At 41.1% G+C, this 144,179-nt stretch overlaps 1 protein-coding gene across 1 annotated transcript in view; it reads right to left on the reverse strand.

Annotated features, from left to right (window-relative positions):
• LOC139470014 (5-hydroxytryptamine receptor-like) overlaps positions 1-430 on the reverse strand; it is a 189,605-nt gene extending 189,175 nt beyond the window's left edge. The window contains exon 1 of the mRNA XM_071252300.1: positions 371-430. The gene's annotated coding sequence lies outside the window, so the exon portion shown is untranslated. The remainder of the gene's footprint in view (positions 1-370) is intronic.
• Between the last annotated feature and the right edge of the window lie 143,749 nt (positions 431-144,179).

The raw sequence follows: 144,179 nt of genomic DNA on the forward strand, positions 1-144,179 counted from the left end.
GAGGGAGAGGGACAGAGAGAAAGTGAGAAAAATATATTTTGACAAAGATAGGCAAAGAAAGAGAGAAAGAGAGACATCTACAGAGAGAACGAGACAAGCAGATACACACAGAGAGGCACAGAGAGGGAAAGAGACACAAACAGAGAAATAGCGAGAAAGGGACGGCGAAAGAGAGAGAGAGAGAGAAAGTGATGGAGAGAAAGAGAGAGCGAGGGAGAGAGGGCCAGAGAGAGAGAGAGAGAAGCATCTAGTGAAAAAGGAGGTACAAAATCAGGTAAAAGAGAGACATTCAATCCGAAACAATGAATATTAAACACAATATCAGCAATATATATTCATATATTCTGTAAAATATAACAACAGGCCTTACTTTCGTTAGCTCTGCGCCACACGAGTTTCCCCAGTTTAACGTCACGTGCTTGTTTACCGATATCTCCAATACCACTGTATAAATAAACGACTCAATTAACTACAGAGGCAATCGATATCAACAACTGTCATTCAGTGACCAAGTAGTCACTTTATTTTTCCTCAGTTGTACAACTGCCATAAGTATTGATTATGCAACATGTGCTACCCCCGGACGGAAATCGGATAATGTTTGCACACACATTGCTAACATGTGTCGATAACGTAGGTGTTACAGCGTAAATCTCATATATGGTCTGGTACGTTCTCACAACAGTCTTGGTGGCCATCAAATAGCTATTTTCTTATTCCTTCTGTCAACATGTATGTAAATTATTCGACAGATGTGGAAATGAACAAAAACAATCCTGTTATTTATGACAATTTGATAAAAGGAAAGTTGCCCTGTTTGAGTAGTGGGTGTTTGAAATCCTATAACGATAGGCTCTTCTCAGCTGCTATGCATAAAATATTTCACCCTAATCACCGTGGCTGTGTATTTAGCAAATACCTGCGTTCCCCATTGCATAATTGGGCAGTTAACGTCGGAAAAAAACGATACTCATGTTTTATGTGATACAATTAACTTCAAAGTTACGAATGGTGAATGTTTTTTTATAGCAGTTTCTGCACAAAGAAACTCAAAACAGTTCTAAACCATGCAAGAAGCACATTGAACTCTATGCAACCTAACTGCCCTCATTAATGTCCACTGAGATCACACAAGATGTAAAACGGATATTCCAGCGATACAAATAAATACGCTTTACAAATTACAAAAATAGCAAGCCAGTGTTTCGAAAAATCCCAACCTTCTGGTACACCTTCAGAAATGTATTCTGTGAACGAAAAAATATATGAGTATTTTCCCAGCTTTTGTTTGATCATCTGTATTGGATAACAGTTCCGACTGTTTCTATATACAGGAACTAGTACAAGACCGTAGGTTATATTAATATATAAATATTAATTAATTACACCCGAGTAACAATGGTCGATGGGATTTACACGTACGCTTCCATCGATTGGTCCTCATTTGTCTGATCAGTCACAGGTTATCGGGAATCGATTGATGACTATGGTCCAGTTCTATATATGAGGGATGCGGGGATGGGATATGGATAGGGGCATGTATCCTTAGAACAGGAAGGACAGCTAGGAGCACCAGTAATTCAATAAAATATATCTGCGAAAAGCTTGACCGTTGTCGTGACCTTGGCAAACAATAGAAGGGCTTAATTGTCCGAGTCAATAAGTCAATTGGGAGGAATTAGCCAACAGCCGACACGAATGTCGTTATTAATTACTTCCATTGACGATACGCAGGAGTTGGGTTCATCAGGCTTATATTCAATACTTATACATTGATTTTGCTGGGAGAAACACATGACTCAATTTGGTGTAAAAGTTTACTGTCAAAGGAGGCCATGTTTGTGGACTTGTTCGGAATGTATGCTTTTCAGGAAGCGGTCATCACGATGGGGTCAAGTAGTCCTGAGTATTGAGGAGGGACGTTACTTGTGGCCGTGCACCTCCATATTTCCCATGGAACAGCGGGCAAGTCGACGGTACCCCTATCTGTGGAATTCATTCATTAAAAGGTATACCTACAAAGGAGAATCTTAACAGAAAGAGTTCGATACTTATGTATAGACCCGTGAAGATACGGGGTAGAATTGATCTTCACCCACCCATGCTTGTCGTAAGAGGCGACTAACGGCATCGGGTGGTCAGGTTCGCTGACTTGGTTGATGCATGTCATCATATCTTAATTGCTTTGAATAATGCTCATGATGTCAATCACTGGATTGTCTAGTCCAGACCGCCGTTATATAGCTGGAATATTGCCGAGTGCGGCGTTAAAGAACAAACAAAGTAAAACTTATGTATGATGTTTGAATTAAAGATTAGCCCTGGTTATGTTAGATCATTGGTACGAGTTTCTGGATTCACCAACATTCACATTAAAATTTACACGTAGACGTTCACAAAATAAGCGACCGCCTCCGTCGTCTAGTGGTAGAGCGTCCGCCCGGAGAGCGAAAGGTCCCCGGCCGCGTCATACCAAAGACGTTAAAAGATGGTACTTGTTGTCACCCTGTCTGGCGCTCGCCATTAAGGGGCTAAAACAAGGACTGGTCGGTCAGTAAGTTAGACAGCGGCATGGTATCTCAGTGAGCTAGCACTATAAATCGGCATCAGTCCGGACTAGTACAAGCAGCCAAACACACACGTGCATGCTCGTCGCTATATAAGTGCAATACTCTTGGACGCGACGTTCAACCCAATTTCACCTCACCTCACCTCACAAAATAAGCGTCAAAAACTTCTTGTGAAAAACTACGGGGGAATATCGGGAGTTGACGTTTTCAAATGAAGTATCACCAACGCAACTCTCGAAGGACGCAACAACTAAAGAGGCTGCACATGCATCAAAATGACGAATATCTTTTGTCGAGCAAAGTCCTAGCACCTCCTGTCTTTGGTTTCACAACTTCTAAGGAACAATCGACAATGCTCTTTCTTCAACGATTTCAAAGAGCGTCTTACAATTCTTCCACGGAAGTTGTTTGATCATGGTCACACCATTCAAGACATCAGAAAAGCTTTCTAAAGTTTTAACGTAGACACGTGGAGGATATGTCCAAATTTGACGAAGCAATTTCCTTTTTTCCCCTTGTAGCATTGTTCCCGAACAATTGACTTGCCTTTGCATGTGTTCGTGACGGGTGCCACAGGTAGTGCAGAATGGTATCATTTGGTAGTGAATCATAAACAAATGCTTATGATATGGTCGGAGTCGTACGATGGATTCTGCTTTTTGTGTAGATTTCAAACTATAAAATAAATCAACAGAAGAAAATCGCTTTGCCTTGTTTCTTTACTTGATGAATAACACCAAACACTGAGTCCGGTCAAACATTCCTGCTTCCTGTGTTCATTGTGTAACGGTTATCATCAATGAGTCCGCTATATAAAGTGGATTGCAATATGGAGTACCGTACTTGACGCGTCTCAAAAGCAGGATGTTTGAGGAAGGGTGTGTTTTGTGTTTGTGACGGGTGCCACCGGCAGGATACGCTCGCTTTTTCGAGAACACATTTTCCCGTAATTGTTCATTAGAACACGTGACTTGTATGTGTTGTAATGTAGAAGTACCGTGGACTGCTTTAATAAGAGATTTCGTGCGAATATGAAATGGTTTCGAAACAATATTGACATTTGTTTGTGCTGGGAAGTTATATATACCAAATTGACATGCCCTTGCATGTGTTTGTGACGGGTGCCCACACACACACACACACAACACACACACACACACACACACACACACACACACACACACACACACACACACACACACACACACACACACACACACACACACACACCACACAACACACACACACACACACACAACACACACCTTTAGTGTAATAAACAGTAAATGCAGTATGTTAATCCTATAAAGCAACGACTACTAATTTGGTTGTGGGAGCTATCGTATTCCACAGAAACGATCGTGTCCTCATTACAGGATATTGGTAAACGTATTCCACTGTAACTAAGCAGGACTTCGATGAAGTACTGGTACCGCTTGCACTGCTCTCAAAACTAGACAGATTAACAGCTGGAAACACTTGGATGATCACATGCTAAAACAATCTCTGCTGCTTAATACCGTTATTATTGTCAACGACCCTTGCTCCGGGCATTTATTATTCAAACTTACACACTGATGTAGTGGACTGTCGAGCAATTTGACACTGCCTAAACCGGTTTTGTCCAAACGATGAATCTCAAGTTTGGAAGACATATTGACATAGGAACAATGCCAAATATGGACCTTCAGTCTGATTGTTTAGAGAGTTTGGTTTCAAATTGCAGCGTTTCTAATTGGACAGTGCGGTATTGTTTGGTAAGCTGAAGTTACAATACGTGTGAGGGATGAAGGCAGCTCAAAACGGGCCTTCCGATGATAATTATATTTCGTGAAATGATTATAGGTTTTGTATAAGTGTGTTGTTATAGCAACGTCTGCTTTGTGTAAAGAATGATTTTTCAGATTTTGTATTGGCATTCTTCATCATCCATATATAACAATGAAAATTGGAAAGTTTATCATGCTGGATATCTCGAACACGGACATGTCGAGGATAAACACTTTGATCGTGGGTTCGAATCCCGATTTCTTAGTTTGTCAGCACCATACCCTCTTCGCCAAAATTGTACACTCCTGAGACTTGCATCACCTTGGGCTTCCCTCCAACATCAAGCCGGCATGCCGTGATATAACTCGAATATTGCTCAAAGCGACTTTTAACCGAATTCACTCAATCATTCACTTAAATATCGAAATGAATGGGCTCTGATGTTCTACTTCTGATATGATTACCCTATATCGACACTCCGTTTAATTCGAAATTACACTGTAGTCACAAAAACATTGTAGTCTATGGCAGAAATAAGCAACACAACCAATAGCATGGATTGCAAAACCATGGAACGCATGATCAATAATAGATTAATGTACTCACTAACACAAAAATAACTCCTAATAGCAGAAATTGTTTTGTGTGTCTTTCGTTTCGAATTCTGTTTGATACGATGATGACAGGCATGGCGATGGTTTAGCACAAAGAGGACACCCAAACGTAGCTTTCGTTTTGGATCAATCCCTGAACGTTATTAAGGTGACACAAACGCAAATACAGCGTTATAGAAACATGCGCTGTCTCAAACGTGAATAAATGTACACATGAAACCGTATCGTCATGGCTCATTTGGCTGCTTTGTGGGACAGTGGGATTCTCGTTAATCCATTCATCCGCGTCACGAATGAGATGACGAGATGACGAGGCATTTGGCTACCTGCAGATTCGATGAATATGTTGATGATTATGATGTAATCGGATTCTGTAAGTGGACTCTGCTTTTAGCAAAGATTTTTGTATCAAGTAAAAGGTTTTGTCGCTTTTTTAGGCAACAAACACAAAACACACTCACGTGAGTGAGTGAGTGGGTGGACGAGCACGCGAGCGAGCGGTCGGGCGGGCGGTCGAGCGGGTGGATTGGTGGGTGGGGGTGTGTGTTTGGGTGAGTGAGTGAGTGAGTGAGTGAGTGTGTGAGTGAGTGAGTTAGGTTTTACGCCGTTGGAGAAACGCTCATACTGACCAACCCAGAAACAATCGGGCGAAATGGGATTTGAACCCATGAATATAGTTTTCTGGTGTGCCCAAGGGACGCAACTCTGCTAAGCGACGCCTCAGACGACATGGCCTCCCGTGCCTCCACTAAGAGAAACAACGCCCTGTCTTAAATTTAACACACACATCCCGCCGTTACTGCTTATTATACACAATTCACACCAATTATGTCAATACGTTGTGTAACGAAATTCGAAATTGAATCCGAGAATTGTTTTATATCATAATGAACAATGTCAATGTTATATTTATGACATTAAATTGAACGTAATGTGATACGAATGTTACGAATGTTACGAATAAGACACTCTTAATGATCATATCATGTGTATGCAAATTCCGAATGTAAGATGACACTTCCTGATACAAAGTAAGTAATTGATTAGTAGTTACTTTCAATCAATAAAACCAATCCGTTATAACGTATTCAAGTGGGATATTCGAACGTTCTCTCTAAAACAGTTCTACTAACATTGCACAGTATGCGTGCGGAAGCAATTGTAGCAATACACGCTTAACGAGAGAGCATTACAACACATTTGCATATATAACAGTTAGGATTGCTCATTATCTTTGCGTGACGAATGTAATTACGTAGGTAAAATGTAGAAACTACCCATGAATGCAATTATAGATGTTCAAACCTTGTTCCCATTTCGCTCCTATACTGCGTTCGTATTGGTAATACTATAAAGTTCACGTACATATGTAGAACGTCATTCTGTATCCTACTCCATATATATGACAAACAGTATCTATTATATATACACTTTGGATGTAAAAATATTCATTTAAAACATATTTAAATTAAATTAAAATAATGAAATTATTTTTAACAATAATGTTGGGTCTCTGTTTTGAATAAAACATTAAAAAACACATACTTTTAGTGTTATATTTAGGTATGTCAGTGTTTATCGGTGTTTGGAGTTCAAAATCGATTTTGTGTATGAGGATGTTGTTATGCCATGACACGTAATGATATGGGCGTGACAATCGGAACGAATACATTTCTCTGTTCATTATCATGAGGATTAACTGGTGGCTGATGATGAAATTGGTTTTGTGATTCAACCTTATTTTCTCCCCATTCAGTGCTATACGACATGACACAATTCTTTCGTAGTCTTCACAATGTTAAATTGAAATAAAGTCCTTTTTTATCTAGTGAAGTTATATGTACCCTACATGTTAGAAATGAAAAAGTGGAGTTTGATTTCGATGAAAGATTTTTTAATTGATGGTGATGTGTAAGAAATAATAATTGTATACTAATAACATAACGATAATAATATTAAATACATAATTTCTTTTGAGGAAAGAAACCCTGTCGCTGAAAGTTCAAAACTTTTGATATCACGTGTTGTGTTTTATCAGGTCAAGTAAAAAAACTAATTGTATAAAATACAGTTACACTCCAACATAATCCACCGATAACAATCCTTTCTAACATTCGTTTTATTTAAAATCCATATTTTATAACTACAGAAGGGTATCACTCACCTGGTATACTCGATGGTAGTGATAAGTCTTTTTCCACAGTGATACCCACCGAAGTGAAAAAAACACGCGTGGCCGGCTGTTAAATATCCGCCTCAGAACCACAGGTGGCTACTAAAACACGAATCCAAGCTTGTATCGGACATGGAATCACTTTCACCGTTCTCCTCGCCATGCGTGGCCGAGCTACAGTTCGGATATCATTCGGTCGATATTTTCCATACAACCGCTTAATTAATTGAAGCCGAATGAGCGAAGTGTGGTGTTTCACGGGATTGGATAGCAATTAAATTTATTGAGTTAATTCCGATTGTGTGGTATTCCTGCATCAACCAAGACTAAAACTGTTATCGGTTCGCATCTGGCGATGAAATCAGTGGATTTTAGGTCTAAAAATAGGTAAACGAACGCATAATAGCGCCGCAAGTGTGTGACGTAGGTATATGTCTCCAGGGGCTAGTTTGATTTAGTGGACTGTCTAATGTCGTCACACTTGCTGCAGTCGCTTTAGTATCAAGTTTATTATATATAATAGATACATAATAGATGTTTTCAGGGTTGTTCTCGCTCAGTGGGACAACAGTCTTGGCGGGAATTGCCCAATTATACATGTATGTAAACCTGTTACGGAGAAAGGCTCTTTTTGTGTCATTGCTTCAGCGGGCAATGAAGAGCATTCTGCATTAGTGGCAAGATATGGCTGTTGATAGAGACACGTGTCAGTATAGGACATGCGGTATACATGGAGTTGTACAAGGATGGACCTGTTCCAAATATAATTGTTTCGTTTTGATAATTAATATCCTTTCGGGAGGAGACGAGTGAAGATCTGAGGTAGAATAGGTCTTCAGCAACCCATGCTTGTCGTAATAGGTGACTATGCCTGTCGTAAGACGCGACTAAGGTATCGGAGGGTCAGGCTCACTGACTTGAATGATGCATGTCATTGATCCCATTTGCGCGGATCGATGTTCATGATGTATATCACTGGATTGTCTAGTCCAGACTCGATTATTTACAGACCGCCTAAGCGCGGCGTTAAACAACAAACAAACAAACCTTTTGGGGGAAAAAAAGAATAAAACGTTAAGGATGTCTGTATATACAGATGCAGATATAAAGATATGCCCACAAGGTTGAAGTTACTCACTGCCCGTATGTAGTTTGGAAGAGTGAGTGAGTGAGTGAGTTTGGTTTGACGCCGCTTTTAACAGTATTCCAGTTATATCACGGCGTGTCAGCTTGATGTGGGAGGAAAGCCCGAAGTGATGCAGGCCGCAGACCTTTACCACTTCGGTGAAACCCACGAGCACGGGTATGGTGCTGACAAACCTAGAAACATAATTGGGGCGAACAGGGAGTCGAACCCACAATCATAGGTTTCTGGCGTGCCCAAGGGACGCAACTGTAGTTCGGAAGAATGAATAGGGAATAGAAAAGCACGATCGAACATAAAAAGAACTGAAAACCTGAGACAAATATTCATGAGACACATCAGGAATGAGTGAGTATGGTTTTACGCCACTTTCAGCAATATTCCAGCGCACGGCGGGGACACCAAAAATGGGTTTGACACATTGCAGTTGGGAAACGAACCCAGGTCTTCGGCGCGACGAGCGACGCTTTAACCACTAGGCTAGCCCGCCGCCCAGGGAAAGTTAGAACTCAATCTACACTACGCCAACATTTACAATTGTAAATATTCATATTTAAGGAAATAAATATTTGAGTCGCAGACAAGAGTGAGTGAGTTCAGTTCAACGCCGTTATAAACACTCGTTCAGGGCTAATCCATGTTTTGGCACGTCCAAGAGACGCAACTCTCTACAGCGAGGTGCGGCGTCTTAGAAGCCACTTCTTCACTGTGGGACAAGACCCGTGAAGATCCGGGGTAGAATAGGTCTTCAGCAACCTATGCTTGCCGTAAAAAGGCGACTATGTTTGTCGTAAAAGGCGACTAACGGGATCGGGTGGTCAGGCTCGCTGACTTGGTTGATACATGTCATCGATCCCAATTGAGTGGATTGATGCTCATGATGTCGATCACTGGATTGTCTGGTCCATACTCGATTATTTTACCGACCGCCGTCATAAAGATAGAATATTGCCGAGTGCCGCGTTAAACAACAAACAAACAAACAAACAAACAAACAAACACTGTGCGACAAGGCAACATGGAATCAGAAGACAAATAAATCAATAAAATGTTGCAGGTGTTTGAGAAACGGATGAGGATGTCCCGACTCTCCGACACAATGTTTCCTGGGTTGACGGCATGACCGCGTTCGGAATACAGATGCCATTAGAACATCCCCCGGCCGTTGAAATCAAGGACATCGTTCTCTTACGAGTAATTTGAGGAAGAGGACACGTCGTCATCCTAAGATACACAGAGCTTCTGTAACTGAATCTGATAGTCCCTTAAGGCGGAGTTTCTTTTCTTCTTTCAGACACTGTTATAAATGCCAGCGTTGATATTCCGAGAAAGAATTGGTTCCCAGAAACCTATGCTTGTCGTATAAGGCGATTTAATGGATTGGATGGTCAGCCTTGGTGAATTAGAGCCCCGACAGGTGAAATCGTTGCTCATGATATCAGTCACTACCTTGACTATTATTGGCCGCTGTTATAAAGCTGGAATATTGCTGGGTGCGGCGTTAGACAGCAAGTAAACATATATGTTAGTTGTGTCTGAGCGGAGATGAGTAATTGTCTTATTTTTCTGGTGTCAATAAACCGACGTGTTGAACGCAGCCAAGCTCATGTTTGGATGTGTTAAATGTGTGGGATTATATGTTCGTGAGATGGAATCTAATAATTCATAATAACGCGCCAACACTAAATCCACGAAGAATGCATGTATTTGGTTTCATCAGTGACCGTGTTTCAGAAGCAGGTCACAGTGACACACAATTCTAAAAAAGATTAAAGATTAAAATGGAAAATACTGCAGCAAAGAGGGTTTGGGTGATCCTAGCAAAGTCAGGCTGGTTAGGCTCATCATCAGCTCAGGGACCTTGTCCCCTCTAGGACAGCGAATGGGTCTTCTCCCAGGGAGCGCCGCCTAGTCAAACCCACCCAGAACGCTTCGGAAAATGTGAAGACTCCCCAACACTGCAGCCTTCTGCATTACCCAGATTGTCAGAAGGGCTGTATTTACTGGTAGAAAACCCGGGTACTCTCCCAATGTCAGTCAACAGATTGGGAGGCACTAAACCTAAGGCACCTAGAACAATGGGGAGTCGGACAACTTGGTACTTGGGATGCAAGCGTGACATTTCGAAAGCGAGGTCCGCATATTTTCCATGTTTTTCCTCAATCTTGTCAATCAGATTGGTGTCAAAGGGGACAGAAAATTTAATGATATAAATGATTTCATTGGATTTATCAACACGGACAAGATCAGGTTTGTTGGCCTGGATACGTCTGAGGCTGTCTACGGGCCTATTCCAAAGAATTTTGTATTGATCATTTTCCATGACGCCCTCTGCACATTCCGGGTCGTACCATAGATGGACCTCTGTGTCAAATCCACAAGCACGGCGACGACGGTAATAAAATGATCGAGCTACACCATCATGTGGCTTCAGATACTGTGTTTGTGCCAAAGCTGGGCATCCACTGACGATGTGTTGGACTGTCACATTAAATTCATTACATAATCTATATTTCATATTTACATTTTGATGCAAAATCCCACACTGACGGTTTCGAGTGGGAAGGGACTGGTCCTGAACAGCAAACAGAAAGCCTTCTGTTTCACTTTTCAGGCCAGACGACTTCATGCAAGCTTCATCAAAGCAAGGTTGCTGACCTTCTCAACATACTACACATAAAGTTGACGCAGTGGTAGCCTCTAGTTGAAAAAAATGAGCCTGGGGCGATTTGATGTGGCACTTCGCTTGGTTGACACTTATTTCTGTACCGTCCAGCAGTACAGAACCATCAACAAATTGAATACTGACATTTTGATTGTGTCCCACATTCCATATGTCCCATATCAGTTAGTTAGTTAGTTAGTTAGTTAGTTAGTTTTAGATTTAGCGAAACAGATTGTATTGGACGTAGAAGGCATAACAGTGGTGGCCAGTGTACGAATGGATCACTGAAAATCAGTGATGACGCAAGGTGTTCGCGAAAAGGGCAAGTCCTACTCTACTGTATATTTCTTTGGCCCCTTCTTCCTACCTGTAATCTGATTTCTGTGGGACATGTATGACGTCATTGCACAGTGCAATAGGTATGACGACATGATTAAATGATGACGTCATATGCTCCTAACGTTTCCACCTTTTGTTATCTAATTATTACTTTTGTTGTATTACATGTACATATATATGTTCTCTGCCCCATAGCATGGATTCATCTGATGTAGGAGTAAGCATATACTCCGAAACTTTGTGTTCCTCATAATAAAGAAGTTGACATCCATAATTTCTCTTCCTCATGTGTTTCCCTTCCAAATGCCTTTCAAAGACGTCATATCCGTTTTGCGGAATGAAGAGAAAATTCGACTGAATCATATGCAGTGCATAGAATCGCATTAAGTTTTTCAGCCAATCAAATTGAAACAAATTAATCTCTGCAAGCCTAAGTGGATGGGTTAGTATGGCGACCGTCAATTTGAATGATAAATCAGTTATATCACGACATGTCTGTCATTGAAAACACTATAAACCAACATACACCTTATCTACAGTGTTTTACGTATCTTATGATATTACCGCTCTGTTTATTCCGTTTGAATCTCTCATTTAAAAAACGTCGTAATATGCAGGGTCGCCGCCCTGCAAAGCTTAAACTAATTATTCACAATAAACGTCGCATCCACTTTAAGTATTTGAACACACAGTGATTTATTAAAAATAGATTAATCTCATTTATTCCCTCAAAGACAATAACGAGATACATTAAAACCATTCGGGGACAACCTAACGGGACTATAATTAAACCATTTATTTGACGTCATTAGACGGCTTACCATACGATGACCTTAACGAAATTTTGGGCACCAACTAGCTGAATGTATTTTGCATTAAACGTCCCCAAGAAACACAAACATCTACAATGCAATTCCCTTATTCCATATTATTCATAAAGAAATCATATTATTATTTTTTTAACTGGTAAAACTATTTTCATCTGATGAAATCGGTTTGATGTTCATTCGTGGACTGAGGCTCTTGACGATTACATCGGAATATAAAAGAGATGGTGATTGGTTGAACCACCCGAGGGACCATAAGACAGAGAATACATGGGATGTGCGTCCAGTTGTGATGAAAGACGTGCTTGATCATTTTCTCCTTAAGATGATAAAAACAGACAGCATCGAGTCGAAATGGCGCTATTGTGTCGGTACTGTGAGGAATCTTGTGACAAGTTTCCAGAGTGTCAGCATAGTCCCTTCTTTTTATGGCCCTTGATCTAAGGCATCGTAGCTGAGCAGAGTTGCACCCCATGTTCGTGCCAGGATACGATTACCCTGGGTACGAATCACAAATCCCCCCAGATTTCAGCATTGTCGAGCTGGCGTTCGCTACCGTACAGCAGTGATGCTTTCACGATCACCTGGTGTCATCACTGATTTTGGTGATCCAATCATATAATTTCCACCGCTCTTGAACTTTCTGCGCCCTATAGAATGTTTCGGCAGATTTTCTAAACTGGTTATTCTCTGTCGCGGAGGTTATTAATTGAACACTGTTCTACAAGTAGCATCTTTGTGTTTGTTTCTTTGTTTGTTTGTTTGTTCTCTGCTTGACATCGCAGTAAGCAACCTTTACAGCTCAAGTATGTGACGGCGACACTATGTATTACGTCATACAATGAAGTCATCTAAATCATGTAGATGTGGTCAAAATAGTTGGTTGGTTTGTTGTTTTACGCCGCACTCAACAATATTCCACCTATATGACGGCGTTCTGTAAATAATCGAGTGTGGACCAGACGATCCAGTGATTGACATCATGAGCATTGATCCACGCAATTGGGATACGATGACATGCATCAACCAAGCCAGCGAGCCTGACCACCCGATCCCGTTAGTCGCCTCTTACGACAAGCATAGTCGCCTTTTACGACAAACACGGGTTGCTGAAGACCTATTCTACCCCGGATCTTCACGGGTCCATGATTAAAGAAATGGTTTCGTCGCTTTTATTTATCTGAAACTTAAAGATAAGAACATAACAAAAAATATAATGACAAAAAAACCGATACAATATCTAACATTAGCTCGAGATGGCCGTTACAATGGAAAATATCAGAGGATAAAACGATTCATAAGCCATCCTACCAATGTAACGTCTGTTCTAGGAGCCCACTCCACAAGATCGTGATATGAAAGCTATGTTATTCCCTTCGCGAATAGTGGCGAACAGCTGAGTGCGTCTTCACCTCCCATCAGCAGAGGAATGCTTTAGGCATGTATAAACGGAAATGCCAAAATGAATTGATACCTGCAATATTATGTTCGTGAAATATTAGAAATAATTTAATGGACACATTTCTCTGCTGCGGTTCTCATAAAGAGGTCTTTAACTGTCTCAAGGTGTGCATGTTGCGTCACAATTTGTACATTGCTTTTTCTGACTGAAATTGCCGGTACACTCACGCGCACAGCTGATTGTTATCTTTTCTGTTTCAAACCGTTTTTTTTGTCAGTTGTTGCAACATCGGCTGTTAAAAGAGTTTTTAGCCTTGGAAAATCTTGGTTTAAATGATTTATGAAATGAGATGTGGCTCACATATTGCGAGCGTTTGAGAAGCTAACTTAATGGTATGTTTAATCTTTGTTATTTCTTAACCGTTTCTCTTTGTTTATTAACAACAGTACCTAAAATAACATATACATCTAGTTTCAACAAGACCAACCGCCTCCGTGGCCTAGTGGTAGAGCGTCCGCCCGGAGAGCGGAAGGTCCGGGTTCGTTAAAAGATGGTACTTGTTGTTACCCTGTCTGGCGCGCGGCATTTCAGGGCTAAAACAAGGACTGGTCGGCTCGGAGTCAGTATACTGTGTCTGAGTGGGGTATTCATGTTAAACTGCGGCATGGTATCTCAGTGAGCTAGCACTATAAATCGGCATCAGTCCGGACTAGTACTAGTATATGACGGCGGTCTGTAAATAATCGAGTCTGGACCAGACAATCCAGTGATTGATATCATGAGCATCGATCCACGCAATTGGGATCGATGATATGCATCAACCAAGTCAGCGAGCCTTTTACGACAAGCATAGTCGCCTTTTACGGCAAGCATGGGTTGCTGAAGACCTATTCTACCCCGGAATCTTGACGGGTCCAACGCAATTGGGATACATATATGATAACTGAAATACATTATACAAACACATGTACAAACGCCACCCAAATGGATTATGGGAGGCAGTAAAAACAAGAATAATTCTTGATAGAAATATTAAAATTACAAACACATAAGGTAAAATACATGAGTTTATGTACATAACTTAGCGTTATATGCACAATAGAAAAAGAACAGGTAAAAGTAATAAAATATCTGAAATAAATATGCATACAGAAATAAAACACTATGATAAATAAAAGATTAAAAAAATATAAATATGTTTATTTGTTTGTTGTTTAACGCAGCACTCAGCAATGTCCCAGCTACGTAACGGCAGTCTGTGAATTGATCGAGTCTGGACCAAATAATCCAGTGATTGAATGACATCATGAGCATCGATTCACGCAATTGGGATATGATGACATGCATCAACCAACACAGAATTATAGGGCGATGATATTTTCTCACATAGCATTTGATGGCCCCATTATTTTTATATACAGTAAACTACGGTTATAACGAACTGAAATGGACCATAAATTTAAGTTTCGTTATGAGCGTAGTTCGATATAAACACACATACAACATATATACAGCAAATGGCGTGGACCAAAAATTAGTTCGTAATATCCGTCAGTTCGTTATAAGCGTGTTCGTTATAACCGTATTTTACTGTAACAACATTTCGCTATAAACTATGGAGGAATGCTACGTTAATGCCACTTTGATTAGTTTTGTAACCACGTTTAGAATTAATGCAGCCCGTCTTTATAATAAACTTAAGGACATTTCCAAAGTCTCCAAAATGATGTCCGATGCAATTCCCTATTTATTTGTACCATATGTTCCCGTATTTTATAAGATGACTTGCCTTTGCATGTGTTTGTGACAGGTGCCTACGATTGGTCAGGAGGATACGCTTTCTTTCGCTAACACCTGGTATCGTCGTTTTTGGCAGTGATTCGTAAACATATTCTAATGATACTGTCGGAATTATACATCTAGCAGAGTTTTCTTATGATTATGGAAATATTTTTTTGCTTTTATTTCAACATGTTTACTTCAACAAATTAAAGTTGTCAGTGACCTTTGACTTATTTTCTGTATATTTAAGTCAGAGTAACAAGAAATAATTTAATTTATAATCTTCAACAATGAGATATGTGTATGTAGTATCCAGATCCAATGCCGGTTTTATCTTGTGCTTCTCCACTGAGAAACCATGTCTCAGTTTAACAAAGATGCCCCACTCAGACACAGTACACTGAATCAGAACCGACCAGTCTTTGTTTTATCCCCTAAATGCCGAGCGCCAGGCAAGGTAACAATAAGTACCTGTTTTACGTCTTTTTGTATAACGCGGCGGGTGGATGAAGAGGATGCTAGAAGTGATGCAGGCATTTTATGCCAATGAAAAACAATAAAGGATAACACATTTTTGGCTGTGAATGATCATAAGCAGTTATCATCGTCTTTTAAAGGCCGTTGTGCCGCTATATTGCTGGAATATTGCTAAGTGCGGCGTTAAACAACGTACAAACAAATAGAGGCCGTTGCTGGCGAAAATAGCTTTAATGATAGTAGCAGAGATTTCTTATGAAAATGGAAAGGATTTTTTCGCTTTTATTTACTGCCTCTACCTCAAAACGTTCATTGTCATGGTGCTCTTAAGTTCAAGGTCACTCATCGGCGTTACCTATAGATTATGGTGGAATTGTACAGCGTTATTCACAAATTCGATTAAATTCATCTAGGGTAATAAAGACAATTTATTCGACACTAGGAATTACTGATTATCCCCCACCCCCTCGTAAATAAGCCGGGTGTGCCCCTCGCAACGTCTCCAGGAATACCGCATTAATTCACACGGGAGATATAATCCGATCTTAACGTGCAGCTCGACGGCCATTGTCTGTACGTTACCAAGGTCGGTGCCTCATGGTTGTCAAAGCATACACAGTCGGCATCCGATAGTCATCGTATAAGCAGGAACCAACAGCTTGAAGTCATTACCAGCCTCGCTTCAGGGATACGTGATAATGGATGAAGAGCATGTATATTAGAAAGTCACATCTCACGTGGTCTCGTGTGAAAGCCGCATGTCACCTATAATCTCATATTTCCATGTCTAATTGTGTCCGATGGGACGATCAATGACTTTATATAACCACAGCATGGCTATATCCGTAAACAACAAGATTTATGGTGCAGGTTTCTTTGATCGGAACTCAATATGTAAACGATGCTCGTTGAATATGACAATTAGTTTGGAGACTAGCAGCAGTCTACCGCTTTGTGCGATCTGTGAATGGTTTCAACTAGGCTGTCAGGGGTATGGTTTATTAGGCTGTAACAAGCCAGACGTTTTGAAAGGCGATCTCCTTTAGGGTATCGATTAGTTTACATAGATCCTTCTGGATAAACATTCGAAAAGATTTCTGATGGTGTGTGACTTTTCAGAGGTCAGGAAGCGGTCAGATGTAGCTTGTTGACTGACCCATGATGGCGGTGTGTTCTTTCTTTATAAGTTTCTGATTGAAGACGACCGCCTCCGTGGTCTAGTGGTAGAGCGTCCGCCCGGAGAGCGGAAAGTCCGGGGTTCGAACTCCGGCTGCATCGCACCAAAATACGTTAAAAGATGGTACTTGTTGTTACCCTGTCTCGCTCGCGGCATTAAGGGTCTAAAACAAGGACTGGTCGGCTCGGAGTCAGTATACTGTGCCTGAGTGGGGTATTCATGTTAAACTGCGGCATGGTATCTCAGTGAGCTAGCACAATAAATCGGCATCAGTCCGGACTAGTACAAGCAGCCACACAAACACACACGTACACGCACGTCGCTTTACAAGTGCATTAATCTTGGGCACGACGTTAAGCCTATTTTCATCTCACCTCACCTCTGATTGAAGACGTTGTGCAGTTGCTGAAGAATTGTGGTTAAATACTTACTTACATACATGTATATGCATGACGGTAACATATTTGTACGGTATTTACATAAATGTATCAGTCAAATATACAAAATAGCTATGCGATAAATCGCAAGGAACAATGGAGAACTAAGTGTGGTTTATTTCAAGATAAAACATTGTTCTATCATGACGTCATTTCTGATGACGTCGTTATATTTTTAAGAGGGGAGTCTCAAGTGAGTTATTCCCCATAGAAGTAGCTGGGCAAAGCAGATGAACGCGATGGACGAATAATCGCATCCAAAAGCGGGAGAGATATGGCAATCGGTATTGGGAGAAACGGTACAGGTAGTGTAAGTGAGGATTGTGAGTGTATGCGGGAAATACCCACCTGTGCATAAAATGGACTTGCCCGACATTGCTGAGGTCGAATTCTGTTGAGGGTGTCATCATTATTTAAATACGGGTATATATGTTTAAAGTTTGTACATTTTACCATCATCCTTAAAGCGGCTGTACATAGTGTTGCGCCTCTCATGGTTTATTCTCCCTGCAGTGTTTTATTGTTCGATAAACAACTCCAACTCGTCGTTTATTTCTTAAGTAGATCGCTTAACTGCCAAAGGGAAGTGGTTGAATACAACAGTATATTACTTACATGCATCTAATGTATACGCCTGACTTTACCATACATGTACGCTATTTGCATAGATGAAGTATATATTGGATGATTACATAGTTTGGCGTTGATTACATAGATCTACATGAAAATAAAGTGCTATATATACATGCTTACATAAATCTAGGATGTAGATATAGGATATGTGCTATGATGACATCGATGTAGGATATGTGCTGTACTGACATCGACGTAAGATATGTGTTGTATTGACATCGATGTAGGATATGTGCTGTATTGACATCGGTGTAGGATATGTGCTGTAATGACACTGAAGTAGGGTATGTTCTGTAATGACATCGGTGTAGGATATGTGCTGTAATGACACTGAAGTAGGGTATGTTCTGTAATGACATCGATGTAGGATATGTGCTGTATTGACATCGGTGTAGGATATGTGCTGTAATGACACTGAAGTAGGGTATGTTCTGTAATGACATCGGTGTAGGACATGTGCTGTATTGACATCGGTGTAGGATATGTGCTGTAATGACACTGAAGTAGGGTATGTTCTGTAATGACATCGGTGTAGGATATGTGCTGTAATGACATCGGTGTAGGATATGTGCTGTAATGACATCGGTGTAGGATATGTGCTGTAATGACATCGGTGTAGGATATGTGCTGTAATGACATCGGTGTAGGGTATGTGCTGTAATGACATGGGTGTAGGATATGTGCTGTAATGACATCGGTGTAGGATATGTGCTGTAATGACATCGGTGTAGGATATGTGCTGTTATGACATCGGTGTAGGATATGTGCTGTAATGACATCGGTGTAGGATATGTGCTGTAATGACATCGGTGTAGGATATGTGCTGTAATGACATCGATCTAGGATATGTGCTGTAATGACATCGATCTAGGATATGTGCTGTAATGACATCGGTGTAGGATATGTGCTGTAATGACATCGATGTAGGATATGTGCTGTAATGACATCGTCGTAGGATATGTGCTGTAATGACATGGGTGTATGATATGTGCTGTAATGACATCGGTGTAGGATATGTGCTGTAATGACATCGGTGTAGGATATGTGCTGTAATGACATCGATCTAGGATATGTGCTGTAATGACATTGATCTAGGATATGTGCTGTAATGACATCGGTGTAGGATATGTGCTGTAATGACATCGATCTAGGATATGTGCTGTAATGACATCGATCTAGGATATGTGCTGTAATGACATGGGTGTAGGATATGTGCTGTAATGACATCGGTGTAGGATATGTGCTGTTATGACATCGGTGTAGGATATGTGCTGTAATGATATGGGTGTAGGATATGTGCTGTAATGACATCGGTGTAGGATATGTACTGTAATGACATGGGTGTAGGATATGTGCTGTAATGACATCGGTGTAGGATATGTGCTGTAATGACATCGGTGTAGGATATGTACTGTAATGACATGGGTGTAGGATATGTGCTGCAATGACATCGGTGTAGGATATGTGCTATGATGACATTGATGTAGGATATGTGCTGTAATGACATCGGTGTAGGATATGTGCTGTAATGACACTGAAGTAGGATATGTTCTGTAATGACATCGGTGTAGGATATGTGCTGTAATGACATCGGTGTAGGATATGTGCTGTAATGACATCGGTGTAGGATATGTGTTGTAATGACATCGGTGTAGGATATGTGCTGTAATGACATCGGTGTAGGATATGTGCTGTAATGACATCGGTGTAGGATATGTGCTGTAATGACATCGGTGTAGGATATGTGCTGTAATGACATCGGTGTAGGATATGTGCTGTAATGACATCGGTGTAGGATATGTGCTGTAATGACATCGGTGTAGGATATGTGCTGTAATGACATCGGTGTAGGATATGTGCTATGATGACATCGGTGTAGGATATGTGCTATGATGACATCGGTGTAGGATATGTGCTGTAATGACATCGGTGTAGGATATGTGCTGTAATGACACTGAATTAGGGTATGTTCTGTAATGACATGGGTGTAGGATATCTGCTGTAATGACATCGGTGTAGGATATGTGCTCTGATGACACTGAAGAAGGATAAGTACTTTCGATGTAGGATAAGTGCTATGTGATATGTGCTATTGCCCAACGAGAATCCACACTAAAATACCAATCCTATTTCTTGATCCTTTTTTCAAAAGATATTGGCATGTCCTTTGGGCTCGACAAAAGCAACATTCTTTAACTGAAACATGGCTGGATAGAAGAGGGAGGGTCAGTCAATCTACTTGGGGGTCGGGGGAGTTTAGTTACTGAGCATCTCGTGGAAGGTCCGGCCTGGGGGGATGCAGGTAAGAGACGAATTGCGGAATGCCCACGTAAAGGTAAGGAACTCAATATAAATGTAGACTTAAGACAATCTGCAGTTCAGAACGCTGAACACTCGCAATAAAGTCAAAGTCACAATTACTGTATCCGACCTTTAATATTCCTTTGGTGTTGTTGATTGGGAACAAGAAATTCAGGGTATTGACATCTCACACGAAGAATCATGTCAATAAATCCTACCACCCTCGCTCTTCTCTCCGTCTATTTACCAATTATAGGAGGGCGCGGTTTGATTAACGTGGATGCTCTTCATGATAGAATTTTATTGTGCACTTTGGGGAAAATTTATTTGTCTGATAATCCTCTTGTGCTGCATATCAAGAATAGAAGGCGTTCCACTCAAATTTCCGGAACGAACCATGCATCCAGGACATAATCTCAATGTCAAATCGGCACAAGCTCGGTTTGTTGAAATAATTTATTATCATTGAATTTTCTGTCCCTTTTGACACTAATGTGATTGATAAGATGCAGGAAAAACATGGCAAATATGCGGACCTTGCTTTGGAAATGTCACGCTTGCATCTCAAGTACCAAGTTGTCCGACTCCCCATTGTCTTCGGTGCCTTAGGTTTGGTACCTCAGTATCTGTAGACTGACATTTGGAGAGTACCCGGGTTTGCTACCAGGAATACAGCCCTTCACACAATCTGGGTAATGCAGAAGGCTGCAGTGTTGGGGAGTCGACACATTCTACGAAAAGTTCCGGGTGGGTCCGACTAGACAGCGCTTCCTTTGAGAAGTCCCATTCGCTGTCTGAGCTGCGTGTAGGGGGGGGGGGAGCATTAATAAATGTGCAGATGTACAATAATGAATATGTAAATATGACATTCTAGCATTGATTCATTATGATTTTAATGTAAAATGAAAATATGAATTCGATGGTTGCATAGATGAATAATAACATCGATGTTCATGTAGATGCGCGATTACATTACAAATCGTCAAGGGATTATTTTTTTATCAATGAATAAAGCATCGATAGGGAACCTTTAACGCCAGTGGAATGCTGAGGGTTCAATTCATTATTCAAGATAAAAAGCCGGGCTTGTGTCTGTGTTGACTTAACATTTAATGTTCATCGATTCTAGTTTTGTCAACTTTCATAAATAAAAGCTTAATTTACTACGCAAACTAAAGTAAATACTGAAAAAAAGCGTAATTAATTGCTTGAAAATAGCGTAATGTGAAATTTGCAGCAGCTTAATCCATCATTTGTCAAGTTGCCGGACTCTTACGGTTAATACAACACAGGCCCGTCGCATCAAGCTCACCGATCACATATACAATATAAAAATCAATGTTTCAACGGATTTCATATTGTAATATTTCTGTTCTGCGATTAAACTCAAGATCAAGGCTATGTGTTCAAAGCGAAATGCCCAGTCATAACAACTGCTAGCTCCATAAGCTTTCAAATTTCCGGATATAGGCTCGGTAAATTAATTAAGCTGTTACAAGTTTGGAAGAAAAACGTATTCTGAATAGTCTTGTGAAAATTATCTCGGTCATTCACTGTTTCATGTAATCATTTCGAAGGTCGTCGAGTTTGGTCCTGTGCACGACGCACAAAATACATAGCAGATGACAGCTCTGGCGCCAGAGAGTAGGTGGATGGTTGACCGTGGTCGGTGGTTCCAGAAACCCACCTCTGACAAAATTGTGTCTCCTATGGTTCTGTCTGCACAATTTCCGTTTGTTCACTCAACAGCTAATGTACAGGGTAAGAAGGTGAATGCAAACATTGCTTCGCTTAAAGGGCAGATCTTCTTGTCCATACCCCTGGGAGCTGAGAGTGTAAGGTAAGTGCTCACTGATGCATTGACCAGATTGATAATTGCGTTCACCATGAGCGTGCTTTATATATTGATATACTCTTATCATTGTGTCGGAAAGAGCTTTTCCAAGTTGTCGTCTTGCCAAACCGGTTCTATTTTATCGCCAATGAATTCGGAAACAACTGTTTCCCATTTTGAAACTGATTTTGTGATAATATCTATAAGGGAGAAACAGGTGATACAGTTGTATATAATATTTAAGTAAATTTTCTAACATAAATGTGTTTTTTACTAATTGTAATAGCCAGAGAGTAGTGAAGACCTTTAGCATCACTACCTATCGATGTCAAAAGATCAGAAGGTGGATGATATATGATTAGAGCTTCATCATCAAAAGTCTGACTCGGATGTATAATGACGCCTTAACGAATCATTCTCAGAAGCAAAGAAGACGTGATGTATGGCCATAATTTATGGCTGGGGTGTTCATGTCTAAACGATGCATCATAAAACGGAGTCCTGTTATGTATATACTTCGTGGCTACCTTTGATGTGGTGCTAAGTTATCTACATGGGTAATAAACCTAAGGACAAGCAATCATGTTTAATTAAGTAGGGACATAAAATGATTAAGATAGGCGACGGGGACGATGCACAGATCGACTTTTAAATTAGGTTGGTAAATAAGATAAATTTTATTGGGAAAAACTCTTAAGAATTAACGGATGGCTTAAGAATATTGTGAAACATGTATATTAGCTTGATACGAAACTTTGAAAGGGTCTTCGTTCTATTATATTTTACGATTTTACGATTTAGCTGAAGCTGTTACAAGGTTTTGTTTGTTTGTTTGTTGCTTGAGCTACACTCAGCAATATTCCAGTTATATGGCGGCGGTCTGTAAATAATCGAGCCTGAACCAGATAATCTAGTGATTGATATCATGAACATCGATACACGCAATTGGCATACGATGACATGCATCAACAAAGTCAGCGAGCCTGACCACCCGAATGCCGCTAGTTGCCTCTTACAACAGGTATGGTTTGCTGAAGACCTATTCTACCCCGGACCTTCATGGGTCCTATAACATGATAATAAGTAACCCGATGGAGGACACAATACATGGGTTTCACACATTGTTCCCATGTGGGGAATCGAACCCGGACATTCATTGTTTCTTTGTTTTTAACGCCACACTCAGCAATATTCCAGCTATACGATGGCGGTCTTTAAATAATCGGGTCTGGACCGGACAATCCAGTGATTGATATCATGACCATCGATACAAGAATGGCTCGCTGAAGACCAATTCTACCCAGAATCTTCACGGGTCTCATTACAGGTGCGGATATTGGATTCATTAAGGGGACTCTAACACCACGTCGCATGAAGACAATGATAACTCCCGTCCTACCCAGCCGTGCCCAAGACCGTGTGCGCTGCACCATTTGTCCCATTACGGAACCCTGGTTGATGCCAGTAATTGTCCAGCAACGTTAAACCCGTGCCCACTTTGTGTACAGATTCAATATAGACTCTCATCGGCAAACACTTCTACGCCCAACATCATGGAACTGTCCATAGCGATTCACAACAGAGAACAAATAATCGAGGTTATTGGAAACATGAAATCACGAATCAAACCCATTTCTCTGAAATCCACCATCATTAGGAGTAGAGTTATATGACGTGTCTGTCTCTTGATCGAACCCATATCGACACTTAGATCTGTCTTCACTGTTAATTTGGCTGAGGCCAGTGAGTCCACATTACCAATTGGCTCCAAACTTGAAGGAAACAGTCGATGAGTGACAAGCCTCACAAATTAGCCAGTGGTCAGTGGCAAATCTGATTACAAGTAAGGTACATTTGACCACAGAATATGAAGAAGTGGTCACGCGGCCATTTGACCGTCTAATCAGTAGGCAGACGACACTCCTGTCTTTGTCAGAAGTACAGACAACAATACCGACAAAATACATTTTATAAAAGCATTCCATTGCACGATTCCGGTTGTATCATCAGTATATGTTAATAAGCAAGTTGTTCAATTACAGGAACGTTTTGCAGAACGTGGACTTGAAAACTCATGATGTAAATTCCACTACTTGTGGCTGCCCAGACTCATCATTCTGCAACCAACCGGTCATATAATCACAGGTGACTTCACCATTGTTGAACAACAACCTTCGTCACGTATTCAAATATGGACCAAAATATCGTGGGCAGCATCCTTCCAGTTGGGATCATAACAGAATCAACAAAATGGGCCAAAAAGAGAAGAGGCGCCTATTGAATGTCTTTTAGAGTGGGTTAAGTCAGTGCGTGATGTTTCCATTGGTAGAATGCACAAACTGAAAAAGAGGAAAGTTGTTAATAAATATAGTTTGTCCCGGCCAGCTGTCATCCAAAGTACAGGATATAGTTGTTCTCAATTACTATTCCTCAGGTTATATGATCATTGTAAATAAGACCCGTGCAGATCCGGGGTGGTATTGGTCTTCAGCTACCCATGCTTGTCGTAAGAGGCGACTAACGGGATCGAGTGGTGCCTCGCTGACTTGGTTGATCCATGTCATCGTGTCCCAATTGCGTGGATCGATGCTCATGATATCAGTCACTGGATTGTCTGGTCCAAACTCGATTATTTACAGACCGCCGTCATATAGCTGGAATATTGCTGAGTGCGACGTTAAACAACAATCAACATCTAAAAGTCAAAGATATCAAAATAATGTTTAGTACTTTTCTTTAACAATGAAAATTTGACATTTACGGTTGGCCAAGAAGGACACTAACAAAGAAACAAACAAACATTGTATGTAAGCATCACTACATTATTTTTTATCAAAGAACTTGTAGGTAAGATATCAAATATTGCAACATATAGGGGCAGTTGACTAAATGAGGAAAAGATCTGCCAAAATCATGCATCAGTACTTCTGACTTGTACCTGAAGACATGTCCATTCCTCTTTTCCACTGGATTCTAAAGCTCCATTAAAAAAGTGAAAAGAGAGATATGTTACTGGGTCCGGCAAAAGTACCATCAAATCCCTGTCTGAAGGTTTAACCATAATCCTCAATACAGAAGTGCTTTCTTTACATTCACAGAAAGTATTTGAGACAGAATTAATATTATATGGATTTTCAAATACCCAACAGATTTAATTCTGTCAATACATTTAAAGTACACAACTTTTCCACATGGCAAATTTCCTAGATTGATCCATAGGGCATTTCTTCAGGCACCAAAGTCTTACTTTGTTACGCAAATAGTGTGAATGGCGCGTGTGAAATGCTGCTGGTAGGGCAGGACATGCTTACCCTTTTATCCACACCCTGATACGTAATAAGCCTTCATATAATCAAACAATTATGACTCACCTTTATTCAAAAGAGGTCTGTATCATGTAAGAGTAAGGCAAAATGTCGACGTGAAGAGGTGGCTAAATGAATCGGGTGGTGAGGATCGGATACTGGGTTATTGCGTGTCGTCGTACACCATTGTGGTGGAGCGTTTCATATGCCTGCGTTCGTCAGGTCCAGACTCAATTATTTCACTGATTCATTTTATGCGAGTTTTACTACAAGCATGGGGTACTGGCGACAGATTCGACCCCTGAATCCCAACATTGGTGATGGCAACTCGTATGTGTTGGTAGAAATACAACAGGATCTTGAGAACATCCTTTAAAAGTTGCGCTACGTCTACATCTAGACATTGCCATACCTGGAACTGAGACAATGAGATGGCCTGTAAATAATTGAATCTAGACCAGACAATCCAATGATAGACATCATGAGCATCGCTCTACACAACTGATGTACGATGACGTGTATCAACCAAGTCAGCGAAACTGACATCAACTATGACACCGTGGTCACTGATCCATTTGGTCGACTTTTACGACCAGCACACGTTCAGGGCACCTTTAATGATAGTTCTCACCCGGAATCCCCATGTCTGTATGTACATACTGTTAGTCTTGCCTGCTAAAGAATTCGTTAACGGAAAGACAAAGTTCTGCTTGAATGATTCGAAACTAACTTGCATGGACTGGCAAATTGTCAGGCCTAGTCTCCCTTTAAGCTAATGAAATCTAGCTCTCTTGTTGTTCAATGTTGATAGAGACATTCTCAAAGGTTCTTAGCTAGACCAACCGCAGTGCCATTGGTATCTGCTGATATAAAGGTAGTCCCAAATACACGTCTCCCATTAAGGTAACGAAATATAGCTCTCATGTTGTTCAATGTGGATAGGGACATTCTCAAAGATTCCTAACTTAACCAATCGTAGTTCCCTTGCTACGTTGCTGATAAAAAGGTAGTTCCAAATACACGTCTCCCTTTAAGCTGAGGAAATATAGCTCTCTTGTTGTTAAATGTGGATAGGGACATTCTCAAAGATTCCCAACTTAACCAACCTTAGTTCCCTTGCTACGTTGCTGATAAAAGGGTAGTCCTAAATACACGTCTCCCTTTAAGCTAAGGAAATACAGCTCTGTTGTTCTCTTTGTAGATCGGGACATTCCCAAAGGTTCCTAACTTAACCAACCGTAGTGCCTTTTCTACGTTGCTGATAAAAAGGTAGTCCCAAATACACGTCTCGCTTTAAGCTAAGGAAAAAAAGATCTCTTGTTGTCTGTGTAGATAGGGACATTCTCCAAGGTTCTTAGCTCAACCAAACGTAGTTCCCTTGCAACGTTGCTGATAAAAAGGTAGTCCTAAATACACGTGGTAGTTTGTACACACCCTGGCGTCAGGTAACAATGTAATGAACTGTTGTGATAAGTGAAATGATTTCGATACATCAAGGGAGTTCTACAATATAGATTTCTCAAATGGAACTCGGATCATGTTAGTGTAGAGGAAACGTCCTATCATTGGGTGGCAGCTGCCAGTGGATTATATACAAATATGACCTACGTGTGCCAATTTAAGAGTTATTTTTTGCTTTTTGTATTTTTCAGCATCCCTCATGAGAAAAGAATTCTAAAAATCAGCGTTGCGTCAGATAGATTAATTTCAAAAGCTCATATCATATTGATAAGAAGCATGTATGGAATGAATGTAATACTAATAAAAAATGCTTCAGGTTACGCTCCGTGTAAAATTATGATCCAGAAATAGAGGAAACATCGCCCAACAAAAGAATCCTCAACTTATTGATCCATTGGTCATTTCCTGAGGTATAAAATCCGAGAAATTTGAGCGAGCTTGCAATCTCCATGTTTCCTATTGATATCATAATAAAGCAAATATTTATTCCCTTCCTACCTCCAAGGGGATGGCATTACCGATTAGATTAATAAATATCTTTTATATGGCACACGCCTCCCCTCAGTCCAAATCAATTCGCTTCCCTCGGTGGGGAGGGGTTATTTGAAGGGGATCAAAAGGTCAAAGATATTTTCCGAAAGGTCAGTTTCAGGGAGTTTCTTTATCGAGGCAGTCTAACGATTTTAACCCTTGTGGTTTATCAATACACTGAATCCTAAACAAAGTTACCTGTTTTTCTCAATAAAAACGTCATTGTTTCAGTTTGTCTGCAGGGCAGTTGGTTTCAGTATTTGTGACATACCAATTTGGTTGGTTGGTTGGTTTGTTGTATAGCGCCGCACTCAGTAATATTCCAGCTATATGACGGCGGTCTGTAAATAATCGAGTTTGGACCAGACAATCCAGTGATTGATATCATGAGCAACGATCCACGCAATTGGGATCGATGATATGCATCAACCAGGTCAGGGAGCCTGACCACCCGATCCCTTTAGTCGCCTCTTACGACAAGCATATTAGTCACCTTTTACGGCAAGCAAGGGTTGCTGAAGACCTATTCTACCCCGGAATTTTCACGGGTCTAATATTTTGGTAACACTTGGTACAAAACAGATGGTAAACTAGAGTAAACTTAACTGAGTGAGTGAATGAATTTGGGATTGAACCTACTTCCAAAATACCGCGAAACCTACAATCACCAGGTCCTGGAGGTAAGGTGAAATGGGGTTTAAATTACAAAGATAAACTACAAGAAGCTAGATATGGTACGACAGCTTGTAAAAATGATTTTTTTTTTGTCATGGTATAAAAGTTAGAAATTACAACCAAAGTCAGGAATAGTCATTAAGAATATAGTTTTCAATAGTTACATCGTCATCTCTGGTTCATTATGATATTTGTAAACACTCGTCCGTTCCATGTGAATAATGATGATGATAGATGCTGATATTTATACTGAACGTAGGGCAATGATTAAACGCTGAACGTATCCTAGGTAGACATCGGGAGCGACTGGTGTACCTGGCCTTGCAACTGGAGCCATCAAACACTTACAGGTGAGTCTGTGAGTCCGTGAGTCCGTGAGTCTGTGAGTCCGTGAGTCCGTGAGTCCGTGAGTCCGTCAGTCCGTGAGTTCGTGAGTCTGTGAGATCAAAATAGTTGCTCTAGAAGCAGCATCCATGTTCATTGCGTGGATGAAATCCCTAGTTTCTCAAGCAGAGATATTTGTCGTGAAGTGGTGGGTGAGTGAGTGAGTTGGGTTTAACGCTGCTTTTAACAGTATTCCAGTATCACGGCGTGTCAGCTTAATGTGAGAGGAAAGCCCGAAGTGATGCAGGTCTCAGACGTTTATCACTTCGGTGAAACCCACGATCACGGATATGGTGCTGACAAACCTATAAACATAATCGGCGCGAACCGGAATTTGAACCTGGTGTGCCCAAAGGACGCAACTCTGCACAGCGAATCACAGCGCCTTGGACGACTGAGCCACCCGTGCCCCCTTGTCGTGGGAGGAAAGAGAGATAACCAAGACTCCAAGATGAGGTGAGGTGAAATGGGGATTAATGTCGCGTCCAAGATTATTGCACTTATATAGCGACGTGCATGTGCGTGTGTGTGTTTGTGTGGCTGCTTGTACTAGTCCGGACTGATGCCGATTTATAGTGCTAGTTCACTGAGATACCAAACGGAGTTTAACATGAATACCCCACTCAGACACAGTATACTGACTCCGAGCCGACCAGTCGTTGTTTTAGCCCCTTAAAAGCCGAGCGCCAGACAGGGTAACAACAAGTACCATCTTTTAACGTCTTTTGGTATGACACGGCCGGGGATCGAACCCCGGACTTCCGCTCTCCGGGCGGACGCTCTACCACTAGACCACGGAGGCGGTCGACTCCAAGATGATGTCAATATATGTAAACACGACATTATTTTAAAGAACCAACGAACATCCTTGCTGATTATGGTTATTCGGCCAGAAATTAAAACGGTTAGGTGATCGACTGAACTGCACAGTTTTCCTACCGTGACAGTCAATAAACTTTTGGCTACATAACGGCGGCCTGTTAATGATTCGGATATAAGCTCCCAAAATTAAATTAAACTATTAAAATGTTGGAAGATAAAATTATTCTGAATTATGTAACTCGATATAAAACAAAGGCAGCACATGTACACAGCTGCCATTAACTTCATATGATTACACAAGCAAATAGTAATTTCCATTTTTTCCAAGATGGTGGGTCGTTATGCCCCCATGGCGTTTTGGCACGCCGTTTAGTCTTTAAACTTATCTTGATGTGCTTTGTCTTTTAACTAATGATTTTAAAAAATACTGAACATCTTTTAAGCAACTGACTGTAAGTATTCAGTGTGAGTGAGTGAATGTTGTTTTACACCGGAGTCAGCAATATTCCATCTGTATCTCGATGGTCTGTAAACAATGAAGTTTTGCCCAGGGATACAAGTTGAGAACTGCAATGATCACAATCACCGCCGCCCATGGAAAGTGGACCGATGCTGGTCGCAGACATTTACCACTTTGGCGAAATTCACGAGGGCGGGCGTGGTGCTGCTGCATCAACGATCACAATCAGAACGCATCTGGAATTCAAACTACGACCAGCAGAGTCCTACCTGTCTGATGGACAATCCTGCACAGCCAGTTGCGATATCTTAAAATGAGTGATGGCGATGTCCGCTACAAACAGGATAAACTCCGAGGTCATGAAGACCACATACGTTTACTATTTTGCTGAAGTGAGTGAGTGAGTGAGTGTGGTTTTACGCCGCTTTTAGCAATATTCAAGCAATATCACGGCGGGGGACACCAGAAATAGGCTTCACACATCGTACCCATGTCGGGAATCGAACCCGGGTCTTCGGCGTGACGAGCAAACGCTTTAACCACAAGGCTACCCGACCGCCCCACTACTACTTTGCTGGAACTCACGAACACAGGTATTATGTTGACAAACCTAGATATATAATTAGTGAAAATCTTGGATTTGAAAACCACTGAAAGGTTTTGTGGATGCAACACGACACAGAGAACCGTGGCATCTTCGAGAACAAATGCCCTAATGAAAGTCTACAGATTCTACCAGACTCAACTAGACATTGATCCCTCTGTTGAAAATACAAGTAGACTCAACTGAACATGGATCCTTTCTTGAAGATTCAAGTAGACTCAACTGGACATGGATCCCTCTACTGAAGATACAAGTAGACTCAACTAGACATGGATCCCCTATTGAAAATACAAGTAGACTCAACTGGACATGATCCCCCTATTGAAAATAAAAGTAGACTCAACTAGACATGGATCCCTCTACTGAAGATACAAGTAGACTCAACTGGATATGGATCCCTCTCTTTAAAATACAAGTAGACTCAACTAAACATGATCCCTCTATTGAAAATACAAGTAGACTCAACTAAACATTGATCCCTCTATTGAAGATTACAGTAGACTAAACTGGACGCGGATCCCCTATTGAAAATACATGTAGACTCAACTAGACATGATCCCCCTATTGAAAATAAAAGTAGACTCAACTAGACATGGATCCCTCTACTGGAGATACAAGTAGACTCAACTGGATATGGATCCCTCTCTTTAAAATACAAGTAGACTCAACTAAACATGATCCCTCTATTGAAAATACAAGTAGACTCAACTAAACATTGATCCCTCTATTGAACATTAAAGTAGACTAAACTGGACGCGGATCCCCTATTGAAAATACAAGTAAACTCAACTGTACATGGATCCTTCTATTGAAGATACAAGTAAACTCAACTATACATGGACCCCTCTATTGAAAATACAAGTAAACTCAACTGTATATGGACCCCTCTATTGAAAATACAAGTAAACTCAACTGTACATGGATCACTCTATTGAAAATACAAGTACGACCAGACTCCACTGGAGTTTGATTCCTCTCATGGACAGGTTCCGACAAAAGAAGGATCATCTGAGATGAGAACCCAATATCATAGCATTGACGCTCTGAAGGAACCCTTCTCTGCCATTTCCGGCGCCTTTGAAGTCTGTGCCATCTGTGCCGCGCAGTGCTTCACGATGTCCCCACGACAGGTTATTTCGTACAATCTGAATATGATCGTCGCACACAACAATATACACAATAACACCATTCGCCCGAGGGATTCTTGAGGTCAAGCCGTCTATTCGAGTAATCATACAGAAAATCAAACTGATACAAACGTGAAGCCCAAGGACTTCCTGTAGTCTTGAAGTTGACTAGACACGCCCGCACAATCGTTATCACATTTTAGTGAATAAAAACATTGTGAGCAATAAATTGCATCTATTTATCCGTCTTCGGAGAGACTTGGGGTTAGCGGGTAAATGTTTGCTCTCTGTAATTGGGCAAATTCTTAATGTTTGTGAATGTCTACCCTGCGGCTTGACGGTGTGTGTCGATTATTCATTATTAAAAAAATCTAAAACACCGCTTGCATTGATTGAATATGTTATGATGTATAATAGGGGATGTAGAATCTTTGATCATGCGAGGGTCAGGTCTTAATGGAACCAGTGTATCCGTTAGCTGGGTGAATCTCACGGTAATTCCTTTCTATGGATGTTACCGTGGTGGGCTCAAAGGGAATGGGATCTCGAGTTGTAGTTGGAATCTCGAGGTAGCTGCCGTTTTTCATTTAATAACCATTATGATAATTGCCTTTAAATGTTAGTGCCATATGTGTATTCTCCTGGTATATAATGGTAAAAGTCCATGAGTGGGTGAGTGAGTTGGGTTTAATATTTAATCATTCATTCATTCATTCAGTTACATATAGCCAACGCCCATGCTCTGACATGGCTGATTCTTGCAATTGGGTTGTGGGTTGGTTCTTGAGTGAGTAAGTATGACTTTACCCCACGTAAAGCAATTGAAACCATGTTTCGACAAAAGAACGAGCCCTTTACCCGTACACTACCCCAGTGATAAATCATTAAAATTAACAAAATGTCCTAAGCCTATCCCAACCCGCTATCCTTTCTTAATTACAATTGCATATGGCACAGACTCTACGGGTAAGACACGATCAGAAAATTCCTTTGACAATTTCGACACTCGCGAATCTGTTTAAAGTCATTGTGATGACATCATGTGCACTTACTGTGCATTAAGGTCGATGTCACTATGGAGGTGATCCCAGAATGAAATCAGTAAAAGATTAACTTGCATATGACGTCATTCTCAAAGTGGTAAAATAATTGACAATATCCAGACATTAGTATTCTTTTGCCGTCGTTCATAAGACCAGAGTGAGTGAGTGAGTACGGTTTTACGCCGCTTTTAGTAATATTCCAGCAATATCACGGCGGGGGACACCAGAAATGGGCTTCACACATCGTACCCATGTCGGGAATCGAACTCGGGTCTTCGGCGTGACGCGTGAGCGAACGCTATAACCACTAGGCTACCCGACCGCCCCCATAAGACCAGAAGAGGAGTATCATCTCATACATTGATTGTACCGTGACAAGTTCCAAAATGGAATATATTGGTTAGAAAAAGTCCTTGACGACTAGTCCCTTATTCTGCTAAAATATTATTTATGAGTAGGTGGTGGTTATTTTTACTTAGCTACTATATGTCTTTATTTATACAGCCTAGTGGTTAAAGCGTTCGCTCGTCACGCTGAAGACGTGGGTACAATGTGTGAAGCCCATTTCTGGTGTCCTCCGCCGTGATATTGCTGGTGTATTGCTAAAAGCGGCGAAAAACCATACTTTATTTATACGCTGTACACTGAAAGTAATGTTGACACATTTTAGGGTTAAAGTTGCAAGAAAACGTACGTCATTCTTGTCGATGCTTGATTAAACAAATGTCACGTGTTTACATTAATATCATTACATTAAGGTCACCATGACCGAGTAGTCCCCACTGCCACGCTATGTCACGCCAGCTCCAGACATGCGTGACGCCAGTTAACGTGTTGGAGCGACTACGCCCACGGTTTCGCGTGGCATCTTTCAAATACCTTACACTTAATAGAAACAGGGGGTTCTAAATAACACATTGAGGACTAAATGCTATGCAATAATGCGCAAACCGCGTTAACGCTTGACTGTAAACATCAACAGGGGATCAGATCGGATAACAAACTGCTACATAAACAATCGCAACGCGAAAGGGAATTTAACGTGGTTCGTAATTCCATTCCTACCATTATTGAATTCTTTTCCCATCAAGTAAAACTAAAACACTGGTCTAACATTCTGAATGTTTTATGCGTTTATTCACTCTCATCCCACAGTATTTCATTAACGACAAGGAATCCTGTTAAGTGTCGTTTCCTAATGGCGGCATCGGTAACGTCAACCCTGCTGTAAACGGCGTCATCTCCACACACGGCATCGGATATTAAACATTGGCGAATCTCTATAGGAACAGGAAGAGTCAGCTACTGTGTGCCCTGTCAGAACACTCCCATTGTTGACCTAGGAACAGAGAACAACACAGAACCTATGAACTGGCGAAGACGTTATTAGTTCTGCTTGATGGTGCAGTGCTATACGAACATTGTCGAGCCGATGGGCGCGATCATGCGATCGGAATCAAAGATAAAACATGTTCTAAAGTTAAATTTATATGCATATTTTTGGAGGAAATGATGTGATCGGATTAATATGACCATGGGAACGCCTGTGTGCGTGTGGGAGGGAGTGGGTGAGTGAGTGAGTGAGTGGATGATTATGTAGGTGAGTGATTGGGTGGGTAGGTGAGTGAGTGAGTGAGTGAGTGAGTGAGTTAGTGAGTGAGTGAGTGGGTGGGTGAGAGGGTAGGTGAGTTAGTGAGTGAGCTATAAGACCGTTAGGACACAAAATGGTCGAATATATAGACCAGGGAATGATATAAAATAGATACAGTCATTTAACCCGTGGGGTTTACAATAGGTTCCCATGAAGCTATGCTGGACGTACGAGGCGGCCAAATGGGCGGGGTGGTCAGAAATTGGTTAATTACGTGTCATCGTACCCCGACGGCATGGGCTGTTGCTCACAATATCGATCACTGGATAGTTTGAATCTATTTCAATACAGGTCGCCGTCATATAGTTTGAATATTGCCTAGAACGGCATTCAACAACAAACAAACTAACAATTATTTTGCTTATCAAAGTAACCACTAGTTAATGTACATGAGTAAATGAATGTCGTTTTCCGCCGCAACCAGCAATATCCAAGCTAAACCACGGCGGCCTGGTTCAGGTACCCAAGTGGCGACACGAGCAACTATCTACGCCATCGGGTTACGATTGCACACGTTTCGGCAGGTTAAATATTGTGACCACCCGATCCCCAATTTCGGCAGGTCAAATATTGTGACCACCAGATCCTCATTTTCGGAAGGTCAAATATTGTGACCACCCGATCCTCATTTTCGGCAGGTCAAATACTGTGACCACCAGATCCTCATTTTCGGAAGGTCAAATATTGTGACCACCAGATCCCCAATTTCGGCAGGTCAAATATTGTGATCACCCGATCTCCAATTTCAGCAGGTCAAATATTGTGACCGCCCGATCCTCATTTTCGGCAGGTCAAATATTGTGATCACCCGATCCTCATTTTCGGCAGGTCAAATATTGTGATCACACGATCCTCATTTTCGGCAGGTCAAATATTGTGATCACACGATCCTCATTTTCGGCAGGTCAAATATTGTGATCACACGATCCTCATTGTGGTCTGATCATACGACAACCTTTTCTGATCAGTATCCATATTGATAAATTATTAATGAATATCTTATTTTCTAAATAATCTTATTTTATGAAGCATCAAAGTCGAAGGTGCAAGAACTCTTTAACTTTGGCACGTGTAATGATATCTTCAGCAGCGACGTCTGTAATGATCTAATCTGTTGATGAAGGCAGTAAGATTAGACATCTACGGCTCTTTCTTTACTACAGCTATCGGTGTCCTACAAATGTTGTCGCGAGAGGTGGCTAAACATGGGATCATTAAATAAGTCATATACCCGTGAAGATCCGGGGTAGAATAGGTCCTCAGCAACCCATGCTTGCCGTAAAAGGCGACTATGCTTGTCACCAGAGTCGACTGATGGGATCGGGTGGTCAGGCTCACTGACTTGGTTGATGCATGTCATCGATCCCAATTGCGTGGATCGATGCTCATGTTGTCAATCACTGGATTGTCTGGTCCAGACTCGATTATTTACTGACTGCCGACATATAGCTGGAATAGCAACAAACAAACAAAAATCAAACAAAAACAAACAAATGTCACAACAACGTACTGATATCGCCCAGTTGTCTCTTGTGCTGATTCTTTGTTCAACTATCGGGACCGCCTCCGTGGTCTAGTGGTAGAGCGTCCGCCCGGAGAGCGGAAGTTCCGGGATTCGATCCCCGGCCGCGTCATACAAATGGACGTTAAAAGATGGTACTTGTTGTTACCCTGTCTGGCGCGCGGCATTAAGGGGCGAAAACAAAGACTGGTCGGATCAGAGTCAGTATACTGTGTCTGAGTGGGATATTCATGTTAAACTGCGGCTTGGTATCTCAGTGAGCTAGCACTATAAATTGGCATCAGTCCGGACTTGCACAAGCAGCCACAAACACACACACACGTGTATGCACGTCGCTATATGAGTGCAATTATTTTGGACGCGACCTTAGACCCCATTTCAACTCACCTCACCTCACCTCACCTCACCTCACCTCACCTCACCCCACCTCACCTTGTTCAACTATCTATGCCGTCGGCAAGTCACCGAGTCACCGATTCACTGACTCCCTGATTACGACCAAGAGGCGGTCGGGTAGCCTAGTGGTTAAAGCCTCCGCTCGAGACGCCGAAGACCCGTGTTCGATTCCCGACATGGGTACAATATGTGAAGCCCATTTCTAGTATCCCCCGCCGTGATATTGCTGGAATATTGCTAAAAGCGGCGTAAAACCATACTCATCACGACCAGGCTAGGATCTTTATATTTTGTTCACTGTGTGTCATGCTCCTGAAGGCGCTGACCATTATTCGCACCTTTAACCACTGTTTGTCAGTTGGGTTTGACGTGAAGTGAGGTTTAACCTCCCGATGAAAATTATTTCACATAGGGACGTGTGTGACAGCTTGTTCTAGCTCAGATTCATGTCGTTTTTTCGTGTTACCACCTGGGATAACATGTCGAAATTTAACACAGGTACCTCACTCAGACACAGTATACTCCGAGCCAACCAGTCCTTGCTTTAAGCCCTTAATGCAGAGCGCCAGGCAGCGTAACAACAAGTGCCATCGTTTAACGTCATTTGGTCGACTCGACCAGGATTCGAACCACCGCTTTCCGCGCACACGCTCTATCCACCAGGCTGGGGAGATGGTCGTTTGTCTGGAACAGGACATGGCTATGTTTTAGTATGCAGGGACAAAGCGATGGCATTACAAACTCAGGCGCCAGAGTGCCATATCGCATCCTGCACATTTTTCTCATGATATTTACCATGTAATTTGAGACCTCTTATGATACGAATACACAATGCCATTTAGAAAGTGGTCAGATTTAACTAATGTTATATTTGGGATATACACTTTCTTAGTAAAGTACAGATTCTAGTACTTTTTTGGGTTGAGTCCCGTCCGGGATTCGAACCCACACCTGCCTGAGTGGCTGAGTGGGTTAGATCGCTGACTTTGTGTGCTGGCGATTAGGTGCCTCATCCTGGCTGGTGTGGGTTCGAATCCCGGACGGGACTCAACCCAAAAAAGAACTAGAATCTGTACTTTACTAAGAAAGTGTTATCCCAAATATAACATTAGCTCTTATGATACGATGACTATGTACCCTCTGGAATGAATAAAAACAATTTACACAAAAAACAAAAAATAACTCCCCTTGCAGTCGAAATTCAAAAAGCGAGGGTTTCAATATTATGAGGGCAACGGAAGAGTGAGTGAGTGGGTATGGTTTTACGCCGCTTTAAGCAATATTCAAGCAATATCAGGGCGGGGGACACCAGAAATGGGCTTCACACATTGTACCCATGTCGGGAATCGAACCCGGGCCTTTGGTGTGACGAGCGAACGCTTTAACCACTAGGCTACCCGACCGCCCGTTCACAGAAGAAATGATATAAGGGTAACACTATTTTTCAGGGCATAATCATTTGCAGAAGCCCGAGGTCTTCCATTAACTGCCCGACGAAGGGCTTCTGCAAATGATAATGCCCTCAAAAAGAGCGTTACCGTGATTATGGCTAAAATGGATGAAATTTGTTTTCAAATAAAAAGAAACAACAATATCGGTTTTAAAACATTTACTGCAATCAACAGAAATGTCACTGACCCACTTTTACAAATATGGAAACTTCACAGAACAAACCAGATGACGTCACTATTGAACGTGACGTCACCTATGCCTACCCAATGATGTCACCTAACAAGGGGATTGATAATGGCCCGTCGTCAAGCAATATGAGGGCATTATCAAGTTACAGTGGCCCGCTGATTTCTGATAACATGCGGGCGGTTTAATGATAATGTTATCCATTTTAGCTGGTATAGGTCATAATCAGTATCATAACGGACGGGTATGTACAGAGATCAGAAAACGGAAAACGAGGATAGCCACTTCGACTACGTTGCATAAAATATTAACAATAACCTTTCACCGGACCTATTTTCGTACTAGGAATCCAGTGTAATCCGAGCCATGTAGCGTCCTGGTAGTAATTACTGCACTTCACATTCCTGCTAATTCAAATGGACTCTCGCACCACGACTCTCCTTTGATGTAGTGTCTTATGTGGATTTAAGCAGACATTTAAGTTTTTCTGGGACGTCATGGGATGCTGGATCGAAGAGATACTGGCCAAAATAACCTCAGAATGTCAATCGTAACCAGTAAAATGTCCCCTTTTCAAACCTCCCGTCAACGTGTGTACAAGGGGAGCATTAGCAACTCCAAACGACTTTGACGACGGCGATGATGCATCTTTGTCGCTCTTTCCTGCTGACCCAAGAGGAACATGGAGATGATATCAATACTTTATTTTTTTGGTCTCGGTGAAATTGGAGCAAATTGGCTTCGTGCAATACACTGTCGTGTCTCATCAGAAAGTGTTTTGAAAGTGCTCTTGAGAGACACAAAGGGAGAGGGGGGATTTTACACGGAGTATTGTTTTATTCCAAGTTACGTCGGATTAAAATTGCCTGCGTATCTGAAACAAATGATGAAGCTTTTCTTTATCAACAAACACCAAAGATTTATGATGTTGATATTCTGCAATCCATATGAAGACGATATCTCAACAGTCATAAGATTTCAAATACCTACCCAGATTTGGGGAAATTGGAGACTTCAATTAACTCAAATTATAAACACTATTCTTTGTTTGTGTAATGCCATACTCAGCAATATTCCAGCGATATGATGGTGTCAGGAAGATAATAAAGTGTGGACCAGAAACAAGTGATTGATATTATGAGTGAGTGAGTGAGTGAGTTTGACTGTACGTCGCTTTTAGCAATATTCAAGCAATATCCCGACGGGGGACACCTGAAATGGGCTTCACACATTGTACCCATGTTGGGAATTAAACCCGGGTCTTCGGCGTGACGAGCGAACGCTTTAACCACTAGGCTACCCGACCTCCCCTTGCTATTTTGACATCTGGGAACCATCGAGGCACAATGCCAGGCAAAGCAAGAGAGGTAGGGTTGGTTGGTTATGGTTTGTTGTTTAACGCCGCGTTCACCAATATACGACAAGCACAGTCGCCTTTTACGGCAAGCATGGGTTGCTGAAGACCTATTCTACCCCGGATCTTCACGGATCCTCAACCCAAGAGAGGTTGGGAGGGGACACAATTATAATGATATTGTCCTTTGTATCTGTTTAACCAATACGAGATAAGACGAGGCAATTCTATATTAAGGAGAATTTGGTTAACCCGGTGGTTCGAGGCGTCTAAATTCGCAGTCCTTTTGTTTTGATAAGATCCGCCGATTGTGATTTGAATGCCATTATCATTATTTGTGTGTCTGTACCATACCGGTGGCATTAAGTTTCCACAAACATTTACAATCTGAATGACAATCTTTCCTTGTCCAAAATCGCATCAACTGTTTTTTCGGCACCTTTAAACCCAACTCATTCATCTATTCTTGCATCGGACCCCTGGACTTTATGGGTAGAATAGTTCTTCAGCAACCCATGCTTACCGTAAAAGGTAACTATGCTTGTCGTAAGAGGCGACTAACGGGATCGGGTGGTCAGACTCGCTGACTTGGTTGATGCATGTCATCGATCCCAATTGTGTGGATCGACGTTCATGATGTCACTGGATTGTCTGGTCCAGACTTAATTATTTACAGACCGCCGTCGTATAGCTGAAATATTGCTGAGAGCGGCGTTAAACAACACACAAACATTCTTGCATCGAGTTGGTGACACCGAATACTGAAACTGTGATCTTTCCTCTGGCGCGGACGCGAATCAACCTAACACAGATGTAATTATTCCATCCCTAGCTGTGTATTTGAGTAAACGTAGCCAGTCTGTGTTCCTAACACAGCCATTGCTCTGCAAACAATGACAGAGTATTCAACTAACTGTGTCTGACATCGCTCGTTTGTCAAGTCAATACATGGGCTGTAATTCGAGGCAAAACAAATGTCACGTCACATGTTCAGCGCCTGAGTCTATTGTTCGCCAGCTACTGATCAATATTTGGTGCACTTGGAGTTGGAGATTGTAACGATTGGCCAGAAAAAGACGTCAGTATAAGATAAACAAAGAAATGTCTATGGAATAGGCGAAATAAACTCTTTCATCAAATAAAAGTGACTGGTGAAGTTGTAAATTGTCAACGACATCGTTATAAATGTTACTCATAGAATATTAAATAGTATTCCGTGGTGAATAAGATTTTTAGTTAGAGTGTTATGTTTAATTAGATGTGATTTTGTTAATGCAATATTGGACAGAGATGATAATGTTAAGTGCAACTTGTAATGTTGAGTCAGAGATGATTGTGTTAAGTGGAACTTGTAATGTTGAGTCAGACATTATTATGTTAAGTGGACCTTGTAATATTACGTCAGAGATGATTATGTTAAGTGATACTTGTCATGTTGAGTCAGAGATGATTATGTTAAGTAGCACATGTAATGTTGGGTCAGACATGATTGTGTTAAGTGGCACTTGTAATGTTGGGTCAGACATGATTATGTTAAGTGGCACTTGTAATGTTGAGTCAGATATGATTGTGTTAAGTGGAACTTGTAATGTTGAGTCAGACATTATTATGTTAAGTAGCACTTGCAACGTTACGTCAGAGATGATTATGTTAAGTGGCACTTGTCATGTTGAGTCAGACATTATTATGTTAAGTGGACCTTGTAATATTACGTCAGAGATGATTATGTTAAGTGATACTTGTCATGTTGAGTCAGAGATGATTATGTTAAGTGGACCTTGTAATGTTGAGTCGGACATGATAATGTTAAGTAGCACTTGTAATGTTGAGTCAGATATGATAATGTTAAGTAGCACATGTAATGTTGGGTCAGACATGATTGTGTTAAGTGGCACTTGTAATGTTGGGTCAGACATGATTATGTTAAGTGGCACTTGTAATGTTGAGTCAGATATGATTGTGTTAAGTGGAACTTGTAATGTTGAGTCAGACATTATTATGTTAAGTAGCACTTGTAACGTTACGTCAGAGATGATTATGTTAAGTGGCACTTGTCATGTTGAGTCAGACATTATTATGTTAAGTGGACCTTGTAATATTACGTCAGAGATGATTATGTTAAGTGATACTTGTCATGTTGAGTCAGAGATGATTATGTTAAGTGGACCTTGTAATGTTGAGTCGGACATGATAATGTTAAGTAGCACTTGTAATGTTGAGTCAGACATTATTATGTTAAGTAGCACTTGTAATGTTACGTCAGAGATGATTATGTTTAGTGATACTTGTCATGTTGAGTCAGAGATGATTATGTTAAGTGGACCTTGTAATGTTGAGTCAGATATGATTATGTTAAGTGGAACTTGTAATGTTGAGTCAGACATTATTATGTTAAGTAGCATTCGTAATGTTGAGTCAGATATGATTATGTGAGTATCTGTATTTGTATGTTTAATTACCCTGTATCATGTGTCTTTAGTCACATATATATTTGTCTGAAGGTAGAGTGAGTGATTGGGGTTGATCGTCTTTGAGAAGAATTTCAGTTATACCATGGCGTGTCAGCTAATGTGGAAGAGGGGGCACAGTCGTCTAAGGCGCCGCCTTTCGCTGTGCAGAGTTGTGACCCTTGGGCACTCCAGAAACATATGATTGTGGGTTCGAATCCCAGTTCGCCCCGATTATGTTTCTAGGTTTGTCAGCACCATACCCGTGCTCGTGAGTTTCATCGAAGTGGTAAACGTCTGAGACCTGCATCACTTCGGGCTTTCCTCCCACATCAAGCTGACACGCCGCGATACAGTTGGAATACTGTTAAAAGCGGCGTTAAACCCAACTCACTCACTCACTCATGTGGAAGAAGAGTCGTTGCGCGATGCAGACCTTAGGCTTTAATAGGTAAGGTGGAAGATTGTCCCACAATTTAAATGATCTAAAAAGCGACGAACCCATTTCCATGATCCAGATTCACCTACGAGTAAGCAGCTGCATCAATAACAACGTGTATCCTGCCGATAAGAACATGACAAGAACGATGGAACGGCGTCGTTAAACACTACCAATTAATTGCAACTCCAAGTAGAATATACAACATTACTATTTTTCATCAGCATCATTATTGCTTTTTCATGAAATATTATCCTGTTTTGATTCAAAAGAATGCTAACACGTGTAGTTCTAATAACAACAAAACATATGAACACACAAACAAGTGATCTCAGTGGCCATTAGCCATCCCCCATGTAATAACAAGAGATGTAATTTACATTAAAGACAGCGTGCCTTGTAATCTGTGTGTGGTATCAACCGTTATCACAGCGTGAATCAGGACTTTCTGGAGATTTCACTCCTTCTGAGAGATAACACGGTGCTATGCAGCCTTTTGGCGAGGGTGATAAGCGAAAGCAATTTCTCAGAAAGATAAACCAGGTTCTGAAGTCGTCAGATTGGCTTCACTGTGGGAATTGTTCACGGGTGTATATTGTGTTACTCTAACAAGTCATTATTAGAAATATGATACAGTTTGTGTTTACACGTCTACGAGATCGTAAATGGCTTGAAGCTTGCCGTGATTTCCATTGGCTTTCATAAGAGGTGGTCAGGTGAAATGGAGTTTAACGTCGAGTACAAGATTGTTCCTCTTATTAAGCCACGCGCGTGCGTGGATGCGTGTGGCTGCTTGTTCTTGTCACTGGTATTATGGTGCTGGACCACTGAGACACCATGCCGCAGTTTAAGATCGAATCCCATGAATATTGCAGGTTAGAATTGGTCTTCAGCAACCCATGCTTGTCGTAAGAGGCGACTAGCGGGATCGGGTGGTCAGGCTCGCTGACTTGATTGATGCATGTCATCGTATCCCAATTGCGTAGGTCGATACATCTACATCTACAATCTGAATGACAATCTTTCCTCGTCAAAACATCGCATCAACTGTTTTTTCCGCACATTTAAACCCAACTCATTCATCTATTCTTGCATCGGACCCCTGGAGTTCCGGGGTAGAATAGATCTTCAGCAACCTATGCTTGCCGTAAAAGGGAACTATGCTTGTTTTAAGAGGCGACTAACGGGATCGGGTGGTTATGCTCGCTGATGCATGTCATCGTATCCCAATTGAATGGATCGATGCTCATGATGTCAAGCACTGGATTGTCTAGTCCAGATTCGATTTTTTACAAACCGCCGTCATATAGCTTGAATATTGCTGAGTGCGGCGTTGATACCTCACTCACACACACTACAGTGATTCCAAGCCGACCAGTTAATGGTTTAACCCATTAATATTGAGCGCCAGTCAGGGTAACAACAAGTACCACCTTTTGGTATGGATCAAACCACCGATCTGCCGCTCTCCATGCAGAAGCTGATGTTTACAAATGTAGACCGCAATATGCCTCCAATAATACGATAGCGGACACTGAAAATAGGTGATATATATTGTACATATGTGGAGGACCATCTTCCCGCGGCAAGAGATTTAAATGACTTTAAAAGTCCAGTTTTCACCCTTGCCGAACTAGGCTGGAATTCCTGGGCTCGATCGTACCGCCACTAGGGGTTATTACGAGTTATGTCCCTTCTAAGACTCTCCTATGGACCAATCAGATTCCATCACTTGCATTTGTTTCAAACAAAATGGCGGCGCCCAGTCAAGACGATCTGATCGATAATCAAGATCTATATTGTGAAAAAAAGGCTCTTACATCGCGCATCAAATCACGCGAGCACCTTGATTAAAACATGAAAAGGTTTGGAAAATATGTGTTGACAACGAGTTGGCGGTGCACATACTTTGCAAATCCTGCAATCGACCCAAATCTGTGGGACAGTTTAAGAACCGGATTTCGATTTCGTTGCGCGATTTTGATTGAGACTATGCATAGACTCGTTAGTCCAGCCAAAATGTAACTCCATGATACACCAAGTTCGGCAAAGGTGGAAACTGGACCTATATAGAGACGTTTTCTGACTATTCGGTTTCAAAATGTACACTTATTTTCTCTATAGGTAGGAACTGAATGTTTCAAAGTTGATGCAGGGTGAATAATATTCTTTTGTAAAACATGAGGCTATGATATTTTTTACCGTATTTCCTGAAACAAATTATTTTTTCTCAACGCAATTCCGGAATACCAAATTGACATAAATTGATGTTTCATGCATCTTTCGTGCGTTTCATCCCCATGAAATGTATCAGTGCTGTTAATTGCATGTCTGTGATCTATCCACCGCCTTCAAAGTCATAATCAATTACACCGACAGACATGCTGATATACATTCCCTCTCTGATCCCCAGTGTAATTTCATTACCGACGAAGGTGATAGGGCTTAATACAATTCATCCCTTAGGAGCAATGGCAAGGTCGCATTGCTTCTGATGAAGATATTAAACACAATGAGGCAATTAAGTATTCATAAACATACACATGATTCTAAATAGTAAGCGAATACGCATGTCCTTCGCTTATAGTTGTAAGGACGGAGCGTAGTTCCTGTAATAGATCACACTCAATCGATTAAATAATTCTTTGGAGTCTCTGAACACTGACGTGGGAGTTGAGATCGTTATTACAAGTTGCCTTCTCACGGCGTACATTTTTAACCATCACTACAAAGCAATCCCTTTGGGATATGAAGGAGTTATTCTGTTCAACTCGTAAAGCCTTTTCTGGGATGTTCAGACATCGTGTGGTGATTTGTATTCCCCTTCAAGCAGGACCACTAATATACTTGGACGTCATGACTAAGCCTGTCTTAAGTGTTGTTTCGTAGTTTCGTTTTGGGTGATCTTTTGTTATGGGCAGCGCGTCTCAACTTAAGATTCCATGTACGTTATCTCATACAGGCTTAATAAAAGACTTACAAATATATACAAATATACAATTTCAATGCCATAACATAATCGATTTTCCTACAAAACAGATTCCATTTGGTGTAAAAGGCTAAAAAATGGCGACTGATTCTGGAGTTAAAAAAAAAATGGCGACTACTTTTAGAGGTTTTTCAGCTGTTTTTGTCATACACATTAGATGCAGCATATGATCCCAAGCCTAAATCCTATGACTCGCAGCATATGATCTCAAGCCTTGGTCACATGACTCGCAGCATATCATCACCAGCCTTAGTCACATGATTCGCAGCATATGATCACAAACCTTAGACACATGACATGCAACATATGATCACATTCCTTAGTCACATGACATGCAGCGCATGATCACATTCCTTAGTCACATGACATGCAACATATGATCACAAACCTTAGTCACATGACATGCAACATATGATCACATTCCTATAAAAAGTGGCTTTAAATTTCTGTATTACGATAAATTAAACTCGACATTCAGTCGACATCCATGTAGCTTTAACTGTGAATTCTCTAATGGTAGTTTTGAAAATAGTCGCTTCTATTTGTTTGGACTCAGAGTCGTTAGATTGCTTTGGTACACGGTTGTACGCATCGCATGGAAGCATTCGTGACCCACTCGTGTTATTCTGGGACAAGCCGAATAGCGACGCGTGCCTCTTATATTTTCCCCCATGAGATATATATTCCAGATGCTATTTAACACATCGGGACTTACGGTATTTATACAGTATGATTGAACACATTTAAGTGTATCTTGGGTATACATTTAGATGCAAGACATGTGTAAAATCAAAAAATATTACTGAGGTACATTTGACCGAAAATACTTGAAGTCATAATTGCATTCTGATTGGTTTGTCTTATTTTCGCACATATTGTTGGTTGTTGATTTTTTTTTATTAACGCCGCACTCAGCAACATTCCAGCTATATGACGGAGGTCTGTAAATAATCGAGTCTGGACCAGACAATCCAGTGATTAATAGCATGAGCATCGATCCACGCAATTGGGATCGATGACATGCTTCAACCAAGTTGACCACCCGATCCTGTTAGTCGCCTTTTACGACAAGCATAGTCACCTTTTACAACAAGCATGGGTTGCTGAAGACCTATTCTACCCCGGAATCTTCACGGCGGATTTTCACACATAACATTCATCAATAGAGGATGAGGTTTCTTGCAGGTTACCGAAAGGGGTGAGTGGAGACGAATGCCGTTGTTATAAAAAAAAAGCTAAAGAAAGACATCGAACGGTACCCAAAGACTGGAAGACTAAAGTGGATCTTCATGTATTTCATTTTCCTCAACAGGATAGCAGTATTGTAATTATCACATAAGAACTATGTATAGAATGTGACGCGAAAACTACGTGAATAATGTAAGCACCGTTCTGACATTAACCAGCGCTTCAACACAACCTTGTTGACTACCGTTTTACTCCAAAATAGAACGAAACGGGAAGTGTTCACCCTTGTCTGTTTGATGGTTGCTACAATTAAAACAAACAAGAAATGGCTATTCGATAGTGATGTATTTGACACGTGTAATACATGTAATATTGAGAATAACGTTTGTAAAAAATGATCAAATCCAATTTTTCAATACTTATTTTTGCCCGGTAGTGTATGTCATGGCTCTGTGCAATGACGATGCTTTGTGTGGGTCAGCATCAGGGTGGCAAGCTCACTTACAAAAACCTCGTCCAACTAAATTCCACTACATTTCACGTCCTGATCAAACATCGGGTACTGCCTTGACGCCAAGAAAATGAAGCAGTCAGCAATTAAAAGGCAGGGCGGGACAACTTCGGAATGGCCAGGAGTCCGAACTTGACCACACAGAAAGAAGGAAGCGAGCTACAAAAACATGTTTTATATCACTGGAAAGCTCTGCAGAAGAGAAGCCAAATAACGTTTGTGCCAGTGTGTTTACATGTTCACAAGCTCCAAAATTGGCTCAGAAAATGCATTACTGCAGAAATGTCTGGCAGATTCTTTTCTTTTCTGCAGAAATTTCTGGCAGTATTTTTTTTTACGGAAATTTCTGGCAGAATTTATTTATTCCTGCAGAAATAACTGGCAGAATTTTTTTTCTAGTCACTAGTTTCAAACTGGCGTCTTCCATTCCAAACTATGCTATTTAAAGTATTTTGAATCAGTCATACGGCCCGTAATCGTAGAGTGTTAGTTATCAGCCTTTCACATATGTTGAGTGTAACACCCTCTGAAATTGGTTGGTTGGTTTGTTGTTTTACGCCGCACAATATTCCAGCTATATGACCGTGGTCTGTAAATAATCGAATCCAGTGATTGATATCATGAGCATCGATCCACGCAATTGGGATACGATGACATGCATCAACCAAGTCAGCGAGCCTGACAACCCGATCCCGTTAGTCGCCTCTTACGACAAGCATAGTTGCCTTTTACGACAAGCATAGTCGCCTTTTACGGCAAGCATAGTCGCCTTTTACGGCAAGCATGGGTTGCTGAAGGCCTTCTTGATAAAAGTTCATTTGTATAAATGCAGTACAGTAAAGTACGGTTATAACGAACTCAAATGGACTACTAATTTTAGTTCGTTATATCCGTAGTTCGTTTTAAGCATATATACAGCATAACTACAGCAAATAGTCGGGACCAAAAAAGTAAGTTCGTTATATCCGTAAGTTCGGTATAAGCGTGTTCGTTATAACCGTAGTTTACTGTATATTAGAATTAAGGTTATTGTGCCGATGTTATGTTTTATACTTTTACGCCCCGTGCCAGTTCTGACCTGCCAGGATGACAAATGTTGGCCTCGTGTTTATCATGCAGTTCAGCTGTTACACTACTTAATCAGCATATTGATGTTGATATTGTTAAGCTAGCTGACAGTATAGAATGTATTTGCAGCATGATTGATAAACATTCAGGAGTAAATCCGCGAGCTGTCCACTGTTTGAGCTAACAAATGGGCCTGCACCGTTCCGGCAACGACAACTGTCTCAGCAACAGATGCAGACTGGCATCCGGCACCAGGTGACAATTGATGCTATAATGATACAGACAGATAGACCATTACCTGGCTCGTATTGCACTGGAACAGCCCACTAACCCTCACTGTGGATCACATATCCTCGTGACAGCTCTAATGGGAGCGACTTTAATTTTTGTTCCTGAAACAAAAATACATTGTCACAAATAATCTGTGTTTGATATTCGATTTCGATTCCTCCCCTCCCTATTTCAGCCGAAACAGATTCCATTGGGTGCTTAAGGCAAAATAGCGGTGACAATTGCATGAATTGATCACTTAAAAATCAGTTATGAAACCAGATGTTCGCCAAAAGGGATAGCATGTCATGACCGACCGGTCGCACCCACCTCTCACACAATATGCCTAAAAAATATAGGTGTTTGTTGCCTGGCGCCGCAAAAACATATTCCTGCTATGCGACGGCAGCTTGTAAATATAGCGACAAAACCCTTTCCAAATCCAAAAGAAGTCTCTGCATAAAGCGGGGCTACAGGTGGCCCAGTCGTCTAAGGCGCCGCGATTCGCTGACCCAGAGTTGCGTCCCTCGGGCACGCCAGAAACCTATGATTGTGGGTTCGAATCCAAATCGCATATTTGTTAAGAATACTCATGTAGGAAAGCACTCGTGGGAAAGCATTGATTAACTTATGAAAGTGATAGAGTATGGTTTTTCGCCTTTTACTACCGATAAATTCCTCGCGGGGGACAATTTAAATTGACCTCGCGTTAACCAACAGGCCACCCCAAGGCTATGATTATGTTATCAACTGTCTTTAAATTTGTGATGTATCAAACTACATAAAATAGATAAATTAATTTACGACATATTTTCAAGATCCGGGAAAGAATAGGTCTTCAGCAAACCATGCTTGCCATAAAAGTCGACTCTGCTTGTTGTAAGAGGCGACCAACTGGATCGGGTGGTCAGGCTCGCCGACTTGATGCATGTCATGGTATCCCAATTGCGTGGATCGATGCTCATGTTGTCAATCACTGGATTGTCTGTCCCAGACTCGAATATTTACAGACCGCCGTTACATAGCTGTCATATTGCTGAGTGCTGCGTTAAACAGCAAACAAACAAACAAAGTACATATTTATTTCAACTGTTATAGCTATATAGCCGAAATACGGCTTATTGAACTATTATGACCGAAAAATATTCGTACATTTCAAATGTCATATTCTTGTCATTATTGTAATTGTAATAACTTCATATTATGTTTGTCATCATAATACACCAAAACAGTTCCGATCTATTATTTTCACCAGTGGGGATCCGGGATAGAATTGGTCTTAAGCAACCCCTGCTTGTAATAAAATGCGATTGACGTGGTTGATGCTTGTCGTATTCCAATTGCGTGTTCCGATGCTCATGGTGTCAATCACTTCTTTGCCTTGTCAAGACTCAATTGTTTACAGACCGCCATCTTATAGCTTGAATATTGCTGATATTGATACAAACAGATCTTTATCCTGAGAAAAGTTTCATTTGAATTTTCAATATCGTAAAGACACCGAACTACATATACATATACTATACTATATATAGTGTGACAAGAATAAGATGCATGTATTGCTGTTGAAATATTTGCCGAAATATATGTGACTTTTACCCGGCATCCATTTTCCTTCAAATTTAATTATAATATATTGTTATTTTACCTCAATGTTCAAATTTATATTCTATTTCTCAACATGTAACTTATCCTTGTCGCAATATGGTGATGTTCGTGACGTCAATTTTTGACTCACTCGCCTCAAAACCCCAACCCCATTTTATTAAATACAAATAAATAACCCATAACTAACAATAACAAACCTTCTTGGCAACGCAACCCACACGTGTTCATGTCACAAAAGATCCCATGGCAATCCTTCTCCCAATGCCATCATGCTATCTATAAGAAGAGTTCAGACTTATTATTGACATAAGCCTTGGACGCTGCATGCGCTATCCACATTCTCTGTTATCAGCGTGAAAGCAAATCAGTTCTATCTGGGGAGTTCGCCCCTTCCCTGAGATAACATGCTGTCCCGCGATGAGAATGAAAAGTGAAAGCAATGGTTCAGAAAGATAAATCAGTTTCTGAACTTGTAGGACGAGCTCCAGCCAGGGGGTCTCCGTATGAATTACATGGCATCATCGTAACCATTCTTTATGTTCAGAGATAGAATGGAGTTACATGTTTGAATTAGTATATATGTGAGTGAGTGAGTTGTACAAATATAAAGAGAAAAACACCATTTCCACAATCATAATAAAAGCGACAAAACCCCATTTTAGGTACGAGGAATCTGTGCTCAAAGAGTCCAGTGTCGATTCCGATTATATCATGATCATGATCATGTGTTTATGAAATAGTGAGGATACCAGGTGTTGGGAAAAGGTGAGCGTTTCCTGCCCCATCGATGGCACCTGTCACAAACACATGCAAAGGCGAGTCAATTGTTCACCTGAAAACAAACACGGGAACCTATGGCTCAGGAGTCTCTTTGATGCGTCAAAATTGCGCGAAACAGAACAATTCACAACACGTGACCCACCAACGCAGCGCTGACAACAGTTTTTTTAATTATTATGGGGGATGGGGGGGGGGGGGGGGGGGGGGGGGGGAAGGAGTCAATGCATGTCGGACTGAACATGTAGAGGACACCTAGATGACATTTTCCACACGACGAAGCCTTCTAATACGAATCCTAAAGGCAAACCTTAAGAATCACGTTACCGTTTACAAAGTTGTTCTTTTGATATTTCTCAATACATTCAAATGTCTTTTCTCTGCGGGTATTAAATTTCACATCTCACATGAAAATAAACAAGGGCACACAAAATGGAAAATGCAGAATGCAAAATACACAAAAAACGTCCAATAATAACAGTAAACGTGGATGTTTCATGTTTTCTTATTGGCGTTTTCTAATTAAATGAGTATCAGTATATCTATGATTTATTGTCATTGAAGTCAAAGTCAATTAAGTCGACAGACATTGTGATGTCTGTACCTTCCCATAGCGCAGGGTAATTTCATCACAGACACAGACGCTGCCCAGATTCCTGATAGACAGGAGCGATAAAAGTTAATACAATACCCCCCATGGGACCAATTACAACACCTCGTTGCTTGACATGACGACGAGAAATCGATCTGGTATTCATAGACGTTACATATAATGCACATACCAAATTAATATTCAGACATTTTCTATGCAGTTTTACCTTAAACGTTTAGTAATACAGCAATTCTTCAGTCTGACCGTTGTCATGGGAGATGAGATAAGAAAGACATATTGCCTGCACCCTCCCCCTCAGTCAAGACAATGATTATGTGAATTGACCGCCTCCGTGGTCTAGTGGTAGAGCGTCCGACCGGAGAGCGGAACGTAGGTTCGATCCCCGGCCGTGTCATACCAAAAGACGTTTAAAGATGGCACTTGTTGTTACTCTGTCTGGCGCTCGGCATTAAGGGGATAAAACAAGAACTGGTCGGCTCGGAGTCAGTATACTGTGTATGAGTGGGGTATTCATGTTAAACTGTGGTATGGTATATCAGAGGACTAGCACAATAAATCGTCATCAGTCCGGACTAGTACAAGCACACACACACACACACACACACACACACACACACACACACACACACACACACACACACACACACACACACACACACACACACACGTATATGCAAGTCGCTATATAAGTGCAATCATCTTGGACGCGACGTTAAAACCCATTTCACCTCACCTGTATGTGAACTTCATTAAGTTCCTATCTCCCTGAAAGAGTAGGCTGGCGAGGGCCGATTTCTTATTTGGACAACCTTTCGACGCTAAACGAAGCACTGACTGGTGCTCGGTAGTGAATGACAAGAAATGACAGACTGTCTAATAATTGCAATTGTTTGTGAAAAACAGTTCTCTCGCCATCTATGTGAGTGAGTATGGGTTTACGACGCTCTTAGCAATATTCCAGCAATATGACGGCGGGGGACACCAGAAATGGGCTGCACATTCATTGTACCTATTAGCGGATTCGAACCTGCGTCATCGGTGTCCTGCGAACGTTTACACAACAGCAGTGGAGCCAGTTTGTAGGTGAATGTAGAGTCACTCGTGTCACTATATGCTCAACGAAGTTTTATGATTCTCACAAGAGTCCAATGGGTCGGTAAAACGTGTTTTACTATAACGTTGGGGGCCGGTCGGTTAGCCTAGTGGTTAAAGCGTTCGCTCGTCACGCCGAAGACCCGGGTTCGACTCCCGACAATGGGTACAATGTGTTAAGCCCATTTCCGGTGTCCCCCGCCGTTATATTGCTGGAATATTGCTAAAAGCGGCGTAAAACCATACTCACTCACTCACTCACTATAACGTTGGGGTGTTGGTTATTGAATCCGATAGAACAGCATCAATATCAGCTTTCCTTTTAAAATCACAGAATCTATTTTAAATCAAAACAATTTCAAACGTTTAACCACCGATCTCAAGAAGTCGGTACACATACAATATTCGTTTGATTAAGGTTAAAACATTCAATGCCTCAGTAAAGTTTCAAAACGGTATAAAGTAAATTTGTGGGGGACATTTCCACATCTAACGCATCGTTGACGAAAATGATATCCGATCCAATTCCCAGTTTGACTTGTAGATGTACCAGATGTTCCCTTGACTTGCCTTTGCATGTGTTTGGGACGGGTGCCACCGGTGGTGCAGGATACGCTCACGTTTTCGAGAACACCAGGTCCTGATATAATCACTAGTTCACAGTGATTCATAAACACATGCTCATGATATAGTCGGTATCGTACAATGTACTTTTATTTCTTATGAATATGGAAATGTCCATGTCGCTTTTATTTATTTAAGCTTTAATTAACTTTTAAAAACACATGATGTATCATTGGAAAGCGTGTTGACTGTATCGGTAGATATCATTAAGATCAATACAGGCAAATGTATAATTCGGGTAATTAATACAGAGAAGAAATATGTTACCACTTAAGAATTATGAACAATATTTATTTTGTTATTGATCATATCATATCAAATATTTATCCTCCCCTAATTGAACCAACACTCAAGAAATGCAATCAGGCTGTCAGAGAGTTGTATCTTGTACACCATAGTGCAGGACGATATGTTTGCTTCATTTAAAGGGGAAAAGGAACAAACATTCTCAAGTGCCATTATAATAGTTCCTGTAGATTCTCTCGATTGGCTTCCGCCAAACTCCTGCTTTCCGTAACGTTATCGGTTTGATGGCGAGTGACACCTCCCTTGCCTACAACACGCGTCAACAGTTTCATAGTCACATGACATGCAGCACGTGTCAACAGTTTCAAAGTCACGACATGCAGCACGTGTTAACAGTTTCATAGTCACATGACATGCAGCACGTGTCATCAGTTTCATAGTCACATGACATGCAGCACGTTTCAACAGTTTTACAGTCACATGACATGCAGCACGTGTCAACAGTTTCATAGTCACATGGCCTGCAGCACGTGTCAAAACGTTCTGACTCTGAACGACCACTGCATCGAGTTTATATGCATTGTGTTAAGATCAGACACCCTGCAGAGTCCTTCGCTTGGATGAAGTCGGCTGGCCTGCTCAGGACCAGTCACTTCCCACTCGAAACCGGCAACGTGTGATTTTGCATCAAAATATGAGTATGAAACGTAGATTATGTAATGAATTTGATGAGACTGTCCAACACATCGTCAGTGGATGCCCAGCTTTGGCACAGACACAGTATCTTAAGCCACATGATGGGGTGGCTCGATCATTTTATTACCGTTTTCGCCATGTTTTATGGTTTTGACACAGAGGTCCATCCATGGTACGACCCGGAATATGTAGAGGGAGTCATGGAAAATTATCAATACACAATTCTTTGGAATAGGCCCGTATACAGCATCAGACTTATCCAGGCCAACAAACCTGATCTTGTCCTTTTTTCATAAATACAATGAAATCATATATATCATTGAATTTTCTGTCCCTTTTGACAGTAATGTGATTGACAAGATTCAGGAAAAACATAGCGAATATGCAGACCTCGTTTCGAAATGCTACTCTTGCATCCCAAGTACCAAGTTGCCCGATTCCCCATTGTTCTCGGTGCCTTATGTTTGGTACCTCCCAATATGTTGACTGACATTTGGAGAGTACCCGGGTTTGCTACCAGCCCTTCTGACAATCTGGGTAATGCAGAAGTCTGCAGTGTTGGGGAGCCTTCACATTCTCCGAAACGTTCTGGGTGGGTTTGATTAGGCAGCGCTTCCTGGCTGAAGTCCCATTCGCTGTCTGGGCTGCGTGTAGAGGGGGCAAGGGCCCTGAGCTGATGATGAGCCTAACCAGCCTTACTGTGCCATGATCACCCAAACCCTCTTTGCTGCATTTTTTATTTCAATCTGTAAATGATAATAATAATGATGATGATGGTGATGATGATGATGATGATTATCATGATCATGATCATGATCATGATAAAGGATCGGTTTAGGTAGATTATCAAAGTTAGACACAGTTTTTTATGGATAACAACTTCTTTAATCTCGGACCATATCATCAACTGTCCCAATCACATCATCAACTGGGACAACGTCCAAATCCTCGCCAACAACCTCCATGATTTCACCAAAAGAAAACTAACAGAAGCAGTCCCCATTTGCCGCCACAAGCCATCAATCAACAGTGATCAAGGCTATTTCATCCCATCCGGATACTATGAACTCATCAAACAATAATCACCTGTTTATTGGCTTCATGCCCCCATTGGCTTCTAGCTATGTGTTTTCTGTCCATCGTGTTGTGATAGCATCATCCTTTGCTGTCACACCTACCTATGTTATCCCACTCATGTATGCCCTTGTTGTTACTGTTAATCCTCTACTGTTAATCCTCCCCTTGCTATATATATTCTGCACTATGTCCCTCATTCAGTCTTGCTTGACAACGGTATAAGGATCTATACCGAAACGTCGCTTTTTACAGTATTAAAGAAGTTGTTATCCATAAAAACTGTGTCTATCTTGTCATCAGTCAACTTCTAAGTAATGCCTATCAAACAAGTTAGATTATCAATTATTCGGAATTTTAGTTGAATTTACTGGGCCCGGCACCAGTCGGCGATGGGTACACAGTTGGTTTTCCATGCTCAACACAACCATATCTAGTTCCCTCGTGAGATTGCACAGGATGTTTCAACAGCTGAAATCTAGCTCATTCCGGCAATCAATCTCGAATCAATCATATTAACTGATTGCTGGCTGTATTTGCGCTGTGTACCCTTCATATGAAAATGTATTTCATCTACTTTTAGGCAACGGTGTTTGTACCTATTAAGATCAAAACCTTTTCACATTGCAGGGTTGCATATTCGATTTTTAGATTATTTTTTTCTAGATCACATAAACAAAACACAAATATATGATTTTTTCGTCTTTAATGGGTATTTCATATTTCTACTCAGTGGAAATTAATCAAATCAACGGGACGTTGTGTCTCTGCCGTTCCATCAAACCATGTTAGTGAAAAACAAAACTTTTTATGTTACGTTTTTGTGTGCATGTTACATTGTTTTTTTATGAAATGAACACTTTTAGGTGATATTGCTAATTTATAAGTGAACTGTTCCAGCCAACGTGTTCGTCTTATAGTATTTTTGAAATATGTATCCAGGACCCTATAGATCTATAGATCAATTTTTTTTTAAATCCAACTCAAAACTCGAATGCTTTGGCAAGTCTAAATTGTCTCAGCACTGAAATTAAGCATTGTTCTGGATTCTATTAAGACTATTTTTTATATAAACTATATATATATTTAAATAAGATAATTTCTGGAACTTAACGTGAGTCTAGTATTTCAGTACTCATGACATATTCGGTTGCACGAGTGGTGTTAGGCACAACACCTCGCTGTCCAGAGTTACCTTGCTTAGCATTGGCAGGATCCACTAGTCGTGCGTTGGAATCGTGTACTCAATAGTCATAGTCTTTGTTCTATCAACACCCGTGCTCATGAATACCTGAACTGCTAACCTTCTAAGGGCCTGAGCGGTGGTCGGGTAGCCAAGTGGTGAAAGCGTTCGCTCGTCACGCCGAGGACCCGGGTTCGATCCCCGACACGGGTACAATGTGTGAAGCCCATTTCTGGTGTCCCCCGCCTTGATATTGCTGGAATATTGCTAAAAGCGGCTTAAAACCATACTCACTCACTCACTCTAAGGGCCTGCATCACTTTGACCTTTCAAATAACAGCGACAAAACCCTTTCCATATTCTCAAGAACACGTACCATTCCAACGATATCATGAGCATGGTCTGAGAATCACTTTTAAATAATGATGATCCCAGGTGTTCGCGAAAAGGTGGACATATCCTGACCCACCGATGGCTTCCCGTCACAAATACATGCAAAGGCAAGTCAAGTGTTCACCTGAAAACGGCGTCAAACCAACAATCTGGCTCACCCACCATCGACATCTATTTTGATTCAGATGAACGATTCACCTGTATGTTTTATCCCGTCCTGGCGATATCTACCTACCTCGTGTTTCTGAACTGACACAATCAGCTGATTTGTTCTCTCCATTGCCATGAAGGACCAATGAGTCAGCCCCGTTCTTCCAGTGTAATCAAATAAAGAAATAGTTATTATGACATTTTAAGATAGGAATAATTCCATCATCCAATAATTCGGGGACACGGGTGGCCCATTCGTCTCAGGCGCCGCGATTCGCTGTGCAGAGTTGCGTCCCTTAAGCACGCCCAAAACATATGAGTGTTGTTTCGAATGCTGGTTCGCCCCGATTATGTTTCAAGGTTTGTCAGCACCATACCCGTTCTCGTGGGTTTCACCCAAGTGGTAAACGTCTGAGACCTGCATCACTTCAGGCTTTCCTCCCACATTAAGCTGACACGCCGTGATATAACTAGAATAATGTTAAAAGCGGCGTTAAACCCAACTCACTCACTTCAATGATTCACAAAGAAATTATTTTTTTATGTTGCCTTAATTAATTTAATTGACAGCTTAATTGAAACATAAATCTGTAATAACTTGTTAAACTCAATATCATGTTATTATGCTGATTGTCTGGGCTTGATTTCAGTTATCGTGTTCTTGCCAACATCAATATAGTTCCACAGTTAATGTTTCCGCACTAGACTCTAGATATAACAAACAACGGTGTATCCGATTGATTCCCTATGGTGTAACCCCCTGCCTGATACCAACAATTGGCATTCGCTTGCAGGAATGTTTATCTACAGAAAGTCTAACTCATGATTCCGTAATTATTCGGACTAAGATAACACGGAAGACAGTGTAATGTGAAAGCAGGGCTATTTTAGAAGATAAGTTTGAAATAAAGAGAAGCGACAGAACGATTAACGCCATTCAAATCATTTAAATATTTTTTTTAATAGATTAAATATGTGTTTTCGTTACACCGGTCAATAAACGCTGAAGCATTTGTAAACGATAATCATTTTGGCTTGTCGTGAACTAATAATGGTTTGGATCCGGAAGAAAACATTCCTTTCTTATCTATGCATCTTTCCAGGTCTGCCTGGTAACAGTTCCGGGCACTTAAATGCATATATCGCACGTGCTGCGTGTTTGTTTGTAACACGTGCATGACGGATGAGCTGATATATCATCTAGGTACGTATGCTGCCAATTATCTCTATAAGCATGTCGCTACTGAGGAAGTCTACATCCTACAGCTTCATGCCTCGCTCTTCCTGCTTGCTTCTGTAAACACTTCCATCTTCCTGGTACGAAAGCATCCCCTTGTGTGCATCCCACGAGTGCATTTGTACATGCCGCGGTAATGAGGCAAGTTTCATAATAAAGACATTTTTATTACATATATCGCTCCAACACAGAGGACCGCCCCCGTGGTCTAGTGGTAGAGCGTCCGCCCGGAGAGCGGAAGGTCCGGGGTTGGATCCCCGGCCGCGCCATACCAGACGTTTAAAGATGGTGTTTGTTGCTGGCGCTCGGCATTAAGGGCCTAAAATAAGGATTGGTCGGCTGGGAGACAATATACTGTGTCTGAGTGGGTATTCATGTCTAAACGCGGATGGTATCTCAGTGGGCTGGTACTATAAAATCGGCATCAGTCCGGACTAGTACAAGCGGCCTCAAACACACACGTGCATGCACGTCGCTATATAAGTGCAGTAATCTTGGACGAGACGTTAAACCCATTTTCACCTCACCTCATCCATTTGTTCATCTATCTTGGTGTGTATAATATCTGTTTATTGACAAATAGTTCTGTTTATTATCTGTTTGATACAATACATCTATCAATCCATTCATCGTGTCATTTACAAAATGGCTAAATAAATTATTTCTAGCATTAATAACGTCCCGTATTCTTTCAGACAACATTCTATAATCTAGATGATGTCATTTTAACCATTACTATTATCAATATGACTCTCTAGACACGAAGTAGTAGAGAGCGTGAGTTGGGTTTAACGCCGCTTTTAACAGTATTCCAGTTATATCAGGGCGGCAAGCTTAATGTGGGAGGAAAGCCGGAAGTGATGCAGGTCTTAGACGTTTACCACTTCGGTGAAACCAACGAGCACGGTATGGTGCTGACAAACCTAGAAACATAATCTTGACGAACTGGGATTCGAACCACAATCAAAGGTTTCAGGCGTTATTGTATTTTATAAGTGTTAGCATCTCAATAACGTGTCTTATACCGAGGAGGGGACGGTGGGGTAGCCTAGTGGTTAAAGCGTTCACCCGAAGACCCGGGTTTGATTCCCCCACATGGGTACAATGTGTGAAGCCCATCTCTGGTGTCCCCCGCCGTGATATTGCTGGAATAATGCTAAAAGCGGCGTAAAACACTACTCACTCACTCTTATGCCGAGGATATATACTTTGCACTGGCGGTGTGTGTCGCCATAAAAGTAGACATAAGGAGATTTTGACTCCATATTATGTTCAGAATTCCTCTATTGATTTTTTTATATGTCTTACATATGACGTATATGTCTTGTGAAATGGCGACTAACCGGATCGGGTGGTCAACCTATAGTTAGCTGACTTGGTTGGTCGAGTCCCCATTGCGCATGATGTCAAGTGGATTGTCCGGTCCAGACTCGATTAGTTTCAGACCACCCTCGTGTAGCTGGAATATTGTTGAGTGCGGCATTAAACAAGAAACCAACAAATAAGATTGACAAACTCAGTCTGTCGGTATTTGTTTATGTAAACGCTAGAATGCCACCGTTCCACAAAAGCAATAAAACCATGCTCCAAATATCGTGTAGGGCAGACTTCGGGGATACCGTTGCATTCCATGGAGACTTAAACTACACAGACCCATCCCCTTATGGCTCATTTTGATCAGACATCATTAGCGAAAACGGCAACGTTATCCGAGATTGGAGACGAGCCACGAAGTCTAGCATGTCCCAGATATATTGTGGTGTTTATTATTCAAATACATGATGTTAAACCATTGTTTATCCTGATGATTCTGACCACCTTCGCGGTCGAGTGGTAGAGCGTCCCCCTGGAGAGCGAAAGGTCCGGGGTTCGATACCAAACCCGCGTCATAACAAAAGATGTTAAAGATAACTTGTTGTTACCCTGTCTGGCGCTCGGCATTAAGGGGCTAAAACAAGGACTGGTCCTCACCTGATGATTCTGGTCAAATGAGAATATTTTATTCATGCAAAGTTTGCACGATTTACGGCTTTTCCATTGGACGACAGGTCGGTCACATGACCGCTAAATTAATGTTAATAAGTGTATGAACGACACAATGTGACGTTAATACGTTTATCACGAGACCGTATTCTTGAAATGGCGTAGACACTGACGGACTACTTCAACATTCCTGGAGAACCCCTGGGAATTTCTTGCACGTAGACATACTGAAGCGTTGTTTTTTTATCATTTAGACCCTTTACTCTTGAACTCAGCGTTTTAACATACATTGAGAAACGTCAGAGAGTTTGACTGCATGGTCGAATATTCCAACAAAACGAAGAAATGCACACATCCATATGCTTGGTTTGTGCTGAGAACTTATAAATACCCATTTACAAATATTGCCATATATTTGTGTTGGGAACTTTGATATACCAATTGCAACTGACCGCCTCCGTGGTCTTGTGGTAGAGCGTCCGCCCGGAGAGCGGAAGGTCCGGGGTTCGATCCCCGGCCGCGTCATACCAAAAGACGTTAAAAGATGGTACTTGTTGTTACCCTGTCTGGCGCTCGACATTAAAGGGCTAAAACAAGGACTGGTCGGCTCGGAGTCAGTATACTGTGTCTGAGTGGGGTATTCATGTTAAGGGGTATCCATGTTAAACTGCGGCATGGTATCTCAGTGAGCTAGCACTAGTACAAGCAGCCACACACACACACACGCGTGCACGTATAAGTGCAATAATCTTGGACGCGACGTTAAACCCAATTTCACCTCACCTCATCCATCTATATACCAACTTCAGAAATATTGCCATTTGTTTGTGGTGGGAAGTTATTGACTTGTCCTTGCATGTGTTTGTGATGGATGCAACCGGTGGGTCAGGCACGCTCACCTTTTCACGAACATCTCGTGTCGTTACTATTTGATAATGAGTGATTTATAAACACATATTCATGATATAGCCGGAATCGTACCATCGACTCTGTTTTGGGCCGAAATTTCTTATGAATATGGAAAGGGTTTTGTCGCTTTTTTTAACAAGACATGTAGACTGATGCAACATTTTTCGGAATGTCATAAGGGACTAATGACTTATTCTTGAAGACCGAGATAATGTGTTATATCACCTCCATTCATCTACGTGGATGGCTTTAACGTGCAGGCTCCAATTCCCCAAACCCATTCTACTTCAAAGAAAAGATTTTTTTCCCAACTTGGAAAAATCGATACAGGATTTTAAAGAATCCTGCATGGAATGTAACTACCACCGGCACCTACGGTTTCTAAGATGACACATGATGTAATGGTATTGACGTCATATTGATGACGTCATAAACGTTTTTGTTTCTTTATTGCCAGAAATTCTTTTAGTGAGAGCTCAAAAATAAAGCTTCGAAAATGTTACGCTTTCGGCATGGATATTTACTGCAGCCTTTTCTTGTGGTACTTAAAATACACCACATAGGCAGAAAGGAGAGCAACGATGTAATATGAAATATATTTTCGTCTGAGTATTTTATCCTGGAAGATAAGTTTCATTCACAGCGATACTATATTTGGTCTTACCCAATGGCAACAAAACTATCTTGAAGCTGAGTGGTTTGTTTTTTATTTATCACCAGATACAATATATGCTCCTAGTAGTATAGACAAAAGGTTCGAAAATTAAATGACATCATGCAAAATCGGTTTTCATATTAACGCATCGTCAGTTATATGTTCCAGGTGATAGAGCGTCTGCCCGGAGTGCGGAGCGTCAGTGGTTCGATCCCCTGCCGCGTTATACGAAAAGACGTTAAAGGGTGGTATTTGTTGTTTCCCTGCCTGGGGTTCGGCGATAAGAGAATAAAACAAGGATAGAGCAACTGTTCGGAGAGAGGAAGGTCGGTATTTCGATCCCCAGCCGCGTCTTACTAAAAGACATTAAAATATGGTACTTGTTATTACCCTGCCTGGCGCTTGGCATTAATGGAATAAAACAAGGATAGAGCGTCTGTTCGGAGTGAGGAAGGTCGGCATTTCGATCCCGGCCGCATCATACCAAAAGACGTTAATGGTGGTATTTGTTGTTACCCTGCCTGTACTGGGCATTAAGGGGATAGAACAAGGACTTGTTGGCTCGGACATGCGTACGGTATGGTATTTGAGTGGGCTAGCAATGATATATTTAATAATGTCAACACAAGACATTAACGAGTCTCGATTATCCGTCGAAACAGATTCCATTGCCCGTTAAAGACAGCATAGTGGTTAAAGGCACATGCAATCACTGAAAAAAAGTGATGACACCAGGTGTTCGGTAAAAGGGTAGACATGTGAAGTATTAGTATGGACTAGTACGAGCAGCCACACACACAAACACACACATGTCGCTATATAAGTGCAACAATCCTGAACGTCACGACGTCAAAACCCATTGCGCCCCACCGCGTGATCAGCTACGTACATGTTATGGTTCGATCAAGCTGCCATGGTATCTCCAGAGAACATTGACTATACACAACATAATCAGTGTCACTCTTACAAACATAAATAATAGTTCCCAAACACGTAACAAGCACTGCAAGTTCTACATTTCTCAACGTTCCTCAAGTTTGTCCATGCCCCTGCATATTTTACAGATTTGTCACAGCGCAACAATTCGCTGAAATGATTGAAGTGTGTGGATGTTCTTCTATGACACCTTCTAGTATCACACAAAAGATTCACTCTTACGTAATGTCTTCTTTGTGCGGCTGACCTCTTACCAATCTTGTTTAATGCCGCACTGAGCAATATTTCAGACATATGACGACGGTCTGTAAATAATCGAGTCTGCACCGGACAATCCAGTGATTGATATTTTGAGAGGGTCGTGTGTCTTGGGTTCATACATCTCTCAGATGTCTGTGAAACCTTCAACTCCAAGAGAATGGAACTACACATATATCACATGCATATATAATATCGTTATTTTAAATCTAATTATTTTAGCCGGATATTGATATAGGTACTTTTTTCTCGGAAATTTTCCTCTATGACAGAACCGTATTAGCGGTTGGTAAAAACATTGAAACGAGATGTAAAATTGTCACTCATGACAATTTCTTCTCCCTTCAAACATGTCGAGAAGCTTGAAGAGACCAGTGGAGGCAAGGAGTTTTTACCCTGGTGAATGGAGCACCAAAGCCACTTTTTATAAACGGTTAATCTAACTAGTTATCTCGTTAATCAATGTTAACGTCTGTCTCGATAGCTTTATTGCGTTAAAAATTGTAGGTGTTGCATGGCACTGACGGAGGAGAGAACATAAATACCTACGCTTAATCTGATTTACCTTTGTTAATAAGATCACGCTGATAACATTACAGTATACATGGCGTTGTTATGAAGTGTGTTGGATGTTTACATAATTAAAAGGAAAAATCTTTGATAATTTGAATGTATGACACTTACTTGTTGTATGGTAGATTGTGACGGGGAATATTAAATGTTATAGTCGTCAATTCCTCGTTGAAAGAAATACGAAAAAAATGCAACAGAAGTTGATTTTAATTTCTTCAAAACACCTCATAACATTAATCCTTTTTTGTTTCATGTTAAATTGGGGTACGACAAACATGAATATATTCATATACCAAGAGTGCTTTAAACTTAAAAACGGTATAAAACACTACACTAGAAACCAAAAAAAAACCAAGTGAATGAAGAACTAAACATTTTGACGTTCTAGTTAAATTGAGTTATTGAAGCACTATGAAAGTCGTGGTATCCAATTGCAAGAATACTTAACTTCTTCTTCATTTTGATTTTATTTTCCCAAAATTTTAAACACGTGATTATTCTGAACTTCATCACTTAGTGCAAACCATCACACCATGTATGAACTCATTGATGTTGGTTTCGAATCGATACCAGTTTTCCAGGCAATCGGACCATGTCTTAATAACCAAATCATCAGACCATTTTATTACCCCAGAATAAAATTAAACTCTGTCTTCCGAAGAAAAAAAGTAGATTACAGAATTTGGAATGTTCACTTTATTCAAATAAAGACATGGATGCTGAATCAGGGGTGCGGGAGTTGAAGTGGCATTTTCTAAATGAGGCCCTATAAACTTTGCAAATGCTCTCTTTGCTGTCATTCAATGAATGTTTATTTCCTCCAAGTTGATCGAGAAGTGCAGTATATGTGTAGAAATGCTATTATACACGTGTGCCCAGACATATTACAGCGGTGTGAAATGATCACTGAGACTATTCATGCTTTAATACATGTCAGTATATGTGGAATAAAACAAAACGAAGAGCAAGCTATCTTCAGTTTATATGTTATTGTACTTGTGAAATTCTAAGAAGGAGACTGTTGGTTCGTGTATGTAAGTCTTACGCAACATATACATATTATAAGCTCGTTTCGACATCCTCTTTGGCTGGGGATTCAGCCATGGGGAGGACAGGAGCTCTCACAGTAAAATGTTTGCATAAACATTGCATGAAATCAAGCACGCAGTATGAAATGAGCCTTCCGAAAAGGAGCGTGAGGTGGTCGTGCATGTGTTACTTGGTTACAAATGGTCCCTTACATAGTGGTGGGGTCACTACTGAGATAAAATTAACGCCGGCGGCGGGGAGTAGGTGGATGGGTGAGCTCTATTCCTTAGAATGTATCTAGTTCATGTTCCGGTTTTTAAACACCTGGTGTCCCCTTGGACGTAATGACCTTTTGCGAAACGTGCCTCTGTTGACCCAGTAGCGAATGGTACTCGGTGGGATGAGGATGACGGAGAAATGTGAATACATAACCTTCTGGCTCCACATAGACAGCCTAGGATTGTATACTCCCCAGGGCGTCGTGATGATGATGATGATGATGATGATGATGATGATTATTATTATTATTATTTTTTTTATTGTTGTTGTTGTTGTTGTCGTCGTCATCATCATCATTATTATTATTATTATTATTATTATTATTATTATTATTATTATTATTATTATACAATGCTACTTCAGGAAAGGAGCCTTAGTTGTTTAGTGGTCTGCTCGCCACGCCAAATAGTGAACCGGTTTGATTTTTCATATGAGTAAAATTTGGGACAAAAAATATCATTTTGTCTGTAAAATCAAAATATTTTAAGATATTCTTTTATCCCAATGTTTCTATGATATATATTAGACACGAGCCAGGAGAAGCTCTTCCTTTTCAGAAGACTGCCTCTGTGGTCTAACGGTAGAGCGTCCGCCAGGAGAGCGGAAGGTCCGGGGTTCGATCCCCAACCGCGTTATACCAAAAGACAAAGATGGTACTCGGTGTTACTCTGTCTGGCGTTCGGCATTAAGGGGCTTAAACGGGGACAGTCAGTATACTGTGTCTGAGTGGGGTATTCATGTTAATCATGTATCATATATGATGGCGGCCTGTAAATAACTGCGCCATAGAATCTCAGTGTGCTAGCACCATAAATCGGCATCAGTCCGGACTAGTACAAGCTCGCACGCACGCACGCACGCACGCACGCACGCACACGTGTTGAGGAAAGACAACAGGAGGTTGTTTGTGTGCACGGTAAGTGCCTACCTCCCGGAATGAGTGCGCGGTTTTAAGCCCTGAGTGAGACCAGAGCCGTCACGTCTGGGATCCGTCACGTCTTCACACATTGTACATGTAGTCATGTGGAAAATTGAACCCGGGTGTTTGGAGTGAAGATCGAACACGTGTGCCGTTATCTGGCCCCGTTGTCCCTTATCAGCCTATTCCCCGTGGAGATCCCAAATTAGAATAGGTCTCTAGAACCGTATGCTGACTCTAAGGGCAATGGATCGGGTATTAACGTACCCACACGGTGTGTGCTATATTAATCACTGTATTGACGTAGTTGAGCGTATCCAAATTGCGCATGATGTAAATTTGATTGTCTGGTCCACTCTGGATTATTTACAGGCCACCGTCATCTATAAACATGTATACAGTAAACTACGTTTATAACGAACACGCTTATAACGAACTGACGGATATAACGAACTCATTTTTAGTCCCGACCATTTGTTGTATATATGCTGTATGTATGCTTGTAACGAACTACGGTTATTACCAACAAAATGAGTGGTCCCCTCGAGTTCGTTATAACCGTAGTCTACTGTACATACCTCAGGAGAAATGTCATGTCACTGTTAGAAATAGGCGACCCTTCCCAGACTGATCAAACCAACCTCCTAAAACAATTCATGATCCCTCCAAAAGAAAGGTCAAGTTTTGTTGCTAGGACTGTATTTCCCATGTTTCAGCTAGGACCAACATGAGGGCCAAATTGTATAAGTCTGTATCTGCCATTAAAATCTGTGCTGAAAGCAGAATCAGATACCTTTCTCTCCCAAATATACCCTGATGAACTTAAAAAACTTGGGAAAACCATACATATAGATATGGTTCTATGGCCTGTATTTCCATTTCCATCACGTTTTATACATTTATCCTTTGTATATACATCATGTTCTCATCTCTACAGGGGGGCACGGGTGGCACAGTCGTCTAAGGCGCCGCGATTCGCTGTGCAGGGTTGCGTCCCTTAGGTACGCCAGAAACCTATGATTGTGGGTTCGAATTATGTTACCCAATTATGTTTCTAGGTTTGTCAGCACCATACCAGTGCTCGTGGGTTTCACTGAAGTGGTAAACGTCTGAGACCTGCATCACTTCGGGTTTTCCTCCCACATTAAGCTGACACGCCGCGATATAACTGGAATACTGTTAAAAGCGGCGTTAAACCCAACTCACTCACTCACTCTCATCTCTACAACATATACTCTATTTTTGTATCAGGTCCCAAGTGGGCGTTTTTGTATAATAATGTATTTTGGATTCAAAAGTTGGAATATTGCTGAGTGGGCACTGCTGAACAAAATTCAAAACTTTACCGACATACTGAAGATTAGAGAGAAATAAGTTAAATAAATGAGTGCCATGAATGAGTTCTTAAACTAATAAAACAGGAGTAGAAACCTTCACCGGTACCCACTTGCGTTCAGACCCTATATAGTTCCTTGTGTATGAAGTTAGTTCACCTAACGCAGTTTATCTTTTTAATGTTCACTGACTGCAGGCAAAAATGGCATAAGAAACAAGAAACAAGAGAAACGACACCTGCATTAAAAAAACAAGAAACACCACGCAATTATACATCTCAAATGCTACACATATACACCACGACAAATTATTTTTAGACAAAAAGTTTCTGGAACACAAATTATCTAACGGTGTTCTAATATATCACACGGCGGAAAAAAACGTGTTTGTATGTTAAGCCATATTGCATTGCGAAAACACGTTCACACTTTCTATGAAATAACTTTCTGGAACATGTAGGTATGTATTTACACCATGTTACCCAAGGCTAACCCAAGGTTCCTAAGGTATTTAAGTAACTTCCTGGTTTAATCAACGCATCGTATCCATTGCGTTATTCCCGAAACAGCGTATGTTTGGCATTACTTCACGAATATCGCATATTTTCCGCTTCGTGGCCCGTATAAATGACTCGGAGGCGCATCCGTCAACGTTCCACACACATGTTCCTGATCAGGTTATCTATCGTGGATCTGACGCGTGGTCACGTGGATTGATCTCACGTGATACGCGATGATTTAAGGAGAAACAGGAATCTTATTGTAGAGGGGGAAGGGGAAATGCGTGCTGAGGAAAAACTGCCTAACATTAACGCGGAACAAACCCATGTTGTTAAGTGTAATCTGGAGAGTTGTTGGGTGAAGATGCGGTTTCAAATCGAAGGCTAACACTAAAATTAGGGAAATCATTGCATATGCTTAAGTTTACATGTTGGTCGTAAAACGAATTAGATATTTCCTCTTTATAAATGCATGGCACTTGCTTATTCAACACGTGCTGTGTCGAGTTGCTCTTGGTGGAAAGTGTATTTCCGTGTAGTTTCCACTTTATATACATGCCTCTCATGTTTATTTTCCCACCTGGGACATGCTCATCGATAACTGAATCCTGCTATCAACATAACGCTTTTGATATAATCTGATAAATGACTTCAAGTCTCTTTGCGCTATTATTACTGGTTATGTCTCTGTTATTACTTTGTTTATATTCAGATTCGCTTTGAACAAAGAGAGAGAGATACAATGTTGAGATATGTTTATATATGTATATATATATACAATGTTGAGAGATATATACAATGTTTATATATATATATATATATATATATATATATATATATATATATATATATGTATATATATGTGTGTGTGTGTGTGTGTGTATATACAATGTTGACAAAGATATATAAAACGTTGGGAGAGATATACAATGTTGAGAGAGAGATACAATGTTGAGAGACATATATACAATGTTGAGAGAGATACATACAATTTTGAGAGAGAGATTCAATGTTGAGACAGATATATACAACGTTGAGAGAGATGCAATGTTGAGAGAGAGAGATAGAGATAGAGAGAGAGAGAGAGAGATACAATGTTTGGAGACATATTTGAAACCTTGAGAGAGAGAGGTACATTGTTAAGAGAGATATATATAACGTTGAGAGAGATATATAAAACGTTGAGAGAGACATACATTGTTGAGAGAGATATATAAAACGTTGAGAGAGACATACACTGTTGAGAGAGATATATAAAACGTTGAGAGAAAGGCACACTGTTGAGAGAGAGAGATATATAAAACGTTGAGAGAGACATACACTGTTGAGCGAGAGATGTAAAACGTTGAGAGAGATGCAATGTTGAGAGAGAGAGAGAGAGATACAATGTTGGGAGACATATTTGAAAAGTTGAGAGAGAGAAGTACACTGTTGGGAGGATATATTAAACGTTGAGAGACACATACACTGTTGAGAGAGATATATAAAACGTTGAGAGAAAGGCACACTGTTGAGAGAGAGATATATATAAAACGTTGAGAGAGACATACACTGTTGAGCGAGAGATGTAAAACGTTGAGAGATACAATGTATGCAATGTTGAGAGAGAGAGAGAGATGGAGAGAGAGAGAGATACAATGTTGGGAGACATATTTGAAACCTTGAGAGAGAGAGGTACATTGTTAAGAGAGATATATATAACGTTGAGAGAGATATATAAAACGTTGAGAGAGACATACATTGTTGAGAGAGATATATAAAACGTTGAGAGAGATATATAAAACGTTGAGAGAAAGGCACACTGTTGAGAGAGAGAGATATATATATAAAACGTTGAGAGAGACATACACTGTTGAGCGAGAGATGTAAAACGTTGAGAGATATGCAATGTTGAGAGAGAGAGAGAGATACAATGTTGGGAGACATATTTGAAAAGTTGAGAGAGAGAAGTACACTGTTGGGAGGATATATTAAACGTTGAGAGACACATACAATGTTGAGAGAGAGGTATAAAACGTTGAGAGACACATACACTGTTGAGAAAGATATATAAAACGTTGAGAGAGAGGTACACTGTTGAGAGAGATATATAAAACGTTGAGAGAGACATACACTGTTGAGAGAGATATAAAACGTTGAATAAGACATACACTGTTGAGAGAGATATATAAAACGTTGAGAGAGAGGTACACTGTTGAGAGAGATATATAAAACGTTGAGAGAGAGATAAACTTTTGAGAGAGATATATAAAACGTTGAGAGAGCGGTACACTGTTGAGAGAGAGATATAAAACGAACGTTGTGGGAGACATACACTGTTGAGAGAGAGAGAGAGAGAGAGAGAGAGAGAGAGAGAGAGAGAGAGAGAGAGAGAGATGCTGAAGAGCGAGATGCTTGAGAGCGAGACACACAATGTTGAAAGAAATCAAAATAAGATTTATTCTCCAGTTCTGTCAGATAATTGCCGTTTGTTTACAAGACAATCTGGCTGTTATACAAATCATTCCCTATACGAGGCAATAAACATTTACAAACGCATTCCCACCGGGGCTATATTGCAAACCAGACTGGTCAAGTTCTCAAATCAATAGCGAAAATCTGCCTACTTAATTCCAAAACAAGCGTGTCTTGTGACCAGATGCATTCCCAGACAAGCGACATTAACAAGACTAGTGCCATTGTGCTGCCAATAAACAAAAGCCGTTTGTTCTCTTTGCGTGTGACTTTAGCCCATTCAACTGTTGCGAGGGGCTGGGGAAATCTTACAACAAATCAACCAATCCCTCTACGCTCATAATGACTTAAAAAATCTTTGATGAAATCGAAACATTTTCTGTAGAACGAAGAGCTCTGGTTTTCTGTTGAATTAACCTTAAAATCAACACCCTTTTCATGTGGGGGGTTACCACGGACCGTTACTGTGTTAAATGGATCTGTAATGTTAATATTACTTGACGTGATGTTGTTCTCAATTACCTTGTCTGTTATTCAATATTTATGCTTTACAAATTCGATCAAATAATAATGTCTTCCCTCCTTCCTTCCTTCCTTCCTGGTAACGACGACATCAGTGCATGACTAACTTGCCCAGTTTGTATTTGTTGTGAAGCAAGTTGGAGGTAATTTTTACAGTGATTCAGAAGAATGATATTGTAATTCATGATAAGAGGAAGAAAAACTAGGAGATGAACATGTCGTGTTAGGACGCAGCGGGTGTGGAGGTGAATGTGTGCCCTTGCCATGAAAAGAGAGAGAGAGAGAGAGAGAGAGAGAGAGAGAGAGAGAGAGAGAGAGAGAGAGAGAGAGAGAGAGTAATGTTTATTATAGTGTCACATATACACTTCATGCTAAAACACGTACACAAGCAAGAAAATATAACATCCGACAAAGTGTGGCCTTCGGGACACAAGATATAAAATCATAGGCATAACGTCATGATCAGGATAAGATAAATTAAGACATATGCCTACAATGTTTAAAGTTAAGTTAAGTAATTAGGAAATTCGTTGAGCACACTTATACACAGACACATGTAGACGCACACGCACGCAAACACTCACGCCAACTTTCTTACACAGTCACAAACGCAATCCCACACAAACACGTAGACACTTACATATACACAGGCACACTTACGAACATGCATAGTGTCACAATTGTAATCACATATACTATATGTATATGTGTACCCTTCCACTATACCTTCCCATCACACCTACCTACCTACCTACCTACCTACCTACCTACCTACCTACCTACCTACCTACCTACATGTACCTACATGTACCTACCTACCTACCTACCTACCTACATGTACCTACCTACCTACCTACCTACCTACCTACCTACCTACCTACCTACCTACCTACCTACCTACATGTACCTACATGTACCTACCTACCTACCTACCTACCTACCTACCTACCTACCTACCTGCCTACCTACCTACCTACATGTACCTACCTACCTACCTACCTACCTACCTACCACCCGTGTTCACATCAGGGTAATGTAATAAATGTCTCGTTGAGGATAAGTTTAAGAAATCTGGCATACATTCATACGTATTCATAGCGTTCATTACATCATACATGTTACAATCAGTTGCATACATGTTACAATCAATTGCATACATGTTACAATCAATTGTATACATGTTACAATCAATTGCATAGTTTAAATTATAACATCAGAACAAAGCACAAAGACGAAAATCACTGTAGATCAGTCGTACCCAAAGCAAGAAGCCAAACGGAATTAATCAAGATTGGATAGTGATTTGGCCAATTGAAGGATGATGTCAATGACGTGTACAGTCAAGTCTCGTTAATCCGACAATCGGCTTTATCCGACACTAATAATGTAAACCAATTAAATCAGTGCTGTTTAGACCCGTTAATCCGACAGTCTCGTATTCCGACTCCGACACAACAAATTTGCAAAGAATTTTCCGAAATCACTCATTAATCAGTCTCCTTAATCCTACACAGTGGTCTGCGTACTTCGCTGTCATCTGCAGCGAGTAGCCAGCCCCGTGATTTGATGAGAGACGGGACGACTGGTAGCTACATATTACAACGGCTGCAGAGATAAACTTGCCTTACAATAAACAAATAAACAATTATTGCTTTAAATAAACAAAACAGGATTAATCACATGCTTAGATTACCCCAATCTCATAAAATCAGATACACGTTCTCGCTACGAATACCGCTGAGGACATCCCATTACAGGTCACGTCAGAACGACCTTTCGCGGACTTTGACCGACCATTGAAATTACTAACAGGAAGTCGACATTAGCCACTTTGAAAGCAGCTTTCTTGAGCTTTGCGGCACTAGTTCCAAACTGGCGTCTTCCATTCCAAACTATGTTTTTTAAAGTATTTTGAATCATACAGGCTGTAATCGTAGTGTGCTAGCTACCAGCCTTGCACATATGCTAAGTGTAACACCCTCTGAAGTTGGTTGGTTTTTTTGTTTTACGCAGCACCATATTCCAGCTATATGATGGCAGTCTGTAAATAATCGAGTCTGGATCAGACAATCCAGTGATTAACATCATGAGCATCGATCCACGCATTTTGGATCGATGACATGCATCAACCAAGTCAGCGAGCCTGACCACCCGATCTTGTTAGTCGCCTCTTACGACAAGCATAGTCCCCCTTTACGACAAGCATAGTCGCCTTTTACGGCAAGCGTAGTCGCCTCCCTCTGAAGTAAATTATGAGTGGGTGAGTGAGTTAAAAATTAAAGTCACATCAGCAGCATTTCAGTCATACGTTGACATAAAAATACCAAATATGTACATGCATTTTAAAATGAAATGTCAACATCAGAAAATAACCAGTCTCGATTATCCGACGAAACTGATTCCATTTGGATTAAAAGGCAAAAAATTGATTGCAGTTTACGATGGCTCACTGAAAATCAGTGTTGACACCAGGTGCTGGCCAAAAGCGTTAGCATGTACCATGTAGTCAGTTAGTATAACACAATTTCTCTCATTACATCGCACTTGTTAGTAGAAAATGGAGATTGTTGTTTATTCTCCCAGCACTGTTTTATCGTACGATAAACAACGACCACGAGTCGTTTGTTTTTATATGAGATTTAGAGTAGCTGCATCCCTTAAAAAGAGGCTTATTCAAGGAGTGGCCACTACTCTAATCTCAACATTATGTACAGCCTCTTTAAGGATGTTAATAAAATGTACAAGCTTTAAAAATATTTACCCCTATTTACATAATGATGACTCCCTGAATACAATACGACCTAAGCAATGTCGGACAAGTCCATTTTATGAATTATCAGGATCCGGGGAAGGTGGGTTCCAATCCCCAATTCTCCCCGATTACGATCATTTTTGTCAGTACGATACACATGTGGTATACGACGTGTCATGGTTGGTGTCCTGCGGCGAAAAAAACAACTCATTCACTCACTGTAATTCAAAGGCACCTCTTCACCTAACATTTCCATTCCTTTACCATTATAAAATCCATTCAAGTTTCAAATCAAACACTCTAGGCGTTATGTCCGTGCCGAGCAACCGAAAGTATCCATGCCCATATTCGACGGTGGCTAAAAATGAAACGAATTTGTAATGGTTTTTCGATAATGTGCTTGATACCAGTATCATTTATTACTGAAATCAAACGTTTTACAAATAGCTTGCCGCAACGCTTTTTAAAATGTTTAAGAGACGACAGTCGTCGCCATGATTATTAAATTACCTCTCTCTATCTATCCTTTCTTTTTCTTTCGTTGTTGAATCGAGGGGTTTGTTACTGTTTCCTGTGAGTCTTCTGATTTCGTAGCTAAATTTCCCACCTCTCACATTATATATATATTGGGGCGGTCGGGTAGCCTAGTGGTTAAAGCGTTGGCTCGTCACGCCAAAGACCCGGGTTCGATTCCCAACATGGGTACAATGTGTGAAGCCCATTTCTGGTGTCCCCCGCCGTGATAGTGCTGGAATATTGCTAAAAGCGGCATAAAACCATACTCACTCACTCACTCACTCACTCACTCACTCATTATATATATTATGTATATATTTTGTTCATATTGTATATAGTGTCTCATAAGCCAATGTCTGGCTGGACGCACTCCATACATCTTTTGTCTTATGTGCATCGATTTTATATTGTACTACTACTACATTAATGTTGTACTATGGGCCTTAAGCTTTGCAGTGTTTCGGTGACTGTTTTGAGTGTAGTAACGTTTGTTATCCTATGGACAAATCTAATTCCCAAGTGTAAACTTTCTTTAGACGGTATTTCATATTGCACAATTCTTCAGCTCAAGCAATGAACCATTAGCATTTCCCCTGCGTCGTAATTAGGCATTTATGCCTTCAATCATAGCTAGAACTCCTCGAATCCCAGAAACACTTAGGTATCAGTGGCACTGAGTCTAAATGAATTGTGACTGTTCAATTAATATCAAATGGCTATAGTATAACAGTCCTACCCTCAACAGGCAGACCCATTTATCAACTAAACGAACCTAAAGTGGGCTACTTGATCGGCCAATACCGCCAGGGAATACCTCAAGCGTGAGCAGTCAGTTCAGTGAATTCAATAGGTAGAACTGAAAAGAACCATTTCAATCAATGGTACATCTGATTGGGGGCAAGAAATCACATAGACGCGTACAGTAAATACTGATTATGACATAGCAACATAGTCGTTATCCTTGAGTTGACCGTGTTTTTCCGTGTAATATATTTTCTGTAGCGTCTCTTCCTCGGGATGGATTGAGGGGCACGAGCCAAACTCAGCCTAGAGGCCCGTTTGGTGTAGAAGACATCTAATTCAACAGGCTACTGGCTCAGACATCTGATTGGCAGGTTGCATTACTGGTTTCGATTAGCATTGCCTACACTGAGACATTCGCTAAAAGTGAAATAATACAATTTTCGGATTTGATTTTTTAATCTTTCGAATATAATAGGCGAAAACTATTTACATTTCTCTAATGAACATATATTGTCCTCAGTGCATGAGTGGGGTGAGTTGTCGTTTTAGGCGTTTTTAGAACATTTTATTGATAATGTACATCTTTGTGAGCAAGAGAGTTTGCTTTAAAGCCGCTTTGAAGTAATGCAGGTCTACCTTATTACCACTTTGGTGAAACCCACGAGCATGGGTATGGTGCTGACAAACCTAGAAACATAATCGAGACAAACCGGGATTCGAACCCACAATATTTGGGGATCACAAGAATGGCCTTCCCAAATCATCATGATCGAACTCGTGGATATTCACCGACTGAGACGCTAGATATTGTGATGGAAAGAATGAGCGAGTGGGTGAGTATTCCTCGATATCCACCAGCGACAGGGACATTATGTCTGCACCCATTTGGACAATCGAGCAAGGGTTTTCAGCGTCACAAGCTTACTGCTAGGTGAGTGAGTGAGCGAGTTTGGTTTTACGCCGCTTTTAGCAATATTCCAGCAATATCACAGCGGTTGACACCAGAAATGGGCTTCACACATTGCACCCATGTCGGGAATCGAACCCGGGCCTTCGGCGTGACGAGCGAACGCTTTCACCACTAGGCTACCCGACCGCCCCCTTACTGCTAGAAAACGGTGGATACGTTGTGTGTGCTGAAGAAATTCTGATGCCACAATAAATCTCTATAATCATGATGGTCTCGTGAGCAACAGAAATGTCTTTTAGCCACCAAGCAGTGTCGTAAAAAGTCCGTTTGTAACTCGGATTTGATGGGAAACGATGAAGAGATACGCTTGCATCCCTCATAATATGTAAGGTAATTTATATGGATACGTCCTGTAGGGGCTATCAGTCTTTGGTCGTGTTCCTTTTCATGATAGTCAATCTTTTATATCGTTCCTTTCAGATATAGAGTTAATATTGTGTTCACGTGTTCGCAGTCAATTTAGCCTTATGGACAGCTCATTTTCAGACAGTTTAGTTAAATTAATGGATAGTTACTTTGGAGACATTTATCTTCTCTTATTGATTAGACATTGTAGCCTCTTGTGGATTATTCCCTTCATTCCGTTACGTATCAATTCCCAAATTGAAAAAGTATGTTAATCCAGAAATCTGTGTGTGAAACGAACAAACGACGAACAAATGGCACACAATCAACAATGTTAACTCAGTTGACTAGGTTCACAAATCAATAAACATAACACAGCAATTACAACCGCAGTACACAATAGAGTGGCAGTACAATATTCAATGGCAATATAAATGTGAGGACAGTGGAAATGTCAATGACAAGAATAATAGTCATCTCGCCAAGATGGTCAAGTTTCTTATATAGGCTTAGGCTGGGAATCCAGCACGAAAGTTGGTCTTGATTTAATGTGAGTTAAAATGTGAGATGAGATAAGCATGAGCCCGCTCAACTTATATAGTCTAAACTAGTCAAGTATCACTAGAACGTCACAAAATATTCCACATGTCTCTATAACATCCATGCATGCTATTCCGGAAGTTTACAGATATATCGAGAATCTAACTATAATAACTTCCTCACCACTTCTTACATTAAATAGTACTACACTCCTGACAACCAATCATTGTCCATATAGAATGCAAAGAACTTCTACCGAATCTCAACAGAAACAATTTAATACAGTTGCAATCACTGTTTAACAATAACTTACACTGCCATTTAATAGCATATATCTAGTCACTCTAATTGATAGCTCCTTTTAGTATACATATTTAGTCATTCTTACTTACTGATCGTTCCTTTAAGTTTGTTTGTTGTTGTTTTACCCCGCACTGAGCAGCATTCTACCTACATGATGGTGGTCTGTAAATACTTGAGTCTGGACCAGACAATCCAGAGATTGATATCATGAGCATCTATCCACGCAATTGTGATACGATGACATGCATCAGCAAAGTCAGCGTGCCTGACCACCCGATCCTGTTAGTCGCCTCTTACGACAAGCATAGTCGAAGTTCCTTTAAGTGTACACATTTAGTCACTTTTATCAATATTTCCTTCAAGTGATGCATCTTCAGTCACACTTATTGATCGTTCTCTTAAGTTATACATATTTAGTCACTCTTAATGATCGTTCCTATAAGTGATACATATTTAGTCAATCGTTACTGATCGTTCCTATAAGTGATACATACACATTTACTAATAGTCATTCTTATTGATCGTTCCCTTAAGTGTACATATTCAGTCACTCTTACTGATCGTTCCCATAAGTGATAATATTCAGTCACTCTTACTGATCGTTCCTATAAGTGATACAAATTTAGTCACTCTTATTGACCGTTTCTGTAAGTGTACATATTCAGTCACTCTTACTGATCGTTCCTATAAGTGATACATATTTAGTCATTCTTACTGATCGTTCCTATAAGTGATACATATTTAGTCATTCTTACTGATCGTTCCTATAAGTGATACATACACATTTACTAATAGTCATTCTTATTGATCGTTCCTATAAGTGTACATATTCAGTCACACTAATTGATCGTTCCCATAAGTGATAATGTTCAGTCACTCTTACTGATCGTTCCTATAAGGGATACATATTCAGTCACTCTTATTGTATGTTCCTATAAGTGATACAAATTTAGTCACTCTTACTGATCAACCCTATAAGTGATACAAATTTAGTCACTCTTACTGATCGTTCCTATAAGTGATACAAATTTAGTCACTCTTACTGATCGTTCCTATAAGTGATACAAATTTAGTCACTCTTACTGATTGTTCCTATAAGTGATACAAATTTAGTCACTCTTACTGATCGTTCCTATAAGTGATACAAATTTAGTCACTCTTACTGATCGTTCCTATAAGTGATACAAATTTAGTCACTCTTACTGATCGTTCCTATAAGTGATACAAATTTAGTCACTCTTACTGATCGTTCCTATAAGTGATACAAATTTAGTCACTCTTACTGATCGTTCCTATAAGTGATGCAAATGTAGTCACTCTTACTGATAGTTCCCACTTATGATACATAGTTTCAAACTTTTATTGATCGTTCCCTTAAATGTATATATTTAGTCACACTTATTGATCGTTCCTAATATATCAGGCCCTCATATATCAGACTGTTCCTTTAAGGGATGTATATCTATTTATATGAGTTGTTTTATGTAATGCATTGTGTCAAATCTGAAACATGCATTGTTCTTGTAAGTGATAGTTTAGACGTTAGCTTGTTATATTTCTTTTGGTGAGACGTTAACCACTCTTATGTGTTGCTAATAGTGTCTCTTACAGATCCCAAAGCATACATATGATAAAACAATCACCCCCATTTCATCCTCTCCCCTTTTGAAGAGACTCGAGGGTCCCTTTATACACTTATTTATATACAACATGGGAATTACGGTTGGCTTAAGGTTGCCGACTGGCTTGTTGCGTACATACTGAACGCCCGAATGAGATAATCTGTACGACATTAGCCCATTAGGCACGTGGGTGGTACATGTTGTATGCATGTTTATGAGTAATATGTGTCACATGCATGATCGCATAATGTACTTAGCTATAATCTGGGACATTCTGGTTGCACTGATAGCGTAGCAAAAATTATAAAATACACCTAAATCAAAATAGTTTTGCATTCAAATTATATTCTCACCGTTCTTTTACAAATAATTGTATCTTGATATCCTACTGAGCTGCTGCTGATTCAGGAGCCCGAATAAAGGGTTATCTCCCTGCTTAGGTGGGCCTCGGAAGAAACAAGCATTAGCATGCTGTGGGCGATCACGGTCGACTTGCTGAACAGCGGGACACTGACGTTCCAAGGCAGAATTCCAAACTCTCACGGTTATTCTAACCCGTAATGTGATATATAGACATCACAAAAATGCCATGAAGCACCAATGGAAGTTTCGTACCTGCCCCTTACACGCCATGTGGTCTGGTTAAACGAGGTATCATGCAGCTTTACAGTGATATACATTGCAATTGTTCCTTATTGGTACCAGAGACCATATAATAGATGGTATCTGTTGGTTCTACATTTGCCAGATTGTCGGGCTCTTCTTAACGCGCACATTTCATCAGAAATACCTTAATCGTTAACTACAACTATTGTGTCCTATCAATACAGTATCTATATTATTAAAGTGTACGCTGCCAGCCACCTCCTGATATACATGTATATAAATGTTTATACATCATGAATGAAGATAATATGTAATATCTCCATATATAATGTACATCTACCTCTCATGTCTAGAGTTATATTTATTCCTATATGTAGATAGTTTGTACCCTGCCCTACAAGGGTGTCTTGTACAATAAAAATTCTTAATTCTTGATTCTTGATTCTTGATACAAGCGTTATCTTATTACTTTTGTTGTTCTTGCATGTACATTTATATATACATGCTCTCTGACACATGGCAAATTTTCACCTGATGAAGGAGTAAGCATATACTCCGAAACGTTGTGTTTTTCAAACAAGAATTTGACAACCATAAATTCTCTTTCTTATGTGTATCAGTTCTAATGCCTTTTAAAGACTTGAAGTGTTAGGCAGTTTCTAATAAGGTTTCATACTCTCATTTATTTCAAACAAAAAGAGGGGTTTAAAGCATTTGTTTTAAAGACATTGGTTGGCTCGAAAAAATATGTATTGATCCTCTGTACTGTTTGTTATGGGGACTTAATCTCCGTAATGTAGTTATATTTATAAGAGGCCCATGCATTAAGTAAGAAGACGTTCAACATTCCAAAGCGAAGAGTCGATGCGTTTTTCCCGGAACATGTTTTTTTCATGGCCTTAAGTAACATGATTGGGAAGTTGTACCGTTAATTACGCCTGCACTTCAATCTAGTTACTGAGTGTCAGAGGAGTGAGTGAGTGAGTTGGGTTTAACGCCGTTTTTAACAGTATTCCAGTTATATCACGGCGTGTCAGCTTAATGTGGGAGGAAAGCCCGAAGTGATGCAGGTCTTAGACGTTTACCACTTCGGTGAAAAACACGAGCACAGGTATGGTGCTGACAAACCTAGAAACATTATCGGGGCGAACTGGGATTCGAACCCAGGTTTCTGGCGTGCCCAAGGGACGCAACTCTGCACAGCGAATCGCGGCGCCTTAGACTACTGGGCCGTCCGTGTCCTTGAGTGTTTGTTTGTTGCCTGAGACCGCACAGCAGTACTCCTACGACGCGTCGACGGTCTGAAAACAAACCAGACAATCAAGTGATGAACTAGGAAATCAAGATACAGATAGCATATTTACTGATTTGTTTAAACCAAAAACAAAATGTTAAGTTTGGATTACATCTGATGTGTATAAGCACAGAGATCATGATGCTTATAGGCAATAAAACGTTTAGAGATATATTTTTTTTGCAGAAGGGGCAGTTTTAATTTCCAGGCTCAAACACATATTTTGAATATTACCAAGCATAACAAAGTGTTACTGAGCTTACGACGAGGATCGGGGACCAGCAGAAACATCAACCGAGTTCAAGTAGATATCAAAGGTCAACGTCAGATTTGGTTTTGGTTGGTTGGTTGCTTTGTTGTTTAAGGTTACACACAACCAAATGTTTTCCCATAGACTTCTATAGTAACGTTATGATTTTTTTAAAAATAACTAAGCATTCAACAGCTATTACCTGTACGTGTGTGCACAGTTTGATCTTAGAGCAGCAATAAAAAAATTAAAAATGGCTAGCTTAGCTAGCTCCTTTTCCGAGTACCGGAAGCTAAACACACCACCCCCAGTTTCGCACCAAATGTCACCTACTTGAAAATAGCTGTGGTCACATTCAGCATAAGTCATCATGTTGAAAAAGACAGTACTAGATATAGAAAAACATTGTCAGTTTTAATAACTGGATGGATGTACATTTGAAAGACATAAAAATCTTACAGAATATCCTCCAATCACAGCCTGCAGATATCTCTCGATCTGCACTGAAGGCTCCCTACGAAAACCGCACTCTCCAAACTGGTACTGATTTGGTGTAGTAGAACCTGTACGCCACACTCAGTAATATTACAGCTACACGACGGCGGTCCGTAAATAATCGAGTCTGGACCAGACAATCCAGTGATTAATATCATTTGCATCGATCTACGTAATTGGGATCGATGACATGCATCAACCAAGTCAGCGAGCCTGACCACCCGATCCCGTTAGTCGCCTCTTACGTCAACGTAAGAGAATGATCAGTGTCGATAAATAGCCGAAATAGATTCCATAAAACTGCGTGGTTATTGTTGATTAGAAACTCATTTAAAGATGCGTGCTAAATGATCACAAGACAGTTAAAAAGTTGCGTCATTCAGGCTTAAAAGAACGTTAAACAGTGCATACATTATACGAATTACAACTGCCGGTCATAAGATATTGATGAGAAAGTAATACGCTGTGCAGTGATTGTTAATAGGAATTTGTATCTTTGTTTGGCTATTGGAGCTCAGAAAGTAAAACGCTGTGCGGTGATTGATGATAAGATATTAAATCTTTGTTTGGCTTTTGGAGCTCAGAAACTAAAACGCTGTGCGGTGATTGCTGATAAGATATTAAATCTTGGTTTGGCTGTTGGCGCTCAGAAAGTAAAACGCTGTGCGGTGATTGCTGATAAGATATTAACTCTTGGTTTGGCTATTGGAGCGCAGAAAGTAAAACGCTGTGCGGTGATTGCTGATAAGATATTAAATCTTGGTTTGTCTTTTGGAGCGCAGAAAGAAAAACGCTGTGCGGTGATTGCTGATAAGATATTAAATCTTGGTTTGTCTTTTGGAGCTCAGAAAGAAAAACGCTGTGCGGTGATTGCTGATAAGATATTAAATCTTGGTTTGGCTATTGGAGCTCAGAAAGAAAAACGCTGAGCGGTGATTGCTGATAAGATATTAAATCTTGGTTTTGCTATTGGAGCTCAGAAAGAAAAACGCTGAGCGGTGATTGCTGATAAGATTTTAAATCTTGGTTTGTCTATTGGAGTTCAGAAAATAAAACGCTGTCGAGTGATTGCTGATAAGATATTAAATCTTGGTTTGTCTTTTAGAGAGCAGAAAGAAAAACGATGTGCGGTGATTGCTGATAAGATATTAAATCTTGGTTTGGCTATTGGAGCTCAGAAAGTAATACGCTGTGCGGTGATTGCTGATAAGATATTAAATCTTGGTTTGGCTATTGGAGCTCAGAAAGTAAAACGCTGTGCGGTGATTGCTGATAAGAAATTGACTCTGAGTAACACAAGGTGAGTGAGTGAGACAGGGTGAGTGAGTGAGTGAGTGAGTGAGAGTTGTGAGAGGGGAGTGAGTGAGTTATAGTGTCACGTCGCATCGTCGTTGATTCAGCCATGTAGTGACGGGAACAACTTACGGCTGGCTCCGTGGTCTAGTGGTAGAGCATCTGAATCTGAAGGTCGGGGGTTCGATCCCCGGACGCGTCACACCAAAAGACGTTAAGATATGGCACTTACTCTTAGCGCTCGCCATTAAAGGCTAAACAAGGACTGGTCGGCTGGGAGGCAGTATGCTGTGTCTGAGTGGGGTATTCATGTTAAACTGCGGCATGGTATCTCATTAGTCCGGACTGGTACAAGCGCACACACACACGCACACACACACACACACACACACACACACACACACACACACACACACACACACACACACACACACACACACACACACACACACACACACACACACACACACACACGCACGTCGCTATACAAGTGCAATAATCTTAAACGCGACCTAATACCTCATTTCACCTCACCTCACCTCACCTCACCTCACCTCAAATTACGGAATTAAAAAAAAACATGTCAGCAATACATCAAAGTTACATATAATAGCAATTTGTCTTCAATATGCTAGCATCGCTGTACGATGTAACGTACTATTATCAAAGCATGTTGAACAAGTCTTTCTCTTCATATCCAACACAAAATAGTTTCTACAACTCCGGAGATAGTTCCCCTTCTTCAATTCTATTGTGTATGTGCACTTCTGACAGTCTCAAGCACATGTCAGTTGCCTGTGAATATAAACCACATTTAACTTCCATTCTCATGGGAAATGAAGTCATTTCACTGCTCGATAAGGGCCGGAATTGCCTTCACACAAGTCACAAACATGAACTAATATGATTATGTCTCCGAAGTGCTTCACTGAATATTCTTTCTCTTATTGGAGTCTAATTTTCACAAAGAAATTTATTGACACGACGCAATTTCCGTTTCCACTCCACACGGCGAACATGAAGGCAGATTTATGTATACACATGCTCTTTAAGTTCTGGATACATATCGTACATAAAGATACAATCTAAAGTCTACAAGTTGTATACAGACTTCAAAGCTGGTTGTACATTTGTGCGCCTCAACATAAGCTTGTCTGACAGAGTGGGCAAAGAGAATCACGCATGTTGAGAATGTAGTCATTTGTGAGTCTCATCAATAGCGAGTGGCCACCGCGAAGCAGCATGTTTGTGCATGAAGTCATATTGGGCGTCTCTAAATACATGCTTGTCTGACAGAGTGGCCACAGAAGCACGCATGTTGTGAGTGAAGAAAGATGAGCGTCTCAACAAAAGGATGTCTGAAAGATTGGCCACAGAGAATTATGCACATTGTGGATGTTGTCATTTGTGGGTCTCAGAACAATCGTGTTGTGGTTCATGAAGCGATTTGTGAGTCTCAACACAACCGTGTCTGACAGAGTGGCCAAAGAAGCATGCATGTTGTGGTTCATGAAGCGTTTTGTGAGTCTCAACACAACCGTGTCTGACAGAGTGTCCACAGAGAAGCATGCATGTTGAGTATGTAGTCATTTGTGAGTCTCATCAAAAGCGAGTGGCCACCGCGAAGCATGCATGTTTGTGCATGAAGTCATTTGTGGGTCTCAACACAACCGTGTCTGACAGAGTGGCCAAAGAAGCATGCATGTTGTGGTTCATGAAGCGATTTGTGAGTCTCAACACAACCGTGTCTGACAGAGTGGCCACAGAAGCATGTATGTTGTGGTTCATGAAGCGATTTGTGAGTCTCAACACAACCGTGTCTGACAGAGTTGCCACAGAAGCATGCATGTTGTGGTTCATGAAGAGATTTGTGAGTCTCAACACAACCGTGTCTGACAGAGCGGCCACTGAAGCATGCACATTGTGGATGTGGTCATTCGTGGGTCTCAGAAAAAAACGTGTCTGACAGAGTGGCCACAGAGAAGCATTCATGTTGTGCATAAATCCATTTTGCTGGAAACTAATTGGTTTCACTTAAAAACGACAGCAGATGTGTTAAGTACTTGTCTTCAGGGTTTTCTCCGATGACAAGATCTCTCATTCCTCATCTTTACATTTCAAGTGTAGCTCCGCATCATCAGCTGTTTGGATGAAACGCTGAAGGGCCAGCTCTTCCTGGCGTTAAAACAGTTTGTTTCTTTAATCTTTATGTTTTTTATCGAAAAGAGATGATGAATTTGTTGGTTCTGTTGCTGAGAAGTGCGTCGTTGTCATGATTACCTTCACAGCTAGTAATTGTGTTTCTCGTTTCCTCTGAATAAAAATATCATATTTTAATTATAGCATCTCAGTTACTAGATAGTGCCAAATCTTAACCACAGGCTTATGTCATTGTATCTATGGATATATGTTTTTTGTACGAGTTTTACGTGAATTAACAAGCCGAAGAGTAATAACTGTGTTTAAATATTTGTTTGTTTATTCGTCGTTTAACGCCGCACTATGTAGGGTGGCGGTCTGTAAATAATCAAGTCTGGAACAGACAATACAGTGATTAACATCATGAGCATCAATCCAGTCAGCGAGCCTTACAGCACGATCCCATTAGTCGCCTCCTACGACAAGCATGGGTTGCTGAAGATCAATTCTAAGGCGGATCTTCACAGGTAACAATAACAGTGATTATATTTGGCGTCTTACCTCGAAGGATTCTAGGGAGACAAGCTTTAATTCGTGAACGCATTACAGACCAAGAGCTGTCAACTTTGATTACAAGCAGCTCATGGGAACTACGAGGGTTGGTCAAAAAGTTCTAAGCCCAACAAACAAAACCAACAATTGTGAAAGTGTTTTTAATTTTCTTTTTCAACATAATCTCCGTGCTTTTCAATACACTTCTCATATCGATATTGAAGATTTTCAATTCCAGTCAGGAAGAAATTTTCTGAAGCCACCCTGGAAAAAAAGGTGTTCTTTCAGTTTAGTTAACAGGGGGAAGTCACTTGGTGCCAGGTTTGGCAAGTATGGAGGGTGAGGAAGCTCTTCGAATCCACTTTGTCAGACAGTGTCTTTGTAAGTCGTGATGTATGAGGAGAGGCGTTGTCATGAAGTAATAGAACTCCACCAGTCCACATTTCTCGACGCTTTTCTTTGATAGAATCTCTCAGGCGATGACGCAAGTCAGCATAGAAGGCACCGGTAATCATATTTTGACTTTCTTCGTAATCAACAAGGATCACATCCTTTGCATCCAAGAATACAGTGGCCATAACTTTCTTCGCTAAACTTTAATTTCTTTGGCGCCGGAGAAGAGGAATGGTGCCATTCCATGGATTGACGTTTTGACTCGGGGTCATAGTGGTAGACCCATATTTTTCATCACCCGTTTCTGAGATCTACATCACTTCGGACTTTCCTCCCACATTAAGCTGACACTCCGTGATATAGCTGGAATACCGTTAAAAGCGGCGTTAAACTCAACTCACTCACTCTCTCATCACGCGTTACTAATCTCTTTTTTTAATTTGACGAAGTCCTTCTCAGTTAGCTCAAAATTTTCTCGGGCAATGCCAGAAATTTTTTCATAAAGATCAGAATTTAGAAACTTTGGCACCCAAAAAGCAGATATCTTTTTCATCTGTAAATGTTCATGAAAAATAGATTCAGTGGATCCATGTCTTAGACCTGTGTCTTCCTCAAGTTTGGCAATGGTAATACGTCTGTCTGACAGAATAAGGTTTTTTTCTATCGCCTTGGTTGAATCTTCATTGATGGAAGCTGAGGGACGTCCAGGCCTAGGGTTTTCATTAAGGCGTGTTCTCCCAGCCTTAAACATAGCTGCCCAACGTTTATCAGTGGAATAGCTAGGGCACTTATACCCATACACTTGGGACATGCGGCCATGAATGTCTTGGGAAGTGCTTTCTCTAAAGTCAAACATTTGATGACTGCTCGGTTCTTTTCCATTTCTGTGTCCATTTGGGCCCCTATTACGTTCAACTGGCCGTCACTAATATACAAACGACCTCAACAGACGAAATACACTTGCAATGAACTACTCAAACAATGTACTACATTGACTGGGTGACTTTGATATGGTCCATAGTTGAAAGTTAGTCAGGCTTTGAACTTTTTGACCAACCCTCGTATAATCAAAACATTAAATCATGGTCATTAAGGGTCAGTTATAGGGTCACCTTGACCTTCATTCAGTTGTAAGAGAGAGAATTTTGTTTAACGCCATATCACGGCGTGTCGGCTTGATGCGGTTGTCTTTGACTTTTAAATTTTGGTAAAACCACGTGCACGCGAACCAACGATCATAAAATGCAGGCTCGTTTCAGAATGAGCCGACCCGTGAAGATCCGGGGTAGAATTGGTCTTCAGCAACCCATGCTCGCCGTAAAAGGCGACTATGCTTGTCGTAAGAGGCGACTAACGGGATCGGATGGTCAGGCTCCCTAACTTGGTTGAAACATGTCATCGATCCCAAATACGTGGATCAGTGCTCATGATATTAATCACTGGACTGTCTGGTCCAGACTCGGTCATTTACAGACCGCCGTCATATAGCTGGAATATTGCTGAGTGCGGCGTAAAACAACAAACCAACCAATCAGACTGAGCCACCCATTCCATCACCTTCATTTGTATCCGATGCGTTAACGACTGGCAACAGATATTGCCACGAGTTCCTGAGTGTGGACATTTGAACGTGTTTCTTTCATGTCTTCTCTGACCCTGTTTCCTGTGAGATACCGTGTCGATAAGGATCCTTCAGTTCTGATGAATGTGTGATGATTTGGTCGAAGAACCGGGTTCGATTCCCCAAATGAGTATGAAGAGTCCCATGTCTTACGTCCCTGTCGCTCACTTATATGGTCGGGTAGCCTAGTGGTTATAGTTTTCGCTCGTCACACCGAAGACACGGGTTCGATTCCCCAGATAGGTACAATGTGTGAATCCCATTTCTGGTGTCCCCCGCCGTGGTATTGCTGGAATATTGCTAAAATATATTGCGGCACAAAACAATACTTACTCACTCACCCCCTTGACGCCGCTTTGAAAATTAGTATTTTAGCTAGTGTGCAACTTAATACTACAGGGATGCCCAATTAGTAACCAAACATCATAACGCAAAAATGAGATTCGAACCCATGACACTGAGAGCTCAGGGACACTCTGTAAAGTTAATAGCGCCTCATTAGACCGCGACGCCTCAGTTCAGGGTCCACCTGCACAGTTTAGTTTAGCGCTAAGATATTAAAGAATGAAAGTTTCGCCTCTTGGGCACATCAGAAACCTATGATTGTGGGTTCGAATCCTGGTTCGACCCGATTATGTTTCTAGGTTTGTCAGCACCATACCCGTGCTCGTGGGTTTCACCGAAGTAAACGTCTGAGGCCTCCATCACTTCGGGCTTTCCTCCCACATTAAGCTGACACGCCGTGATATAACTGGAATACCTTTTAAAGTCGCATTAAACACAACTCACTCACTATGAAAGTCGTAGCCCTAAGATCCCTCTGTGGAACCGGCCTCTGGTCGATTAGATTCTACAAAACATCTTTTTCTTTTTATTTAATAACTTAGAGAAAATTATGTTACATATTAATTACAAATAACGTATTCAGTTGGATGGATAGAAGGACGAACAAATATGCACAGGTAAACGAACAGGTGGGACAGCAGCGAAATATTGATTCATTGAAAAGAATACTCTGTGTAGCAACGGTAATTGGAAACGAAGACTGTTAAGAACATGATGAACTTTGCAGGAAGTAGCCGCTCATTTGAAGATTGGCTTGGAAGGTACATTCGTTTGAACACGTGCAACTCGTAAAGCACCTGTCATCCACAAGTGACTCACATGTGAGTCAGGTACTCGGAACCTCTCGACGTAAAGATACGTCCTGAAATTGAAAATAATCCTCAGTCTGTGGAAAAACCTGTGTTTCTCTTTATATTTCTTCTTCTAAAAGTACATGTAAGGCTAAAAAACATTTCTTGTTTCTCATCACTGACCCTAAAAATCGGCCCTATCTTAATTTTATTATTTTTACATTTCTAATTTTTTAAAATTTAAATTAAGTTATATTTTATTTTAATTACATTTCGGTTCCGGTTTCGCATTTTGAAAGTTATTTTTCATTAGTTTCACTTTTTGATGTAACCCAAACTGACAACCAGCAATGCATTTCGTTGTTGTACAATTGTTTATTGAGATTGTAGTGGTTAGGAAATGTGAATTAAACTTAACATCGTCTAAGGCGCCGCAATTCGCTGTGCAGAGTTGCGTCCCTTGGGCACGTCTGAAACCTATGATAGTGGGTTCGGATCTCGGTTCGCCCCGATTATGTTTCTAGATTTGACACCACCACACCCATCCTCGTGGGTGCACCTGTATCACTTAGGGCTTTCCTCCCACATTAAGCAGACATGACTTGATATAACTGGAATTCTCTTCAAAGCTGTGTCAAAACTGACTTATTCACTCACCAACTCACTCACCAACTCACTCACTAATGAAACCAATCTTCTTCTTTTTTCTTGATGTTTGGCTGTAAACATACCCATTGATTGATAGCAATAGTTTCCAATTTGTACACATTCTTATACCATATCAACAAATCATATATAACAAGCTGTCGTAACTTTTGAAACTATATCTGGCTTCTTGTAGTTCGACATGATTGTCTGGTCCGTCAGTAACGACGTTCCGACGTTGACGTTACTCCTCTCTGTATTGATTGAAATAACAGGCATTGACATCCTCATCCCTGAACAGACATCAAAATCAGTTTTCAATCAGTACGTGAGTGAGTGAGTGAGTATGGTTTAACGCCACTTTTAGCAATATTCCAGCAATATCACGGCGGGGGGACACCAGAAATTGGCTTCACACATTGTACCCATGTCGGGAATCGAACCCGGGTGTTCGGCGTGACGAGCGAACGCTTTAACAACTAGGCTACCCGACCACCCCTGTTTTGATAAGTATTAAAGTTTTATATTGCTTGATAAATAACTACTCTGTACGTATGCATATTTTTAGATAAATAAATACTTTTAATACTGATGTTTACTATTGTCAGCTGTATATGGTAATATCTACATAATTAGAGACACGTGAAGATCTGGGGTAGAATAGGTCTTCAGCAACCAACGCTTTCCGTAACAGGCGACTGACGGGATCGAGTGGTCGCTGACTTGGTTTGATGCATGTCAGCGTATCCTAATTGTGTGGATCGATGCTCATGATGTCAATCACTGGATTGTCATACTGTGTTTTCAATGTAGAGCTAGGTAACCTGATGATTTAATCGCGCTAAATTTGATATTTGAAACCTCACGCTACGCGTTCGGTTCCAAATTCAGTTTAGCGGGGTTAAATCTATGTACAGGTAACCAAGCTCCACTTTGAAAACACAGTATGTTTATCCACTCTCACTCACTCACTCACTCACTCACTCAGTGGTTTACTCTACATTACAACCTTGATCGACAAATATAATTTATCATCCAAAACTGGCTCCCACAGGAGATATCGCTTGGGTGAGATCAAGCTGCAATGAAATTAAATCACAATGCTTTGCACACCATTGTGGCGTCATTGGTTACCATGACGTCATAATCAAATGACATCACTAATGGCTCTGCTACTGAACCTGTCAGCAGTACTTTTTACACTTAAGACACTGCTTATTACTGTCTACAAACTGAAAAGGTTTAAAAAAAGATGGATGATAAATAAAATCTCACCCCTATGTCTTTTGATATGAAATATATCAACACTAGTTGTTAAAAGTGGAAAAAATCCTCGGCAAGCGTCGGAGTTATTATCACACTTTTATCAACTCGTGTTGATATATTTGATATCAAAAGTCACTCGGGTGAGATTCTCTATGTCACAACTAAGCTGCCAGGCACAAACATGTATACACCAAAGTTTGACGGTGGCCTAAAATGAAACAAACAAGAAAAAGTTATTCGGTGGTGATGTATTAGATACGGAACCTTGAATTTGCAGTGTTTCGGCAACAGAATTCAGGCTAGTAACGTTTTGATTACTTTCATAATTTTTTGGTCATATCCAATTTTCAAGCATACTTTTTGTTGCCCGGTAACCTACAAAGCAACTTCCCTGGCGACAAAACAAAAACGATTGCATTTTCTTATTGGGAAATCTAGGTAATCTTGTATTGGACTATATTAATGATTGATAGTGTTAAAATCTTTAGACTACCACGATAAAAAAATGCCTGAAATTGACGTTTTGGAAGATATATTTTACGTTTTAATCCTCTTCCAATAACCCCTCCCCCAGCAAGGGTAGCGAATCACAAACAGGATTGGTGAGCGAGTACCTGCAACCACCCTGCCTATGACAAAGTCTCGTGTCGCCATCCTAAAAACTAAATCTTCGGCTATGTCTTAATACTAGACAGATGTCTGACACTTAGCTGAAGGCATTGGTACACGTCCTATTTCGAGTAAGGCATTTAGGAAGATTTTGACGTCATATAACGATTGTTTAAGTTAATCTGGCAAATGCAAAATCGATTATCACACCTTTAAGTGCACGTGAGGCGAAATAAATAAAGGTTTAATGTAATAAATCACCATCACGCGACACATGATTCAGCCGAATTACACGAAATAGTATTGTAATTCGTGTAATTAAGGTACTGCACTTGAACTAGTGTCCTATAAATCTGACAGGAATGCAAAGTCTCAATCACTCTTCTACCCCCTCCCCCATTAACCCCTACCCCCTCCCCCACCCACCCTACTGAGAATGCGATTTGTCTCAATTTTCTGTCACAAAGTGCTATTAATGCATTGGCGCAGTTTTCCACACATCTCGTGTCTCTGCTGATACGCTTGCCTTATGTCGATTTAAGGAGTTGGGATGGCATAGTGGTTGAGGTGTTGTCTCGTCACGATGAAGTCCCAGGTTCGATTCCCCACACTGTTACAACTTTGATGTATTTGTGGCATGATTATTAATTCCGTAACTTTAATTCACTCTATCATCCGCAAATAGTTAAGTAATAGTTTTTCGGGTCTTCGCTTGTGGTAGTCTAGTGGTTAAACCGGTTCGATTGCCGATACTGTTAGAGATTATGACACCAAATGCTGGTGTCACCATCTTGACGCGTGGAATATTGATAAAAGCTGGGCCACTCACTCACTCACTCACTCACTCACTCACTCACTCACTCAACCACCCACACACCCACCCACCCACTCACTCACTCACTCACTCACTCACTCACTCACTCACTCACTCACTCAATCAATCAATCACCCGCCCGCCCGCCAACTCACTCACTCACTCACTCACTCATGGATAACCGTCTCAATAGCAAAGCCAAGGGAGACAGCGATAAAGAACCCATGAATTTTGTATCACACAAATATTACAATGAAGCGTTGGCTTGTTATATTTCATTACCGTCGTCTTAACACAGCTTGACTGTCGAATAATGACTCTCCGAAAGAAAGGCTCTCTGCATTTTCAACATGCGTGTATGGAAATTATTTTGATATGGTGTGATGTTTGTGTAGAGTCAGTCAGTTAGTGAGTTTGGTTTTATGCACTTTGAACAGTATCTCGGTTATATGGCGGCATCCGCCATAGACGACCTTGACCTTAACATACCCCGCACTGAAAATCGTCGCCCCATTCATTTACCAGACGATGTAGAGGCAAAAAATATTTTCTTTATAGCCAATCAGATCGCTGGCTTTTTTTCAGTGCGGGCTATGTTAAGGCCAAGGTCGTCTATGGCGGACGGGGCACGGCAAAGGACTTATTGAGACGAATAAAAGTACGTAAACCCATTATGCCATCACGTTTATGTTGAAATAATGACGATTGGCGGGTTGACAGGTGCCATCGATTCAACATGTGACCATATATCTTGTAGCTGCTATTTTTTAGTCACAAGCCCCTATATGGCGGCGTGTAAGTTGGAGGTTGGAGGAAAACACATAGTGATATACGGCTCGGAGCATTTTGATGAATCCCATGAGCAAGGGAATAGAGCTGACGAGCATCACACGTAACAAGGATGAACCGGGATTCGACAGAGTGACTAGATACCTTCTTTGTTTGTTGTTTAACACCGCACTCAGCAATATTACAGCCCTATGGCGGCGGTGTGTAAATAATCGAACCTGAACCAGACAATCCAGTGACTGACGTGATGAGTAATAGGGATACGATGACATGCATCAAACCAGCATCCTGACCATCCGATCCCGTTAGTCGCCTCTTACAAGCATAGTCGCCTTTTATGACAAGCATGGATTGCTGGAGACCTATTCTACCCCGGATCTTCACGGGTCAGATGCCATGTAGATCACAAAGACTTGGTAATTCCCACATGCACTGGTATAGAGCTGACAAGCACGAATACGAATGACAGACAATGGCTATATAACGTAAATCCAACGGATCCTTGGAGTAAAGGGATTTAACTCTGAATTACGAATAATGGCCATAAGAAATTATATTAGAATTATATTTTTAAGTTATCTTTGGAGATTATATAATTATTAAGCGAGAGCTTGTAAAACTTAGAATATATATGTATTCGTAAAGTTTGGAAAGATCTGGGCTGCTTATAAATGAATATATATCTGCGAAAAGGGTATATTAGTCTTGGTTATGCAACCCTAATCAGGCGAGTAAAGTCGCCCGCCGCTCTTGCTCGTAGAGAATCACCAGGGAGGTGTCTAATGATACACAGGAGGTGTGTTGTCATCGGTCTTAAAGTTTCTTTTTTATTGAAAAAAAAACACACTGGAGGTTGGCTTCCTCTCACGATTGTAAATGTTTAATATGTTTTAGATTGCTTTCTCACGATCTCCAAAAAAGTGGAGCTAGATTTCACAGCACCACCGCTATGTCGGCAACACCTCTGGAAAATCTCGCACAGCGATGACATCTCGCGAGAAACTTAACACGGTCATTCTAATCATTGCAGCTAGCTCGGAATATATAACGATTTGATTCATATAAAATTCTCAAATAACATGAATAAACGATGAAGGGTTCGATAGGGTTGGTGCTCCTGAAACGAATATACATAATTTAACGTTACATTGATGTAAAGATTAGACCCCGGGTAAGAGTGTTAAGACATATCCAACGTTGTTTTGCGTTATCAAATGGGTTATGGGTTATTGGTTATACACAGACGTCCCCAGTTACGGCAATAAATCCTTGACACGGTTGTCGTAAAAGGCGACTATGCTTGTCGTAAGAGGCCACTAACGGGATCGGGTGGTCAGGGTCGCTGACTTGGTTGATGCACGTTATCAGTCCCAATTGCTTAATACCCGAGAAGATCCGAAGGAGAATCGGTCTTCAGCAACCATGCTTGCCGTAAAAGGCGACTATGCTTGTCGTAAGAGGCGACTATGCTTGTCGTAAGAGGCGACTAACGGGATCGGGTGGTCAGGGTCGCTGACTTGGTTGATGCACGTAATCGGTCCCAATTGCTTAATACCCGAGAAGATCCGAAGGAGAAACGGTCTTCAGCAACCAATGCTTGCCGTAAAAGGCGACTATGCTTGTCGTAAGAGGCGACTAATGGGATCGGATGGCCAGGCTCGCTGACTTGCTTGATGCATGTCATCGTATCCCAATTGCGCTAATCGATGCTCATGATGTCATTCACTGGATTGTCTGGTCCAGACTCGATTATTTACAGACCGCCGTCATATAGCTGGACTTTTGAGGCGTTAAACAAGAAACAAACAATAAATCCTTGAAGACTTGTTATATCAAGTGTAATCGCATTGCTGTAATTAAAGAAACATTTAATAATCATAATAATCATAAGGTAAACACACATGATTATTTAGTTCAGAACAAATCAAAGCAATGATGTTCGTGAAATTGATGTAATCAAAGTAACGTTGCGATGAATATTATTTCATTTCACAGCTTAATGTAAGAGAACACGGAAGTGACGCAGGTCATGAGCGTTGACTGCTTACTTGAAACTCACGGGGAGTATAATAGTCAAACTCATATAAATTAATAAAATGACGAGACACTAAGAATTACCAAGTTCATTCAAAGTTGAAAGACAACTTGCATACTATTCTTGTTACCACCCTCTAAATTTGAGACAAATGAATGTTATCCACATTGAGACATTGCTCAAGTGATTCTATTATATCATCGTCACGCCAAAGATCCGGGCTCGATTCCCGACATGGGTACAATGTGTGAAGCCCATTTCTGGTGCCCCGCGCCATGATATTGCTGTAATATTGCTAAAAGCGGCGTAAAACCATATTCACTTTATTATATCAACGACGTCACATTGCGATAATACATCGATTAATGTTGACGGCTTAAAACGACTCTGCAAACGGTATCCTCCGATTTGTCATACGTCCTAATTGTTACACGCCCTAATACAACATACCACACGGATAAATGTACCGTTAGTTCTCTCTCTTACCTGATTTTACCGGAATGAACATTTGTAGCTGACTATGTTAAACAGACAGATACACATCAGAAAGATGAGTTTTGTGTTTTTAAAAATGGACAATTGGTCCCTCATTGCTATGAAATATATCAGAATAGCACGTGAGATATGTGATAAATGAATACAACCCTTCAAACAACCAAATAAGACCCGGCTCAGTCTATCATCGAATAAATGAGAATTACTTAAGTTACAGTAAAATCTCGTCTTATCTCATCCACCTTATCGATTAAATTCTTAGATTAAAACAAAAATGGTAAAATTTGAAATAAAATAATTTTTACATTTTAAATTGTTAAATTAATTCGACTTTCATTTTTTTCAATCTCAAGAAGTAAAATGGTAAAAGGTTCACGAACGGCAATGAGTATTTCAGTGATCTTTTAATCTTTTGTTTAAAATATTTGATACCAGAATCACTTCTATGATGTCATAAGGGTCAGAAATATGGGGGCTAAGTCCTGACATTTGTAATGAAATTGAGAGCGTACATTTGATTTCTTGTTAACATTTTCGAAATTCAAATCATGTTGTGAGATGTGTATGTCGACGTTATCCAGTGTACACGTATGAGTATCAAAGAGCTGTTAAATATTGTTTAATTATTTTGACAATGCCCGACCAACGACATGTAAAAAAATGTTATGATATGCATTTCAGTCGCTCAAAAATGGTCAATTAACTGTGCTTCAAAAATTAGTATTATTCAGTTAACATGTTTTGGCCTTGTGTGGCAGCACCAACGTATTACGAATATCCCCATGTTTATAAATGAAGTAATATGTAGATTAATATATTCATATAAACAAGATTGGCATGCAACACCGAAATCAAAATCATATAAATATTCTTTGTATATTAAGCAAACGTTTTGCCTGGAAGCATATATTACAATGTTAACACATGAGAAATTTAGACATGCTCTGGCAAGATTATGGTGTAGTTCCCACCATCTTCGGATCGAATCTGGTAGACACAAAATGGAACCTAGAGTGGAGCGAGTTTGCAAAGCATGTTAATACAATTATGATGAAGATGGGTACCATTTTATTCCAATATGCAAATGTTACCAGATTCTGAGGGCAGAATCTATACCAAGAAAAAGTGAATTTCAAACAAGGCAAAACATTTTAATGTCATCTGTACAAAGTCTTTGTTTATTGTTAAAGCCATGTATCTTAACAACCTTTGTTAAATAAATAGATATGATCCTAGACCTTCCACTGAACATTTTCCGTGGGCCAATGGCCTACAATACATATGAATAAAGAACCTACCTAAAGTGATCCTAATATCTGATATTCCGTGTTGTTATTGAACAGCCGGGTTTGACGTTATTGGTCGGTGCAGTATTAGCTGAGACAATGAATATTTCATAATAGCGTTAATAGCAGGAGTAAATATAGTAGGAAATGTGTTACATACCGACCGTCATGTCCGCGTGGACCCAGAGGCCGCCGTTGTCCACACCTTCACGTCCGTCAACAGTCTCGCGGCGACATATTGTCACCTGCATCAGCGGTGGATGTATTAGGAGTCTCGTGCCTATTATAATTGATGCAGTGTGTTTCGAAATGGATGTTTATTAATATTTCGCGTTTCACCACATGTGTAGAATGCTGAGGTTATTATAACAAGTACAGTAGAAAATTTGCATGAATATTTAAATATATGAGTTGGTACAGAAATGATCACAACAAGGTTGAGTTAGTAATATTTATTATTATAGTTATTATTACTCACATTTAACACATTTCATGATTAAATGATAAAAATATATAACGTCAAAGCAGAGAATTACCAGTCGCGATTACCCACCGAAAAGATTCCATTGGGCGCAAAAGGCTTTATGAATGGATCACTGAAAATCAGTGATGACACCAGGTGTTCGCGAGAATGGTAAATATGCCTGTCATACCTGTAGCACAACCAATCATACAAGACATTATTGTCACATTATAGCGAATGAGTGGGTTTAACGCCGCTTTTAACAGTATTCCAGTTATATCACGCCGTGTCAGCTTAATGTGGGAGGAAAGCCCGAAGTGATGCAGGTCTTAGACGTTTACCACTTCGGTGAAACCTACGAGCACGGGTATGGTGCTGACAAACCTAGAAACATAATCGGGGCGAACCGGGATTCGAAGCAATTATAGATTTCTGGCGTGCCCAGGGGACGCAACTCTGCACAACGAATCGCGGCGCCTCAGACGACTGGGCCACCTGTGCCCCCGTCATATTATAACGAACTCATTTGGGGATATGTTTCAACAATTTCAAGACAACTACCATGCGCTTCGCGAATTATTTACTTTCACATAAAACTTGTGTGTTACAATGTCACAACTGCACTCCTATTCCTAAGAGCTGTATCCGAGGTTCCGTTTGAATATATAATGCACAGCTGGTAATGTTTTCTCGTTTTCCATCATGTTTTCAATATGTAATCTAAGGCTCGGATGCGCCGAGATCAATCATTAAAACCGCCCATGCGCATTCCAAGAACTCGTTGATAACATCCCAGAATCAAGAGTCATGAATAATATTGTATTGCAGAGGGGGAACTTAGGTCAAACGAGAAACGAATCATGTATCACCCATGGCAGATGGTGAAATGGGGTTTAACGTCCCGTCCAAGATTATTGTGCCAGACAGGGTAACTAGTGCCATCTTTTTAACGTCTTTTGGTATGACCCGGCCGGTGATCGAACCCCGGACCTTCCACAGATACGGTCGGCAGATGGAAAGAAATGCAACGGAAAAATGTGTTCAGTTGCCATGAGTCAAATCTATGCCGTTTGCGAACCGGATGTCTAGTTCGTTACGCGATTTTGATTGGACTATGACAAGACTCGTTAGTCCAGCCAAAATGTAACTCCGGAATTCCAGCCTTGTTCAGGAAGGGTGGAAAGTTGACTTTTATACTCAGTAAACGCCCTTGCCTCGGGAAGATGTTCAAGACGGCAAGACAGAGCCTCGAAGATGATCAAGATCAGAAAGACCTTTAGGTCCATCATCTCGTGAGCATTTATGTCGTTTTAAAGCAGACCGAGCTGATTATGTTGAGCGATTTGTAAATTTGTACGGACCTTGGGTTCGCCACTATCAGCCACAGACTAAAGAATATTCAGTGAAACATCTAATGCTACCATCACACCAAAGTAGTTCTATCCCGTTCTACCCCGTTCTAAACAAAATACTAGAACGGGCTGTGATCACGGTAGAACGCGTAGTTTGGCGTAAAATACGAGGCTAGTTTGTTCATAAGCAGTCTTCAATACGTCTATCTCGTTCTTATCTCGTTCTTAGCCAGTCTGCAGTGCGTTTGTATCCAGTTCAGGTCGTGTAAAAGTGCCCGTTCACCTCATCCCGACAAAGTTTGAGCAGACTCAAAGTTCTAGAGCACCCTCCCCGTCCGAGCCCGTCCATGAAGTTCGAAAAAAGACTGTCAATAGTTGCTACTACGTCCACTACGTTCATACACAGTTGGAACATTTTCACGAACGTATTGAGAACTAGTTTGGTGTGATGGGGGTATAACGCTCTTTTCTGCGCAGAAGGAAACGTCTGTTCCATCAGCTGTTAAGGTGATGGCTTCGGTTTTCTGGGATTCCAAAGGAATACTACTGGTGGACATCCTCCCGAATGGTCAGACTAATAATGGCCAATATTATGCTAATCTGCTTTGGCAACTGCATGAAGATATCAAGACTAAATGTCGAGGAAAGGTCACTACTTGTGTGTTGTTTACCTGTACATAAGTTTGTATGGGGCATGGGTGGTCGTCTAAGGCGCCGCGATTCGCTGTGCAGAGTTGCGTCCCTTGGGCACGCCAGAAACCTATGATTGTGGGTTCGAATGCCGGTTCGCCCCGATTATGTTTCTAGGTTTGTCAGCACCATACCCGTGCACGTGGGTTTCACCGAAGTGGTAAACGTCTAAGCCCTGCATCACTTCGGGCTTTCCTCCCACATTACGCTGACACGCCGTGATATAACTGGAATACTGTTAAAAGCGGCGTAAAACCAAACTCACTCACACATAAGTCTGTTGTCGCCCTAGTTGCAACGCTTGACTGTGGCTTTGAACGCATGGAATATTCTCCGTATTCACCAGATAGTTCACCATTAGATTTTCACCTCTCCCCTAATTTAAAGAAAGAACTGTCTGACAATCATTCCATACATGACATCCCGTCAGAGCACTTTTAACACCAACAGAAGGGAGTCTTCTACACCAGTGGGATCCAAGTGTGTGAACCTCGGAGGGGGTTGTGTTGAAAGAAAATGATTGCTAAATAATCACCAACTCCAACAAACGCAGACCATCAGAACTTTATATTCCTCCCTCGTGACGATATAGACGCGTCAAGGAGTGCAACGATTCAGAGTGCGGAAGGTGAGTTTGATGAGGGGACCTTTGTGAATTGACACCTTCGGTGTGTGTGTGTGTGTGTGTGTGTGTGTGTGTGTGTGTGTGTGTGTGTGTGTGTGTGTGTGTGTGTGCCCCAAAACAAAAAGTATTCTACAACCGTCCATGAAAAGCAAATAGTTCTCTCTGAAGAAATTTAGGAATGACGTGAGACGAGTCTCTGGGGGATATTGGCAGGGTTATCGTTGGGCCGTCGGAGACAAAACATAACAGAGGAAATCGACATTACAAATGACACGCTGTGGGCCAAGGTGTTCACTGAGGAGTTAGTTTGCAACACTGCAAATAGAATGCCAAACAGGAATTGATGGAATGCCTTTTTTCACGAAAGGGATACCCCTTGGATAGAGCAGAGCAACGACAGGATGGTCACCTTGCGCCACAATAGAGACCACTCTGACCTGTCATCAAGTAGAGAATAACTTTTACCATCATACTTGCCACTGACCTGTCAAATCTGAAGATTGTTTCAGAAGCTTCCTGAAAGAGATTTTTAATCCATAAACCCTTAATGTTATACTCTGGATCACCTATTTTCTAAACATCACGATGCGACGTGTGTTGACGTGAACATGAAAAGATACTTTGCTCTTTGGCACCTCAACAACTGTGATACGGAACTACCAAATGGTGAAGCATTGTGTATATGATTAATGGCATGTAGAGAAAATGGTTTTCCTGAAAAATCAAATCAGACCTTTTTCTTAGAATACCACTATTATGTGAAATATATACGTCCCCAGCAAACCATGCTTGTCGTAAGAGGTGACAAACATAAATAGATCGAGTGGTGCGGCTCTGTGACTTGTTAATGGCGTGTCATCGTGACCCGATGACCTTGGAGGCTACGGCTACTGGGTTGTCAGCAACGTTAACCACCAAACAAACAAAAGAAACAAAGACAATTTCTATAATCATATCTATGAACGAAAGACATTGAGCTAAATTAAATTGTCACTTTCATGAATTTATTTTTCAAATTTGGTGAAGAAATAATGAACACGTATTTCGCTGTTGTCATCACTGATATTCAGTCATCCATCCATAGATTTTTCACCGCTATTTTGCCTTTTACGCCCAAAGGAATCTGCGGATAATTGAGACTCGATATTCTCGGACGTTCGCGATTCGTATATTGTTTTTGAAATTATAAAAGTCTCGCGGGACTTGATAACTAAATTGTTGTTCTCACAACGAACTAGATGAATGCAGGTGTGAATCGTATGTATGGAATCACAGGTGTTCGGGTTGACCAATAGGGAAGTCCAATGGGATTCCAGGATAGGGTTGGTCTCTTGGTTGATGGAAGATGTCATGATTGCGTGTCTTCGTGTCCTGATTGAGTGTCTTCGTGTCCTGATTGTGTGTCTCCGTGTCCTGATTGCGTGTCTTCGTGTCCTAATTGCGTGTCTTCGTGTCCTAATTGCGTGTCTTCGTGTCCTTATTGCGTGACTTCGTGTCCTCATTGTGTGTCTTCGTGTCATGATTGCGTGTCTTCGTGTCCTCATTGTGTGTCTTCGTGTCATTATTGTGTCGATGTGTGCTCACTGCGTGTCTTCGTGTCCTTATTGTGTCTTCGTGTCCTTATTGTGTCTTCGTGTCCTGGTTGTGTGTCTTTCTTCGTGTCCTCATTGCGTGTCTTCATGTCCTGATTGTGTGTCTTCATGTCCTGATTGTGTCTTCGTGTCCTTATAGTGTCTTCGTGTCCTGATTGTGTGTCTTGATTTCCTTATTGTGTGTCTTCGTGTCCTGGTTGTGTGTCTTCGTGTCCTCATTGTGTGTCTTCGTGTCATGATTGCGTGTCTTCGTGTCCTCATTGTGTGTCTTCGTGTCATTATTGTGTCATTGTGTGCTCATTGCGTGTCTTCGTGTCCTTATTGTGTCTTCGTGTCCTTATTGTGTCTTTCTTCGAGTCCTCATTGCGTGTCTTCGTGTCCTGATTGTGTGTCTTCATGTCCTGATTGTGTCTTCGTGTCCTTATTGTGTCTTCGTGTCCTGATTGTGTGTCTTCATTTCCTTATTGTGTGTCTTCGTGTCCTGGTTGTGTGTCTTCGTGTCCTTATTTTGTCTTCGTGTCCTCATTGCGTGTCTTCGTGTCCTAATTGTGTGTCTTCGTGTCCTCATTGCGTGACTTCGTGTCCTGATTGTGTGTCTTTGTGTCCTGATTGTGTGTCTTCGTGTCCTGATTGTGTGTCTTCGTGTCCTGATTGTGTGTCTTCGTGTCCTGATTGTGTCTCTCCGTGTCCTGATTGTGTGTCTTCGTGTCTTGATTGTTGGTCTTTGTGTCCTGATTGTGTGTCTTCGTGTCCTGATTGAGTGTCTTCGTGTCCTGATTGTGTGTCTTTGTGTCCTTATTGCGTGTCTTCGTGTCCTAATTGTGTGTCTTCGTGTCCTGATTGCGTGACTTCGTGTCCTGATTGTGTGTCTTTGTGTCCTGATTGTGTGTCTTCGTGTCCTGATTGTGTGTCTTCGTGTCCTGATTGCGTGTCTCCGTGTCCTGATTGTGTGTCTTCGTGTCTTGATTGTGTGTCTCCGTGTCCTGATTGCGTGTCTTCGTGTCCTGATTGCGTGTCTTCGTGTCCTGATTGCGTGTCTTCGTGTCCTGATTGCGTGTCTTCGTCTCCTGATTGCGTGTCTTCGTGTCCTGATTGTGTGTTTTTGTGTCCTGATTGTGTGTCTTCGTGTCCTGATTGTGTGTCTTCATGTCCTTATTGTGTCTTCGTGTGCTTATTTTGTCTTCGTGTCCTCATTGTGTGTCTTCGTGTCCTGATTGTGTCTTCATGTCCTGATTATGTCTTTGTGTCCTTATTGTGTCTTCGTGTCCTGATTGTGTGTCTTCGTGTCCTGATTGTTTGTCTTCGTGTCCTGATTGTGTGTCTTCGTGTCCTGATTGTGTCTTCATGTCCTGATTATGTCTTTGTGTCCTTATTGTGTCTTCGTGTCCTGATTGTGTGTCTCCGTGTCTTGATTGTGTGTCTTCGTGTCCTGATTGTGTGTCTTCGTGTCTTGATTGTGTGTCTCCGTGTCCTGATTGCGTGTCTTCGTGTCCTGATTGCGTGTCTTCGTGTCCTGATTGTGTGTATTCGTGTCCTCATTGTGTGTCTTCGTGTCCTGATTGTGTGTCTTCGTGTCCTGATTGTGTCTTCGTGTCCTTATTGTGTCTTCGTGTCATCATTGTCTCTTTGTGTCCTGATTGTGTCTTCGTGTCCTGATTGTGTTTCTCCGTGTCCTGATTGCGTGTCTTCGTGTCCTGATTGCGTGTCTTCGTGTCCTGATTGTGTGTCTTCGTGTCCTCATTGTGTGTCTTCGTTTCCTGCTTGTGTGTCTTCATGTCCTGATTGTGTCTTTGTGTCCTGAGTGTGTTGTTGTTTGTTCTCATTATTATCATACATGTGGAAGAAAACTCAGTTAGCAGTCAAAACAAAATGACAATTTACCTCTCGCAGCCTTCATGGCTTGAAACGTGTGTTATGCTGGATGGGTCATGCTGGAACCAGATGCAATCTTCAATCAATGACTGACACCTTCACACATAGCGAGTGCCAAACCTGCCTTGTAGAGTGATAGTAAGATAGTGTAGACACTTGGCCGTCTTATCTCTCTCACGCTGATGTGTGGGTTGTTAGTGTAGTGTAAACACGATAGGTGGGGGACAAGGGGGAGGCGGTGAAGGAGGGCGGGGTCAGGGTGTGGTTGGGGGTCAGATTGTGGGGTGGGGATTAACTATGTGTTGGAGTGGGGAGGGGGTAGTCAGGATACCACACGTCTGAGATAACAAGACAATACTTAACAACTTTTCATGTTTATGGGGATATCAGTAACCACAGAAGGGAGGTGATTGTAATTCGGGGTCAGCAAGGTTGTTCCTGGGACGGGTGAGTTACCATCAGGTTACGGCGGCTGCGCTGATCACGATAACAGGCGATAAGCAAGATGTATACATGTTCTTACAAAGCCAACCATCCTATAGGCAGATGTGATGAGGCTGATAGCGGCGCCGCGAGGGGAAAAGGAATGTCTGCCGACATGTTTTCAGATTGAAAACCACGATGGCGTCTGATATGTTGTTTGACGCTCTCTGCTAATAAACTGGGTGCTTGCAAAGTGTAAGAGGCGTCGTTTGTTGTTGTTTACGGAAGCTGAAGAAGCATTCTAGTTACAAGTGAGGTTGAACCATCCATCGTTATATTGATGCCTGATGTCTTGATAAAGACACGGGTTCAGAATAGAAGCGGGATGATTGGCGAGCCAGGATGATGTTGATGGGTGAGGTGAGGTGCATTTTTGGTTTAATGTTGCGTTCAAGATTGTTGCACTAACACATCGACGTTCATGCAGGTGTGTGGGGCTTCTTGTACTAGTCCGGAGTAATGCCATTTTTCTATTGCTAAACCCGTGAAATACCATGCCGCAGTTTTAAAAGGTTTGTTTGTTTGTTTGTTTGTTGTTAAACGCTGCGGCAATATTTCAGCTATATGACAGCGGTCTGTAAATAATCGAGTCTGGACCAAACAATCCAAACAAAACATCGATCAACGATGACATGCATCAACCAAGTCAGCGAGCCTGACCACACGCCCGTTAGTCGCCTCTTTCGACAAGCATAGTCGCCTTTTACAGCAAGCATGGGTTGCTGAAGACCTTTTCTACCCCGGATCTACACGGGCCTTTTAACATGTATATCCACTTAGACACAGTATACTGACCATTCGTTGTTTTATCCACGTTTTGCCGTGCGCCAGGCAGGGTAACAACAAGTACCATATTTTTGGGTATGCCGCGACTGGGGATCGAAGTGACGTTGAGAAGATAGACAGAAACGGAGATAATGAGAGACAACGGGGCATGGGGTGAATGAATGAGAGAGAGCGAGAATGAGCGAGAGAACGGGACAGCAAAGAATGTGGGAGAACGAGGCGCAAGACGGAGAATGAGACAAAACGGGAGATTAAACACAACATCATGTGCCAGGACTGTAATTCTTATGTACATTTCCCTTAAAATGTCTTACAAACATTATTTGAAGTTGATTACGTAATACTGATGACGCATCTGTTCAGCGAATAATCACCCCCAATGTCAGAAGGAGCTATTCAGAAATAGAAACCGACTGTTCCCTGTTGAAAGAGACTGTAGACGCTTGACATTGTCATCATTCAGAGGGGTACGGGTGGCCCAGTCGTCTAAGGCGCCGCGATTCGCTGTGCAGAGTTGCGTCCCTTATGCACGCCAGAAACCTGTGATTGTGGGTTCGAATCCCAGTTTGCCCCGTTTATGTTTCCAGGTTTGTCAACACCATTCCCATCCCCCTGTGGGTTTAACCGAAGTGATAAACGTCTTATTCCTGCATCACCGCGGGCTTTCCTCCCACATAAAGCTGACACGCCGTAATATGACTGGAATACTGTTAAAAGCGGCGTTAAACCCAACTCACTCACTCACTCATCATACAGCGTTACATTAACACTTGTGCGCCCATCCGGGAATCTATGTTACATGCACGGCAATAACTTATTTGGTTCTGTAACAGACCCGTGAAGATTCCGGAGTAGAATAGGTCTTTAGCAACCCATGCTCGCCGTGAAAGTTGACGTAAAAGGCGACTAACGGGATCGGGTGGTCAGGCTCGCTGACTTGGTTGATGCATGTCATCGATCTCAATTGCATGGATCGATGCTCATGATATTAATCACTGGATTGTCTGGTTCAGACTCGATTATTTACAGACCGCCGTCATATAGGTGGAATATTGCTGAGTGCGGCGTTAAACAACAAACCAAACCAAAACACCTGGTCTCTGGCGGAAATCCGTAACATTTTAAAAAGGTAATATTCTTGTAATCACGGATTCATCTGATATACATAATCCTAAAGGAATAAAACACCTGTCAATCAATAACGCTAACAGCTAATGTCCTTGCACGCGTCGTGCAATCCACACGCCTGGAGTATTGTGGAGTTATGGCAGATCGATACAGACACGACAAGACATCGACAGCTGCAGCTAAATATCACCGAAGGACTAAACGTCCGGTAGGACTAACTAAACTAAATCTAAAAAAAATAAAATAAAAAAGAAAGTGCAAGCTACACTGTAACACAAAAGATGTGAAATGTAAACACCAAAAGCTGGAGCAGCTGGAATATTACTCTCCATCAAGGGAAAGTTGACTATTGGAATACAGTTTTGTTGAGATAATTTTGTCACTCTGAACCTTTACGCATGGATTTAAATATGAAACAGATGAGACGGTCTCACTGGTCTCCTTTATTTCTAGTTCAGATGAGTAAATCAGTGGAAGGGAATAACAGAAAGTGTCAGCTCATCGATATACATGAAGCTTAAGGCCTAGTTACCTTGTTTTGACTTTGCCAATCCAAACAGAAATTCCGGTTCATATCCAAAAAGAAAATGATCTGCAAGAAGGGGAGACCAATTGTGCCGATGGGGACGCCTGCTTGCCTAAATGTCTTATCCCCCATTTTACGTAGATGGTATCAATGAGGAAGTCCAGCATTTCACATATTGTTCTAGTTCGGCTGGGTAAATCAATGGAAACAAATATGCTATTTGACCGTTATTGAGCGATACCACATCACATAATGGCAAAATCCCTTAATCAAGGTGAACAAAACTACTAATTATACCGAATATTCCAATATAACATCCGGACAAATTTTCATGTTTTCAGGAAGAAAAAGTAAATTTTCTCACCAAATCGCTCACCAATTAGCAGATTGGAAATGCACGTGTATCTCCAGCAGCCCCACGGGGCCGATACAATAAAATGTCACTTATCGTGTGCCAGTTGCTTCATTAGCATGTGAGTTAAGCATGTACGTATATGAAAAACAGCTCTTGGTGTTTAAAGAGCTATAAACAAACGGAACATTGGCATATTTACTAAGATGGAAAAACGTTCTCCAAACACTCGGGGGATCGCTTGATTCTCCGTTACGAAAAATGTGGCGCTTTTACGACCGATTTAGGGTTAATTAAGCAACGGGAGCATGCCCAGCTAAACAATATTAACACCTCGTAAAGGAGGTGTCATAATATTATATCAACGCTCTCCTACTTCACAAACTGTTGCGCAGCAAGAAATGGCTGAAAGAGACAGACATGCTGTTCCGAAATGTGCATAAGCCTCCGGGTAAGGTATCGAAGTTATATCTTTCCTTGTGCTTGTGACGTAGATTGCTTTGGCGACCGTTTTGGATTGTCTGGGCGGGGTCCCGTTTGCTACGTCATAATGTCCAAGATAGTGAGTGAGTTGGTATGGTTTTACGCCGCTTTAAGCGATATCCTGCGAAATCCTGCAATATCACTGCGGGGGACACCAGAAATGGGCTTCACACATTGTACCCATGTCGGGATTCGAACCCGTGTCTTCGGCGTGACGAGCGAACGCTTTAACCACTAGGCTACCCGACCGCCCCTCCAAGATAGTGGGGAAATTAACCTTGTAGAGCTGATTACTGGACTATCACCTTGAGGTGAGGTGAGGTGAAATTGGGTTTAACGTCGCGTCCAAGATTAAATAGCGACGTGCATGCACGGTACCAGACCGGACTGTTGCCGATTTATAGTGCTAGCCCACTGAGATACCATGCCGCAGTTTAACATGAATACCCCACTCAGACACAGTATACAGACTCCCAGCCAACCAGTCCTTTTGTTAGCCCCTTAATGCCGAGCGCCAGACAAGGTAACAAGTACCATCTTTTAACGTCTTTTGGTATGACGCGGCCGGGGATCGAACCCCGGACCTTCCGCTCTCCGGGCGGACGCTTGAACCACTAGACCACGGAGGCGGTCCTTAAAACAGAGAGAAGGCAGCTGATACCTTGGAGTCTTTCTTCGTGGCAGAGTGAAGTATCTACCACTGGAATCCGTATATGTAGGGACTCGGGCCTTCTGTAGAATGCGTTGGTTACCTAATATTGAAGCTATGATCTAAATCTGCCAAATGCGTGGTGTATTATTTACAACTATTCGTTAGTTACGGGATGCACTGACCACGTAATATTCTTAATATTCTACCTATCTCATATTGCCAGACAGGGTAACAACAAGTACCAACTTTTAATGTCTTTTGGTATGACGCGGCCGGGGATCGAACCCGACCCTTCCGCTCTCCGGGCGGACGCTCTACAACTGGACTACGGAAAAAGAACGTTGTTCCACTCGACGAATCATCCACATAAATGTTCAAACCAGCATCACGTGGGTATACTTAAGGAGATTAAACATCACAATCCAGTGTTTGATTAATTTTTTTTGAAGAACATCATCAAAATCATTACGATTGCGTCCAAGGCAGCAATCATGAAAAAAAATAGAAACCATTAACAATATTGTCGTAATCAGTTTAATGTGTTTAACGTCGTGTCAGTCAGAACAATGCTCAATGAATGCGTGACAACACAAGGCCTGGTGTACACAGTCCATTACGACAATATCAAATCACAATATGACAAGGAGTGTTTCTTTTCCCTACAGCTGACAAAGGAGCACGAAATATCAAAACTTTAAACGTCCAGATTTAGAACATTGGCATAATGTAGCAAGGGGACGACCATTTTATATTAGGGGGTGGTAGGACTTGGAGTTTTGTTAAAGACTTAACACTATGTCAGTGTTAAAAATGCTTGGAAAGGGTTTTATGGTAGACATGAGAAGGACTTATCAGTGACCAAAATTATGTCCGTTGAAATTGCCCATTTGACTTGTATCAATTCCCTTGTCCATTTCAGGGAAACAACTGAACTATTGACTTGCCTTTGCGTGTGTCTCTGACTGGTGCCACTGGTGGGAAGGATAAGGTCACCTTTTCGTGAACACCTGGTGTCATCACTTTTTAGTAGTGATTCATAAACACATGCTCATGATAAAGTCTGCTTTTAGCAGTGATTTCGTATAAATATTGACAGGGTTTTGTCGCTTTTATTAACTCTGAACGGAGAAGCAAATCAACGCATGTTAAGACACCTACCATGTCCAGTTTTCAAGGGGGCACGGGTGGCCCAGTCATCTAAGGCGCCGCGACTCGCTGTGCAGAGTTGCGTCCCTTGGGCACGCCAGAAACCTATGATTGTGGGTTCGAATCCCGGTTCGCCCCGATTATGTTTCTAGGTTTGTCAGCACCATACCCGTGCTCGTGGGTTTCACCGAAGTGGTAAACGTCTCAGAACTGCATCACTTCGGGCTTTCCTCCCACATTAAGCTGACACGGCGTGATATAACTGGAATACTGTTAAAAGCGGCGTTAAACCAACCTCACTCACTCACTCACTCCAGTTTTCAATTGTTCTTTTCTGCATAAGCTAAGGTCGAAATATCATTTTCCAGCATTTTCTGGGGCGGTGGGGTAGACTAGTGGTTAAAGCGTTCACTCGTCACGCCACTTTTCGTATATTAATTATAAAATTCAAAATTAATTTGCCCAAGAATATGCTGGAGTGAGAGAGTATGGTACTACGCCGTTTTTAGCTATATTCCAGCAATATCACGCCTAGGACACCAGGAATTGGTTTCACAAATTGTACTCATGTCGGGAAGCGAACCCGGGTCTACGGCGTGATGAGCGAACGCTTTAACCACTGAGCTACCCGCACATGAAAATGACCAATACATTTCAATGCGTATTGTGCAGTTTCACCTGTAAGACAAAAGAAGCAGCTGTGCCGTAACCTTTGCGCTTCAGAGTTTTCGTTTTATTGCAAAACGAGACACGTTCACCTAAATCCCTGGCCGTGGAATTTCTGTGTTTCTCTCCTCCCAGACCAGACAACATCAAAGAAGGTCCATTAGATCTGCTTCTCACTGCCTGTCAAGCTTGTCGGATGGACATGGACAAGTCCTTAACACGGGTCAGATTTGCGTCTGTCAATGTAATTGTCCGTTCGCAGGAGGCTTTGAAGAGAGAGAGGAAATGAAGAAAACACAATCGTATCACCGTAGACTTGGGAACAGAGAGTTGGTGATGAGCCTTTACCTATAATGTCCATGTCTGTAGGAAGTGATTAGGCGTGTCTGCATAAATATTTCAGAAATATCTGTAGGCTTCTTGTACTACGCTTGTGTCGGTCAGGATCGCTAATTTCAATGGGACGTAATGCCCTGAGAGTTGTGTTGAGATAGGAAGTAGTTCAGCGTAAAGGAAATCTTCCACGGCCGCATAAACCTTCGCACATACAGTGAGTGTGTAAGTTGGGTTTAACGCCGCTTTTAACACTATTCCAGTTATATCACGCCGTGTCAGCTTAATGTGGGAGGAAAGCCCGAAGTGATACAGGTCTAAGACGTTTACCACTTCGGTGAAACCCACGAGCACGGGTATGGTGCTGACAAACCTAGAAACATAATCGGGGCGAACTGGGATTCGAACCCACAATTATAGGTTTCTGGCGTGCCCAAGGGACGCAACTCTGCACAGCGAATCGCGGCACCTTACACTAATTGGCCACCCGTGCCCCCTGCAAATACAGAATTCCTCGTCGGAATTCCCACACCACCGCTGAGATGTAGTGCTAGAGGTGAGGTGAGGTGAAATAGGGTTTAACGTGGCGTCCAAGATTATTGCACGTATATAGCGACTTGCATGCAGGTGTGTGTGGACCGCCTCCGTGGTCTATTGGCAGAGCGTCCGCCCGGAGAGCCTAAGGTCCGGATTTCGATCCCCGGCCGCGTCATACAAATAGACGTTAAAAGATGTTACTTGTTGTTACCCTGCCACACACACACATACATACATGTGCATGCACGTCGCTATATAAGTGCAATAATCGTGAACGCGACGTTGAACCCCATTTCACCTCAGGCTTCACCTAACGTATGTATGTGTGTGGCTGCTGGTTCTAGTCTGGGCTAACGCCGACTTTATAGTGCTAGCCCCCAGAGGTACCATGCCGCAGTTTAACATGAATACCCCACTCAGACACAGTATACTGACTCCGAGCCGACCAGTCCTTGTTTTAGCCCCTTAATGCCGAGCGTATGACAGGGTAACAACAAGTACCATCTTTTAACGTCATTTGGTATGACACGGCCGGGGATCGAACCCCGGACCTTCCGCTCTCCGGGCGGACGCTCTACCACTGGACCACGGAGGCGATTTGTAGTGTTCAGATCGTTTAGATCACCATGGTGAGAATTGACAATATTTCGAAATTCGCTAAAATTATAAATATTGCTAAGATCAGTATATGCGGTAATATCACCAAGGTAGCAAAGACCCTTGATCGTTAACATCGTTGAGATCATGGGGTTATTAAAATCGCTAAGATCACTACCATTGCAAAGATCGAACAGATCGCTCAGATTACTGAGAGTTAAAGTGACTAGGATTGCAAAGATTACTAAGATTGATAAGACGACTCAGCTTGCTAATATCATAGGGATCTGTATGGTGGATGAGAACATTGATATCGATAAATAGAAACATTGGTATGTCTGTGGTAACATGCATATTAATGTCTGTAGTTGATTCTCGGCAACACATGTCTGTAGTTAGTTCTCCGTGACACGTATGTCTGTAGTCAGTTCTCCGTAACACGTATGTCTGTAGTTAGTTCTCCGTGACACGTATGTCTATAGTAACATGCATATTAATGTCTGTAGTTGGTTCTCGGCAACATATGTCTGTAGTTAGATCTCCGTAACACGTATGTCTGTAGTCAGTTCTCGGCAACACATGTCTGTAGTTAGTTCTCCGTGACAAGTATGTCTGTAGTAACATGCATATTAATGTCTGTAGTTGGTTCTCGGCAACATATGTCTGTAGTTAGTTCTCCGTAACACGTATGTCTGTAGTTAGTTCTCCGTGACACGTATGTCTGTGGTAACATGCATATTAATGTCTGTAGTTGGTTCTCGGCAACATATGTCTGTAGTTAGTTCTCCGTAACATGTATGTCTGTAGTCAGTTCTCGGCAACACATGTCTGTAGTTAGTTCTCCGTGACAAGTATGTCTGTAGTAACATGCATATTAATGTCTCTAGTTGGTTCTCGGCAACACATGCCTGTAGTTAGTTCTCCGGGACACGTATGTCTGTAGTAACATGCATATTAATGTCTGTAGTTGGTTCTAGGCAACACATGTCTGTAGTAAGTTCTCCGTAACAAGTATGTCTGTATTTAGTTCTCCGTAACACGTATGTCTGTAGTAAGGTCTCAGTGACACGTATGTCTGTAGTAAGGTATCAGTGACACGTATGTCTGTAGTTAGTTCTCCATAATACGTATGTCTGTAGTAAGGTCTCAGTGACATGTATGTCTGTAGTAAGTTCTCCATAATACGTATATCTGTAGTAAGGTCTCAGTGACACGTATGTCTGTAGTAAGTTCTCCATAATACGTATGTCTGTAGTAAGTGCTCCGTAACACGTATGTCTGTGGTCAGTTCTCCGTAACACGTATGTCTGTAGTACGTTCTCCGTAAGACGTATGTCTGTTGTAAGAGCTCCGTAACACATATGTCTGTAGTAAGTTCTCCGTAACACGTATGTCTGTAGTTAGTTCTCCGTAACACGTATGTCTGTAGTTAGTTCTCCGTAACACGTATGTCTGTAGTCAGTTCTCCGTAACACGTGTGTCTGTAGTAAGTTCTCCGTAACACGTATGTCTGTGGTCAGTTCTCCGTAACACGTATGTCTGTAGTCAGTTCTCCGTAAGACGTATGTCTGTAGACAGTTCTCCGTAACACGTATGTCTGTAGTAAGTTCTCCGTAACACGTATGTCTGTGGTCAGTTCTCCGTAACACGTATGTCTGTAGTAAGTTCTCCATAACACGTATGTCTGTAGTCAGTTCTCCGTAACACGTATGTCTGTAGTTAGTTCTCCGTAACACGTATGTCTGTAGTCAGTTCTCCGTAAGACGTATGTCTGTAGTAAGTTCTCCGTAACACGTATGTCTGTAGTAAGTTCTCCGTAACACGTATGTCTGTAGTAAGTTCTCCGTAACACGTATGTCTGTAGTAAGTTCTCCGTAACACGTATGTCTGTAGTCAGTACTCCGTAACACGTATTTCTGTCTTAAGTTCATCGTAACACGTATGTCTGTAGTAAGTTCTCCGTAACACGAATGTCTGTGGTCAGTTCTCAGTATTACGTATGTCTGTAGTTAGTTCACGGTAACACGTATGTCTGTAGTAAGTTCTCCGTAACACGTATGTCTGTAGTAAGTTCTCGGCAACACGTATGTCTGTAGTTAGGTCTCGGCAACACGTATGTCTGTAGTCAGTTCTCCGTAAGACGTATGTATGTAGTCAGTTCTCAGTTACACGTATGTTTGTAGTAAGTTCTCCGTAACACGTATGTCTGTAGTAAGTTCTCTGTAACACGTATGTCTGTAGTAAGTTCTCCGTAACACGTATGTCTGTAGTAAGTTCACCGTAACACGTATGTCTGTGGTAAGTTCTCTGTAACACGTATGTCTGTAGTAAGTTCTCCGTAACACGTATGTCTGTAGTAAGTTCTCCGTAACACGTCTGTCTGTAGTAAGGTCTCAGTGACTTGTACGTATGTAGTCAGTTCACCGTAACACATATGTCTGTAGTAAGTTCTCCATAACACGTATGTCTGTAGTTAGTTCTCCGCAACACGTATTTCTGTAGTAAGTTCTACGTAACACGTATGTCTGTAGTCAGTCTTCAGTAACAAGTGCAAGTGTTTGAAAAATTGTACAATCGTGTATTTGAAACAAAATTGGTAGCATTTTGTATTATAAATAGACGTGGCTGTGTGGGCATTTTTAGAACCAGTTTGTGGGCGTATGCTTGTGCGACTGTGGTAGGATAAGGTAGAGATCCCACCACACATTCTAGTAGATTGCCTTCTGTAATACGCTTTTGGGGGGCTTTCAAAACACAAACGATGTTTAACGTATCCATTCAAGCATAGATCAGTGGATACCCTATAGACAAATCAATGCTGTCTGACAAGGTTGCGTTTTATATCCATGTATTTCCGCTCTTTCATTACAGGCAAACGCTGAATCATAGTCCCATCAGTCACGTGTTGTTAGTTATAATATATCTTCATTTGTGCCACGACTGTTTTGTATTGATAGGCAGGGAATAATAGCCACGCTACTGTCTGGTCTGACGGATGACCGTAATTCAGGCTGTATATATCCGGTCTGAGCATGCAAGATGAATATATCATTTGATTGCTATGGACATTTTTCTACCATATTCCATCAAGTTGTCTTTTTATCTCATATCAGGTAAAGTATTGGTAAGAAAAAATATTAAATGAAAATTTACCATTTCGAAAAAAAATGGTTTCTTTTATTTCATAAATGAGGATGTAAAAGATCACGAGAGATATAATTCAAGACTTTGTCCAGCGTCAAAATCAGCTGCGATTTCATACAAACGACGTTTGTTTGATAAAAATATATTTTCGGGTGTAAAACGTAACTCATAATGGAGGATGTATTAACAGTATTACATGTTTGGCCCCCAAGGGTTTAAAGATATCTAAGGGCTAAACTAAATGACGAAATTAGATTTAAATGGTTTTTTCAATAACACCTATAGAGGTCAAATACTATCATCAGTGCGGGATCCCTGCCAGGAGGACATTCATACCCCAAAGGGTTCATTAGACCAAGTAACTTAATATAAAACGCCATCGCCAGGTTATCCCCCGAAACACGTTCCATTGAGCGTAAAAGGTACAAAAGTGGTGACAAACATATAAATGGATCACCGAAAATCAGTGATAACACCAGGACTTCTCCAAATGGGTAAGCATGTCCTGCTCTGAGGGTGGTGTGGCGGTCGGGTAACCTAGTGGTTAAAGCGTTCGCTCGTCACGCCGAAGACCCGGGTTCGATTCCCGACATTGGTACAATGTGTGAAGCCCATTTCTTGTGTCCCCCGCCGTGATATTACTTGAATATTGCTAAAAGCGGAGTATAACCATACTCACTCACTCACTCTAAGGGTGGTATCCGCTACTCACACAATGTCGTCTTGTCGAGGGTTACTGAGACAAGTCCGTGTCTGGAGACAATTAGAGAATCTCACCCGAGTGTCTTTTAATATCAAACATATCAACACGAGTTGATAAAAGTGGAAAACTCCGAGGCTTGCCGAGGATTTTTTCCACTTTTATCAACGATAACGGCTCATGCTGGCGACCGAGTGATTTTATTTTTCATCCAACATCATTCTTCCAACTTTTTCAGTTTGTAGAGTGAGTGAGTGAGTGAGTGAGTATGGTTTTATGCCGCTTTTAGCAATATTCCAGCAATATCACGGCGGGGGACACCAGAAATGGGCTTCACACATTGTACCCATGTCGGGAATCGAACCCGGGTCTTCGGCGTGACGAGCGAACGCTTTAACCACTAGGCTACCCGACCGCCCCCAGTTTGTAGAAAGTAATAAGCAGTGTCTTAAGTGTAAAAAGTACTGCTAACAGCTTCAGTAGCAGAGCCATTAGTGATGTCATTTGATTGTGACGTCATGGTAACCAATGACGTCACAATGGTCAGCAAAGCATTGTGATGCAATTTCATTGCAGCGATATCTACAGTATAGATATCGCTTGATCTCACCCAAGCGATATCTCCTGTGGGAGCCAGTTTTGGAAGATAAATGCAAGTCATCTGCCAACAACGACTTCTTTATATCCACAAAATCGTGGCCAAATTACTAGTATCCGGTGTGAATTACATAAAACATTATCACGTTAAAATATATCCGCTTTGACCAAAAAAAATGCCCAGATTCATTGTACATTAGAATAGTTTACATCCTGGCGTAAACGTGTCTTATCTTGATCCTCACTGAATATATATTGTATATTGTATATTGTATATTGTATATGTATGTTCTTGTACCACCTCGGAGAAATAAACAGTTCTGTACTGTACTGCACTGTAAGCGATGAGATGTGGCGGATCTTTAAAAACTACCATTTAAAATACTGTTAATAAACTAAATGTAATTTAACAACAACACATATCTTGCCGTGAGCTTATAAAGTGATGACATATCCTTAACAGGCTAGTGTTCATTTTCCATTTTTGCTTATTTATCCATTAATAATCGGATATCTATTTCTGAATTCCATTTTTAGGGAAGGTGTGCAATGTAGCGAAATTCTAAATATAGTAACTGTAATCTAATTATAATCAAACAATCACTTTGTTTGTTGAAGGTGAAATGATTCCGAAGAACAGTAATATATTTATTTTGGTAGCCAAACGTAATGTTATTCTAAGTCTCCAGGACATGTTATGAAGGACAGAGTGCCAGCATGGAAGAGATTCCATCAACGACTCCGCCTCTGGCGCTTCGACCTGCTGCTGCTGCTGCTGCTTCTGCTGAGGGACATTACGAAACAGAACCGAGGAATGAGAAGCATCTTACTTTTCCCCGCAATAATGTTTATGATATCGTGGGAAAACACAACGGTTGCCGGCGGAGCAACAAGTGAAGCGTTTACTTCAAGGCTGAGGCAACTTGTGAGCATTGATGGCATTCTGCAAATATCCTTTACACCTTGGCGCATTTTGAGTGAAAGGAACATGGTGTTTGCACCTAATTGACCGCGTGGTTGGTTTTGTTTTGAGCAACGGTCGTTGTTTCTCAACAACAGTTAATGGCATGTGGTGTTCTAAATTTAGGTTGACATTTGTCATTCAAACTTTTCCGTAAATGTTAGTTTATTTATTTCCATCGTTGAGATGGAACGAATTGGAATGAATAACGATTCATCTCAAATTCACTTTGAAGCTATGGTATTCAATCGTCAGATTCATTTGTTAATGTAAATGAGGGAATATTTAACGAATATATTTTGTTTTGAGAGGGTGAAGGTGAAGACATGTCTCCAGTGAATTTTGTGTTCTGTTATGTGAAAAATGTTCCCTTTCATTCATGTTAGTGAGGGATGGAGTTGGGATTTATACACGCATGGAACAGTGTTTCGTTGGTATTTAATGCTGGAGGAAAGTCAAAGGTGACGTAGGTCGTTGATGTTTAACATTTTGGCGGAATCCAGGACAGCGGGTATGGTGCTGACAAACAATTTGAACAATAATTGGGGGAAATCAGGAATTCGAACTCGTGATCCTGTCACGCCTAAGGGGCACAACTCTGCAGAGCGAATTACGGCGCCTAAAGGGTACGAGACAGCTGTGCCTATGTTTCACGTCATGGTCAGCGGTATTCCAGCTATTTCACAGCAGTGAGTATATTATAGCATTAGGACCTGTCTGAGCCTGTCAAAACCCATCTTCAATAACAATACCAAGGAATGGTTTGGGGTTTTGTCTTCATGATTCCACTTCACATTTCTAAAGCTTTTTTGTAACAAGTTTCAAAGGAATCAACATTAGCATCCAGACATTTTTTTCACAATATTTATGCTACATCTTTTCGAATTCCCTTCTGTTAAAACAACACGACATGACAGAGAAAGCGTCAAAATACACATGTAATAATTATGAAAAGACTTTTATAAATCAATCACACAATTTTGACATAACCAAGCATTCTTCAAACATCAACCCTAATCAATGACTTAATTAAGTCTTATTGCAATTGATAAGGATATTCCAAGAATATAAACTCAATCACAACATTTCGACATTAATGACATCACATTACGCACTCAACTCCTTCCCAACTGACACTTCAATCACAGCATCACGAGGTCATCACATCAACCAAGGCTTATCACGGGATGTGTGATTAACGAGAACCGTACCATCAATCATAGGGCACTTTATGCTTTGAAAATCCCCTAATGCAAAATAATTGGTGAGATTGTTACGTTTTGTGCAATACCTTTCAAAACATGATGCTATCGGCATCAACTGGAGCTTAATTGCACTGTAGTTCATATCATCCAACTACCCCATCCTCATCGAAATATTGGCAATGAGTCAGAATTTGAGGTTAGTTAAGGTAAAATTTTCTAAAAAGCCAAGGCGCCTTAATTTAGGTAACCGGTTTTATTTCTGTGACATTGACTTTTCATGTTTACAGTGTTAATGAACTGCCTTAAGTTAGGAAAAGTTAAGACATTGCCTGAGGAGTTAAGACAACTCTTAATGACGAGGAGGGAAATCGGCAATCGATACATTTTCTTCTTGGTTTAGAATTGAGTTTTATTTTACTTATCAACTCAGGGCGGCAGTTATGGGCTGTTTATCCTCCAGTGAGGTTTCATGTGTTGTCGGAGATCGCTATCAAGGCAACTTGAATAGACAGAGCATGATCGCATAAGCGTTGGTTCCAGACGGAAATATTGAATATTATCTCAAGCAGACAGCTTGCATGAACAGGGGTTTGTTTGGAGTTGCTATTTTCTTCTGAAATCTAAGTATATAAACACTGACATGTATATTCCAAAATGATATTTACTGACAAAATGTTTTGGAAAAGATTTATGAAAACAAAATGAAAGCAAATAAACTAAGGTATAACCTATTCCAGGTTACATATACAACTTAAAATACATATGTATAATACCAGAATCGTGATGTTCCACGACTTTAGTTGTACAGATGTACAGGATACAACGAAAAAAGGTTTAAACATATTAAAAAAAACTATTCGTGTGGTTTTAGTCACTCTTCTGTTAAAACACAACCTATGTTTTAATCATTGTCATATAAGTATTCTTTAAAGAATTTCGAAAATGCATCTGTAATAGTGAGTGAGTATGGTTTTACCCCCTTTAAGCAATATCACGGCGGGGGACAACAGAAATGGGCTTCACACATTGTATCCATGTCGGGAATCGAACCCGGGTTTTCGGCGTGACGAGCGAACGCTTTAACCACTAGGCTACCCGACCGCCCCTGTAATAACCGTCTTACACAATTAGATAGATAGATAGATAGATAGATAGATAGATAGATAGATATCAACATTATGTACAGCCATTTAAGGATTATGATGAAATGTACTAGCTTTAAAAACATTTACCCGTATTTTATTAATGACTCCCTCAATAGAATCCGACAATGTCGGACAAGTCCATTTAATGCACAGATGGGCATTTTCCGCATATTCTCACAATCCTCACATCGATTAGAGGTACCTTTTCTCCCAATGACGACTGTCATATCTCTCCAGCGTTTGGATGCGATCGTTCGACCATCGCGTTTATCTGCATTGTCCAGCTACATCTGTGGGGAACCACACACTAGAAACTCCCCTCTCAAAAATAACCTCGTCCAGTATACGACGTCATCAAGTTGCGAGCGCAAATCGATTTTTCAGAAATGACGTCATGAAAGAACTATGTTTTAACGTGAAATTAACCACACTTCGTTCTTCATTGTTCTTTGCGATTTATCGCGTTAAGATATCTGATATGTATATACTACATACGTAAGCATTAACAATTTTTATGAAACATTTATGCCAATAACAACTAGAAGGGGCATACTGTCCTGCAAGTCGGTGAAAAGATTCTATAGTTACCGATATTAACAGTAATTAGGTTACATTATTCATATGTAACTTAATGAGACACCGATAGAGGGGTACACTATATAAATTATTAAAACCACAGATAATATCAAGGTCAAGATATGTTTTTTGTCATTGATATACAGCAAACTACGTTTATAACGAACACGCTTATAAGGAACTGACGGATATAAGGAACCTACTTTTTTGTCCCGACTATTTGCTGTCGTTATGCTGTATATATGCTTATAAACGAACTACGGTTATAACGAACTAAAATTAGTGGTCCCTTTGAGTTCGTTATAACCGTAGTTTACTGTATATATAAAGTAGTTTGACTACAGGATGTTGTTTCAGTATAATGGTAAGTAGATATACTGTGATATCTTTGGATGTAAGATATAGTCATTAATGGTATTACACTTTATTAAGGGCAATGTGGTCGACATTCTTTCCCGGTCGCGAGCGACACTTAAAGACTTTTATACAGGGCTAAGTGCGTTTCATTTAACGCCGCTTTGAACAGTAGTTCAGTTACATCACGGCCTAGAATCTCAAAGTGATGCAGTGTGTAAAAGCCGCGTAAAACGATACTCACTCACTCATTAAACATAAGCGCGTCATTTTTTTAATTTTTGTTTTATTTTGTTTCATGTTTAACGCCGCACTCAGCAATATTCCAGCTATATGGCGGCGGTCTGTAAATAATCGATCTGGACCAGACAATCCAGTGATCATCATGAGCATTGATCCATGCAATTGGGATGCAATGACATGCTTCAACCAAGTCAGAGAGCCTGACCACCCGATCACGTTAGTCGCCCCTTACGACAAGCATAGTCGCCTTTTATGGCAAGTATGGGTTGCTGAAGACCTAGTCTACCCCGGGTCTTCACGGGTCATGTCACCTTGAGCAGTGTATCAGTCATGTGTGTCAGCTTTATGCTGTGGAAACCCACGAGCATGGTGATCATAGGATTCTGGCACGCACAAGGGACGCAACTCTGCATAGTGAATTATGCCGTTTAAGACAACTGAATCACTCGTCACTTCTGTGAGGGTCAGCCTCATCTACACACACTTCAAACAAAAAACATTTAATCACTGCAAAAGGATTCTCAGTGAGTATTTCACCCGGTTAGAATAGGTCACCAGCAACCTATGTTTGTCGTTAGGAGCGAATAAATGGATCGGGTGGTCCTCAGTGACTTGGTTCATTGGTTCCCCAACGTGGGTAGTTGCTCACATTGACAATCACTGGATTGTCTGGTCCAGATTCGAGTATTTACAGGCCGCCGTCATTTTTGGGTACGTATCCCAGATTTGCCCTGATTTTGATTCTTAATCTGTGGCTAAATCAAATCGTTTTGCAAATAAACCAGACGCAATGTGTCATCCCCTCCCCTCCACGCTTTTACTTTTATGAATGCTTCCGGGGAATCCAATTTCGCACTTAGTTACAGCATACTGCTTTGTCCTCACTGAAGTGAATTAATCAAGGAGGGAAACACATCCTTTAGCCACAAACACGGCCATTTTTGTAAACATTAACTTCCTCTTGCCTCTGAAGATGGGAATTTGATATCGGTCGTTGTAGTGACATGGAGAACATTAGTTTAATGGGGTTATCTATTCACACATCATTGATGAAGAAATCACCACACGTCCAGGATGACTTGTATTGATGGTTTTGGTCGCGAGATACAAGTAGAACTATAAGGGGTACAGACTTCCCGTACTATCTATCGTCCCAAGACACACGCCTATGGCTGAGATATTACACAAGCGGCGTTTAAATGACTCCCATTCACTACTACATCTTGTTGACGAAATAAATAAACTGATTGAGCGGTGAATAATGGTTACATGTTGTTTCATGTCAACACAGGAATTGACAATCGTGTCTACGGGGGGAAAGAGCCGGATTGAATTTCCGAAACAGATTGATATTTTTCCAGGATATTTTTTCCAAATTAAGTCCTTTCTGACATGAAGATAAAATGGCCGGGTCCTTAGACATTTTTTTTCGTTCAAAGAGCACCTTGGTTTTTTCGCCTTGCGGTCATTGGTCATATGTCCGTTCGCACATTTTTAATCGCTATAGGTGAGGTGAAATGGGGTTTAACGTCGCGTCCAAGATTATTGCACTTATATAGCGACGTGCATCTACGTGTGTGTGTTTGTGTGGCTGCTTGTACTAGTCCGGACTGATGCCGATTTACAGTGCTAGCTCACAGACACCATGCCGCAGTTTAACATGAATACCCCACTCATACACAGTATACTGACTCCGAGCCGACCAGTCCATGTTTTAACCCCTTAATGCCGAGCGCCATAGAGGGTAATAACAAGTACCATCTTTTAACGTCTTTTGGTATGACGCGGCAGGGGATCGAACCCCAGACCTTCCACTCTCCGGGCGGACGCTCTACCACTAGACCACGGAGGCGGTCTTATCGCCATAGGGTTCAGTGTCACGATTACAGCAATCAAGGCCTCCGTAAAGCTTTCAAAAAGCTTTGTGGTAGACATGTGGAGGATATTTCTAAATTGGACGCATCAGCGAAATAAAATATGCCCGATGTAATTCCCTATTTTGACTTGGTTTTCAAGTAAACATTTGACTTGCCTTTGCATGTGTTTGTGAAGGATGCCACCGGTGGGGCACGAAAGTTTACGTTCACATTTTCGCAAACATCCGGTGTCAGCACGTGCTGATCGGGATTCATACACATCTGCTCATGATATTCATGAATATAAATATGAAAATCGGGATCGTACAATGGATTCTCGTGGGAGAGGGGAAGGTCCGGGGATCGATACCCGGCCGTGTCATACCAAACGACGTTAAAGGATGGTACTTGTTGTAACCCTGTCTGATGCTCGACATTAAGGGGCTAAAACAAGTACTGGTCGGCTCGGAGTCAGTATACTGTGTCTGAGTGGGGTATTCACACACACACACACACACACACACACACACACACACACACACACACACACACGCACACACACACACACACGTCGCTATATAAGAGCAATAATCTTGAACGCGACGTAAAACCCAATTTCACCTCACCTCACCTCACCTCACCTCACCTCACCTCACCTCACCTCACCGCTTTCAGCATGTTTCTTATGATCATGGAATGAATTTTGTCGCTTTTGACAAAAGCTTCAAAAACATATGACTAAAATCCAACAACCTAGAAACTCGAATGCCTGCATTTTCAACGGTCACAATCTTGAAAAGAGGACAAATCTATTGCAATCTTATAGTCTATGTCATTGTCACAAAAATGCCATGACGTAATTTCTTAGCAATCAGTGATCATATCATAAAAAGAAAAGAAACTAGAGTTAAAATGATGTGCAATGGCTTCACCGTCCTCCTCCGCAGCCGACCGCCTCCGTGGTTCAGTGGTAGAGCGTCCGCCCGGAGAGCGGAAGGTCCGGGGTTCGATCCCCGACCGCGTCATACCAAAATACGTTAAAATATGGTACTTGTTGTTACCCTGACTGGCGCTCGGCATCAAGGGGCTAAAACAAGGACTGGTCGGCTTGGGGTCAGTATACTGTGTCTGAGTGGGGTATTCATGTTAAACTGCGGCATGGTATCTCAGTGAGCTAGCACTATAAATCGGCATCAGTCCGGACTAGTACAAGCAGCCAAACAAACACACACACGTACATGCACGTCGCTATATCAGTGCAATAATCTTGGACGCGACGTTAAACCCCATTTCACCTCACCTCACCTCCTCCGCAGCCTTTCATCGGTCGATATAATCAGCTGAGTGGCGTCACGTACAATTGTCTCGATGCTTTTCTAATAAACTTCAACGCCGAAGCATCATCATCAGGGATTTATGTCCATGACACTTTGACCTATATAGCCACCGGATATTGAATAGTTGCAACACGTCATTCGAAGCATGTCGATTACTTTAGTTTCCGGGAGAATGTATCACCAATCCACCCGTCTTTATCCACCGCGACAATGCCACTTCTCCACGCTTCATCGCTTCCTACATCATTTGTTGCATCCCAATAAAAGATACTACATACTTCAGAATAATAAATAATGCTCATTATCTCACTTACCAGCTTGTCCATAACTCACACTGACAGGTGCCTTTCAAACTGATTGATAGAAATAACACTCTCACTTCGGAGGTTAATCAGCGATCCTTTGAGTAATTCTTCCACCCAGATGACGCTTATGCTTCAATGAAGAACTATACATCTGGTCGCTTAGGATGCCGACATTCACCTCATCAACTGAAGCTTTGCTGTTTCTTGCTTAGGCGGTTGAGCAGTAGGGCTTGTTAGCAGTTCCAATATTTTTATTAGAGATCTTGCTTTATCAGTTTATTTCACCTCATAAAAGAGGATATCTTTAGAATAAAAATGAACATTAATCTTCCGCGATTTCGTTTTTTGTCAGAGTTGCGTGACTCTGACGTCGAAAGAATAATTGCTTCGAATTCACAGCAGTCAAGTGTGAAATGTATTCTTTTGAGAATATTGTATACTTGCAGATAGTCGCGACAGAGAGATGATTAAACGATGAATATGTGCGAAATTTTTGAGATTATTATAATGGCGGGTAGAAAAATCAGCTAAGCTTCTGCGCGCCGACCCAGACGTATCAAAACCTCCCCGTCAGTTGAAGTAGGTTTGAGTGCAAGAACACCATTGTCAAGGGTACGCAGCATTTCAAGACTTGATTACATTTTTCTGATTTTGCATTTTCCATCTGGTTTGATTGCAAGGAAATGGACTCTGTATAAGTGATGGCGCTTAGGTGCGCGGACTTCGATCTTTCTGTTATCAGAATATTGAACCTAAACGCGTTCTTGTATCAGGAATATTAAAAACAGTTATAAATCTGATTAAGCTGCGTTGGGAGACTCATGGTAAATGTCCTTTGTGGATCTCGTGGACTTAATGCCTTGCATTATTTTTTTGGCTTTTATAAATGTCAGTGATTTCAAAACTTGGTTCGATCAGGGGTTGGACAGGTGTTCAGCAACCCATGCTTGCCGTAAAAGGCGACTATGCTTGTCGTAAGAGGCGACTAACGGGATCGGGTGGTCAGACTCGCTGACTTGGTGGATGCACGTCATCGATCCCAATTGCGTGGATCGATGCTCATGATATCAATCACTGGATTGTCTGGTCCAGACTCGATTATTTACAGACTGCCGTCTTATAGCCGAGTACGGCGTACAAACCAACAAACCACTAAGTATATTTATAGTCGAAGCAAACCAGTGGTTGATAGCATGGACAACAAATCATGAAGCTTTCCAGTATTTCCGGAATAACAATATTCATTCGTGGAAGGATCTACTGTGTTCCGTTTACAACCCGAAAGAATGACAAGAATGAACAAAACTAATATGAAAGAATCGGATGTTCTTTAACTTCTTTTGAGTAGTATATATGCACCGTCCGGAAAGGCGGGGTTTTCGGACAAACAAGGTTTGACTTACCGTAATTTACTGTTTATTCTGATTTACACATTTTAAAGAACTTTGATGAAGACACACAAGGCTTCTGATTAATAAACGCCAAGAACTACTTATAAATGATATGCTTTATTGAGATTGATGTCTTCGCTGAGATTTAAATTTAAAATTTTAAAATTGGATTCATCTGTAGTGTTGGTGGTCTGGTACCGTTGCCGGAGCCTGTATATGGTCCTTACGTGGACTTGAAATGCATTGGCTACTTGCCGGGCGGTTTGTCCAGCTTGCAATCGTCCAAGGGCTTGGTGTCGCTGAATTCTTGTCAATCTTGGCATGTGGTAACAATTCAATAACGAATGAATGTTATCCGATCTGGGTGGATTTTTATAGGGCAAGAAATGTGGGAACGCATGTGCATTTCAATTTGCACGGAACTCACGTGCATCGGGTTTACATGGCCGTTGTCGTGATGCGTTTGGGCGATCGGTTTATTGTTATCTGCTTTGTTTTTTTATCATCAAATTTCATTTTTTCGGACAAGATAATGATAATGTTAGAAACTTTGACAAAAATTACCCAGATATTCAAATGACAACTTTTCATGCAATGTTTCTTGGGGTGACGTTTCTTTTGTGGTTCAGTATATATAAAAGTCGAAATGTAAATGAAAGTACAAAAAGAATCTTTAAGAGTGCTCTCCTAACGATACTGCTCGTACGATGAAATTGAAAATACCTGAGAAAATAGTTTTGCCTCGGGTATATTAAAAAATAAAGTATTCACTGGACGTCTTAAAAAAAATATGTTGTGGGACCAAAAATAATTGTTTTGCGTCCCTTTTTTCAGATAAAACACTTGTATGTCTTGAAGCAGTAACCAAAAACATGTCTGTCGCGGACCAAAATACCTTTGTGTCTCTTTGAATGTCATGTCAAGAGTTACCTCCCTTCCCATATCGCCATTGGATTTTTTTTCTTTAAAAAGTGTCCACAGATTGAGAAGAAAAGAATAACGGAACCGATAGAGAGCACTCAGTCCTTATTTGAGCACTCACACCTCACACTTACTATTTAGCGTTGGCCAAAAGACACGAGTAGGATCTGACGGTTACCAAGGCAACGCTTTGAACTATATGACTGCTGATGATGATTATGATAAGAAAGAGTACAACCAGGATTACGTGTTAATGTCTTGTTTCCTTTGACTCGGGTGGATGAATATGGGCTTTTAGCAATACTCCAACCATATCGCGGCGATGAACACCAGAAATAGGCTTCACACAAATTGTACCCATGTGGGTAGTCGAACCAGGGCCTTTGGCGTGACGAGCGAATACTATATGATCATTTGGCTACCCCGTCGTCCCTCTTCCACATCTTAATTCCGTTTAATTCCTTTATACACTGCTTTGCAATGGCCTATAATATTTTAATAATTAATTACCCACATTCTGGAAAAGACTAACCACAAACATGATATTGGTGCATGCCTCCTCGCGTCCACAGCCATTGTTAAGATTGAGAGTGATCTCCCCTTGTACAAGGACAAAGGACTACTGATTTGCTCCAAGAGGAATATCGTGTATTGTTACCTTTGAAATATTGCTCTTGAAACTATTGAAACTATACGGATCTCAACGCCATACAGTTACCGCATTGGTTTGACTCTATTCTATATTTTGTGCTTTTGCGGTTTATTACACATTATTACCGTGGCCCATAAGGGACATGGAGTCTGTTTTTCAATATTTTGATATTTCACTTACTTTCATCGAAACCTTTTGCAAATTAACACAATTTGTCATACAAATATGTCATAAATCATGTATAAAAACAACCGAAAACATGGAAATGTACTTTCAAGTAGCTATTGAATCGCTGAAATGTGAAGCGAAAATGTCAAAAACTAAAATGAAAATGTCAACAAAAAAACGAAAATGTCAAAAACAAAAGCGAAAATGTCAAGAACCGCGTCGGAAATAGTTTTCTGTATTTTCCTTTTAGTTTTTGACATTTTCGCTTCACTTTTCATCGATTCAATATCTTCTTTATACATGATTTATCACATATTTCTATGACAAATCTTGTTAATTTGCAAAAGGTTACGATAACAGTAAGTGAAATATCAAAATATAGAAAAACAGACTCTATGTCCCTTATGTGCCACCGTACATTATAAATATATACTAGATTATTATAATTTGATTCCTTAATTTCCTTAAGTTCTGACGGTGGATCCATAGTTATGATTTTGAACATCCAGCTTTATTAAATAGATTACTCTAATATAATGTATAACATATAATTTGTTAAAAAAGGTCGATGTAACAAGGCGTACAACCAAAGAAATGTAACCTCTGGCACGGAATGCAGATTGTTTCCCTATAAATCCATACCGCAACTAATGCTTGTCAGAATGAAACGATTCAAAACATTTGGGTCAAGACCTCTGCTAAGCCTCAGCCCCCGTCCCTACCCCCCGTTCCACGTATTCGACATGAGTATCAAATATCGACAACTTTATTGATATCTAATACTCACCAAGTACCTTACAGGAGAATGCTGGAAACACCATTCAGTGCCCATGGCGGAGAGTATTGACGCATTCAATGGTCTGGCGGTTCTCTTTCCAAATTTAGCAGCTGTCGTCATCAAATTGTTAGAATCAATTTAGCTTCTTTTCTTGGAACATGATTTAGTGGTTGGCACTTGTCATTTGATTCAAGTGACGTGCTGCAGTGAGAGCTAATTTCCACTCTTTCTTCTCTGCCAGAAAGTCGTTCATTTTTTGGACGTGCTCTGTAGTGACAGAGGGAGGACACGGGGGTGGAGGATTTCCACTTTATGTTTTGGAGGCTCTGTACGCATTTGCTTCGAATTTTCGCTCGCTATTGACGCCATGACTGTTTCGAGTAGAGCAATCTGAAAAACGCATGCTTGATAACATAGAGGTGAATTTATAAGAAATAATCAAGAGCTTTGATTAAAATTTTGCGCAGAACTTCCCCTAAAGTCGTTTTGTTATAGCATAGCTGATTTGGAATTTACCAACCTGTGTGTAACGGAACCTCGTTAATCCGGACTCAGCGTGACGGCCATGTGACGTGATGGTCAGATGGAATGTTACGGTATTGTAACGTGACATTTAACACGTCAAACATGTATGTTTTCATATAACATGAAAATTATGTAAGCTTTAAAGCGTGCATATGAAACCATGTTTGTTATCTCTCCCGAAGGCGCATCTTTTCACCCTCCTTATATCGATGTGGTCTGAAGAGGCTCGTATCCCAATTGCGTAGATCGATGCTCATGATGTCAATCATTGGATTGTCTGGTCCAGACTCGATTATTTACAGACCGCCGTCATGTAGCTGGAATATTTCCGAGTGTGACGTTAAACAACAAACAATTATTCAACCTATAATTGCATAACGTACGACCGTGTTCTATGAATGAGTGAGTACTTTTAACAATAGGGACATTAATAACAACGCTTTTCAATTATAAGGGCAAAATAATTAAAATTACGAAACGTTTTATCATTTTCCCAATGAACGTTCCCTATCACAACTCTTGTCAAATGATGTTCCAGAAAGTCTAGTGAAGATATATCGTCTTTTTTTCCTTGGGATAAAATATTAGTTTCACACTGTTTCTGATGGAAATGCCATCTCTATTCTCACACTATATCACTATATTTTTCTCTTATGTAATTAATGAATACATTTTAACGACTAAAAGGCAGTGTGTAAAAATATAGCGAATTAATCATAAAGCACTTGAATGCATTGGTTTACGCCTGGCTGAGATGACTTATCCAAATTGTTTGCGCGATTTAAATGTCACAGGGCCGGAGAATAAAGTGATATGCTCCGACATAACCACCGGGGAAGGTGAAATATGGCTTGTCTGACGTCATCTACTCAAGTAAGGATGACGTACTTTATGAAAACAAAATAGATCTATCATTTTGTTATTAACTCTTAATAGTCTTCCTCGTGATAACGTTCGCTGTTTTTATGACAATAATTCTGAGAAATATTAACAAAGCACCAACGTCATTGTGTAAAGTCGGTTATGAAGTTCTATTTAAATAATTTCCTTTTAAAAGCACATTAAATAATGAGGTTGATAAATGAAATTCATGAAAATTATCTGATGATGCAATACAGGACAATTTGTTAAATAGGAAATTCTGTTATCAGACATTTGCTGAGAAAGCAAAATGTGACATGCTGGAGTTTTTGGTTTGGTTTGGTTTGCCGCACTCAGCAATATTCCAGCTATATGAATAAATATGTGTCTGTGTCCTTGTGCATATGAATCGGAATTTCCTTTTGTATTAGCAAAATCAAAATGGAATCATGGCCAAGAGGTTCTACGTGAGTTACAGGTATATCGATGATATCAAATAGATTAAGACTGATTTACCCACTGAAATAGAAATAAAGGAGACCAGTGAACCCGCCCCATCTGTTTCATGTTTAGATCTATGCATAAAGATTCAGAGTGGCAAAAAGTATCCACAAGATTGTAGACACAAGACAAGAGGGATGACTTCAACCTTCCAATAGTCAGCTTCATATCGAGCAATATTCCTGCAGATCCACACTTTAATGTTCCCTTTTTAGGATGCTCTTTGTACGAAGATTTTAAAGCACGTCAAATGATCTTTGCTCATAAGTTATTTGATCAGAATTACAACATTCATGGCCTTCGTAAAGCTTCCAAAAGATTTTATCGTCGACATTGAAGGACATTTCAAATTTGACGCATCATTGACAACAAGTATGTCTGTTGCAATTTCCATTTGACTGATACCATATGTTTCGGTGATTTTTTTTCAGGTGAACAATCAACTTGCATCAAGTTGCATGTGTTTGTGACGGATGCCCCTAGAGGGGCAGGATACGCTATCCTTATTGCGAACACCTGGTATCATCACTGTGCTCATGAATAAGTGAGTGAGTTGGACGCACGCGTTTAACAGTATTCCAGTTATATCACGCCGTGTCAGCTTAATGTGGGAGGAAAGCCCGAAGTGATACAAGTCTCAGACGCTTACCACTTCGGTGAAACCCACGAGCACGGGTAGCGTGCTGACAAACCTAGAAACATAATCAGGGCGAACCGGGATTCGAACCCACAATCAGGTTTCTGGCGTGCCGAAGGGACGCAACTCTGCACAACGAATCCCGGCGCCTTAGACGACTGGGCCACCTGTGCCTCCACTAAGCCCATGATATAGTCGGAATCGTGAAATGGATAACGAAAAGATTCTTAATAACACTTACGTTCAATGTATTGAAATGTATACTTTATATAACACATTTATCCCCATTCCTAAACGGAATAACTATGAGTCGGAAGACTCAAGGTTATAAAATACAGTAATTCTTTAATTTGGGCGTGGTAGAAGACATTCGTAAACCTTCGGTGCGGGTTTCGAATCCCACTGGGTACAAACGTTTTCCATCAAAGTCAATGAATGGTAGAAAAAATGTTTTGTACAGCTTAGGATTGCCGTACCCTGCCAGCGTATCTGTGACGAATGCCACGTGGCTCATCAGTGTTGAGAGCCCTTCTCAACTGACGGATATGGTGTCTGTACCACTGGGGGCGTACACGTTCTCCTGTCAAGGTTGGTCGTCTGGCTGGCTTCTTCGCTCTCATGCTGCAGATGCGTAGAATTCGTCACACAGTCCTCGCAGGTACGCCTCTATTGCCAGGGACTGTGTGAGTTCTCTCTGGAACCCGTGTCGATGATGCGGCTCGAATCCATATATCTTGACGAGGTATTGTCACGAAAGGGGGCCGCTACGACCGACGTCTCTGACGTGTTGTTCTGTTGATAACGTCGCAATAAGAGCCATACAGTGTTCTGTGGACGTTGACTTGACGTGCGACGTCACTCTGCGAAGTGTTGGATTGAAGTTTTCTCATTTCCGCTTATACGTGGCCTGGTGAAATCTAAAAAAGGAGTGTTTTTCCGAACTCTGCACTTCCAAAGATTTCTTAGTGTGGCAATGATATAGGTTTGATAGAAAACGTTTGAAGCAATTTCCCCCGAGTTATCATCATTTCTTTTAAAAAATGGAATACCAGAGAAATTTGGTCGGTTGCGTTTCTACGAGCATTTTCAAAAACAGGTTCCTTGGTTCAAATCCAAATATCCACATAAAGGGTTGTAAGTATTTTAGTGAAAACAAAATGACGGTCTAGGATTCGCAAGTTGGCGAAACACATGTGACATAATGAGGATGACAAGGTCCAAGGCAAAAGATTCCAATAGCCTAGAGCACAGGGTCTCATGATCTAAGACACAGATTCTGATGGTCTAGGGCCCAGAGTCTGATGGTCTAGGGCACAGAGTTTGATGGTCTAGGGCACAGAGTCTGATGGTCTAGGGCAGAGATTCTGGTGGTCTAGGGCAAAGATCCTGATGGTCTAGGGCACAGATTCTGGTGGTCTAGGGCACAGAGTCTGATGGTCTAGGCCACAGAGTTTGATGGTCTCGGGCACAGAGTTTGATGGTCTAGGGCACAGATTCGGATGGTCTAGGGCACAGAGTCTGATGGTCTAGGACACAGAGTTTGATGGTCTCGGGCACAGAGTTTGATGGTCTAGGGCACAGAGTCTGATGGTCTAAGGCACAGAGTCTGGTGGTCTAGGGTACAGAGTCTGGTGGTCTAGGGTACAGATTCTGGTGGTCTAGGGCAAAGAGTCTGATGGTCTAGGGCACAGAGTCTGGTGGTCTAGGGTACAGAGTCTGGTGGTCTAGGGCACAGATTCTGATGGTCTAAGGCACAGTCTGATGTTCTAGGGCACGGAGTCTGATGTTCTAGGGAACAGTATGATGGTCTAGGGCACAGAGTCTGATGATGGTCTACGGCACACATTACGATGATCTTGGAAATTCGGAAAACCCCTAAAGGTTTGGTTTGACGGTGCAGGACACATTTCTGATGGTTTGATGCACAAGTTGCGATGATCTAGGACATAGACTCAGATGGTCTGATGGTATGGGAAACATGAATCTAATTGACCAGGTCTTGGTAACATCTGAGACACAGATTGTGAAGATGGTCTAGGACTTACTTACACATGGTCTGTTTGACAAGAAATAAAATCTATTGTTCTAGGACACGGGTCATGGAAAGAAAGCTTATGTGCTCTGATGACCGATTAGAACACAGCGACCCGATCATCATGGTGAGCTGAGGTCGGCAGAGTGCTTCTTGGATGTGGCGCGAAGATTATATCAGGATTGGTGCAATAATTCATACCCATCTCGGCATTTCCTTTTTTACATCATAACGCGTTTGACACATGAATAACTAAGCTCATAAAATTGGTGGAATAATCATTTTTATGATAATTGATGACAGCTTAGATCTTTGATACGATATCAGTTGGTTGTGTCTATGAAGACACCTTTTCAACTCACATAATGCATCACCTGTTTAAAGCCTTTAAAACAACATGAAAACGTGACAAAAAACGTGTAATGATTTTATCATTAAATATTTAAAGTTATTATGAGCTGATGCTTGAGGCATGTATCAGAAAGTGAAAACCCGTTGTAAAAAATAGCTTTAACTAACAATCTCTTATGCGCATCAGCCTTCATTATAATCTCTGAATCGTCTAGAAACGACTGGATTTAAACCTTTCTAACTAATACATCATTTTATCTGTAGCACTTTTGGTCTGAACTATGTCTTGGGTCCCATTCAGTGCATTTTTCGCAGTTTGCATGGAACCGTTGCAAGGTATCTGGTGCCATCTTCATCACTGAGCGATGCCCAGGACTTTTGGCGAGCACGATCAATGAAAGCTTCATCCAAAGGAAACTGTCTCAAATTGTAGCATCCCCAAGGGTTTCGTAACTTCAGGGCAGTGTCAGAGAAACGAGTTGCGTACGTATACCTTGAAAATAAATCAACGTTGCTAATCGAAAGAGCAGTGTAGTGGTGTCACGTTATAAATCGCCCTGCCGTGAAAAGATCCGCTCCTTCGCTTTCTATAGACCTTGAGTAGCCAAGGCGGCAAATGATGTGGAAATAATAACAGACCAATTTGGATCTGTCTGTTTGAGAAAACTAAACTCAATTATGTTTTGTTGGATTGTCTTACTTTAGTAAGAGGTATATTTGGACTTAAATTTAGATTTATCAAGCAAAGAATACACTTGTTTTGTGTAGATGTTTTCAAGTAAGTTAAACTGCTGAATACACTAACTGTGAAAAGAATGTTGTGTTCGATAATGGAAAGATAAATAGGATTTTTAAGAAACTCATTTGCAAAACATGAAAAATAAAGACATTCTTTGTATTCATGAACCCATGAGTTGGGGAGATGTTGACACGCAACTTAAATTTAATTTGACTGTAAATGCATAGAATCGTAACGAAGTCATTCGAAGAAACTGAACAAACACAGTTATTTGGGAATGACAATTTAAATAGTATAATGTTTGCCAGTTACCTCAGGAAATTTGTCGGATTCAATTTGGGCAAAGTTCGACAAGCCTACAGGGCCACAGTTCGGCAAACAAAGATAACAACCCATGTAAAGGGTTTTTCTACTTTAAATTACGAGTTAGGTCCCAGAAGTCAATTCTATGACATTTGTGTAATTGCACTTCAATGATTAACGTTAATTGTATTTTATAACAAGGCAAACTCTTCGGGTGTTCTTCCAAGACTCATTCCACTTCACACGAAAGTCAATAACCTCTCCACACAGTGACCATAGGCTGCACTTCTTGTGCCATGACTAGCGTCACGCACTGCAGTGAGTTCGTGAGTTGAGGATTATTATTTAAGCTGCAGTCAGCAATATTACACATCTATCATGACCGGCAATAGGTTTTCGAGTCTTGGCCTAACAAAACGGTGGTTGATAGCATGAGCACCAATCACCATCGCCGGGATATGATAGCACACTGTCAGTAAAGGTTATGCATGATAGTATGAACCAATTTCGATTATCCACCGATACAGATTCCATAGGGGCGTAAAGGGCAAAATGGCGTTGACAATTACATGAATGGATCCTAAAACTCAATTATGATACCAAGTGTTTGCAAAAATGAAAACACCCGATACTCCTTTGAGACTGTTTCTTGTGGCAAGTATGAGGTACCGGGAATATATTGCACCTTGGATCACCACGGGAGAACTTTCATGTCTAGATGGTTTGAATCCTTAATTGAACCTGAACTGTATTTAAATGTTATAGTATGCAAATCTCTGTGCATTACATATTCACGATTTCGTCTCGGATTGTCTGAAATAATGTTTAACATTGGATGACATTGTTCTTTTCCGAAGCTAATGAGAGTGTGTCCTTTCTGTCAAAATTGTATAGAGGTTGGACTTCATATACTACTTGTTTGTGCTGTTTATACTGATTTTAAGGGAAGCATATATCCCACAGACATACCAGCGTTTAGTAAATGGGTATTCATTTAAATCTCTGTTGAATTGTAATGATGGAAAAATAGTTCTTAATTTTGCACTATTTGTTCATCGTGCACTTTCTCGGCGTAAGAATCTAATAGTGTCGTGACGTCACTTTGTAAAATAATTGTTTACACCATATCTGTAACTGTGTCGTACTCACTGATAGTATCTTGTTGTACTCTTGCTTTGTATATGGGCCGGGGTCCTTTAGTTCAATTAAACATCTTGGCTTGACTTGGCATTCCAGGTTGTCCCACTCAAGACCAGCCTCGACAAACTTACTGTATTTATCCCGACTAAACCCGGATGTGCCGAACTGGATGTGTCAAGTTCTCGAAAGAATGAGCATAGACTTAAAAGAAGTAGAAATTAACTAAGCAAATGTTAGAATGTGTATAACCTTTAATAGCCTAAACACCATACAGCGTGAAACATCATAGACATGACACGGATAGAAACACGGTTGGAGTTCGAGAGAACGGGGTTCGACCGTAAGGGGGAAAGCAGTTGTTTGTTCATCTCACTTAAATCTCTAGGTCTCTGTTCCAACAACCGCGTCTCGTCTTTTAACGCCTCTTGCTACACGGCCAGGGATGGAGCCATTGACATTACGTTCTCCATCTCAGGAGCTCCATCCACTACCAAGGATGAGAATGATATGCGGTACCAACCGGCTTCGTCTACGTTTTTAGGTAAACAGTAACTATCAGACAAACCATGTATAGTCAGGGATGAATGACTTTGCTAGTTAAATAAAGTAGGCATGTGAATCAATTCATTTTACTCTGAACAGGGATGCACGAAATTAAAACAAAAAGACTCAATTTTTTTCACTTGCAAAGATCGCCTTCACCTTAAAGGTTATATTTCATATTAATTCCTACTGTAAACAATTAACACATAAAAGTGACAAAGTACATTAATCTCATTAAAATCAGATCTTAGTTCTCGACCCGCTAAACAAAGATCTGAGAACATCCCATTACCATCATCCTGGCTTCAAGACACACAGTTATTTCTCCAAAATGTTTTAGGATATCAATCATTTCAGTTTTGTTTGTAAATTCCAAGCACCAACGTTTCTGGTTTCACGTCACCTCATATTGGTTATTTGGCCGCCCGGAGACTTACCATGGGGGATTTCTCACTCACGATCAATCATAAGGATATAGTCCACACCGGACGATCTTATCACCCATATTAACAGGGGTTCACTGGATTTTAAAAAAAAATCTGTGCTAGTTATCATCTATAAATATGCATGTGCAAATATGTGTGGACAAGAAATCAGAAAACACACGAGGGTACCAGAGGGCACGTCCTTTCTGTTAATAGAGAATCTTATTTCAAAGTTCTGTTAACTTTCATCACAAACGGATACATGTTTGATTACCATCTATTAATAATCTTTTGGCATTTCATAAAGGAATAATAGCATGATATGCTATCATTTTTCCCTCCATCAATAAATCGGTTGTAACAAGTACACTGTCGATACCGATGATGTTTTGGCACTCAATTAGGGAGAACCATAAGAGACAGAGCATATCTCACCAAAGATGCAAGCCTTACTGCGTGATGCTACCTTAATTGAACACAGAAATTAAACTCGCTACCTAATATTTATTCAATCGATCGATTTACCTTGGATTCGTCGGCTTCCTTTGATGTTGGATAGCGAGATCCGCCAGTACGTTTGATCTCCGTGCGCCTGGGCAAGAATACAGGTGAATATTTGGGATCTGAGGCTTGGTTTAGGGTGTAAACATTGAACAAGGGATTGTGAAGTCTTCATATCGAACATCTATTATAAGATACGCTATTCAAATATTAGCAAGGATGCTAAAATGGAACGAGCACTTTCAACCGTAGTAGGGAACACCCTTTGCGTTGAATACTCTGCACAACTCTGAAAATAGTTACATTTTTGCAAGGCATGGAATAATATTGAATGTTTTTCATTAGCTTCTCTTTTTATAATGATCAGGCTACAGTAGTTACTGCTGCTGTTGTCGTTGTTTTAGGGGTTTAAAAAGAATAATAGAAAACTACTTCTTCAAAGAAAACTGAAACAGTATTTATACTCGCCTGTTGCCACGGTGGCATGGTAATAACAAAGAAAGATAACTCTTCCATTAACTTCCGACAATATTACCCGAAGCTATTAACAACCGATTTTAAACGGACTCAACCACAATCATTGATCATTCGTTCACGTTCAAACGGCACGTATTGTGTGACTAACACGGTGATGACAATGTTACAAGAAACACTGAGTATTCGATCAAGCATTATTTAAATGGTTATTGTACAATACAGACTTGCGTTGAGTGAAAATAGGAAGATTTGACACAAGGGTTGAGCAAATGTTTGCAAAACGTGCTTTGATAAAATTATAACATCCTATTTTCAAACGCAAAGCATAATACTATCGGGATGCCATGGCATTTGGTAAGCTAACAAGACAATTATATTTTGGAGTTTATGTATAGACCTTAAACAAATAGGCCGCGACACCAAGCGGACTACATCTATCCTGATGGTTGATAATTGCGTGGGAGGGGCTGAGCGTTGTCCGTGATTTCGTTTCGTTGTCTACTGGCTTTTACAGTTAATCATTAGTCAAGCAACCTGTTGATTTATTATTGTTGACTTATTTATTTATACTCGAAATTACACAATGTGCACACCGGATTTTACGAATTTATTTCAACAAACTGTTCTTAAATAAACAAACAAATTAAAAACATATAACGGTTTAATGTTTTATAAGCTACAGATAAAGCGGCATCTGATTCATCTTGTTATTAGTGGATATTCGTCTTGTTTTGTTTTGATATTGTGTCTGTTTCGCACAATCTTCGAGGGATGACGTATTATCTATCGCGAGAGTAAATACGAGAGTTCCGTATCTTAGACGAGAGTCACTATACTTCAATAGGGGTAGATTCTACAGCCATAGTTGGTTTAAGATGACAGCTTCCGTGGTCTAGTGGATAGAGGGTCTGCCCGCAGAGCGGAAGGTCGGTTGTTGGATCCCCGGCCGCGTCATAGCAACAGACGTTGAAAGATGATGCTTGTTGTTATCCTGCCTGGATCTCGACATTAATGAGATATAACAAAGACTGATCGGCTCTGAGTCAGGATATCGTATCTGAGTGCCGCATGGGATCCCAGTGGGCTATAATCTTTAAGGCGACGTTAAACCCTATTTCACCTCTCCGATTACCTGAAGGTCCCCCTCGAGGATCCGGATTAGAATTAATCTTCAGCTAAATTGGTTAACACATGTCATCGTATCCCAGGTGTGTAGATCGATGCTCATGATTTCAATCACCTGATTGTCTGGTCTAAATTCGATTATTAACGAACCTTTGCCATATAGCCGGAATAGTGTTTAATGCGATGTTAAACAACAAACAAACTAAAACTGATGGGTAAAAATTATAAAATTGAACTCCGATAACAACAGTCCTTTTATCGCGTTATATGCTTGTCTCGATGTCTTCGAGTTAACGGGGCTATGCATTACTTTTTAATCAAGGTGCTCACGTGATTTGATGCACTTCGCGATGTAAGACACGTTTTCTCACAATATAGATCTTGATTATCAGTCAGATCGTCTTGACTGGGCGCCGCCATTTTGTTTGAACACGAGAGACACGAGAGATGGAATCTGATTGGTCCATCAGAGAGGCATAGAAGGGACTTAACTCGTAACAGCCACTGGTGGCGCTACGATCGAGTCCAGGAATTCCAGCCTAGTTCGGCAAGGGTGGAAACTTGACTTTTAAAGTCAGTTAACTCCCTTGCCTCGGGAAGATGTCCAGTGACATAACTATACAAAGTCATGAGACCTGTCTTGACTTGGCCACAGATGTCGTCCCAAACTATAATTCCGCCACCTCCAAACGGTTCGTGACGTTCTGCTCTGAAGCACTGGCATCTGTGTTCATAACTCTTTGATAGTTTCTGTTCTACCAGCGTTCGATGTGCTCCAGCCCATCGATGTAGCGATCTGCAAGCTCTGATGGTGACGACATAGTCTTCTGGGCAAAGTCCAGCGTGACATGATGGCCAATGCCAGTCACCACTGATGACGTCACCGTGACAAACCGATTCCTCGGATGGAGGATACGGAAGTTAGCGGTCTCCCCAAGGGATGGTGACGGGATGTCTGCCACTCCTAGGCCTGTCTCCTCCCCACCCCGTCTGTCTGAAACGGGCCATGAGCCAAGCGACTGACAAGTCATTCGGCTTCAGCCCAAACTCATGCGTTGCTCCTCGATGTATCGTACCAACAGCTTGTTTCCTCCATTGCAGTGTTATTCCTGGCATGTTATTTGTCGCTATTCAACGTCAACAGTACATCGTTCCTTTTATACACGTATCTTTGTTGGTTGACATTTCCAATTTCAATTAAGATTTCAATTTCCACTGCTTGGGTACTCAGCAAATTGGTTTGGTTGTGTTTGGGCCATTGATTCTCAACCATCTTCTAACACTATTCGGGATTTGGGCCCAATATTTCAGTGTGGTAACGCTTCTTTTGTTACTCAGTATATATAAGAAAGAACACTTTCACAGCTGTAGATTTAGGCACTGGAAGAAGGCTGTCAGTAAATCAGGCACTAGCATCAGCGTGTCTCTGTAATCGCTCAAGGAAACTCGGAGTCAACTCTTTGATCAAGAAACCGTTGGGGAGGCTGGATCGATGAGTGATAACCGGGACTGTCACATGTGACGTTCGTGGGGGCGGCAGAGCTGGTGTAAGTGCCTTCATTGTGAGTAAATGTCACTATTATGTCCACATACGTACTATTAACCCGAGGGATAATACCAATTGGGTTGGTAATAAGGTAAGGTCGGGGCTTCGTTTGAATCTGTAAATGTGAACTATAGTATTTATTTTTCTTTGCCAGTGATTTGGACGGTTTAACGCCGATTTCATACATAATCCACTCATACAAAGGTTTGAGACCCCAGTACGGGAGAAAAAGCATGGCAAACGGGTCACAGACGTTGCCATTTTTGTGTGCCCCGTGACCATGGGATGGTACGGAAACACCATGAATCCGGGATTCGAAACCACGTCGTGAGGACTCTGAAAGCTAAGGATACCGTATTCACCGTAGTAAGCGTCCTAGAAGCCGTTAGAAAATTGCCAAGGGGGAAGGAGAGAGGAGGTCTGAGATCAAGCGGTAGAGAACAAACATGGTTCAATGTCAATGAAACTGAAACGTGTCAATAATCTAGTTACTAGGCAACGATATACTGTTACACCGCTGTTTTCTGTAAAACAATACGTTATAAATTCGTATTTTGAAGTTTAAGGGATTTCCCGTGATGTGATTGGTTTATTTACTGTTCACAAGACCCGTTCATTTTACAACAAACTTCAAAAAGTGATGTTCACAAGGCATAATCTTCACCTTTTGACGTTTACACGATTTTGACCGGAACTACTTTTCGTGGGGAATCCCCGAGTTGAACATTTCTCTGCTCTCTCGATCCCCTGTTTACCACGATCTTAAAGATCGACAACATTGGAAAATATATTACCATTCCATTTCCACACAATGTTTCATTAAAACACTTATTTACGTATTCGCATTAACCAAAGGATGCTAGAGGGACATATATTTCCCTCCTCTTCACCCCTCACGTTGACGTCGAATAAAATTCAAGATACATCACGCACACAAAAACACTCATGTTTTCAATTCTGAGGGAAATTCCCTGTTCTGTGATATCATCCACTGTCATTTTAGGCAAAGAAAATTTACAGAAAATGTCTGAAAATTTGAACTTCGTAAATCTCGCAATTTTTGACACATTACTAAATAAACATTACGGCGTTATTTAGTATATGGTTTTAAATCAAAATATGGGATATTTACTCGGAGAATTCCATTTAAAATATAGCATATTAGTAATCAGTGTACTGATCACAAGTATCTGTTTTGTTGTTTTTTATTCAAATGACCAATGGTCATTTTGAAACGATTAGAAAGCTCCAGCGTTTACACGACTTTAACTTGCACGGTTCAAAGCGTTCATACAGTAAACCTCAACACTGGAAATTCATTTCTTGGATATACACACGACAATACAGATCAACATTAAATTATCGAGCATAGTGCGGGACGCTTATAAAGATTACTGACATATTGATGGAGAAGTTCGTCAGGGACCGTTACTGGAGCGAGGCGCTTAATACGGCGAATACGGTACTAGTATCCACGACCGGTTTAAGCCACTGGGCCACTCAAAGCCTGAAATGTGCTCTACATGGGCGTCCAAATATTAAACATAACCAGCCACAATTACATGATACAGTCAGTGAGCTTGTTAGGAGTGAAACACAATCTTCAAATTTAAAGGCGTTGTTGAGTAGTCGATGCAAGAACATTTCAATTGAAACTCAAGAGTTTAGAAATACAAATATCTTCGTTTTGTTACACTTTTTCTACCCGTTAGCATTTAAGATTAGAATAGAATTCCAACAATCTCATTAAAATCAGATCTTAGTTCTCGCTGCCGCTAAACAAAGATCTGAGGACATCCCATTACGGGTCATGTCAGACCGACCTTTCGCAAACTCTGACCCACCAATGGAATTACTGACAAGAGAAGGCCAATCAGAAGGCAGCTTTCTCTTGCTTTACGGCACTTATTTCAAATTGGCGACAACGCTTCGAAACATATTTTGACAAATTCTCGCTTAAAAATTTTAAACCTGAACAAAAGAACATTCTCGAATGGCTAATATATGGTCTAGATTGTATAGATTCAGTCGTTAAGCCCGTAACTACCCCGTTTTAAAGTTTTCGTGGCTGCATGATTAGAAATCACATTCCGACTGTCACTTTCATGATCTGGTAAGCGACGTACTGATTGGTCGGATGAAAGGTCGTTCTGACGTGACCCCTGATGGGATGTCCTCAGATCTTTGTTTAGCGGTAGCGAGAACTAAGATCTGGTTTTAATGATATTGGGATTCCAAACGATACAGGTTGGAAGAGAGAAATAATAGATCGTGTGGTCATCCTCTTTGATTGTCTGACAGCGTATCGGGACGGCTTTGATCGATGCTCATGATGTCAATCACTGGTTTGTCTGGTCCAGCCTAGATTATTTACAGACCGCCGTCATATAGCTGAAATATTGCTGAGTGCGGCGTTAAACAACATATACAATTAACAACCCTTTATAATTCTATGTCTGGATGGAGGCGTGGAAGGACCTACCCATTGTGATATGGCTTGAATATTGCTTAAAACCTGCTAAAATACATCTTCAACAACATCCACTAGCCTTACTATCAAAGCCTTGTTTCGACCCTTGCCACATCAAGCCCACTTTCCTGTGCTAAATATGATCGGACTACCGCATATGTCGATATGTCAGAGAGCGTTGCACAAAATCAACATCCACGACTGGTACACCTTCGTATAAAGGTGATTGACCGCTGTCTTTGTTGTCGCCATCTTTGTGAAGCTATACGAGATAACAGCGATCTGATTGGATAACGCGCTTTCTTTAAAAGGGGCACAATTCGTGATTTACGCGAGGTGGCGCCAATGACGAGCCAAGAAAAGTGGCCTTGATGTGGCAAGGGTAGGAACTGGGCTTTGATATGAACCGGTGGACAGGCTTGCCTCGCGAAGATGGCTAAAATACGATTAAAACCACTCACTTACTCACATTTTTTATCGAGATTTCAGCAAAACCAGATTTGTGGGTTTTTTAAACTAATAGCCCGATTTTTATTAAGGGAAACACCTTGCAACAATGTATGTTTTGTGGCGGGCAATTTCTTTTTTTCTCAGAGTGAGTGAGTGAGTGAGTATGGTTTTACGCCGCTTTTAGCAATATTCCAGCAATATCACGGCGGGGGACACCACAAATGGGCTTCACACATTGTACCCATGTCGGGAATCGAACCCGGGTCTTCGGCGTGACGAGCGAATGCTTTAACCACTAGGCTACCCGACCGCCCTTTTTTCTCAGATGTCTGAAGTATAATTATTAAGTTTTTCAAGACTTTTCAGGGACATTTATTTGCGATAAAATCCCTCTTCACAATAGGCCTAGAAATGAGTGAGCTTTAAAGCCACAGTATTTTAGTTTCAGCACAGCATGTACGTTTGATGCGGGAGGAAGGTTTTAGAGATGCGGATGTCTACTGAGGTACATCCCACGAGCACGTGAATGGTGATGACAAACCCAGAACAGAATATGCGCGAATCGGGAGTCTATAGTGTGACTCGTCCAAGGCAGATCACAGTCACTTATGATGGTAAACCCCACGAGCACAAGTATGGTGCTGACAAACCTAGAATCATATTCAGAACGAACCCACGATCATAGAATCCGACGATGCCATAGAGACGCAACTCTGCACAGAAAAGTGGGCTTGCGTGCCTGTCACATAGCCCTAGGGTTGCGGGAGCGAAAGCAGGAAATACAACTGAAAAAATTAAAACGGTGCATCTGCCCATTCATTACCTGTCAAAAAGGTTTTAGCAAAACAGTTGTTGGAAGCCACGTCAAAAGGTAATAGAAACAATTACGTGATAAAAATCAAGGGATGCATGGCTAACACGGATCAAACCTCTCTAGTTAGTGCAGATGTATGACAAGGGAGAACCGTTATATCATGATATGGTCCAAAGAAAGAACAACTATAAGAATTATGGCGTCATACTGTGATTATTACCCTCACGAGTTTCCGTATCATAAATATTATTGGGAATAAAAATTGTATTGTACGAGCCTTGAGGGTAGTAATCTTTATCATTGTATGTCATTCTTAAAACAATGGATGTTTAAGAAGTAATTTAATTCAATAAAGAGTCTTCAGGAAACATGTATTAATACAATGTTGGAGTGAACCGCCCAGTTTATCACATAGTGCCAACTGATTGCGCCATTGTATCTACAGAAATAGTGTGACACATTGGGGTACACCTATCTAAACATATTAAGAACACTAGTCAATAGGTTATTTAGAGAGAAAAAGAATTGCATCGATGTATCGTGCTTGAAAGTAGTTCCTGTTAGGTGACCTCATTTGCATATTTATGGTATCGTCATACCAAGTTTATAACATTAGATTCGCTCGTCACGCCGAAGACCCGGGTTCGATTTCCGACATGGGTACAATGTGTGAAGCCCATTTCTGGTGTCCCCCGCCGTAATATTGCTGGAATATTGCTAAAAACGGCGTAAAACCATACTCACTCACTCATTATAACATTAGATTATTGCATCGAAAACTCTTGCCATTATATGATATAGTGAGTGGAATCATTGTTGAACAGGGGCGGTCGGGTAGCCTTGTGGTTAAAAGGTTCGCTCGTCACGCCGAAGACACGGGTTCGATTCCCGACATGGGTACAATGTGAAGCCCATTTCTGGTGTCCCCGCCGTGATATTGCTGGAATATTGCTAAAAGCGGCGTTAAACCATAGTAACTCACTCGATCACTCATTGTTGAACGTAAATGTTTTTTCTAAGTTATGTAAGAGGATATCTGGAATAATTTTTGAGAAATGCAGACGTATTGGTAACCGCACAGAAGATCAGTACTCCCTTTTTTTAAATGGCTTCTCTCATGTGTAATCCTTAAGGGTTGCTTTGAGATGAGGCAGCATGCGACGTCACCACGCTGTACAACGCTAAGAGAGGTCACGGCGTGATGCATAGCCAATTCCACGGAGGTGGTTGCCCAATTATCAATGTCCTTCAAATCAGATATTTTACTCCCATACGATACCTCTCTGCGTGAGGATCAGTGGACACCTCCATTGAAGGTCGCGTCTGGTTAACCCACAGAGAAATTGACCGCCCAATCTAAATGAGGTGACGTGAGGTGAAATGGGGTTTAACGTCGCGTCCAAGATTATTGCACTGCTATAGCGACGTGCATGCATCTGTCTGTGGCTGCTTGTACTAGTCCGGACTGATGTCGATGTTGTAGTGCTAGCCCACTGAGATATCATGCCGGAGTTTAACATGAATACCCCACTCAGAGTCAGTATACTGACTCCAGAGAGACCAGTGCTTGTTTTAGCCCCTTGGTTCAAAGCGCCAGGCAGGGTAACAACAAGTATCATCTCACTTGGTATGACGCGGCCGGGGATCGAACCCCGAACCTTCCACTGTCCAGGCGGACGCTCTACCGTGTGGAGAATATTTCCACATTTGACTCATCAGTAACAAACATGATGAAATCCTTATCTTGACGTGTACCATATGTTCCTGTATTTATTCAGTTGAATAATTGACATGCCTTTGCAAGTATTTGTGACAGGTACCGGTGGGACAGGATATGCTCACCTTTTCACGAATACCCGGTATCATTACAATTTGATGGTGATTTAAACACATGGTCATGATATAGTCGGAAGTTTACATTTAAGATCGACACAGCTTTTGGCAGAGATTTTTCAGGAATGTGGAAAGGGTTTTGTCGCCATTGTTCAAGAACTGAACATGTACAAACACTCACGGGTCGAAATAATTGTTACGAGGTAAATGAATGCATGATGTTTTACGCCATATTTCAGCTTGACCTTTAGCTTTAGCAATACTCAAATTATGATAGCGTGTCCCGGGTGAGATTGTTGACTTGGTAGATCGATACCCCTAATGTCAATCACTGGATTGTCTGGTCCAAGATTCGATTTTTATTTACAGACTGCCATCATATATTTCGAATCTTGCTGAGCATGGCGTAAACCGCAAACAAACAAAAGCAGACTGAAAACATGAAAACATCACGAAAGCCGAGTGAATAGAGGTTTTTTTCGTTGTTGCAACACAATTACAGCGTGGGGCACCGTTAATGGGCTTAACATATCATACCCCTGTGGGAAACGAACCCGGTCCTTGGCGTGACGACCGAATGTTTAACAAATGGTTCCTGCCCGTATTACATAATGGAAGGTCGCAGAAGATGAGCGATTGCTTTCATTGACAAAAACACTGCTCTACTTGGAAGCACATTGCCGAAAGTGACTGCACTGCTTTGGCA

This window comes from Haliotis cracherodii, unplaced genomic scaffold (genome assembly GCF_022045235.1).
Source record: "Haliotis cracherodii isolate W230 unplaced genomic scaffold, xgHalCrac1.p SCAF_20, whole genome shotgun sequence".
NCBI classification, from domain to species: Eukaryota; Metazoa; Mollusca; class Gastropoda; order Lepetellida; family Haliotidae; genus Haliotis; species Haliotis cracherodii.